The 144,179-nt window shown below is 40.6% G+C and overlaps 3 protein-coding genes across 7 annotated transcripts; 1 reads left to right on the forward strand and 2 right to left on the reverse strand.

Annotated features, from left to right (window-relative positions):
* Nucleotides 1-3,319: 3,319 nt before the first annotated feature.
* Nucleotides 3,320-38,456, forward strand: PDZK1 (PDZ domain containing 1). 4 transcript variants are annotated; one of them, XM_072766714.1, is made up of 12 exons: nt 4,031-4,105; nt 14,790-15,000; nt 15,723-15,813; nt 15,941-16,078; nt 19,107-19,318; nt 20,206-20,455; nt 22,253-22,389; nt 23,233-23,428; nt 25,628-25,824; nt 30,534-30,758; nt 35,659-35,949; nt 37,540-38,456. In XM_072766714.1, the coding sequence occupies exons 5-12, from the start codon at nt 19,109-19,111 to the stop codon at nt 37,591-37,593; spliced, it is 1,560 nt and encodes a 519-aa protein (XP_072622815.1). In that variant the 5' UTR covers nt 4,031-4,105; nt 14,790-15,000; nt 15,723-15,813; nt 15,941-16,078; nt 19,107-19,108; the 3' UTR covers nt 37,594-38,456. The 4 variants fall into 4 exon arrangements, with proteins under 4 accessions (XP_025838744.1, XP_072622814.1, XP_072622813.1 ...); XM_072766713.1 differs by lacking the exon at nt 15,723-15,813 and having other exon boundaries at nt 4,017-4,105; XM_072766712.1 differs by lacking the exons at nt 15,723-15,813; nt 15,941-16,078 and having other exon boundaries at nt 4,017-4,105.
* GPR89A (G protein-coupled receptor 89A) lies at nt 36,912-95,916 on the reverse strand. Of its 2 annotated transcripts, XM_025982961.2 has the most exons (14): nt 95,624-95,916; nt 88,275-88,334; nt 86,821-86,924; nt 82,652-82,758; nt 82,111-82,212; nt 74,490-74,610; nt 73,502-73,582; nt 58,326-58,435; nt 55,394-55,482; nt 53,849-53,941; nt 42,492-42,587; nt 40,408-40,497; nt 39,400-39,465; nt 36,912-39,272 (listed from the first exon to the last, which is right to left on the reverse strand). In XM_025982961.2, exons 1-14 carry the CDS (start codon nt 95,663-95,665, stop codon nt 39,066-39,068), a joined length of 1,368 nt encoding a protein of 455 aa, XP_025838746.1. In that variant the 5' UTR covers nt 95,666-95,916; the 3' UTR covers nt 36,912-39,065. The 2 variants fall into 2 exon arrangements, with proteins under 2 accessions (XP_025838746.1, XP_025838747.1); XM_025982962.2 differs by lacking the exon at nt 86,821-86,924 and having other exon boundaries at nt 95,624-95,861.
* Nucleotides 95,917-107,624: 11,708 nt separating this feature from the next.
* Nucleotides 107,625-108,947, reverse strand: GJA8 (gap junction protein alpha 8). The gene has a single exon (XM_025982958.1). It carries the CDS (start codon nt 108,945-108,947, stop codon nt 107,625-107,627), a length of 1,323 nt encoding a protein of 440 aa, XP_025838743.1.
* Between the last annotated feature and the right edge of the window lie 35,232 nt (nt 108,948-144,179).

The raw sequence follows: 144,179 nt of genomic DNA on the forward strand, positions 1-144,179 counted from the left end.
GAGGTGAAGAGGAAGCTGAAAAAACAGTAAGCAAGCAGTTTGTTCTCACAGAATCACTTTGGGATAGGAGATTAGACCCTCAAAAATCTACATTCTTAGTTAAAGGGCCATATAAAAACCAAGCTGGCAAAATGAAATGCATCTTTTCACTCCTTTCTCAATTTCATTTTTTGAAAGCTTGCTATAATTTAGGCTTCTATTCCAGGCACTTGGGATGCAGTGATAAAAACAAATCCTGCCCCTTGGAGAATTTATATTATGGTTGGGGAGAGACAGAAAATAATTAATAAACATAATATATAAGTATGATGAAGAGGGAACTATTTATGGAAAGCACAGAACCGGGTAAAACCGATCAGGAATAGCAAGGAAACTATCTATCTTGGTCTAGACTCCGGGAAGAAAAAAAGAATTTCATAGTGTGAATTCCCAACCATAGATTTGCCTTAACAGGAGGCTAGGGTGGGGGTTCCTGAATGGTTTGGTCAGTTAAGTGCTCTACTCTTGATTTTGGCTCAGGTCATGATCTCAGGGTCATGATATCCAGCCCCATAATGGGCTCTTGCTGGGCATGGAGCCTGCTTAAGATTCTCTCCTTCTCCCTCTGTGCCCCTCCCCCCCCAAAAAGGGGTTGGAGTTGTAGCTGATGTGGATTATTTGCATGATCTAGAAACACTAAAGCAAGTTACATAAAATGGCCCTGTTGTTAGTGCCTTTCTTCATTATTCTAGGGGTATGGAGAGGTGCTACCTCACAAAAACAAAAGCAAACCCTCCACTAGGGCTGCCAAGGATTCCTAGAGAAAAAGTATAAAACTATCAAAACTATTAATGGTAGAGTTAGGATTCAATACAGCATTTGTTTGATTTCATGCTCATAAGCCCATGCCCATAACTCTTACCTACATGCCCTTTTATGCACACACCAGGGCTTATATCACACACCTTCATGGCCGAAGCGGTCTTAGATCCATGGTATTAAGATCGCAGAATCTCAGAGTTGGAAGAGACCCAAGCTTGGAAGACCTAAGACTACTACCAATCTACTCCTCCTCCCTAACACCTACTCCAATCTCCCTAACAATGCAGGATAGCTCTCTGTAACCAGATACAAAGCTATCAGCCTCTGCTTGAATACCCCTAGAGAGGGAGAGCACATTCCTTCTCTGGTTGGCTGGGGCCCTTATCATACAGGTGCCATAACACCCACAGACAGGCTCCTTAGTTCTTCTGAATCAAGAGACCTTGGGCAGGATAACTGACCAGGTGAGTCTAGGCTTTTCTTATCTGTTAAATGGAGATATCAGCCTAAAGGGTTGTACTGAGGATTAAACAGAATAATGGATATAAAGGATTATCAGGCATATAACAGATAATGTTATTTTCTCTTCTCATTAATGTCTTGATCTAAGCAATCAATAAAAAAGATTGACTGCATTAATCAGATAAGATCCATTTATAGGCAGGAGAGCTTTTAAAATTCAAGTTTTAGTGAGGGCAAACATTCCATTCAATATTCCATTGGGAAAGGGTTTAGTCACTTAAAAACAAAATGCTTGTTTCTCTTTGATTTTTTTTTTTAAGATTTTATTTATTCATTCATGAAAGACACAGAGAGAGAGAGAGGGGCAGAGACACAGGCAGAGGGAGAAGCAGGCTCCACACAGGGAGCCTGACGTGGGACTCGATCCCAGGTCTGCAGGATCACGCCCTGGGCTGAAGGCAGCACTAAACCACTGAGCCACCGGGCTGCCCTTCTCTTTGATTTTGAACCAAAACTTTCTCTGCGTTTATTTTTTTTAAAGATTTTATTTGTTTATTCATGAGAGATAGAGAGGCAGACACATAGGCAGAGGGAGAAGCAGCCTCCATGCAGGGAGCCTGATGTGGGACTCGATCCGAGGACCATAGGATCACACCCTGAGTTGAAGGCAGGTGCTCAACAGCTGAGCCACCCAGGCGTCCCAGCATTTATTTATTTATTTTTTAAGTTTTATTTATTTATTTAGAGAGAGTGTGTGTGAGCAGTGGGAGGGGCAGAGGGAGAAGGAGAGAAAGAGAATTCAAGCAGACTCCCCTCTGAGAGTGGAGCCCAACATAGGACTTGATCCCAAGACCCTGAGATCAGGACCTGAGCCAAGGTCAAGAGTCCGATGTTCAAATGACTGAGCCACCGAGGCACCCTACTTTCTCTGCATTTCAAGGTCTTTTCCATTCATAGGTTCAAACCTTGTGGCTATTTCTCCATCTGTGCTGGGATGAAGGGGAAGTCTGAGAAGTCTCCTGATGAGAATATGCTCTGCTGTGAGGGCTGTCTTTACTTTATTTTCTTTTTGTCACTCCAGAGTTTTTAAATTTTAGAAGTGTCAAGAATAAATATTACTGATTTAGGCTTCTTAGCACTTAAAGTATTTTTTACATGCCATGTGATTCACTTGTTTTACGTGTATAGATTGGTGAAGTTTGATAATTTTAGACAGTTGCATAGCCACTCCCACACTCAAGATATAGAACAATTCCCTCACCTTAAAGTTTCCCCCTTTAGAGTCTGGGAGCCTGTGGGGGGGAAGACCTGAAGTCATGGCCTAGGCAGATCACCTTAGGGAATAAGGGACATTCACTGAATCCCAGAGAAAAGAAGGCTTATGGGGGATATAACAGCCTTCAAATATCTGAAGAGCTTCTGTGTAGAATAGACTCAGAGTGGCTCCAGAGGGAACTTTTAGGATTTATGGGCAGAAGTGAGAGGACTTTTGACTCAATATTTTAAAAATCTCTAAAAACAATATAATAACAATTATTTACAGATGATGAAGGTAAGTGAGACTCAGAGTTAGAAATGAATTACTCTAGATCAAACACCTGGGAAATGGCAGAGTCACATTTGAACACAGGTATCCTAATCTTAAATCAAGATTTTTCCATTCTTCTTCGCCACTTAGGGAGAGACACAGGAGGCCCAGGGGGCATGGCAATCCAGGTGGACATAATCTGATTTGAGTTGGCTGCTCAGATGTTTATCATTTTTGACCATTTACCCTCTGGCTTGGGCCAGGCCTTTCTTGGGAAAAGCCAAGGCCCAGCCAAGACCAGTAGCCCTTCAAGCATAGGTGGAGGAGGATGAGGTCACCCTGTCCTCAGCTTGGGGTTTGCTTTGCCTTACTGCCTAGAGCAATTTCTTGCCCTGATTTCCAGTGTGGGCTGAGAACCCAGGTCAGTCAGAAGCCTGGCTCTCGGTCTGCCTGTGTGGGTGTTGCTGATGGGATCGGCTGCTGCTCCAGGGCAGCTGGGGCAAGGGGCCGAACACGGGGCCCCTCCCCACTGCCCAGGCAGCCATGCTGAGGAGCTTGTGGAAATGCCTTCCATCTTCCCCTGCTGGGCTTGCCTGAGAGGCTCTGAGTGGGTGGCAGGGGAAGACAATTGTTACTAGGTTAGAGAATAGAACAGAGTACCCTCAGGTAACAGAAGGGAGTGAAGAGAGAACACGTAAGAAGAGGAGAGGTCTGGGAAGTAAGACCAGGGTTTTGCATGTAGGTAAAAACTCCCAGGGGAGGAAGAAGGGAGCCTGAGGGGTTTTGCTCCGTTTACTGTGGTTTGTTGGCACAGACCTTCTACTAGGTAGGGGTCACAGAGGTTCCTGCTCCCCATGGAGGCCTGAGTGGATGAGGATGCTCAGGTGGTACCCCCAGCCCTGACCCTGGAATAGGGCACAGTGGAGCTTCTTAATGCACTGAGTGTTGATTGGTGTGACTGACACATCTGCCAAGGGCAAAGAAGGCAGAGGCGCCTCCTCCTCCTCAGCTGCCCCTTCCCTCCTCTCCTTTCTCTTCTTTGGGAGGGGCAGGTGAGCAACAGCGTCCCCATGAGGTGAAGCAGGCGGGCCCAGCACTGGGCTTGCTGCAGATGTCTCAGCTTTGCCCTGCTCAGGGCCCACCAGCTGGCAGGAAGCAGGACAGAGGTCACTTGAACTCAGACCACAGGTCGCTGTTAAATACATCAGCTTTTAAATCAATCTTTGTTCAAAGTCCAGTGAGTTCCAAGACTGGAGCTCACTAGCAGAGAGAGAACTTCCAGAACGGACTGGCTCTTCTTCTTCCCAGTTCCAGGTAAGAACTGACTGTCCCTCTGACTTAGGGCGCCAGCTGCTTGGGCCTGAACCCCTTCTTTCTTTTCCTTTCTCCTTTTCCAAGCAGTAGCTGGCTGTCCAGGGCAGAAGGGAGGCTTATGGGGAAGCCAGTGGCCCTTTAATGATGGTGGTGGTGGTCGGTGGGGGGTGGGTATGGGCCACACTCTGAGGTTCTCTCTGCTTGTGATGTCTGACCCTTGCAGGGTAGGGTCTGCTTCACAAAGGAATTGGTAAACTGATTTACCAGAAAAAGCTTTCCAAGGGTTGCCTGGGAGTTTGATGTGCAGCCAAAAGGGAGTGTGACAAAAGACCTCCCAGGTCACCAGGGATATACTCCTCGGAGCTCCCTAGTAGGCAAGGGCTTTGTGTTTTAGAGATTTTCTTCTGGAAGCAGCCCTTAAAGAATAAAACCTAACTTAATTTTCCCACTGGATAATAAAAACAGACACCTCCTCTTTTCATCACGTTATAGCACTAAGAAATGAGGAAAAGACAGTGGGTTTCTAGGCTGAGTTTTAAAGCAACTTCCCCAGGCTCTACCATTTGGAGTTTATAATTCTTTGGATCTTGTGTGGGTCTGAAAATTTTTGTTTCTTTAACATTCCAGATGATTCTGGTGTGCAGCCTGGTTAGAGAACCCCTGGCCACTTCCTAAGCAGAAGAGTCCAAGGGACTTAAATATGAAATTCGTCTAAGGGCTCACCAGCCAAAGACTTCTCTGGTCTGGGCTGGTTCCTTCCTCCTCAGCTGTCTCTGCAATGTTGCACCGACGTGCTTGCTCTCGGTTCCGTATCCAGAAGTCACAGGAGCTGGTTGTCTAGTCACCTGTAGTCACATGTTTTCTCCTGCGGCAAATAACTCAGGGACTTTGAGTTTGTGTGTTATGACTAAGTAAATTGTTCTTATCTTTGGCTTTTTTGCATGTTCTTTGCACCATAAACTATGAAGCTGCTAGTAATGATGTCTTGTGTTCATAGACCTCTGGCCAGACAGTTCCCTCTCCTCCAGGGGAAAGGACACAGGACTGGAATGCAAAGAGCCTAGGCTGTAGTTTGGTTGTTAGTGACAGACCATTAGACAAGTCAGCCAACTGGAGCTTCAATTTTACTATCTATCAGTGAGGGCCTCTCTTTCCCCAGGGCTGTGGTGAAAATAAAATTATAAACAGGATGAGGGGATTAGAGGCACAAATGTAAGGCATGTACATCTCCTGTGTGTGTCCAAAGGATCTGTGGGAAGAAATAGGCTTGCAGTCAGTTGGGGCACCTTGTCCTGGTGTTTGCATCTCAATGAGCCTCTCTTTACTCCTGTAAATCAGGAATTGGGACTAGATCACTGCTAACATCCTCTCCAGCCCACTGGAACTTTAAGTATGAGGACCTCATAATCCTGCAGCTTGGAAGGCTGACTCCTTCTTGTCATTTGAGTATGAATCCAAATGTTACCTCCCCAGGAACGGCTCTCCAAGCCAGCCTCTCCCTTTGTCCCACCACCGCATCTCCATCTTTCAGAGCCATTGTCACCAGAAGTCCTCTCGTTTACTTTCTACTTGTCACCCTTGCCTGATGTCAAGTTTCAGGAGAGCAGGGATCTTGTCCTTTGTGTTACCTGCTGTAATCCTCGTTCTTAGGATGTCACCTGGCATAGAGTAGATGTTTAGATATTTGGTTAAATTGAAGTTAGTGTGGCAGGGAATGAGCTGAAGGGATAGAATCATGGTGTTTTGATAAACTGCTCTTAAGGAGAGGATGCTTAAGAACTCTGATACTCTCAGATCATCTAAGGTTTGATCATGTGGGAGATGTGTGTCTCTGGTCACATCTTGGTTAAATGATTTTCATATTTGTTGCATAGGAGTTTGATAAGAGTAGTTCAACTAGGAATGTTTCCTCAAGATCTCAGCAACAGCTGTTCTTTGTGTTTCGTGAGGAACTGCCCAAGTTTTCTTTTCTTTTTTTTTTTAATTTTTTTTTTAATTTAATTATGATAGTCACAGAGAGAGAGAGAGAGAGGCAGAGACACAGGCAGAGGGAGAAGCAGGCTCCATGTACCGGGAGCCCGATGTGGGATTCGATCCCGGGTCTCCAGGATCGCGCCCCGGGCCAAAGGCAGGCGCCAAACCGCTGCGCCACCCAGGGATCCCCCTGCCCAAGTTTTCTTAATCCTGTTACTTGGTGGTCGTGGCTAAGTGATGAAGAGCATAGGCATTGGCACTGGAAGCCTGCACTGCAAGCAGACACATTCTTCTTCTCTGAGACTCTGTCCTCCCCCATCAGATGGGCACAATAGTACCTCATTGTAGTATTGGGAGGACTAGATGGGAGAAGGCACGTAGGGCCTTGCACACCATAGGTGCTAGTGTTCTGATGATCTTCACACAACTTTGCAATACGCATAACCCCAGGAAGGAAGGAGCCCAGGCAGTGGCAAGGAGTTGTGATAAATAGGAAGGATAACCGTTAGGTGACCTGATGGCAGCTATGCAGTTTGCTCTTGGTCTGAGATGGCCTCCAGCTTCTGAGGCTCTAAGCCTCACGTGACACAAACACTGAAGCTCTTCCATAATCTGTAGGAATGAGCCTACGGTGCTTCCCAGTCTAACCTGACCTGCTTCTTCCTTTCCACGTATACCTATTCTCTGGCTTTCTGAACCACTCACCATTCCTGAACACACCTGTGCTGTTCCTTTTACCTAGGGTGTCTTGGGTTCTTCTAGTCTAACTACTTGTGTCTCCTAACACAGCATACACCTCACGGTTGGGAGGCTGGGGAGATGGTGGAAGGAACCCAGACTCAAGTGGGTTTGAATCTAGGCTCTGGGGCTTATCCAGATAGCTATGGGAAATCAACTGAACTTTGCAGAATTTTTTTTTTTTTTAACTTGTGGAATGGCCCATTAGGATTAAATGTAAGCTCATGAAAGGCATGATGATTGGCATGGTGATTGGCACTTGGTAGGAGCTCAGTAAATATGTATAACAATAGTAAGACATTTTCTTTTAAATATTCCAGCACTCATGCCACTGTTGGGTAATTATGTTTATAACTTTCCCCACTGCACTCCTGGGCTCCGTGAGGGCAGGACAGTGTCTTGTCTGGTTAGGGCCTTGGTATCTGTCTGCCCCATGGTAGGAACAAAATATAACTTGTTGATTATAGAAATGATACTTGAAATTCAGACAATGGAGTGATGCCTTCAGACTGTGGTGGTCAGGAAAGGATTTGTGTTTAACTTAACATTTGGACTGAGCCTTGAAAATGGGTAGGTTTTAAATTCATCACTTGGAAAGAATGTTTACTTAGGAGCTACTATGAATAAGTAATCAGAGTCAGGAAGGTACTCCAGGCAGAGCAGGTGGCATGAGCCAAGGGTAGGCTGGGTGTGGGTAGGCCATTTGGGTGTCTGCTGAGGAGCCTAGGGTAATGAGGTAGGGCTGGATTATGCTGAAGCTCATAGCCTGAGCAGGGAGTCTGGATTCTGCTTTTTGAATGATTGTTTTTATTTATTTATTTATTTATTTATTTATTATTATTATTATTTTATTTTATTTTATTTTTATTTTTTTTGAGAGACAGAGAGCAGAGGAGGAGGAGGAGGAGGAGGAGGAGAGAGAATCTTAAGCAGGCTCCATGCTCAGCACAGAGCCCAACATGGGGCTGGATGTCACAACCCTGAGATCATGAGCCCAGATCAAGAGTCAGACACTTGACTGAGCCACCCAGGTGCCCCTTGAATGATTGTTTTAGAACCTGACATGATGACGGCAAGATCTCAAGGCAGTGAGTGGGAGAGCCTGGAGGCGGGAGGACTCCCTAACATACGTAAACAATGAATGTGTAGAAATGCAAGGTCAAGAGGTCTTGTAGAACAAGATGCCAGTTTGAGGGGATAGCTCTGTTCCAGCCAATCCTCAGGACGGTTTGGCTATTTTCAGGTTTTTTTCAGCTTTACCAGCAGCAAAAGGGTATCCTCTCTGAGGGCATCTTTGTTCCTACAAAATATTGACTCTGTCTCTCTCCCAGCTTGCAGAACTCTTAGGTAAGCAAGTCAAGTGTGAAAGACCTTGACCTCCAGCCCAGAGTCCTGCCATATAGAACAAAGTATCATTCATGATGCCTGGGGGTTGGGGGGTAGTATTTAGCGCTGGCAGGCCAAATGAACTTTGAGATAAGCAGATTCATTCCTTATCATAAACGAGAAATAAGAATTACTCACTGGGCCTGGGATCATTCTTTTCCACATAGTGCTCAATGGAATGCACTTCATTAATTTCCCACATGTGAAATCTCTTGCTGGCTAAGACCAAATGGTAATTGTGACAATGGGAAAGTAAAGTTAGCAAATACATATTTTAGGGCCCCACTTATCCTTCTGTTTTTGACAGTAATTCTTTAAAATGAATACACTTGGAGTGTTTGAGTTTCCATAGGTCTTGCTTCTCCAAGAAGGAATCCAGGTGGCCTTAAATGTATTATCTGCAGCAAAGATATAGGATCTGCTCTAGGTGAAATGTTTTTGAAGAAAGATTAAATTGAATGGCCTTTATCTCTTCCTTGCTGGAGACATCTGTCAATACCAGCTGCGACACAATGGGTTTCCTCTTACGCTGTCTGAAGCAACTGCATGTCTGAGGCTCTGAGGCTGGCCCTGAAAGAAGGTGGACATGCCGGCCCAGGGCAAGAGGAGGGCGCAAGGAGGCCCTTGGTCATGGCCGACGGCTAGCAGGGATTCTTGGCCCATTCACAGGTGCTGACTTAATCTCTCGTAGTCTATACCAACTGTGTTTTTCTGACAGAAGTCTAGTGTTTTGCTTGTCTAATTACACAGATGCACACCAGTAGTGGAGGAACAGCATTCTCTGTGAGGGCACAATGTGCCGATTTGCCCAGCCAAACTTTCTGGGAATGTTGCCTTCTCCTTGCTGAAGTTCCAAGGGTTTTATAGACCAGCAAGGAGTTCAGTGCAAAGTGAATACCATCCAGGTTGAATGTTATCCTGGGCTCCCACCCTATCTTCCTCTCATGCCTTGATGAAACGGAAATAATTTCCTCTATGGTACATCCTAGTTATACAGTCAAATATCCATCCACAGTTACAATGACTAGGGTTAAACATTATTTACCTGCTGTCTTGCTAAGTTTTTGCTATGTAGTTTTTCATGGCTTGAGTGTTGGTTACATAAGTGCCTTTTGAGGAGAGACTGTTTTCTTTGTGGTCTGGTACTTACTGCACCATTGGTTCCCAACTATTAGATAAGATGGTGCTGGATCCATAGTGTTTGCGACTAGCAGTTGGGTACCATGTTTGAAGAATAATCCTGCTGCATCCTAGATGAAAGACAGTGCCTGGGACCCCTTTCCTGATGAAGTCATTGTACCTGGTTGTCTGTCACCGACAGCACCCTTCTGTTTTTCTGCTTCCAAACAGAATGCATTTTTTCCATACCCTTTCTTTAATCTTTTGGAAATTCAGTGATGCTGCCTGGCAAATGAGCCTGTTTGCTACTTACTCCTTGGCTACCATGGTCCATCCCCGGAGCAGCTCTCTGTATGTAAGGTCACGCTTTCCTCATTCTATCTGCTCTACCTTTCTGTTCGTTGGTCTCTGTGCTGGTTACCTGGTACACACACCATACCTGCCAACTCATGTTGGTCTAACATTCCAGCTCTGTGCTCATCGTATGTATAGAAATCCTCATCTCTGAGTCTTCTGTTTTTTAAACATGTCAAACCCAAAATTAGGATAAAAGTTACTACTTTCTCCTTCTATTCTTGGCGGACACTGTGGTGAGAAAAGCCCTGAGAAGCCATCCTGATTGGTCTGTTATCAATTAATGAGATCTACCTGTATATCTAATGGGGAAAAAAAATCACCTTAGGCTGTTTCTTAGAAAAATGGATTCGATTTGTTGACTCATTGTAGTGAAACAATGCTGTGGCTATTGGAAATCCTTTTGGCCAGTGGTTATAAACTGCCAGCTCAGGGTCTCAATTCTGTTGAGTTTACATGGAGTTTCTTAAAGATTTGAAATAGGAAAAAAATTGAAACAGCTGTCAGCTTTTTACAGTGGTGACATTTTGCATAAAGCTGGATTTCCAGATTCTCTTGAGAAATTGGGAGATCCGGCATTCCGGGTTCCTATTACCTCCCAGCAGCTGTCTTTTGGTGCTAATAGCAGCAAATCCACAGGCCTCTCTTGGGCACCCTCAGCGATTTGTCAGTTTGAGCCCTTTGGACATTTGGGTCCATATCCTCAGAGTTTCTGGTTTGTGTCAGTTACTCTGCGGGAAGAATTGAAGCTGAGGTAAGTGACTTTATTTTCCTCTTTATCTCATTTAAAAAAAAACTTCTGCCCCAGTGGAAATATTCCATCCCATCAGGGTGAAACCCATTTCCTATGCTCCTCGTATCCTCCCTGATACATCAACATGCTGCTCATTTTCTTCACCGTGAGAATAAAACCATCAGCCCTGCTTTCCCCTCAAGCTGCTATCCCGATTCTCTCTGTCATCTGTTTTGAGATGTGTCTAGATTCATTGCCTCTATTACTAGCTTCTCGAGCCTTCTCCATCCTGGACTTCCACGTTCTAAGCTTAGTGACATATTTAGTTTTCATTCTCTTTACTTTGTAATGACGTCATTTTGCCTTGCGAATCAATCTTGAAATTCTTCTTTTAGTTTGACTACGCCATAAAACCTTGGCCTTCTGATTATTCCTTCTCTGCTTCCTCTTCTGGTTGCCTGGATATAGGGTTACTCCAGGCCTTATCCTGGGCCCCCATCTTTCCATCTTCTTACTTGGGGGGTGGGTTTCACCTAACTCTGTGGTGCACACCCAATCCATTGTCCCTGAGCTCCAGCCACACTCCTATCTACCTGCAGGATGTTCTGCAAGTCCTCGGATTTAAGCCCATCTCAAATGTGGCTGTTGCATTTGTCATAGTGACACCATGTTTTAATGGTGTCACTTTTCCGTTAGTCACCAAGGCGTGAGCTTGGTTTTCTGACCCCTTCCCTATGCAACACCCAGTCCAAGTGGAAGACGCATTAGTCTCAGTGCAGCTATAACAAGAAACCATAGATTGGATGGTGGAACGTGTGTGTGCGTAAGCAGCAGAAATTTATTTCTTTACAGTTCTAGAGGCTGGAAGTCCAGGATTAAGATGTTGGCAGGATTTCTTCTGTTGGCAGGCAGAAGACTGAGGCCTCTCTCCTTGGCTTGCAGATGGCCACCTTCTTGCCATGTGCCCACATGGCCTTTCCTGGGTGCATGTACTCCTGTTGTCTCGTCATTTTATAAGGATTACTAGATTATTTCCCCAACCTGTGACCCTACTTCCCTTCATTATCTCTTTGTTAAAGCCTAATCTCCAAATATAGTCACCTCAAGGGTTAAGATTTCAACATTAAGAATTTTGGGAGGGACATAGTTCAGTCCATACAGAAGGGGAGTCTAGGGTTGAAAATAGAAAAGACGTCAGAGTGGATCAGCAGGAAACACTGAGGTAAGGCAGCAAATCTAAGTAACAAATGGCCTTTATGGAGCAGTGACAGAATGAGAAGATGGCTCCAGGGCTGTAGTATCCTTGTAGCTCAGAACGGAGAAGAGCCAGAAACACAGAAATAATTTTGAACAGAAACTCAGAACTCTGTTCAAATAGAGCTGTGGCCTCAGCAGACTTTACTGTGCATGTGCCACTGAGTGCAGCAGAGACCCCTTCCTGATGAAGGAGAGGCCACAAGCAAGCAGCATGTGAGTAAAGGAAGCCTATGTTAGGGAGAGGACCAGGGACCCCTGACACTGCCGGGGGCCGCAAATCTGTTGTATGTCCTGCTCATTGGTCACCTAAGTGTTTTGGACATTTGTGTTATGAAAACTGTCCCGTCTGTGGCCACCTGTCATGGAGAAATCTGAGGGAATGGGATTGAAGAGTTGCTACAATCTACCCTCACTGTAGTTCTTCCGCCACTGTCACCTCCACTCTACTCTCACAGCTGCCATCCTGGTCCAGGCCTTGCTGCGTGTGAGGAGGGTTATTACAACAGTCTCTTACCTGGACTTCCTACAGTGGACCTTTGCTCCAGTTCATCCCACCTGCTATTCTTGGAGCCCATCTCTGGTCCTGTCATTCCTCTGCTCATAAGCCTTGAGTGGAGTCTGCTGACCACCAAACGAAGGCCAGATCCTTGGGCTGGCATTCAAGGCCTTTACAGTCTAATGTGTCACCATGACAGAAAGTTGGCTTTCAGTCATGTTGAGTTTTTAACTCTTCTTTGATCATACACAAAAGCGTTCCCACTTCCATACCTGATGTTCACATTTCTGTTTAGAATGTTTCTTCCTATTTGCATACATACTGAAATCCTACCTATCTGTTGTCAAGGTCTACATCAAGTCCTCCCTAATCCATGAAGCTTTTTTGAATTTGTTCCATGTTGGAAGTCTTATGATATTTATCCTCTGTTCATACTGGTAGCTATTTTTGTACTAAAATTTTTCCTTCACCTCTATTCAACTATAAAGTCCCTTGAGAATAGAGTGGTTTTCAACTTTATTCCATCAACCACTTAAAAGTGTTTTGCATTTGAATGTGAGCCAATCCAAGGTGGCATGGACAAATGAAATCAGGTTGGAGTCATAGGTCTTGATGTTCAAGAGAAAGTTGAAAGACCTTTGTTCATGATCCTAGATAGACTTTACCCAGTCCAGTATGTTAACTGAAGAAGCTAAGGGGAGGAAGGGGTTGGCAGGGAACAAGAAACCATGAGGTAGAGCTGGCAGGTGCCACTTTTCCTTAGGAGCTCACAGGATGACCGGTAGTGCCTCAGATATGAATGGAACTTGAAACTCTACCCACAGGGTGATGGGGGAGGAGGCATGGCCTCTGCTTTTAAGGTGGTTAGATTTAGGGGATGGGGGAGTGGCCCCACAGATGTAATTCCTAGAATAAAGAACACATGGAACCTGTTCAAGGTTTTTTTCATCTGCTTGATTCTGTTTGTCTGGCTCAGAACTGGGACTTGGGAAGGGAGGCGCAAGGCACAGACTTAAGGTCACCATACCCTCTATACTGCTGGCCAGGGCATTGGCTATAATCAGAGCTGGATCCCAAGGACTGCACAGTGTGGCAAGGGCCTCTCCTAACTGAGCTGCCCCCTTGGTTTCTCATGTTGAGTAAAGGTGAGCTTAAGGTAGCTGTTAATAGTTCACCCAACCTTGACATTCTTCTCTGACCCAATGAGGGTATTATCCCAAGACTGAGGAGAGAAAACAGCAGTTAGGAGCAGAAAGGGATGGTTTTAAGCACAAATGTCTTAAGCTAGTGGAGGGGGTGGTTTCTCAAAATGGGCATGTTCAGGTTTCAAGCAGGGAGGTTGAGTCTGTAGATCTGAGGTGAGGCATAAGCATTTATTTTTACAGGGATCCCTGGGTGGCGCAGTGGTTTAGCGCCTGCCTTTGGCCCAGGGCGCCATCCTGGAGACCCGGGATTGAATCCCACGTCGGGCTCCCGGTGCATGGAGCCTGCTTCTCCCTCTGCCTATGTTGTCTCTGCCTCTCTCTCTCTCTCTGTGTGTGTGTGACTATTATAAATAAATAAAATTTTTAAAAAAGCATTTATTTTTACAAATCTCTGGGGGTCATTGGGAATTGAAAAATAAAATCTGTAAGGTGAACGTGAGAGTTGAGTGAGATTCTGTACCATGCCTGACACATAGTGAGTTTTCAAACAGCAAAGTGATTTATTATTGCAGGCATCACTTGAAGGCCTATAGATTTATACTGTTTCAGCTAAGTATTTCTGTTCACTCAGATAAAACCAGATGGTGCCTTTGGGCATGAGTGGACAACTCCCAGGATTGAGGAGATAAATGAAGATCCTATAATTCTTGCTTTACTTTACTTTTCTAGGAGCTGTCCTTTCTTTTCCTTCCTCAGAAGAATTTGATCTCTACTGACTTGTGTTGTATCTGATCTTTAACAACTTCAGGATTCCTTTACCAAATAATACCTGAAAGCTCACAGGTGTTAGACAAATAACTCTGTTTTGGAGTAGGGAATGTTTCAGAGACTTTTGTATTGGGAAATGTTCACTTTTGTATTGGGAAACTCTTTGTGTTTTTGTCAGGCTCCCACTGACCTTGAGACTTTCAAATATTGTTAGATCATAGATTTTTGATGAGTTAAGTGGCTTTAAATTCCTTCACTCCCACCCCTGTTTCCTACAGTAGGTAGACTTATGAGTATTCATGCCTAAGATAGTTTTTTTTTTTTTTTAAGTAGGCTCCATGCCCAATATGTAGCTCAGCACAGGGCTCAAACTCATGACCCTGAGATCAAGATTTGTGCTAGGATCAAGAGTGAGTTACTCAACCTACTGAGCCACCCAGGCATCCCTTTAGGCATCCCTTTATGATAGTTTTTATTAGAAATCTCCACTTATAACCATTATCATGGGATGGAGAATTTTCTTATTTATTTTTATTGGGGTATAGTTGACACAGTGTTATACTAGTTTCAGGTGTACAACATAGTGATTCGACAACTTTATATGTTATGCTGTGCTCAACTGTCACTACACAGTGCTATTACAATACTATTGACTATATTCTCTGTGCTGTACCTTTCTTTTTTTTTTTTTATAAAATTTTATTTATTTGACAGAAAGACAGAGAGAGAGAGCACAAGCAAGGGGAATGGCACGCAGAGGAAGAGGGAGAAGAAGGCTCCCCAGTGAGCAAGGAGTCTAATATGGGGCTTGAACACAGGACCCTGGTGTCATGACCTGAGCCAAAGGCAGACGCACAACCAACTGAGCCACCTGGTGCCCCATGTGCTGTATCTTTCATCCCCATGACTTGCTCATTTCATAACTGTAAGCCTGTATCTTCCACTCCCCTTCACCCCTTTTGCCAATCTTCCCACACCCTTCCATCTGGCAACTATCCATTTGTTCTCTGTATTTATGGGCTGTTTCTTTGTTCATTTTTTAGATTTCACATATAATGGAAAATGTTATGGTATTTGTCTTTCTTTTACTTATTTCCCTTAGCATTATACCCTCTAGGTCCATTCATGTTGTGGCTAATGGCAAGATCCCATTCTTTTTTATGGCTGAGAAATATATATATATATATATATATATATATACATATATAATATATAAAATATATATATCATATATATCTATAAAACTGGCTATTCTGACAGGTGTAACAGGATACCTCTTCTGGTTTTGATTTGCATTTCCCTGATTAGTGATGTTGAGCAGTTTTCTTTGGCCATCTGAATGTCATCTTTGGAAAAATGTTTGTTCAGGTTCTCTACCCATTTTTAAAAATCAGATTATTTGAGGCTTTTTTTGGTAGAACAGAGAACTTTTTGATGTGCAAGGTGTCAGGGCAGGCATACTTTACTACAAGTCCCAGTGACATTGGAATCAATTGAATGGAGTCTCCCTGCTTTCCCAGCTAGTTCTGCTAAGGAGAGTCCCACAGCCACCAGCCCCATGCACACAACAGAGGGGACAATGAGATGACTTTTCGGTGGTGGCCAACTGAATTGAACTCTCCTGGTTTTTTGGGTTTTGTTATGTAGATCATGCTCCCTTCAGGAACAGCTCCTGGCTCAGACTTCTGTCCTGTGTGCAGGCTGCTGGGTGCTGACTTGGGGCCAGAGACCGGCACAGGTTGGTGGCTGCCTGGTTGCTGAGAAACCTTGGCCTGCCTTGAGCTCCCTGAGTCTCATCAGCTATTTCTTTCCTGTGGAAAATAGCCCAGTGGCTTCAATTCTTTCTTCTCTGGTCACATCCACAGGTCTCTGACACCTCTGTTGTCATTGTCCTGCCTTCCCAACTTCTAAAGTGTGCAGAACTTTCCTTCTTGACGGTGGCATGTTATTCTCTTTCCTGGTAGCAATAATCTAATTCCTTTGGAAGAAGGTGGAGTCTAAAGGTATGATGAATAATTAAGATTGATTAAAAACATCTTGGGGGGGGGGCAGTGGTGCCTGGGTGGCTCAGTCAGTGAAGCATCTGCCTTCTGCTCAAGTCGTGATCTCAGGGTTCTGGAATCCAGCTGCTGGTCAGTCTCCCTGTTCAGCAAGGAGTCTGTTCCTTCCTCTGCCTCTCCCCCTGCTCATGCTTTCTTTTTCTCTCTCAAATAAATCAATAAAATCTTAAAAAAAAAAAATCTCTGGCTCTCAGCTCTGAGTCTTTGTTGTCCACCAGCCAGCACTTTGTTCTCTTTCCCACAGACAAGCAACTTTGTTGCCAAGTATTGACTTTCCTCCCAGAGCTCAGCAGTGGCTAGAGCTTTCTTTTATTTCCAGTATTTTATTTTGGCTATCCGAACTGGGGATAAAGGCTGCTGAAGATTTAATGGATTCCAGCATTGGATGATTGCTCATATGGTATTATAGAAATCCTTACACCTTCACTAGTTAAATACCCGTCCACCATAGGGGTCCAATCTGGATTTTCTCAGGAAGCAGAAGATGGGGTTGGGGGTGAGGAAACAGAAATGAGTATCCTTAAATACAAAGATCTTTCCCATGAGGCCCTGTGTTCCAGAGTCCCAGGCATCTTTGTCACAAAGCAGTGATAGTCTTGCTAAAGTCATGGGTCCCAGCCCTGACTTAGGGGCCAGTGTAACACCAGACGGACCCAGGTCTGGAGCTGGACCAGAGCCCAGGCGTTGGGATCCTAGTTGAATTGTCACTTGGCAAGATGTCAAAGGAAATAGTTTCAGGGACCCAAGGGCCCCATGGGATGGCCTGGCTTTTGGGGTTTTGGTCTGCTTTTCTCTGTTGCTGTGGTTGAAGGTGTTAAATATCTCATCAGTGTGGGGTGGGCACTGTCATTAATCCTTCATGGGCTGCATTGTGGGGAGGGGCAGATGTGGTGGCAGGAGGGGGCAGGGGGTTCAGAGTGGCAGCTGTTTCCCAGCCAGCATCCCAGGCTTCAAACACATAAGTTCAGATCTGAGTGATTGCTGTCTGGCTGTTTGAAAACTTTCACCAAACAAATAAACAACTTGGGGTTTTGCCAAGAAATAAAGCTGTCTTTCCTGTGTGTCTCTGTTGAGACCTAGGAAAATGTTATCCCTTCCCCCTTGCCTAAACATGAGACTAGTCTGGCTAGCAAGGTTCACTTTCTATCCTTACAGATCTTCAGAGAAAGAGATTATGATCCTGTGGCTACACCCAGAGTGTAAGATTGCTGAATTTTAGGGGAAGGTGCCTTAGACACGAGCATGTATATGCTGATGGCAGACTGTCTCCTCTTTTGATGAAAACACAGAATTGAATGGTTTTTATTTTGATTATAAGGACATGTTGCAGATTTTGTAGGATATGGTTAAGGTTTCTCCATCATTATCCCCAAATTTCAGAGGCTTTGGTATTTTTCAATTTTTCAACCCTATGAAACTGAATATTGAGGAGGATCTAGAGGTGAGTTTGGGGATAGATGTAGATTTGAGCTGGAAAATGGAACTGATACATGCAGGTCAGATGCTAAGCAGAAAGAGAAGTAAAGGTTCAGGGATCCCAGGTGCCTGCACATGAGGAAGCCCCCCCGCCTCTGGTGATGCCCAGTCCCCCCTCCCCACCACTATCCTTCCCCATTTCTTCCCAAAGTGGTGTTTTCCTGGTGAAGGGTCATGCTATGAGAGCTGCTAAGCTCTGCCAGGGGTGGTGGCCAATGACCACAGGATTGTAGTTCTACTTTTCTCTTCCCTGGAGATGCAGTGGGGAGGGCTCAGGCCCTGGGCCCTTGGCCAGAGATCACTTGAAACAGTTTCTGTTTGTTTGTTTCTTTGACTGCTTAGTTGTTGGTACCTCTGGTGGCATGGCTGGGAGGCTCTGCTAAGACTACTATCTGCAATGGCCAGGTTGTCAGGCAGCGAGAGCCTTTCTGCCCAGTTTGTACTGTATGTCTCTGTGGGCACGAAGGTCAGAGATGGCTCTGGAATCACCATGTTGGGGCTTCTAGGGAGCCTGGAGCACTTTGCTCTCCCTCCTCCACCCCACCATCCATTCCCTACATGGTCATCTGTTCCTGTCCATCCAGGAGGGAAGGCACAGACAGTTTATTCTCTGATTTCCTGGTAGGGAACTGTGATGAGCCACACACAAGGCTCACCCTGTAGGTAGTATAACCAGCAGAGTCCAGCCTTCTGCTTTTGGGCATCTGCCTTGCACCTGGCGCTCTGGCCTCCAGTCTTATTCACAATCCCTACTCTGCTCTGACTAGAACTTCAGGGCTCCTGGTCAACCACTTTCTCATCTCCTCTCCAATAGATCAAGCCAGCTCTGAAGGGGTTGTTTCTCTGTTTTTAATTGTTTGAAGCCTTCCTGATCCTGTCCTACCACACTTGACTTTGACTAGTCCTTCAGGTCTTAAGAAGGTCATTTTTCCAGGAAGCCATTCTTAATTCTGCTCATCCCAGTCCCTACTTCCAACACCCTTTATTATATTCTGCTTTATCACTCTGTTTTTCCCTAGCGTATCATTCACCATGTGTTGTTGTAAAAATACATTCTCTCTGATGTGAGAGGCAAAGTATAGTTCCATCTTGTCTGCAGATTTATCCTCAAGGCTTAGTATTTGGGAGGCTCTCCAAATATTTGAATGAAAGTGGGCTTGGAATTTCTTAAAATTTTTAGGTCAGGTGTTAAGACCTACTTTCTTTAGATCAGGGGGACAAAGAGGAATTTAATTTTGGAGTTACTGAGACTGAAAAATCTGTCCAAGATCCAGCCAAATACGTGGGTCTGAAACTCATGTAAAAAGGACATCCTTGAGGAAATAGATTTGGAAATCATTAGCAAGTCCTGGAAGGCAGCCTTCTATCTTCCCAGCGTTGCTATGGCCTAGGTTTAGCGTGATTAGAATAAGATTATGAGAGATGGAGGACAAAGCTTCTCTCTCCTAGTAGATTTTTCTTTCCCATGGGTTTATTCATTTGTTTCCCATTCCAGAAATGGCTTCCACCTTCCATCCACGAGAATGTGAGCTGTCTAAACAAGAAGGGCAAAGCTATGGCTTCTTCTTACGAATTGAGAAGGACACTGATGGCCACCTGGTCCGGGTGGTTGAGAAGGGTAGCCCAGCAGAGAAGGCGGGCCTCCAGGATGGAGACCGAGTTCTTAGGATCAATGGTGTCTTTGTGGACAAGGAAGAGCATATGCAGGTGAGTGGGACATCTGGGGTTCTTCTTCTAAGATCTCTCTAACCTGGGCAGCCCGGGTGGCTCAGCGGTTTGGTGCCGCCTTCAGCCCAGGGCCTGATCCTGGAGTCTTGGGATTGAGTCCCACATCGGGCTCCCTGCATGGAGCCTGCTTCTCCCTCTGCCTGTGTCTCTGCCTCTCTCTCTCTTTCTCTCTCTCTCTCTGTCTCTCATGAATAAATAAACAAAATCTTAAAAAAGAAAAATCTCTAGCCTCCACATCTCTGCTGATTAGTTTTTGGGATCATCAGAGATTTCCCGGCTGCCACTGGCAAGGCAGACACCTTTATGGCTATACTTTCTGCGTGCTCATCAAATCCCCTCCAAATTAACTGGAAACTATAAAAGTATTCCTAGATTGAATAGTGTCAGAGCCAACAGGCATCATGTTTGCTATATGCCAGGAACCATGCTAGGCAATTTCATATTCCTTATTTTGTTGAATACAATCCATGAGCTACATATCACCACTTCACAGAAGAGAGCTCAGAGGCTCCGAGAACGCATGCTAATGTGTTCATGCAGTGAACACACGTGAAGGTCTGACCTTATCCCAGTTCTGCCTGCCTCCTAGTGGATGCTCTTTTCAATATACCACGCTGTTTCCATTAGCCCAACTGGGATTGGGCCCCACTCTAGGCTCCACCAGTGCTAGAGCCCTGCCCCCTCCAATCAGCACCTAGATCTTAGGAGGGATGGCGTACAGATGGGTGGAGCACTACCTGCTGACTCTTTGGGCTCCAGAGATCAGCATTCAGAATCTCTAGGTCCCCAGAATGAGCCAGATGGTGAACATCCTCTATGGTGGCTGATGGGGTTCTTGGTTAAAGTTATTTTTTTCTTCCTTCTAGGTTGTGGATCTGGTCAGAAAGAGTGGGAATTCAGTGACTTTACTAGTCCTGGATGGGGATTCCTATGAGAAAGCAATGAAAAAACAGGTAGACTTGAAAGAATTGGGTAAAAATCAGAAGGAGCAGAGTTTGAATGATGAGAAACTGTCCCCCGTGGTGAATGAAGGAGCACAGACTTGGACCCAACCCAGGCTCTGCTACCTGGTGAAGGAAGGGAACAGCTATGGCTTCTCTCTGAAAACCGTCCAAGGTGAGCTTGAGGGTAGGATTTTCAGGAGAAAGATATAATTGGTTAATAACTTCTTTGACGAAATCTTCAGATGCTGTGATTATCCAACTGCAGCTCCTCCCTCCCTCCCTTCCTCCCTCCCTCCTTCCTTCCCTCCCTCTTTCCCTTCTTCCCTCCCTCCCTAGACCTTCCCTTGCTTTGACAATTGTGCAATGAGGAATCAAAACACTGGAGCCAGCACAGGGTGGGGAGGACCACTGGGCACTCTGTCCCCCAGTGTTTGTTAGGCTGAGCCTTGGAGGGCAGGGGGTTAGAGGACTGCCCATCCTTTGTTATTATTTCCTCACTTCTTGAGGGTGAGAGTGGAGGGGAGAAGTGGGAATAAAAGGCAAGAAAAAGGAGATTCTTCATAATAGCTACTTTTGAATAAGAATATCTTTTCACTACTGAGTGCTCAGGTGATCATTTATTCAACACATTCTTGAGTACCTGTTGATATGCCAGACCCTGTTATAGTTGCCAAGGATGCTATACTAATCCCCACCCTCCTGTGACACTGAAATAGTACCTTCCACTGTGGCCCAGCCTCAACTGCTCTGAGATGCGTCCCTGACTTCTGAGAGGTACATAGTGATTTGAAAAGCCCCAATCAAAAAAAAAAAAAAAAAAGAAAAGCCCCAATCATCAGGAAGTACTAGAAGCTCTGTTTCTAGGATTTCAGAGATGTAGGCTGACCTTTGCTCAGTTGACTGTGGTTCTGTAATGGTGTCTCTGGGATTTAGGTTGGAGCCATAGAAGCTATATTAGCCTTTTGGTTCCACCTTGAATGTTGCTCCTCCCACATTCTTTCTGATACTAGAGAAGCACTGGTCTTGGGTAAGTAATAAAGAGCAGAACAACAGTATACATAAAGTTGTTTCCAAGGCTTATTTAACCTATAGCAAGAGATATAAAGTAGCTGTAAGAGGTATTTCTCAAGTTTTTCTGTTATTAAACATAATGATGTAGGTGGTCAAGGGAAGCTTGGCATTTCTTAGAAGTCCATTATCAGCAAAATGGTGAAAAAAATAATAATTCAGAGTCTATTCATTTGACCCTTGTGCTAACGTACATAATGAATGGTTTAGAATTAGCTTATTGAAGAAAATGTTTTCTTCATGACAAATATATAACAAGGTAACAGGAGAAATTTTAAGGCAGCAGTTTATACTGTTATTCCCTACAAATAATTTATTTCATCATTATGAAGCTACCTTTTGCCTAGGTTGTAATATTAGTATCTTGAAAGAATTGACAGCATTTCTATAAGAAGCACCTAAATCACACCATCCAGTAATCCAGACCTGACTGTATGTGTGTGTACATCCCCTCCCTTCTGTGCCTCTGTCCTCTTAGGCCTGCATAAGTGAGATTTAGTGACTTCATTAGTATGGGATGCTTGGTGATAGTACTAATTAAAGAGGACAGAATGGAACAGATATCTTCTAATTCCACAAATATGAAGAACGGGAGTAAGACACAATGATACAGCATGGGTATGGCTTGGTGCTTTCTGATTCAAGAGGCCACTGCCCTCTGAGATTCCTTCCTTGCATTTAGTTGGGCTCAGGAATTCTATTCAGATCAATAAGAACCAACTGAATAATGTCTGTGTTAAGCTTTGTGTTAGGAGCCATAATTTAAATTCTAGATCAGAAGCCAAAGTCTATTTGAGTTAGCCATAATATTAGAAGTTGTATATTACATTATTGGGAGAAAACCCTTTATTGTTGGACTTTCTGTGTAATAGGGTTGTAATGCTTATCCATATCCTTTCAGGGAAAAAGGGAGTGTACATGACTGATATAACACCTCAAGGTGTGGCTATGAAAGCTGGTGTCCTGGCAGGTGATCACTTGATTGAAGTAAATGGAGAGAATGTAGAAGATGCCAGCCATGAGGAAGTGGTTGCAAAGGTATAGCCCATAGGGATACTTACTTTTCACTCTACTCTTATTAGAAGTGACACGAAAACAGGAATGGTAGTTTATGATGGGAGGAATATAACGATGAGAAGTTAACCAACCCTTTGTATTAAGAATGAACAGACTCACTAGTGGTGTCAGCAGTGTTAAGATAGGGTTTTGGAATAAGGCCTTTACTAGTTTTAGGTTTTCGGAGAAAAGTATTCTAAAGAATTGTTAACTTTATCTCTTGGATCTTATTTGTACCTGATTGGGATACCCCTCTGAATTTATAATAAAGTCAGTGTTTTTACTAAAATGTTTTAAGACAAGCTGGCAGATGACCAATTGTGGTTATGAATATAGAGCTACACATGGGGAGTGTTGGAAGACCTGTTACCCCGAATCTTATGTCCCAGCACGGTTCCATGATACATGGATAACACTCTGAGGTTTTCCTTTGAGATAATATGGAACCTTGAAAACTGACCAACTTCGTCTTCTTTTGGTAGAATAATTTTTCACAGTAGACCTTTAGTTGCTTTTCCAAAATCCTTTTCTAGACTTAAGTACCTCACTTAAGTACCTGTCTGGGTTTTTGGAGTTCTAGCTCTCACTTGGGTTCAGTTAGCACCTGTGTGGGTGAGGTCATACTTAACAAAGGGAAACACAACTGTGGATGTGGAGATAGATCAACATCAGTGAGATGGTAGGAAACAGTATCACAGTTTAACTTGAGACTTACATTCTATATTCTATTGAATCTAGAGACTGTGCTTCCAGGCAGAGACTTTCCTACTTTCCAGCATTGTTCTTGCAGCTGGCCATGGGGCTTACCTGTGTGTGCTGTTGTAGGTGAAGAACTCCGGAAGCCATGTCATGTTCCTGTTGGTGGACAAGGAGACTGACAAGCTCCATACTGAGCAGAAGATAGAATTCAAGAGAGAAACAGCCAGCCTGAAACTGCTACCCCACCAGCCTCGGGTCGTAGAGATGAAGAAGGGAGGCAATGGCTATGGTTTCTATCTGAGGGCAGGTCCAGAACAGAAAGGTAAGGCACTAGTAGAGCAGAATACTTGGTGGTGTCACCATGTAATTCTTCACTCAGTCTGACTCCAGGCTTCTGTTATGCCCCTGAGTCCCTACCAGCTGCATGAGGGTAGCTCATGGAGCAATTTGCTCTCTTGGAGAAAAAAGGCACCCTGATTTCTAGCTTTTGTTGATTTTTTTTGTGGTGTGGGTACTCCCAATACATCTGATTTCAAGCTACCAGTGTGCTGTCACAGAACGCGAAGTTGAAAAGTCTTGAACAGAATTGGTTCTCATGAGCTTATGTGAGCCAGCTCCAATACACCACTAGATCTGAGACAGGGGTGTCGGTTGGGATCTGGGAATCAAATAGAATTGGGAATCTTTCTGATTCCTTGTAACTCAACAAGGAAAGAGCTAAGGTCCTTCTTGGGAAGCTGAAGACATAAAAGAATGCAGGTTCAGGCCATTTACAAACTGTCATTCTAGACGTTGATATTTTCTTTTCATTATGTATACTTACATTAATTTGTCAAATATTAATTTTGATTCATATTATATAAAAACATCTTCAGAGCCTTATATAATACCAAGAGAATCAAACAGGGATTCTTCAGTCAAGGAGCCCACTATTTAGTAGAGGAGATACAACACATATAACAGAAGGTGAGTGGTGAGGAGCACCGTCATATGGGGTAGAGTACAATTGGAATTCAAAGTTGGAGCACATTTTTCTTACTAAATAAGAACCGGAAGGCCTCATACTAGAGACAGCACCTGAGCTCAGACTTTGTAGTGTGAATACAATTTGGACAAGTAGATGGTATGGGGACAGCGAAGCCCATTCCATGAGGATTGTGTGAACAAAGCAGGGAAGCATGGGCGTAGTTTGATTGGCATCTAATGCATGACACAAAAAATCACATTGGAAAGGAAGGTTGGAAAGAGATGATGAGGGCCTTTAAGGCCAGGTTGAAGAGTTTGGACTTGGCTCTGTAGTTTATGTGGAGTTAAAAGTTTTTTCAACAGCGTAGGAAGAAAAAATTAAGCCTACCATATCTTGGAGGCTTTACACATCTCAAGTACTCCTAATAATTCTGCAAGAAGAATTTCTGAAATTGAGGGCTGGGAGAAGATACAGTAACTATAAGGACAAATAGTTGTGGTTTAACTGGGATCAAATTCAGGTCTGTTCAGTTCTAAAGCCCACGCCTGTGCTGCTGGACCAGGGAATAATTTGGTTGGATGTTGCATAAAGATGAATCTGAAGGCAGATCTGTATTGGGAGAGCAGTTGGTAAGGTGCTATAGTCCAGTAGAGTTTAAGGCCAGAACTAATACCATATGCATTTAGGGTAGAGGAAGTGAGACCAGAGAAGAAATATGTCAAATATTAAGGTAGCATCAAATGACCTAGCAGTTGATTAGAATATGGGGAGTGGATACTGAGGAATAATTGATGCTAACTGTTGGTAACTGAGGTGATAATGCTCCCATGAACAAGTGAGCAAGGGGAAGAGCTTTGGGATGGGGGAGATGGGCAAAGATGACTTTTGGTTTGAATATGTTACATTTGAGGGATCTATGGGCTACCTAGCTGGAGATGCCCAACAGCTAGCTGGAAAAGTGAAACTGGAACTTCTCAAAATAGTGGGAGGGATAAAAAAATGTGAGAGACCTGAAGGCATCTCATGAAGACAGTTCAAGTCAGGAGAGGAAGGGTAAAGACACATCCTTGAGGCACACACATACAAGCACATTCACAGTTGAATACATCCAATCGCTACTAAAATGCTAGCATGTGTTTCCTAGGCTCTGAGTTCTTTGGTTTCGTTCTTTTTTCTTCTTCCTCATTTTAATAGCTTAGCTTCTACATAAGATGTATGGGCACAAAGATATTCACTGACTTCCTGGGAATTTGCTGATTCTTAATGCTTAGGATGTTATTTTGTCGAGACTGAATCTCACACACTTTTAGTAACAACATGATTCTTTTCTGTAAGATCCTTTCATTGGTAGTGGCTGGGTTTGTTCATGGAGTAAGTTGTGGGCAGGGGATGAGGCTGGATAGGGTGTTTATTGTCATCCTTGGATGCCAGTGGGAGGGGCAGTAGGATTCAGCACACCTTCCAAATTCATTTTATTAGAGTGGTGGGCTCCCACAGAACTTCCTCGGTTTAATCTAGAAGTCTTTCTGATAATTTAATTTTTTGGGAGGCTAGGTCAAGTCATCAAGGACATAGATTCCGGAAGTCCAGCAGAGGAGGCTGGCTTGAAGAACAATGACCTGCTGGTGGCTGTCAACGGCGAGTCTGTGGAATCCCTGGATCATGACAGTGTGGTGGAAATGATTAGAAAGGGCGGAGATCAGACTTCGCTGCTGGTGGTAGACAAAGAGACGGACAACATGTACAGACTGGTAAGTAATTTAAGGCTGCATATTCATGCATTAAGGTTGGGTCAATTCACTCAAGTCTCAAACTTTGGCTAGGTTACCACTTTGATTTTCAAACTGGAAGGGCATAACAATCCTCATTAAGACTGCACTGAAGTTCAAATTGGTAGTCATAAGAGAATGCCAAGTGATTGGTACATGAGTTTTAAGTCCTTAAATTTAAGATTTTGAAAGAATTTGCAAATATAACTACAGAATTACTCTTGTTGATCTGAGAAAAATCTATGAACAATAGTCTGGAAATAGGCAGATGTAGCACTAACTTTCCCAAATAGGAAACAATTGGATTTTAAATTATAGACCAATAAATTTCATTAACCCCACATAAAAGCCTAGGAAGTATTATTAAATAGCTTCTAAGCCCTTAGCAAGGAAAGAGAAACATGGATTCACCAAGACTAACTAACCTTAGAATCAAACTAACCTTATTTGCTTGCCACTTTGAATCACAACAGGTGTTAACGTGCATATTTTGTTTTTTAATAATTTTTAAATTTTATCACAAGAACTGAGGTATTCAGTCTAGTTTAACAAACATTTGGGGACCTTCTACATACCTAATCTGTCTTGCTAGGTGACAGTCACAAAGATGAACAAAGATGGACTTGTTCCATGTGATAACGCAATAATGGAAGCATCTAAATGTACATAACTGATACAGAGGGAGGAATATGATAGGGGGTGGCATTGGCTCCTTTTTATAGATTACCAATTTCTTAGTCTCTCTAAACTTTTTTTTTTTTAAAGTCACCTACCTCAGCCAGTATTTAAACCCAAGTTTTTAATTCATTTTACCATATACCTTCTCAGCACATTTTGATTAGCTATTTCAAGATACTTGTGAAGAGTGAACTGGATGATAGAACAATTAATGGCTTTTTAGGTAGTTGTACAACCATACCTGAAGAATAATTCGTATTGGAACAATGTCAATCTGAATAGATGTCTCCAGTGGTATACTTTTTATCATAAGCTAGTTTACTGCCAAATTTGGATGGAGACCTGGAAAACGTTTAACATACTTAACTCGTACAAATGGCTTAATGTGTTGATGGGTAATTACTTTACTAGAGATTATAATAGTCAAAATTTGTAGTCAGGATAGAAGAATAAAAACTAATAAGTTTAAGTTTAAACAGGAATAAACTTCAGGTACTAAACTAACTTAAAACTAAATTGTATGAGTACCAAATGGTGAGACCTGATTTGAGGACTATAAAAAAAAAAAAAGACCAGAAACCTGATGATACTCTAAATAGCTACCCCCATCCCCAAAAGGCAATTTAAAGTTACCTTAACTGACACTCGGCTTTTGGAGACGATAGTATTACTGTACTGAGTTATTCAGACCATACTTGAAGTGACTAGTAATGGAATCTTGGGCAAGTTATGCTCCTTGTGCTTGTTTCCTTAGTGGTAAAATGGGGGATAGCTACTATGAAGGGTTATATGAGGTAATATCTAGAACATTCAGAATAATACCTGGCACATAGACATGTTATGTTTGTTAAGTCAACACTGTGTCCAGTTCTGAGAACATGACTATAAGAAGACCAGTGTCAGGAAAGGTAATCAGGGGGCAGCCCCGGGGGGGGGGGGGGGGGGGGGGGAGACAAGTCCGGGGGGAGGGGGGCAGCCCCAGTGGCGCAGGGGTTTAGCACCGCCGGCAGCTCAGGGTGTGATTCTGGAGACCTGAATCGAGTCCCAGGTCGGGCTTCCTGCATGTCGGGCTTCCTGTCTTCTTCTCCCTCTGCCTGTGTCTCTGCCTCTCTCTCTCTCTGTGTCTCTAATGAATAAATAAAAATCTTAAAAAAAAAAAAAAAAAAAAGGTAATCAGGGCAGAGATTTTGGAAATCACCATGTGAATATTTAACTTGAATAAGCATAGGCTTTGGGGAAGAAAGGAGAATATCCTCAAGTAACTTGAAAGGCTAAATGGTAACTATGTAAGGTGATAGATATGTTAATTACCTTGACTGTGGTGGTCGCATCACAATGTTATCAAATAACACCGTACACTTTGAATATATACAATTTGTCAATTATACTTTAATGACGCTGGAAAAAACATAAAGCAAAAATTGACAAACTTGAAAGTAGAAATACACAATTCTATCATAATAGTTGGAGGATTTCAATATCCCATTCTCTATGGTGAATAGAGCCACCACTCAGAAGATAAGGAACTCAAGGACTTGAACAAAAGAAACTAACTAGATCCAACAGAAATACAGAGCACATCTACCCAACAACAGAACACATTCTTCTCAAGGGCACATGGAACATTATCCAGAATAGACCATATGCTAGACTACAGATTAAGTCACATTAGCCCAAAGATGGAATCAACCCAAGTATCCACTGACAGATGAATGGATTTAAAATGTGGTAAATAGGGGATCCCTGGGTGGCTCAGTGGTTTGGCGCCTGCCTTTGGCCCAGGGCGTGATCCTGGAGTCCTGGGATCAAGTCCCACATCAGGCTCCCAGCATGGAGCCAGCTTCTGTGTCTCTGCCTCTCTCTCTCTCTATGTCTATCATAAATAAATAAATAAATCTTAAAAAAAATAAAATGTGGTAAATAGTGTGTGTATAAATATATATTTATATGTATATAAATGTGTATATGTGTGTGTGTGTGTATATATATATATATATATATATATATATATATATAAAAGAATTCAGAGAATTCAGAAGTCTATTACATAGGGAGCTAGCTTTTGGCTTAGGACCACTGAAGCTGCCAGGAACAGGGGGAGCCATTTTTGCTGAGTGGTAACTTCCCAGGTGGTGGATAGTTCAGGCAGAAGTCAGGAGGTTCCTGATCTGGCTGTTGTAAAGGGGATTCAGGCACCAATTATTTTCCACTCCCTCCTAATTTTATGACAATGATGTAAATAATGTTCTGGTTAATATAAAAGAGAACTTTGATCTAAAAAGATGCCTGTCCCCATCTTCTTCCTCCTCCTCTCCAAATCCCCTCTAAAGTAGGTTCCAGGGCAGCCCTGGTGGCTCAGTGGTTTGGCGCCACCTTCAGCCCAGGGCATGATCCTGGAAACCCGGGATCGAGTCCCATGTCAGGCTCCTTGCATGGAGGCTGCTTCTCCCTCTGCCTTGTACCTCTGCCTCTCTCTCTCTCTCTCTGTGTCTCTCATGAATAAATAAAATCTTGAAAAAAAATTAAAGTAGGTTCCATACAGGAGTGTGTGGGGGTGGGCGTATCTTTGAGATCTATCAGTGAATAAAACAAATGCCTAACTCAAATATTTGAAAGTGAATAAAAACTCATTAAGTGTTTAACATTACTGTACTTGTCTTCAAGATTAGCTGCTACTATCACTTACAGTTGATTTGCGTGTTGGATAGTGATTCAACAGTATTTCTATATGTAAAGAGTCACTGATAACTTTCCACATTTTAAAGACAGAAAGAAATGTGGGACACTTGCAAATGTATCACTGAAATGTCTGAAACTTAGTTGAACTGGGTACCTAGGAAGTTCTTAGCTGTGCTATTCTTGCTTAGGAAGGAAGATGTGGTCTGTGGTTAGAGAGATGATAACCAGAGGACCCCAACCTAATTTTAACCAGGCTGCTGAACAGTGTGACTTGGGGCAGAGCACACATTGTACTCACTTTCAATTGCTTGATTTTCTACTCATTGCCTAACAAATGTCCTGTATACTCGTGGGCAGCAATTTAATTGCTGATCTCGGCTCTTACCATACCCAAATTTACCCTTTTAATTATCTCAATTAAAACCCAGTGTACTAAGCTCTTAATTCTTTTAAAAAATCAGTCATGTTTCCTGTTCTATGTCTCTTTTGTATTCAAGACCATCATTCCCTTCTTCACATGGATGGTCTGAGAGTGGAGATGGAGTAGAAGTATTTAAAGTTGGTGAACAGGGCAGCCCGGGTGGCTCAGCGGTTTAGCGCTGCCTTCAGCCCAGGGCCTGATCCTGGAGACCTGGGATCGAGTCCCGCGTCGGGCTCCCTGCGTGGAGCCTGCTTCTCCCTCTGCCTGTGTCTCTGCAACACCCGCCCCCCCCCACTCTTTGTCTCTCATGAATGGATAAATAAAATCTTAAAAAAAAAAGTTGGTGAAGAGTTTGGCATAACAAAAGTGTCAGCTAAAGATTACAATAGTAAAATGAGTACAACAAATTACTGTGTGTACTTAAGATGGTGATAAAAATAGTGTTTTGTTTCACTTTCTCTGATGTGTTTAAGGAGCTCTGAAGACCATCTTACTGAAGAGGGCTACAGGAACCTATTATGCATGAGCTACAGAGCAAGTCCCTTGATGTGTATAATCTCCCACAGGGAGACTGCCTACAGTTGGTCAGTGACTTGCTTACTATCACAAAGTCAAAAGAAAATAGCAATTTTTAAACTTATTTTTGAATCTTTATGCAACATTCTATACTGCTTTTATTTTATGTGTATGTGCATTTATTTACATATTTATACATATTACTCCATAGCCAAGCTCAATCTTTCTTCATATGTTTCCTGGTTGGGGTAGTAGAGAAATTTTACTGCCCCCAATCAAATGTATTTGCCAGAGTGTGGAACATATATGATACCTTGTAAATTAAGCTACCACATTTAATAAAGTATAACTACTCATACTTACAATTAATGTTTTTTTCCCCTTTTATTTTCAAAAGGCTCATTTTTCTCCATTTCTCTACTATCAAAGTCAAGAACTGCCTAATGGTTCTGTCAAGGAGGCTCCAGCTCCTACTCTTGCTCCTCCAGAGGTTTCAAGTTCAGATACTACAGAGGAAGTAGGAAATCATAAGCCTAAACTCTGCAGGCTGGTTAAAGGCGAAAATGGCTATGGCTTCCACTTAAATGCGATTCAGGGTCAGCCAGGCTCCTTCATCAAAGAGGTATGGTAATCTGGTTCCAGCAGCCCACTGACCACAGTCACACTTAGGAGAGCCATAGTTTCTCCCACTCGATGGCTTAGTAAAAAGTTTGCATTGAAGACCTCCACTGAGGGTCTCACTTGGTTTTAAAGAAATGTCATGATCTCGTACCCTTTAAGATAGTGAGTAGTACATCCTAAGCTCACATCTTTTGTTTTTCTTAAACACCTAATTGTCTTTAGATACTTTCAAATCAAGTAGAGTGAATCAGCATGACTGTACTTGACAGTCACTATCAGCTCTGAGAGTGATAATTGTTTACTTTTGTGCATTTGGCATAACGTCCCTGGCCTATAGGGACTGACAGTGCGAAGTCTATCCCTATAGCTCTCAAGTTGGGAATGAAGAAAGGGAACCTATCAAATCTAATTAATGCCTTCAACCCGGAAGACATATGATAAGGTATTTAACCATTGCAATGCTACTCATTTTTTCTTCTGATGATCTTAATAATTTTTTAAAAAGTTGAAGTATAGTTGACATACAATGTTCTATTATTTTCAGATGTACAACATAGTGTTTTAACAATTATATATATTACAAATGCTCATCATTAGTAAGTGTAGTTACCACTGTCACCATAGTTATTAAATATTGTTGACTATATTCCCTAAGCTGTACTTTTAATTCCTGTGATTTATTTATTGTATAACTGGAAGTTTGTATTTAATCCCCTTTGCCTATTTTGCCCATATCCCCCATCTGCCTCTCCTTTGGCAACCACCAGTTTTATTCTCTGGATGTGAGTCTATTTGTTTTGTTTCTTGGATTCTATGTATAAGTGAAATCATAAGGCATGTGTCTTTTTCAGTCTAATTTTATTTAGCAGAATACTATCTAAGCCCATCCATGCTGTTGTGAATGGCAAGAGTTCCTTCTTTTTTATGGTTGAGTAATATTCCGTTGTGACATACACATGCACACATCTTCTTTACCCATTCATCCATCATGGGCACTTAGGTGGCTTCCGTATCTTGGCTATTGCAAATAATGCTGCTGGGAACATAGGGGGACACAACTCTTTTCAAATTGGTGTTTTGTTTTTTTTTGGAAAATACCCAGAAGTGGAATCAATGGGTTTTATGGTAGTTCTGTTTTGAAATTTTTGAGGAATCTCCATACTATTTTCCATAGTGGCTGCACCAATTTACATTCCCACCCATAGCACACTGGGGTTCATTCCCATTTCTCCACATCCTTGCCGATACTTTTTATTTCTTATCTTTTCGGTAGTAGCCATTCTAACAAGTGTGAGGTGATATCTCATTGTGGCTTTGATTTGCATTTTCCTGATTAATAAAGTTGAGCATCTTTTCATGTGTCTCTTGGCCATGTGCATGTCTTCTTTGGGAAAATGCCTATTCAGGTCTTTTGCCCACTTCTTAATTTAAAAAATATTTTATTTATTTACTCATGAGAGACACAGAGAGAAGCAGAGACATAGGTAGAGGGAGATGCAGGCTTCCTGTGGGGAGCCTGATACGGGACTCAATCCCAGGACCCTAGGATTACGAGCTATGCCAAAGGCAGATCCCCAACTACTGAGCCAACCAGGCATCCCTCACTGATCTTTCCTATTTTTTTTTTTTTTTAGTTTCTATTTCCACTCAGATCTTTATTTTCTTTCTCCTACTAACTTTGGGCTTTGTTCTTTTTCTAGTTCTTTTAGGCATAAGGTTAAATTGAGGTTTTTCCTGATTCTTGAGGTAGGGCAGTGGCTCTATGAGATTCTTAGAACTGCTTTTACTCCATCCCAAAGACTGAATTGTGTTTTCATTTGTCTTCATTTATTTTTTTATTTCCTCCTTGATTTCTTGGTTGACGCGTTCATTGTTTAGTAGCATGTTATTGGTGTTCTTTTTAGACTTTTTCTTGTGATTTCTAGTTCAACCAGTTAGCCACCCAGGTGCCCCAGTGTCTTTGTTTTAAAATCTATTTTATCTAATGTAAGCACTGCTACTTTGTTTTTATTTTTGGCTTCCATGTGCATGGTAAATGTTTTCTAGCCTGTCACTTTCAGCCTGGGTCTTTAGGCCTGAAGTGTCTCTTATAAGCAGCATATAAATGGATCTTGCTTTTATATCCGTTCCCTGTCTTTTGATTGGAGCATTTAGACCATTTACATTTAAAGTAATTGGTAAGGGGGATCCCTGAGTGGCTCAGTGGTTTGGTGCCTGCCTTTGGCCCAGGGTGTGATGCTGGAGACCCGGGATCGAGTCCCCATCAGGCTCCTGGATGGAGCCTGCTTCTCCCTCTGCCTGTATCTCTGCCTCTCTCTCTCTCTCTGTGTCTATCATGAATAAATAAATAAAATCTTTAAAAAAAGCAAAAAATAAAATAAAAATAAAGTAATTGATAGGTACGTACCTATGACATTTTGTTAATTATTTCCCGGGTATTTTTGTAGTTCTATTCCTTTCTTCTTTTGCTCTCTTCCCTCATGACTGATGACGTTCTTTCTTCTTTTGCTCTCTTCCCTTATGACTGATGACTTTCTTTTAATGTTACACTTGGATTCCTTTCTAATTTTTTGTATTATTATAGGTTTTTGATTTATGGTTACTATATAACATTCCTATATGACATCCTAAATATATAACAGTGTATATTAAGTTGATGGTCACTTAGATTCAAACATATGTATGTGTGTGTGTGTGTGTGTGTGTGTGTGTATATATATATATATATATATTTTTTTTTTTTTTTTAAGAGAGAGCACAAGTGAGTATGGGAGAGGAGGGACAGAGGGAGAGAGAGAATCCTAAGCAGGCTCCATGCCCTGCATGGAACCCGATGCAGGGCTTGATCTCACAATCCTGAGAAAATGACCTGAGTTGAAATCAAAAGTCAGATGCTTAACCAACTGAAACACCAAGGCATCCCAAATTCAAATATATTCTAAAAGCACTATATTTTTATTCCTTCCCCTCCACATTTAATGTGTCTTATTTTGCATCTTTTTATTCTATAAATCTCTTATTTATTTGATATAATTGGTTTTACTACCTTTGTGTTTCAACCTTCACACTAGATTTATAAGTGATTGATCTACTATCTTTACGTGTTTTCTTTTATTGGTGAAATTTTTTCCTTTCATAATTTTCTTCTAGTTATGCCCTTTTCCACTTGGAGAAGGCCCTTCAACATTTCTTGTAAGTTTGGTTTAGGGGTTGTGACTTCTTTAACTTTTGTCTGGGAAACTGTCTCTTTCCTTCAATTCTGGAAATGAGTTTGCTGGGTAGAACATCCTTGCACGTAGGTTTTTTTCTTTTGGTCCTTTGCAGGCCAGAGGGGGAATGGCATATATTTGTCTATATGTTATATGGATATATAATCTCAAAGTTTCTACTGAAAAATCAGCTGATAGCCTTACGAGATTTCCCTTATAGGTAGCTAGCTGCATTTCTCTTGCTGCTTTTAAGATTCTCTATCTTTAATCTTTGACATTTAAATTGTTATAGGTCTTGGTGTTCCTTCTTGGGTTCAGCTTGCTTGGGGTTCTCCTGGACGTCTGTCTCTTCCCCAGATTAGGGAAGTTTTCAGTTATTATTTCTTCAAAAAGAGCTTTCTGTCCCTTTCTCTGTTCTCCTTCTGGGATTCTTATGGCATGAATGTTACTGTCCCAGAGATTCCTTAACCTAACCTCAATTAAATTTTTTTTCTTTTTGTTGTTCAGCTTGAGTGCTTACTGGTCTTTCCGGATCACTAGATTTGTTGTGTATCATCTGTTGATTCCCTCTCATGTATTTTTAAATTTTAATTATAAAAAAGAATGAATCAGAGATAAAGAATATATTTTCTATTTCTTTAAGTTCTTACTGAATTCATTTACTCTTCTCTGAAGTCTGGTGAGCATCTTTATGACCATTACTCTGAACTTTCTCAGGTTGATTGTTTATCTCCATTTTGTTCAATTCTTGTTTTGTCTTATTCTTTCATTTGAAACATATTCCTCTGTCTCAAACAGCTACATCTTCCTGTCTTAAAGGAGTGATCTTGTGTAGAAATGTCCCCAGTGTAGACTGCAGGTGCCTAGTAGCTTTGGGTGGAGCCAGCTCTGGTGGCATAGCTGAAGCAGGCATGGGCTGGGGTGATTTGGAGTGCTTTATGCCATGATTGCTTTGGTGAGGTAGCTGAGGGTGTCCTGGTGTGTGCCATAGTGGGCCTGCATTGAGCTGGTGTGGGCTAGCGTCCCAGGGCTTGCTGAGGATGGCTAGAGCATCTGGGCTTATCTTGCATTATCAAGGTGGAGATGGAATGTTAACAGTGGTACTTGCTAATACCCTGTGCCCCTGAGAATTTCAGCAGTTTCTCTACCATTTGGCAGATGCTCTCGGGTTAATCAACTGGTTCTCTTCGATTAGTCTAGTTGCTCTTTAAACTGCTACTATTTTTCTGTGCCCCAGGTCTGGGGAATCTGTGTGCAGACTCCTCAGTGGTCTCTCTCCCTACTGTAGTTTGTAGCATCAGGGGTGGGGGGTTTCATCATTACTGTGTCTCCATCTCTTCTGCTGTTCTCTCTGTGGTCTATTCTTTTTTGTGTAAAAGCTGCTCAATTAGCCCTCAGTTCTTCAGGAGGAATTGCTCTTTATGTAGATGTTGATTTGGTGTCTGCGGGAGGAGGTGAGTTCAGAGTCTTTTTGTGCTGTCATCTCGGACCCCTCCTACCATGGTATTCATTTGAGAACGGAAGTTGAATCTTTCAGAAGTGGAAAAGCATTAGAGCACCTTTCTAATGTACCTTAGGGAGAAATAACATGGTTAAGAGTACATTTTCAAACTCCTCTTTCCTCTGAAGGGAAGCTAAACTAAATTCCTTTATCCATGTCAGGAAGTGATAATTCAGAACCTCTCTTCCTAGGTACAGAAGGGCAGCCCTGCTGAATTTGCAGGGTTGGAGGATGAAGATATCATCATTGAAGTGAATGGAGCAAAGGTGGTGGATGAACCCTATGAGAAGGTGGTAGACAGAATCCAGAGCAGTGGGAAGAATGTCACACTCTTGGTCTGTGGAAAGAAGGCCTATGATTATTTCCAGGTTAAGAAAATCCCTGTTGTTTCTTCCATGGCTGATCCACTGGATGAAACTCCTGATTCCAAAGAAGAAACACTGGCAGAATCAGAGCTCAAGTCACATGTGGCAAAAGAACGAGTGAGTGGTGACAGACTTCTTTTGGTGATCTAACCTATCAGGGTATGATAAAGTCCTTAATAAGTACACCCCAGGTCTGTGTTGACCACACATTCCCTAGAATACTGGAAAATTACAAAGAGAACAAGCAAGTCAAATTATTTTGGTGGAGAGGAAGTGGTATGAGGACGAGCTTCTTTTTCATAGCATGGAGTTGACAGTAACTGTCTGGAGAAAAATCAATTAATAAAAGTGTATCAAAATTATTAATGGAACCACCAGAAGAACCTGAATCAGACTGTGTACAAATTCTGATTCTGTCACTTAACAGCCTTGGGCAAATGGATTTATTTTCTCTCTGCCTCACTTACCCCACTTGTAAAGCAAGAATAGTTTATAGGATTATTAGGATTATATTAACTATTTTTTAATTAAAAAAATTTTAAGTTTAAAATCAATTAATATATAGTATATTACTAGTTTCAGAGGCAGAGTTTAATGACTCATCAGTTGCATATAACACCCAGTACTCATTCTATCACGTGCCCTCCTTAATGCCTATCACCCAGTTACCCCATCCCCCCCAGATACCTCCCCTCCAGCAACCCTGTTTGTTTCCTATTAACTAAGACTATTAAAGTGCTTCAAACAGTGCCTGGTTAATAATGGTAAGCCTGAAACTGAATGGTAGTGGTTAGAGACATTCTTTTTAAGATAATTGGCAGGTATGTATGTTTTATTAATAGGAAAAAGCATTACTCTGGATTAAATTCCTTGATAAGTCTTTTATATTTTTGCCAAGTTCATAAAGGAAATGAACGGCAAAGCCAAAACTCCAAAAGATTTATGTCATTCTTCTTTCCGTTATATTTAATTCTACTCCATTTACATTAATTTTACAGATTGGTCATATAAATTAAATACTACTTGTTAATGAATACACACTTAGTTTGGGATGCTATAATAAAAGACCATAGACTGGGTAGCTTATAAATCACACACATTTATTTCTCACAGTTCTGAAAGGTGAAAAGTCCAAGATCAATTGATGAGTCACTGACAGATCTGGTGACTGGGGAAAACCCCTCATCCAGGTGGGAGATGGCCAACTTCTTGCTATGTCCTCACATGGTAGAAGGGGATATGGAGCTCTGGGGGGACTTTTTTTCATAAGGGATTAATCCCAATCATGAGGGCTCTGCCCTCATAACCTAATCACCCCCCAAAGGTCCTACCTCCTAATATCACCTGACCTTAGGATTAGTATTTCTATATATGAATTTTGGGGAGATACAAACATTTAGACCATAGCACACACAATAGCCATTGACCTTCCATTCTTGATTGCTTAGCAAAGAAAGCATTCTACTTGTCTTTAAAGAATTCTCTATTTCTATAGCAAGTCAGTTATAGGGCTAGGCAATTATAGAAAAGATATACAGACATTAAGAAATTTGTTACTGTCTGTCAAACAGCAAAGTAGAAACAAAGCCAAGTGTGAAATTCAGGTTACCTGGCTTCTAGTGAGTGACTCTACTCCCTGCCTTAAGTCATTCAACTGCTGACATTCACACTCTCGCACTTACAGATCCTTTGTTTTCTTTTGCACAGGCTCACAGTACAGCCTCACATTCTTCTTCCAATTCTGAAGACACAGAGATGTGATGAAAGCAAATAAAGGCTTTGGCTGACAGCTGTTTCTGGGTATTTAGTACAAATCCTTTCCCGAGGAATGAGCTGCCACCCATTTACTGTCTCTATTAGAGAAGAACTCCTCTGGGAACCACTTCATCATGTTTGACTGTCTTCTGTTGTTATTTGTCTTGGGGGTGACTATTGCAATAGATGGCTTATTTATGGTCAACTTAAGGCAGCAACCAGATTCTTTACATGTGATTTCTTTCAAGCTTCAACTTCACTACATTTCTCTATATGATGATATTTCTTAATTCTATAGGCTTCTTGTGCACTAAAGATGATTCATAAATCTGTATATGTGAGAACTGCTATAAAATATCTGAGCAGATAAGCCTATTAAAACTATGCTTTTGTAAGAATGTTGTGATTGCTAAAATAGATGCCATTAAAAATGCCTCTCGAGTATACTTGAATCTTCCCTGTTAGCTGATAAAACCTTAATAGTGCTTTTGTTTTTTGTAAACTTGCTTTTATGCTTTACCCTTCATTTTGCCTCTAGAAACCCAAACCACAGTAAAATTCAGCATAAGATCTTAGAGACTTCCTGGTAATAAAACTCAGGATGGCTTTCCTCAAATTGCATTTCGCAGTGTTCTATAAACTGTCTAGCATTTTGCTTTGACAGATGAGAGAGTAGGGTCTAGGATAGGAAAATGACTTATTCCAGTTAACAGTTATTCATTGTTTTACCCCCACAGCATGAAGGGCAGATGGAAGGAAAAAAAAAACAACAACAAAAAACGAGGCAACATCAGCAAATTGAATGTACAGTAATTCATTCTCAGGTGATACTAACTTAAAAGGAAATCAATAAAGATGATATACCTGAATGCTCTCAATAGAATCGATTTCAGTAGCACACTGTCCTATCCCCAGACAAGAACAGAGAACCTGTTGGTTATTTTAATGGGGCGGGGGTTGGCAGGGGAATGCCAACTCATGTTAGATTGCATAAACACACTACACCAAGCTACCCTTGATAAAATGAAGATAAAGCCAAAGAGTTACAATCTGATTTTAATGATAGTCAATCTTAAGGGAAAGCCATAACCTCCTCCCTGTGAGCCTTGAACAGAAAATCTGGGTGTCTGGCACAGCTACCCGCGACTGCCCCTTTCCCCAGGGTTCCAGTGTATTCCCACCACCTAGTTTCTTGGCTTTTTCCCACCTCTTTGTCCCGATGCTGCACCAGCTTCAAACCCCCATGGAATGCTCTCCGCTGAGTGCTAGCTGGAGTTTACTTCACACTCTCATGTTCTAGGTAATGCTACTCATGATCATAGTATCCACTGAGGAGGAAGGCATAAGCTGAGGGTAGAATATGCTATCTCAGCATTTTAATTGTTTAAAAAAGATTACGCCCTGGTCCCCTCCATTTTTTCCTCTTACATCCAAATCCTGACACCATTGGCCTGTCGCAGTCTGTAACAGGCACGTGTTCAAGGTGCCATATGCTTCTCTGGTGCTTGTTTGTGAGCCAAATAGAGGAACAGTATGCTGGAGAGAGCACTGACCAGGAAGATCACATCAAACCAACGGTGATAGAAGTTGAACTGTAATTCTCCAAGGACTTCAGTGATTATGGTGCGGTATTCTAGAGGCATGCTCATTCGAATCAGTAGCACGGAGGAGACAAAGTACATGCCCTGTAAGTTAATCCAGAAGTCACTCTGAATGTGGTGAAGGGCCAAAGGGAATTGTTAAAATACGTAGAAGTATAAACACTTCTGGTATTTTACAGTCATAAGCATAAAACTAGTTCATGAAACGTACCATTATCTGTGCTAATAGCAGGACAATGACGTTGGAGGACTTACTGCTGGAGATGGCATAAAAGAACTGTCAAGAAAGGGAGAATTCATTCAGCACTGCTAGATTCTTGTGTCACGAACATGAAGTATCATAGTTAACATTTAATTAAAAGTTTCTCTTCCACACAAATAATCCAATACAGAACAACTGATAAGATTAATGCCATGAAGAAGAGAAAGAGACTGAGAGCAAAGGATCTAGCTGTAATGTCCCCAGAAGGACAGCTGGTGGTTTTAAGAATTACATTATGACATGAAAGGATTCCAATCGCTGTCAAATTTTCCAGAAACTATGTGATACACATGACTTTCATATCACTATAAAACATTAAAACAGATTACTCCAGGCCACTCCATGCCCTTATAATTATTACTAGGCTCCTGAGCATTTTCCAAAATTGTGCTATATGCCTGGAGAGCCCTTTTCCTCTTCTCTCCTCCTAACCTCTTCACTCCTTCCATTCAAACAATTCTTGGATATTGGGATCCCTACACCTCTTCTCTAAGAGAAAATTTACCTCTGCCTCTGTAAAGCCTTTCTATGTTGATCAGAAAACAGTCAAATATTCTGATTCTCCTACTTATATGTCCTCCTTACAAGTGACTTTCAAAGTTACCCTAACCTCAAATACCTATCTTGTTTGTTCATTCCAAGTATCTCTGGAGTTCTTACCATGTGCTAGTTTCTACTGCTAGGTGCCGATGCGGTATCAGTGAACAAACAGACCATGATCTCATTCTATGACCTTTGGTAAATGCACTCAACTGATTGGTGTATTATGTAAACCCATCAACATCAGTTTATATAACAGTTTCACTTTTAAAAAACTTTATTGCAGGTCTTTTAAATATTTGTGAATTGTTGTGTAAGATCTCAGAAGGTTGAAATCTCTATTAGGTAAAATTATCTCATGGTGTCACACGAAATATCACAAATAGTAAGCCATTTAAACTTAGTGATACAACATACCTTGGTAAGAGTGATCAGTAATCCTCTGATAGATGTGACGATGATTATTCCAACCAGAATGAAGGAAATGTGCTGAGACCAGAACTTCACCTGCCACCATAAAAGGAAGGAGAAGTGTGTGTGAAATCTCTGTTGAGAGACATGTGAAGGCTATTCTGATCACTTACATGACTGAGAGAACTCCATTAGGCCCTACCTGTTTTAAAAAATTTTAGGGTGGGAGGAAAATGAGTAAGGGGCAACTACAGCACCTAGGAAGACTGCAGTGGATAGCTTTCTAAGAAGATTTAATCAAAACTTAGGATGGAAGCAAGCAAGTGCAGTGAAGTGATGAAAACACCACCAGTCAATTTGAAGAAACAGATAGAACCAATGACACAGCTTCAATGTGTTAAGTGAAAAGCATGGATTAGAAGGAAATTAGCAGCTAAATTATTTTTGACATCCATGAATGACAGTCCCTTGATCATCCAAAACTTAGAGAAATTTTTCTTTTTATAATGAAAGACTATGTAAATATTCTCAGCTATGGTCTGGGAAATAAACAGTTGACCTTCACTTGAATTACATGATAGTACTGTTTTCTTCTCCTGGATTGCTTCACTGTGGGACCCTGTGCTGGATTCAGGTCTGAAAAGTATCTATGGGGGAACTGCTACTACTAACATCTAAAAGGTATTATACGTGGAGTATACAGATGGATTATAGATGAAATATACAGACACTACAGCAACTTAAATAGCTTCAGAAAGCACTGATGAGGAAGAACACTTTAATAATTGAGACCAGTAAGAATTTTAAAAGAGGAAAAGAAAACACATATGCAGAATAGTGAAGCCTTTTTTATGGTAGAATTTATAAATTATCTGGAGGAAAGATACCATGCTCCTTCACATGAAAAAGTTTACACTATTGACCTATCATCAAAAAACATGTGCTTTGAGTTGTTTTTCAAAGACTGAAGCTCAATTTGCTGTGGTTAATTTTCATTTTATCCAGCTACTAGGAGAATATCCAGCTGAGATGGATGGCTGGGGGTAGCATGCAGTCTGTTACTAGAATCATAGCACAGCTAAATGGTCCTCAGAGGGACTAAGAACATGATTCTGGTCTTACTACCAAAGTGTTGATTCACTGGCCACACACACAAACACGTACGCACGTATTTGGAAAATGTATTCTTCTATAAATAAAGACATTAAACTTAAATTGGGACAAGAGTGTGTTTAACGGACAAATACCCACCATTTGCTTCAACATGGATAGAACTGGGTATTATGCTGAGTGAAGTAAGTCAATCGGAGAAGGACAAACATTGTATGTTCTCATTCATTTGGGGAATATAAAAAATAGTGAAAGGGAATAAAGGGAAAAGGAGAGAAAATGAGTGGAAAATATCAGTGAGGGTGACAGAACCTGAGAGACTCCTAACTCTGGGAAATGAACAAGGGGTAGTGAAGGGGAGGTAGGTGGGGGGATGGGGTGATGGGCACTGAGGGGGGGCACTTGACAAGATGAGTCCTGGGTGTTATGCTCTATGTTGGCAAACTGAACTCAATAAAAACATATACAAAAAAAAAGTGTGTTTAACAATAGTGATATTATAAAACAGGCAAAGGAATTAAAACTGCACAGGTTACAGTTACCATCTTTAGCTCAAAGTTCACATTAATTGATAGCTTTTTACGGCAGACATAATTTCACTTCTAACATGGAACACTAATTAGTGATTAATTTTTTACTAGAGGAATCAAAGGTGAGTTTTGGATTTGAAAATCTCATGCATCAGAGATCTCATGTACCCAGTATTTGGGGAAAAAACTGGGGAGGGGAAGCTGGCTATAGAAAAGCAGAGGAGGAGCTACAGAAATAATCAACATTGATAATAATAATAATAATAATAATCAGTAATAAGTACCAGCTATCACTTATGGTTTTATGTCCTTAACAAATCTGCCATATGAATATGTCAAAAAAAACAGAGGAGAGTGAAGAACAAAGGCAGAATGAAGTAAGGAATTAGAATCTTAACAATTTTAATTTACAGCAGATAAAAAAGAAACTAAGATTTTGATACAACTCACATCAAATTGGATCCCCAGATAATTCACAGTGATCTCAATGCCTCTTGTGACAGGATCAGTTTTTCCAACTCGGTCAAAAACGATATTAATGGTTGCCTGCAAAGACATGGACCTTTATATTAGAGCATCTCAATAATTACTATTTCAAAAAGTGACTTAAAATAATGAATCAATATAACATATATTATAGGTGGGATGTTCCTAAAAATGCAATTCTACTCTCAATCTAAATCATATATAAGACACTTATTTTGGTTATTCACATATAGACAAACAAAAGTCCTTATCCAGTCCCTATTGTTCTTTTCTGTAAAGAATAAAGGGAGAAAAGGCTATGGTATATACATACACCTTCATTTCACAGAAGTTAGATGGGTAACATTCTGGTAGATGAAGTTTGAGTAAGAGAATCAAGAATTCCAGGGTCATTCACACTCTGTTTTCTGAATGCTCTAAGAGCAATCACTAAAATAATGAAAAGAGAGTTACAGCCAACAAGAGATTAGATAGAATTATGAAAAATACCCAATTAATCCAAAAGAAGGCAGAAAAAAAGGAAAATGGAAGAAAGGATAGGACAAATTAAAAACATAAAACAACACAGTTGGTTTAAATCCAACCATATTAATAATCACATTACATGTAAATAGTCTAAACTAGGGGTTAGTAAACTCCATCACCGTAGTGATAGCCCCAGATGATATGTGGATGAATGCGCTTGGCTGTGTTCAAATAAAACTTTATGTACAGTGATAGGTGGTGGCTGGATTTGGCCTATGAGCTCTAGATGGCTGAATCCTGGTCTAAACCTGCCAATTAACTGGCAGAGACCATAAGATTGGATAAAAAAAGCAAGACCCAACTATATGTTGCTTACAAGAAACCATTTTAAGTATAAAGATACAAATAGGTTAAAAGTAAAAGAATGGAAAAAGATATATTATGCTAACACTAATCAAGAGAAAGCTGGAAGGTCTGTATTAATATCAAAGTAGATTTCAAAGTAAAAAATATTGCCAGGGGTTAAAAGGGTCATTTCAGAACAATAAAAGGATCATTTATTGAAATGATACAAAATGGGGTACAAAATGATCCTAAAGATGAATGTACCAAATAAAAGAACTTTAAAATACATGAAGCAGGGGTGTCAGGAAGATGGTGGAATAGGAGGTTCCTGAGCTCACCTTCTCTCACATCAAGAGAATAGCTACCTCGGTGCAAGTCTGAAAACAGCCTGCAAACTGGCAGAACAGACCTTCCACAGTTAACTGTTGAGAGGAAGCCATATTGAAAAGGGTGGAGGGGCTTACATACCTGGGAGCCAAACCCCCTGAGACTAACCAAAAATAGGAGGGACACTACAAGCAGAGAAGCAGAGAGGATGGATCCCAAACTAGACACCCCTGGCAGTGAGATGATGAGTTCCCAGTAACATGTGGCTTTGAAAGCCAGTAGGTATTAATTTTGGGAGCTTTTAAAATCAGCAGGGCTTAAGTCCAGGTACTTTAAAAATTAGTAGGGCTTAATTCTGGGAGAGTCAGAGGGCAAGAGAAAACTAGTCCCTGCTCTTAAAGATTTAGAATAAATAACTTGGCTTAAGAGTATAGAAATAGCAGTTTGAAAAGTGCTTGGGTATATGCGAAGGATATTCATTTACTAATCTCAACATGTGCTGGAGGGGCAGGGAGTCTTCTCTTCAGGAGACTTCAAGAACAAAAGTGCTGGTGGGCACCATTTCTCTTCTCCTCCCCCAGCCTAGACAGCCAGATGCTTGTGGGAACCAGCACTAATACTACTCTCTACCTATCTTGCTGGCACCACATGCCCTGCCCCATCTTTCACCTGGGGACCTGCCTGCCTTAGGGGTTGGCTCTTTAAAACAGTTCCTGCCCCACCACAGCCTGCAAGCAAACTGAGTAGGGACCCGCACCACTCTAAATTGACTACAGCCCTGGGGAGAGAGAGAGAACCCTCCACATCAGTGTGCCCACAGTTCCAATAGCTGAGTCTCTTAGTTGGGTGTGTAGGGACCAAACCCTGCCCAGGGTGCCCACAGCAGGCAAAGCAGGTCACTGACGCCAACTAAGGCAAATGCAACTCAACCACAATAGTAGGGTGCATGCTACCCATATAGGAGGCACCCTTGGGGCACCTGGTTCTGGTGCCTTCTTCTACACGAGGCCACTCTTTCAAGACCAGGAGTCAGAGCTGAGCCTCTAATACACAGAAACAGAGAGCTAGACAGAATGAGAAGACAGAGGAATATGTCTCAAATGAAAGAACAGGACAGAATCACAGCAAAAGATCTAATGAAATGGAGATAAGCAATATGCCTGGATAAAGAATTTAAAGTAATGGTCATAAAGATACTCACTGGACTTAAGAAGAAAATGAATTAGTCCAATGAGAACTTCAAAAATATAAAAAGAACCAGTCAGAGATGAAGAATTTAATAACTGAAAAAAAAAAAAAGGAAAAAAAACACACTAGAGGCAGTCAACGATTAGAGGATGCAGACTGGATCAGCAATCTGGAAGACACGTCCTTATTGAACAACGCATTAATTAGACCAGATGAACTATATTCTATACATACTGAACATTCCATCCAAAAACCATTGAATACACATTCTTTACAAGTACACATTGAACTTTCCCCAGAATAGATCACAACTTATGCCACAAAACAAGTCTCAATAAATTTAAGAAGACTGAACTCATATCATGCATCTTTTCCAACCATACTGGTATGACCCTAAAAGTCAATCACAAGAAAAAAATATAAAAGAATGTCAATATATGGAGGCCAAGTAACATGCTACTAAACAACGAATAGGTCAACCAAGAAATCAAGGAGGAAACAAAAAAGTACATGGAGACAAATGAAAATGAAAATAGAATAGTTCAAAGTCTTTGAGTTGCAGTAAAAGCCATTCTAAGAGGGAGTTTCATAGCAATATGGGCCTAACTCAAGAAACAAGAAACATCTCAAGTAAACAACCTAACCATACATCTAAAAGAGCTAGAGAAAGACCAAAGACAAGCTAGCAGAAGGAAACAATAAAGATTAGAGCAGAAATAAATGAAATAGAAAAAAAAAAAATCGATGAACCCAGAATCTGTTTCTTTGAAAAGATCAACGAAATTGATAAATCTGTAGCCAGACTCCTCAAAAAAAAAAAAAAAAAAAAAGACTCAAATCAAATCAGAAATAAAGGAGGACAAATAATAACCATTGACACTACAGAAACACAAAGGATTATAAGAGACCATTATGAAAAAATGTATGCCAACAAATTGGACAACCTAGAAGAAATAGATTCTTAGAAACATAATCTTCCAAAACGGAATCAGGAAGAAATAGAAAATCTGAACAGATTTTACTAGTAATTACTAGTAATAAAATAGAAATCAGTAATAAAAAAAACTCCCCCAAAACAAAAGCCCAGGATCAGATGGCTTCCCAGGTGAATTCTACCAACATTTAACAAAGAGTTAATACCAAAGAGGTGAAAGATCTGTACTCTGAAAACTATAAAACACTGATGAAACTGAAGATGAATCAAACAAATGGAAAGATCTTCTATACTTGTACACCTTAAATAAATTAATGTATGTAACATTGTGTGTCAAGTCTACTAAAAATAAAGAAGACTTAATACCTATTCTTCTCAAATGACTTTTAATTTTTATTATTTTTAAAAGATTTTATTTATTTATTCATGAGATACACACAGAGAGAGAGGCAGAGACATAGGCAGAAGGAGAAGCAGGCTCCTCAAGGGGAACCTGATGTGGGACTCGATCCCAGGACTCTGGCACCATGCCCTGAGCTGAAGGCAGGCGCTCAACCGTTGAGCCACCCAGGTGTCCCTCAAACAACTTTTAAAAAAAGATTTATTGATTTCTTTTAGAGGGGGGAGAGGAAGAGATGGAGGGAGCGGAAGAAGGAAAGAATCCTAAGCAGACTTCATGCTGAGCACAGAGCCCAATGTGGGGCTTGATCTCATGACCCATGATATCATGCCTGAGCTGAAATCAAGAGTCAGATGTTCAACCAACTGAGCCGACCAGGCACCCTTCTTCTCAGAGGATTTAAAAAAAAATAGGAGGGAGGAAACTTCCAAATTCATTTTACAAGCCCAACATCTCTCGGATACCAAAACCAGACAGATACTACAAAAAAAGAAAACTATAAGCCAATATTTCTGATGTGCATTGATGCAAGATTCCTTAACAAAATTTAGCAAACTGAATTCAACAATACATTAAAAAATATTGTTCACCATGATCAAGTAGAATTTATTCCAGGAGGTTAGCCTGAGTGACTCAAAAGTTTAGCGCTGCCTTCAGCCCAGGGCCTGATCCTAGAGACCCAGGATCGAGTCCCACGTCAGGCTCCCTACATGGAGCCTGCTTCTCCCTCTGCCTGTGTCTCTGCCTCTCTCTCTCTCTGTGACTATCATAAATAAATAAATAAGAATTAAAAAAAAGTATGTTTAAAAAAAAATAAAATCTTTAAAAAAAACAAACCTGAGATACAGACCAAATTTCCAAATGCAAACCAAGTTTCCATAGATAGTTGAATGGATAAAAAGATGTGGTGTATATATGCAATGGAATACTACTCAGCCATAAAAAGAATGTGATCTTGCTGTTTGCAACAACCCTGGAGTGTACTATGTTAGGTGAAATAAGTCAGACAAGGAAAGACAAATAACACATGATTTCAATTATAAGCAGAATCTTAAAAACAAAACAAATGAACAAAGAAATAAACAGACTTTTTAAAATTTTTTAAAAAAGATTTTTATTTATTTATTCATAGAGACACACAGAGAGAGAGAGGCAGAGACACAGGCCGAGGGAGAAGCAGGCCCCATGCAGAGATCCCGACGTGGGACTCATCCAGGGTCTCCAGGATCACGCCCTGGGCTGCAGGCGGTGCTAAACCGCTGCGCCACTGGGGCTGCCCAGAAATAAACAGACTTAAATACAAATAATAAACTGGTGGTTGCAAGAGGGGAGATGAGTGAAGGGATGGGTGAAATAGATAAAGTGGATTAAGAGGCATAAACTTTCAGTTATAAAATAAGTCATGGAGATAAAATGTACACCATAAAGCAGATAATCAATAATCTTATAATAACATTGTATAGTGACAGATGGTGACTACACTTATGGTGAGCACTCAGTAATGTATAGAATTATTGAATTGATACATTATACACCTGAAATGAATGCTGTATGTTAATTACAATTGGATAAAAAAAAATACATGAAGCAAAAACTGATAGAACAAAAGACAAATCCACAACAATGGTTTGAAATTTTATCACCCCTTCCCTCAATAACTGATAAGATAGACTGAAAATTAGCAAAGACAGAAAACTTCAGCAATACTATACCAACTAACTTGACCTAATTGACATTCATACAACATTCCAACCGACAAGAGCAGAATACACATTCTACTCAATTGTACATGGGATGTTAGCCATAGTTGAACACGTTCTGGACAGAAAACAAGTCTCAATGAATTTGAAGAGATTCAAATCATACTAAGTATGGAATTAAATTAGAAATCAATTACAGAATATTAATAAGGTCCCCAAATATTTGATAAAATATTTCTTTTTTTGATAACATACTTCTAAATAGCCCATGAGTCAAAGAAGAAAAATTAGAAATATTTTGAACTGAACTAAATAAAAACACAACACATCAGAAACACTGCAATTTGTGAGATGCTTAGCAAGAAAGTTATAGAATGAAAACACCTACATTAAAAGTTGTAAATCAATGATCTTAGCTTGGACTTTACAAAATTAGAAGGAGACCCAAAATAAGCCAAAGAAGAGAAATTATAAGGACCAGAGCAGAAGTTGATAAAATAGAATGCAGAGAAACTATATAGGAAATCAATTAATCCAAAAGCTGGTTCTTTGAAAAGTTCAATAAAATTGATAAACCTTGATCCAGACTGATCAGGAAAAAAAAGACACACAAGTTACCAATACCAAGAATTAGATGCCACTTCACATCCACTAGAATTACTCTAATAAAAAGATAAATAAGGGTTGGTGAGGATGTGGGGAAATAGCAACTGTTATGCTGTTGGTGGGAATGTAAACTGGTGCAGCTGTTTCAGAGAAAAGCCTGGCAGACTGGCAGTTTATCAAAAGGTTAAACAAAAGGTTGACATTTGACTTAGCAATTTTCTTTCACAGGTATGTACCTAAGGGAAATGAAAACATATATCCACATAAAAATTTATATATGAATGGTCACAACTGCATTATTTAAAATGGCCAATGTGGAACGCAAATGTTTCTCAACTAATAGATGGATAAATAAAATGAGGTATATCTATATAATGGAATATTATTTATCCAGAAAAAGGAATGAAGTACTGATAGAGGCTACAATATAGACGAACCTTAAAAACATTTACTAAGAAGCCAATCACAAAAGATCACATACTGTATGATTCAAGGTACATGAAATGTCCAGAATAGGAAATCTATTGAGACATAGAATAGATCAGTGCCTGTCTAAAGCTGGAGGAGAAATAAGGAATGACTGCTAATGGGAATTTCTTTTCAGGTGAATTGCTTTGTTGTGAATATCCCAATAAAGTTGTTATATAAAAAGAGGAGAGGGATAATATTACTACAGATTTTACAGATATTAAAAGGATAATAAGGGAATATTAAGAACAATCGTATGCTAATAAAACTGACAACTCCAATAAAAATGGACAAATTCTTTAAAAAAGACCGAAACTACAAAGGCTCACTCAAGAAACAAATAACATGAATAAACCTTATTATCTATTAAAGAAATTAAATCTGTAGTTAAATGATTTTCCTGCAAAGATGACTCTAGATTCAGATGCCTTCACTGGTGAATTCCACCAAGCATATAAGAAATTATAATTCCACATAAACTCTTCCACATATTGGAAAAAGGAATTCTTCTTAACCTTTAAGGTTAGCATTGCTCTGACACCAGAGCCAAAGACATTACAAGAAAACTATACTCCAGGGCAGCCCCAGTGGCCCAGCGGTTTAGCGCTGCCTTCAGCCTGGGGTGTGATCCTTAAGACCCGGGATTGATTCCCATGTCAGGCTCCTCATGGAGCCTGCTTCTCCTCTGCCTGTGTCTCTGCCTCTCTCTCTCTCTCTCTCTGTGTGTGTCTCTCATGAATAAATAAATAAAATCTTAAAAAAAGGAAAAGAAAACCATACTCCAATATTCCTCATAAACATTGATGCAAAAATTCTTAAGAAAATGTCAGCAAATTAAGCCCAACAATATACACCATGGTCAAGTAAGGTTTATTACAGGAATTCAAGGCCAGTTTAATATTAAAGAATTAATCAATGTAATTCACTATATTAGTTGACTAAAAAGTCATATGATCCTCTTAATAGATGCAGAAAGAGCACCGTCCAAAACAAACACGCTTTCATGATTAAAAACACTCAATAAACTATAAGTAGAAGTAACTTCCACAACCTGATAAAGGGTACCTATCTAATCCTGTATTTAACAAGATCAGGATGACTGCTCTTAACACTTTTGTTTAATTTTTTACAGGAGGTTTTGGTCAGTGCAATAAGGCCAGAAGAGAAGGAAGAAAGATGGGATATAGGATACAAAGGGAAGGGAAAAGAAGGGAAGGAATAAAAGGCATGCAGATAGGAAACAAAGAAATACTGTCTTTATTTTCAGAGATCTGATTGTCTACGTATAAAAAATCCAATGAAATCTATAAAAAGCATTTAGAATAAGGGGATTTAGCAAGGTTGTGGAATATAAGATCAACAGACAAGAATCAATTGTATATCTATATACTAGTAACACTCAAAAACTGAAATCATAAAAATATAAACTATAATTTTAATTATATTATAAATAATAGCATCAAAATATTAAATACTTGAGATAAAGTTGATGTAAAAGATCTATACACTAAGAACTAAACATTGCTGAGTGAAACTAAATAAGATCTAAATAAATGAAGTTACACTGTTTATCAATTAGAAGACTCAATATTAGGACTGTCACTTCTCTTCAAATTGATCTGAAGATTTAGTGACTTTCTAGTACATACTTCAGCAGGTATTTTTGTATTCAGCAGCATTAAAAATCTGGTTCTAAAATTCATATGGAAATGCAAAGGATACAGAATGCCCAAAATGAGTTTAAAAAAGAGAACAAAATTAGAGTACTTAAACAATTTGATTTCAAGACTTATTATAAAGCTACAGTGATTAAGCCAGAGTGGTACTGGCATAAATAAAGGCAGACATATGTATCAATAGGAAAGAACAGAGTACAGACACAGACCCGTCCATATATGGTCAATTAGTTTTTAACAAAACTGTAAAGTCAATTCGATGGAGAAAGGATAATCTTTTCAACAAATGGTGCTAGAACAAGTGGATATCTATATGAAGAAAATGAACTTGGATCCACATTCCTTTTTTTAAATTTTTAATTAATTAATTATTTTATTTTAATTTTTTTTAAATATTTTATTTATCCATTCATAGAGATACAGAGAGAGAGGGGCAGAGGCACAGGCAGAGGGAGAAGCAGGCTCCACGCAGGGAGCCTGACGTGGAACTCGATCCAGGGTCCCCAGGATCAAACCCCGGGCTGCAGGCGGTGCCAAACCGCTGTGCCACCAGGGCTGCCCAATTTCTAATTTTTTAATTTAATTTTATTATTTTTAAAATAAGCTTCAAGAAGATCAAACTGATCTTTTTTTTTTTTTAAAGATTTTATTTATTTATTCATGACAGACACACACAGAGAAAGAGAGAGAGAGAGAGAGAGAGGCAGAGACACAGGCAGAGGGATAAAAAAGCAGGCTCCATGCAGGGAGCCCGACATGGGACTCAATCCCAGGACTCCAGGATCACACCCCGGGCTGCAGGCGGCGCTAAACCACTGCGCTACAGGGGCTGCCCCCGCTCCCCTTTTTAAAAAGATTTATTTATTCATGAGAGACACAGAGAGAGAAGCAGAGACATAGGCAATAGGCAGAGGGAGCCTGATGCAAAACTCGATCCCAGGAGCCCGGGATCACGCCCTGAGCCAAAGGCAGACCTTTAACCATTGAGCCACCCAGGCATCCTTTGGATCCACATTCCAACATCGTCTGAGAAAATGAACTCCAGATGTATCATGTACCTAAATGTAAAAATCTCAAAATATAAAATTCGTAGAATAAAACATGAGAAAAGTCTTTATGAAGTCAGGTTGGGCAAAGATTTCTTAGGTACAACACCAAAAGCATAACCCATAATAGAAAACAAAAGATAAAAAAAGAAAAAAAAGATAAACTAGACTTCATCAAAATTAAGAACTTCAATTCTTGGAAAGACACTGTGCAGAGAATGACAAGCTAAGCCAGTGACTGAGAGAGAATATTTGAAGATCACATATTTGATAAAAGGTTTCCAGATTATAGTGAAAAACTTGGAAAACACAATAAAACCTAATTTAAAAATTGGGCAATAAATTTGAATAGATCTATCCTCCTCCTAAAAATATACAGGTGGCAAATTAGCACATGAAAAGTTGTTTAGCACCATTAGGCATTAGAAAAATGCAAATTAATCAATACCACCTCATACCTACTAAAATGTCTATAATTTACAAGACTGACTATAAAATGTCAGCAAGCATGTGGAGTAAATAAAATACTGAAACAATGCAGGTGGAGATGTAAAATGTACGGTCTCTTTGGAAAAGTTTGGCCATTTCTTCAAAAGTTTAACATCCATCTGTCATGCGACCTAGCCATGCTACACCTAAGTGTTTTCTCTCAAGGGGAAAGACAGCATATGTCCGCATATAAACTTGTACACAAATGTTCATAGCAGCTTTATTTATAATATCTTCAAAGCAGAAACAAATACCCATTGGCAGGTGAATAGATAAACTGTGGCATAATCATACAACGGAATACTACTCAGCAATGAGGATCACATAATAACATAAATGAAACATAAAATAATTATGCTGAGTAGAAACTTCCAGAAAGATAAAGGATACCTACTTTAAGATTTCATTTATATAAAATTCTAGAAAATATAAACTAATGTATAATGACAACAGATTGGTGGTTGAGTGGGGTTGCATGAGATATGTTACAAGGCTTTTGGAAGTGATGGATGGATGATGTTCTCTATCTTAAATGTGGTGATAGCTGTTGCAACAGATGTATACCTCTGTCAAAACTTACCCAACTATACCTTTTAAATATGTGCAGTTTACTGAATGTCAATTATACCTCAATAAAGCTGTTATAAAATGATATTCTCCCTTTAAGGCTATAGTTCAAGAAAAACTTTTTAGTAGCTTAGCTCATTAAACATATATGATCTTCACTTATCATCTTCAACTTGAATGAATCAAAATTTAAAAATGTTCTCTGAATAGGTATTGACATCAATTTATTATAATGTTAGATCCATTAAAATCCAGAATTTTCCATTTATCTCTATCGATCAAAATTAACAAGCTGACAAAGCTCCTCTTTGTGCAAACACAGCTCTAGTAGGGAAGTCACAGAACCAGAAAGTTCAGCCTTTTCTGTAATCACACTGGAATCCATGAATATCTACAGATGAGTCACAAGAATGTACATAAAATGCACATAAAGAATAGAACGTTAAGAGAGAGCCACGAAAGAATAAGAGCTAAAAGCACATAAGATGAATTTATCTCTAGAAATATGTTTTAGTTATACAATTTACTTTGGATTGAACTTTTTTTTTTTAAAGATTTTATTTATTTATTTATTCATGAGAGACACACAGGAGAGAGAGAGAAGCAGAGACACAGGCAGAGGGAGAAGCAGGCTCCATGCAGGGAGCCTGACGTGGGACTCGATCCCGGGTCTCCAGGATCAGGCCCTGGGCTGAAGGTGGCGCTAAACCACTGAGCCACCCGGGCTGCCCTGTGGATTGAAGTTTTAAAGATATATACAGGTGATTAAAAAGGAGAGGTGGTTTCTGCTCTGAGCTGAAGGTAGGGATTATGTCACATAGCTATATTCAAGGGTAATAGGGAAAGCAGAGTATAAGAAACTTTCGTATTCCCTTCATATAATTTATAAGCTATGGACTTATTAATGATATCTGACTGAAGGAAAATGCAACCTCTTGGTGATCTAAAAAAGAGGGGTAGGAGTTAGGCTCAGCAATGTGATAGGCAGCATTCTCTGTTGAGTCAACTGAATTTGGTATTCAGTTCTGTGCCTCAGTCAAACCCACTTTTCTTTCTGTCATTACCAGGGAAAATAACCTAAACCCTGACAGTTAAAACAAATATACTTACCATGAAAATTTTCCAAACACAGTAAATAGAGAAAAAGTAACCCAGAAAATTAAAGTATTTCCCCTTGAAAGTTTTGGAATATTCTATTCTCTCCTGAGAGAAAACAAACAACAAAACATGGTTAGTCTCAGCAAAATGTAAACTAATACTCAACCAAAACATTCTTACCTCTATGAAATCACTGTTTTGCCAGGGTGAAAAACCCACACGTGATATTAATATTAAAATAATACTAGTGGGCAATATTTATTACTTGATGCTTACTTTAAGCTTGATACTAAGATAAACCCCTTACATACATTATCTAATTTTTATAACAACTCTTATATGTTCTATTATCTTAATTTTACACATGAGAAAACTGAGGCTTACAGGGATTAGATAATTTGCCCAAGGTCACACAGCCAGTGATTTGGGGAATTTAGGCTCAGGTCTGTCTTCAAGGTCCATGTTAACTTCTATCTTATACGGCTATTCCTATGAAGTGATCCTTGAAAAGTCTAAAAATAGTTCAAACGAACTTAACTAAAAGATTTTATTTATTTATTTATTTATTTATTTATTTATTTATTTATTTATTTTTAAAAAAGATTTATTTATTTATTTATTCATGATAGATGTAGAGAGAGAAAGAGAGAGGCAGAGACACAGGAGGACGGAGAAGCAGGCTCCACACCAGGAGCCCAATGCGGGACTCGATCCCGGGACTCCAGGATCGTGCCCTGGGCCAAAGGCAGGCGCCAAACCGCTGAGCCACCCAGGGATCCCTCTAGATTTTGCTTATTTAAATTGTATTTTAGTTGTAAATAGTAAAGTTACTTCTTACAATTAGGTCACTTCTTGCTCTGGATCCTTCCTTCCTTCCTTCCTTCCTTCCTTCCTTCCTTCCTTCCTTCCTTCCTTCTTTCCCTTCCCTTCCCTTCCCTTCCCTTCCCTTCCCTTCCCTTCCTTTCTTTTTAAGAAAAAGAGAGCTGAGAGGGTGCGGGGGGGGGGGGGGGGCAGAGGGAGAGAGGCAGGGAGAGAGAGACAAGAGAGACAGAGAGAATCTTGAGCAGGACTACACCCAGTGTGAGCCTAATGAGGGGCTCATTCTCATGACCCTGAGATCATAACTTGAGCCAAAACCAAGAGTCAGACATTCAATTGACTGAGCCACCCAGGTGCCCCTTGATCTGGATCCTTTAAAACATGGCTAGATCATGGCACTGCTCTTACAATATTACTAATTTATAAGGGAATAAAAAGCAATCAGAAGAGTTATCATATTGACCCTGAATCAGTAGAAGTAGTGTGTGCCACCTTCTGATGTTGAAAAACCTCTCTTGACTACCCCACTAATGTCTATTATTGAGAGTGTTCCAGTAAGAATTTTGCTACGGGTAGGAGCAATGTCATGAAGAATGCTGACTCCTAATGCTTCATGGCTGATACTAGAGCTATGAGGTCTCTCTTGCACAGCTTGGCCATAGAGGATAGTAAATCTAAATCTTGTTCTCTTTTCAATCATACTGGTAAAAACAGCACTTCCATTTCCTTAATCTGTACCTTGGTAGCATATAGATCAGCTGTTTCCAGAAAAAGCTGCCTGCTTAGTTCTTCCAAAGCATCCACTTCCTGTTGAATAAGAGTAAGATCTGGCACAAAATGGGCATCAAGGTTTAAATCATAAGGAAGTTTCAAGAAATAGCAATGAAGAAAGCATATGCTTTTGATTTCTCCTAGAGTAATCCTAGAAACTACCTATTTATTCAATTTCCTGCTTCACTGGCCAACAGTACTCCTTCAGAGCAATTTTCCCAATCTCCAACACAGGTGTGTAAAACTTCTCCAGCAAGAGCATTATCAAACACATACCACTCAGTTTTTCACTAGTTCAAGTGGCTCAGACAGATGGTTCTGTTCATTGTTGTTTTTCTTTGATTTGGTTAGAGTAAGTCAAATATAACCTTGAAATCTCAAATAGTTACATAGTCAACTATAAAATAGCATAGTTTTTCCCTAAAATATCTGAATAAATATATTATTAGGAAAGGGAATTAACATTACTGAGTTCTAATACAGGCTGGGATTTATAAGCATGACCCTGTTTGATTCTTATAGACATTATTTTCTATTATTCTCCCAACAGTCTCATGAGATAGGTGTTATCACCCATTCTGTAGATAAGGAAAGCAAAACTCAAGAGTCAAATAACTTGCTCAAAGTCATGAGGCTAATAGGTGTGGATGCAAAGTCAGATCTGCCTTCCTCCAAGGCCTGTTCTTTCCATTACATTAATGCTACTTTCCAAAGAACTCAGTGAGAACCTATTACTTTCTCCATTTAGACTTGACATATTGTTGCTAAAATAGCTTAAGCCTACTTTGGCTTTTATGGACTTTTAAGTAATAAAAATATTGAAGATAGCCCAAGTTGGAAGATCCACTTTGATACAAATCCTCCCTACTCTGATTTTTCTCACTAGAGGCATACCCCATTTTGTTGCCCTCTGCAGATTTTTTTTTTTTTAAAAAACAAATTGAAGGTTGTGGCAATCCTATGATGGGCAAATCTTTTGGCACCATTTGTGTCTCTGTGTCACATTTTGGTAATTCTCACCTTACTTCAAACTTTTTCATTATTATTATCATTATTATATTTGTTATGGTGATTTATGATCAGTAATTACCACTCACTGAAAATTCAGATGACGGTTAGTATTTTATACACACACACACACACACACACACACACCCGGGATATATATATATATATAAAATATATATATAAATATAAAATATATATAAATATATATAATATATATATATATTTTAAAGAATGCTATTGCACACTCAATAAGATATGGTATAAGCATAACTTTTATATATACTGGGAAACCAAAAATCTTCATCTGACTTGCTTCATTGTGATATTTGCTTTATTGTGATGTTCTGGAACCAAACCTGTAACATCTCTGAGGTATGTATTAGGCATGCCAGTAGTACTCAAATTACCAAGTGCCCTTCAGCTCCTTCCTCAGTAGTGGCTGCTACTCGCATGGTGCAGGCAAACAACAGGGTGTAACCAAGTTTCAAGTCTGCCTCTCCCATGATTAGATAGCCAGCTTTTTGAGGAGAGAGAGTATACTCTATTCATCATATTTTTTTAAAAAGATTTTATTTATTTATTCATGAGAGACACAGAAAAAGAGGCAGAGAGAGGCAGAGGGAGAAGCAGGCTTCATGCAGGGAGCCCAATGTGGGACTCAATCCCCAGTTTCCAGGGTCACGCCCTGGGCTGGAGGGGGAGCTAAACTGCTGAGCCAGCCGGGCTGCCCTCTATTCATCATTTTATCCCTTAGGATTCTGCCTGGAAATAGGAGACGTGAAATAAATGTTTCTGGATTAAATGCATTCAATGTAAACCTTTTTTTCTCTCTCCTAGTCATGTTATCCTGTCTTTCTTTGGTCTAATTCTTATCTACTTTTGACACCAGAAAGATATGCCACAATTTATAGCAAGAACAGATTATATCCTTTTCTTCCAGTTGAAGCAAAAGGGAATTTGTGCTTCCTCAGGCCAGAGAAAGAAGCAAGAATATGCTACCTTACACCAGCACCCTCCACCCCCGCCCAATGCCCCAGAGTTTTGACTTAAGAGCCTGGTAGGGGCAGCCCGGGTGGCTCAGCGGTTTAACACCACCTTCAGCCCAGGGCCTGATCCTGGAGACACGGGATCAAGTCCCACGTCGGGCTCCCTGCATGGAGCCTGCTTCTCCTTCTGCCTGTGTCTCTGCCTCTCTCTCTCTCTCATGAATAAATAAATAAAATCTTAAAAAAAAAAAAAAAAAAAAGAGCCTGGTAGTCACAGAGAGATTTTGTTACTCTATTCAAGCATCAGTTTTTTTTTTTTTTCTCCAGGCATCAGTTTAACACTGCAACCAGCTGGGCCAGGACTAGTCCATTAACCCAGTCTCTTTGATTCTTTAAATCAAAAGTCACTGAAGATACAGCGCTGCTTAAAATGTGTTTAGAAATACTGACTGCTTTAGAAAACAGGTCCCTACCATCCCATACATATACAAACCATCCATTTTAGGGAGCCATTGTATGTGTGTGTGTGTGTGTGTGTTTTTTTTTAGCCATTGTGTTTTATGCTGCTTGTTCACACCTGGGAAACAGAATAGTGTAGAGGAAAGAACCAAGAGGAGGCCCTATCTTTGCCACAAACCACAGGGTGACTTAATTTCTCTGGGTCTATTTTCTTATCTATAAAATGGAAAGAGTGACTTTTAGGACTTCTTTAGCTCAAAGACAATGGTTTTATGATCTTTTAGGGGTATTGGAAAGATGACTCTGTATTTCCTAAGCCTAGCCCTGCCCAGCTGGACTCTGATGCAGTCAGGTACCTCAGGAGAGACCACCCCAATACTACTTTTTTTCTTCTGGCCTTGGTCCAGAGTTGAGAAAAAAGAATCAAACAGAGGGATAAAGGATACTTTCACTTCCTGGTGCTGAAGTGGTAACACTTTTTATCATTCCCCAGAATCCTGATGGTTTGTTATGCACCTCCCCCTTCTGGAACATAGTTCTCCGTGTCATTGCCATCCTGAAATGAAAGAAAAGATAAAACCTCAGGAAGGGAGCTTGGACCCTCATAGTCTGTTCTCATCTACCTTCTAGTCTCATAACTGCCCCTTTCTCTTGCTGAGCTGTTCAGGAAAGAATGCAAAGTCTGAAGTCCTGCTTTCCCACTACCCACAGCTGAGGGGAAACTACACACTCCCAAGCAGCAATGTGGCCTAGGCAAAGGAGCACAGAATTTGGAGAAGACAATAAATGTGGAGATTGGCTCTAACTCAGAAGCTGTGAGACTTCAGAGTTTCTATTTACTCATCTCTGGATGGGTAATCATAAGAAATCATGTTGTCAACTACAAAGCACTATGTATATTTTAATAATTATTACCATTATTTAAGGACAAAATAGTTAACACACCTAAAGGACCAGGTTCAGATAGGAACTAAGAAATGTTTTCTTTCCTTTGCAAAAGCAGACAGAAGAACAAAAAGTAAATCCAGCAAAATCACATGCACTTAGTCTCTTCTAAAACATCATTCTCTAATGCTATCCCTTCCCCCCACCAACTACTGAATAAGCCAACAAGAAACTTACTATTACTTCTTCTTGTCCTTTCAGTGTATGGAGGCCTCACTGCCTCAGTAGTAGCTGCTGGCATGTTCCAGCTTACCACACTGGTGTTAAGAACAAGGTCCTTGAGGGGGCACCTGAGTGGCTCAGTGGTTGAGCATCTGCCTTTGGCTCAGGGCATGATCCCGGAGTCCTGGGATCGAGTTCTGCATCAGGGTCCCTAGCCTGCTTCTCCCTCTCCCTATGTCTCTGCCTATGTCTCTCATGAATAAATAAATAAAATCTAAAAAAAAAAAAAAATAATAATAAAAGAACAGGGCCTTGCAAGGAAAAGAAAGATTTCTTGTACATAATAAATGGTTACTTCAAGGGTGTAGTGGGCCATGGCCTACCAGCCTAAAATAAAGCATGTGAAGTGTAACAGAGAAGTAGAACTAAAGAAAAACTGAACTGAAGATAGAGATTTTTGGGTGACATGAGAGATAAGTGGCAAGGAGGAAGAAGCTGCATTAATATTTCCTGTTCGAACCAATGTAAAATAATACCAATGGTACCAAATAGTATTTTTGTAGGTTGATTCTTTAAGCCACAGGTTAAAATGATATAAATAATAAAAATATTAGGTGTATTGGCCATGCTGACTTAACTGTTTCCTCCTCAAAATGACTTTTGCCTGGATACTGAGTGAATGAAATAGAGCTCTAAGTTTTAGCTGTCTTTTTCTTTAATTACATACATTCATTGTAACTCAGCATTGTTGGAAATGTAATTAACAACTAAGAAGAGGCTCAGGCCTGGGGAGATTCTGACTTGGCAAGACTCATAACCCTTGGTTTTCCCATCTTCATAGTTAGAAAAGCTAGAACATTTGTATGAAAAGGAAAAGGTTCTATCTCACTTGCTTAAAGGTTCACTTCAGTTTACCCTGCTGGATTAAAGGAGAGGCACTGGGGAGAGAGAGAACAGAGACCCATTTCTATTATCTTTAGTTTTAATGTCTACAGTACAACAAACGCAATGACCAGCTGTGGAGTGGAACTGGTTGACTATAAAAAGGTGACTGACACTGTATCATGGCCCCATAACTGGCAGCAAGGTATAATCCACTCGAAGTGAAGGTTATCCACACAGCAAGCATAACCTTGTTTTAAACAACTGACTTTCACTTTTAATTTCATCACTGAACTCTGAATCAATTTTGTTCTTATTGAAGAAGTTGCAGATGAAAATTAATATCTATTTTTAAAAGAAACAGTAATAATATCAAACTTCCTGAGATATGGCAAAAAAAAAAAAAAAAGGAAAAAAATAGTATGAGGTACTAGAGAAGTTGGTAACTTTTATATTGAACTTTTTGTCACTATCATCACTACCTACACCTACTGTGATCATCGTCCCTATTGCCTCTTTATAATAAGGGTAGTCCAGATTGAGAAATTATCTATTCATTATTAGCTGAATGCCATTAAAAAACCCCACAGTCAGGAAAAATATATGCACCTGGCTGAGGTTTGGTGGTAGCAAGTCAAGAGGCTTGAAAAGGTCTACTGTGGTTTAACCATGCCATTCTATTGTTTTCTCACGGAAACCAGGAAAGTAGGTATTCAGATATTACTCTTCTTTTTTAATTAAATATTTTGAGATCACTGTAAATTCACATGTGGTTATTTAAAAAAAATAGAGAGATCCCAGGTACCCTAGCTTTCCGCAGTGGAAATATCCTGTAAATTTATAGTATGTTTTACAACCAGGGTATTGACTCTGGTAGAGTCAAGATAAAGAAAGTTTCCATCACTACAAGAATCCCTCACGTTGCCCTTGTGGAGCCCATTTCCCCCCTTCACCTCCAACTCTTCTTTAAACACTCAGCAACCACAAATCTGTTTTCCATTTCTAATATGCCCCTTCAAAAATGTTACATAAATAGAATCATATAGTATACAACCTTTATGGATTGGCTATTTTTGCTCAGCATAATTTCCTGGAGTCATCCAGGCTGCTTTTATTGATAGTTCATTCCTTTTTGTTACTCAGTAGTATTCGTGGTATGGATGTGTCACATTTTGTTTAACCATTCACTCATTAAAGGATATCTGGCTTATTTCCATTTTTGGCTACTATAAGTAAAACTGCTATAAACATTAATGTACAAGTTTTGTATGAACATAAGTCCTCATTTCTCTGGGATAAATGCCCAGGAATGCAATTCACTGGATTGTGTGGTAGCTGCAGGTTTAATTTTTAAAGAAACTGCTAAATCTGATCCAGAATTACTATTACTACATTTTAACCAGCACTGTATGCGTGATCCAGTTTCTCTGCATCCTTATTAGAATTTGGTGTCATCTATTTATTTTAGCCATTCTAGTATGTGTATATTGGTTATCTTGTGGTTTTAATTGCATTTCTGTAATGGCTTATGATGTTAAAACATCCTTTCATGTACTCAATTGCCATCTGTATATGCTCTATAATGAAATATCTGTATGTCTTTTGCCCATTTTCTAACTGGACTTTTTTTTAACTCTGTATTTTGAAAGTTCTTTATATACTTTAGGTTTTTTTTTTTCCAGATATGTAGTTTGCAAATATTTTCTCTCAGTCTGTAATTTGTCTTTTTATCCTCTGAGCACAGTCTTTCCCAGAGCAAAAGTTTTTAGTATGGATGAAGTCCAATTTACCAATGTTTCCTTTTATAAAGTATGCTTTTGGTGTCACAAACTCTGCCTAGCCCTAGATCCCTATGTTTTTTTTCTCCTAAGTCATAGTTTTATGGTTTAATTTTTGTATGTGAGATTTATATTACTTGTTTTAAAAGAAACCTATGGACGTTCAATTGCTCCAGCATCATTTGCTGAAGAAGCTATATTTTCTCCATTGAAATGCTCTTGTATCCTTGTAAAAAATTAGTTGGGCATACTTATGTTGGTCTGAGTTCTCAACTCTGTTCCACTGATATGTCTATATCTCTGCCAATATCACACAGTCTTGATTAGTATAGCTGTACAGTAAGTTCTGAAATCAGACTGATTCTTTCCATCTTGTTCTTTTTCCAAATTTTTTAAGTTATTCTAGTACTTTTGCCTTTCCATATATTAGAACAATTTTGTATAGATCTACAAAAAATCTTGTTGGTATATGTTAAACCTGTGTATCGATGTGGAGAGAATTAACATCTCTACTATTTTGAGCCTTCCAATCTATAAACAGGTTATGCCTATTTATTTATTTATAAAGATTTTATTTATTTATTCATAAGAGACACAGAGATAGACATAGGCAGAGGGAGAAGCAGGCTCCATGCAGAGAGCCCAATGTGGGACTTGATTCTGGGACTCCGGGATCACACCCTGAGCGGAAGGCAGATGCTCAACCACTGAGCCACCCAGGTGTCCAGCCTCTCTATTTAGATACTTGATTTCTTTCAACAGCATTTTATCTTTTTCAGCATGTAAGTCCTGTACATGTTTTGTTAGACTCAGCTGAGTAGTTCATTTGAGTGAATGTAACTGGTATTGTAATTGATACTATATCGAACTGCCAGTATAAAGAAATACAATTTATTTCTGTATATTTATTTTGTACCTTACACTATTGTTAAACAAACATTAGTTCCCCTGTATATATCATTCTTTTCTTGTCGCTTTCAAGATATTTTTATCTGTATCTTTTAGCACTTTGACTAAAATGAACCTAGGTGTAGTTTAGTTTTTATCCTAGTTGGGGTTCTTTAGGCTTTTTGGATCTGTAAATTAATGTTTTCCGCCAAATTTGGGAAGTTCCTGGCCATTATTTCTTTAAATGCTTTTTTGCTTTTCTCACTCTTTAGGACTCCAACTCCATGTTGAATTGACTTTGTTTTATACTGAGATACTGTGCATTTTTTCCCAGTCTTTTCTCTCTCTTTTCTTCAAACTGAATAATTTCTATGGATCTGTCTTCAACTTGATTCTTTCTTCTACTATCTCAATTTCTGCTAATCCTACCTATAAAATTTTCATTTCAGTTACTGTACTTTTCAACTTTTGAATTTGTTTTCTTTTAAAAATACAGTTTCCACTTTTTTTTTTGGAATGCTTTATTCACTAATATTATGCTTTCCTTCATTTCTTAGAATTTATAATAGCTGCTTTTAAGTCTACTTGCTAAATCTATTACCTGGGCCCACTTGAAGTTAAGTGTCAATGAACTGCTTTTTATCTTGTATATGGATTGCGGGGTCCCATTTCTTTGTATGTCTAGTAAGTTTTGGCTGAAAACTTAACACCGTAGATACTATGTTGCAGTACTTTGAAATCTGTTTTGTTTTTCTGAGGACTTTATTGTTGTTGTTCTAATAAAAAAGTTAACTTCCCTGGGCTCAAGCTGTGAAATGGTCAGACCTACTGTGTGCAGCAACTAATGTCTACTCAGTTTTTTCAGCATCCAGCTGCTCTCTTTTTAGCTTGATTCTGGTGGTCTCTGCTGAGCCTGAGCAGGTTAGTGGTCAACAAAGAATCAGGAAATATTTTATAGTCAGATTTTAAGGCTTATCCCTTCTCTGGTCCCTTTGTTTCTAGGGATCTCTCCAAAATTTCTAAATGCTTTGCTGGTTCTCATAGTTTGAGGGTGGTTGTGGCTAGTGCTAAAATTTTATCAGTGAATATATTTTTGCCCCATCCCTACAAATTTTCAAAAGAGAACCTAAAAAAAATCCCAACTCAAGAGTACAGGTTAAGATTTTTTTCTTCATAGTAATAGCATGCATTAAACTTTTACATGTTATAATATTCTAGTTTTGTTTGTTTGTTTGTTTGTTTTTTGTAAGTTACAAACTGAAAAACTATAACTTCAGAATTTGTGGGCTGGAAGGAATCCTAGAGACCCTTTAGTCAACCCTGTCATTTTATGAGGAAACTAAGACAGTCTAGTATTTGTTCAAGATCACTTAACACGCTTATTATAAAGTGTCCAGTTTAAGTTCTTTTCATTATACCATGGTATAGTTGCATAACTGTATTTTCTATCTTCCAGAAAATCAAAATTTCAAAATCATATTAATATTATTTGTGAATATAAACTTTAATACCTAAAACAAAAGCTAAAATACCTAAGTCAACAGAAAAACAAAACAATGTAACAGATGACTTAATTCTCTCAACCTGAAAAAAACTGAAGGTTTTGATCACTAAACCATCATGTTCATACTAACTGAACAAGGTTTTTGATGAATGTTTTCTAAATACTATAAACCTCATCTTCTTTTTAGTGTTCCAAGCGAGAACACAGCGTGCCTCTTTCCCACCCTCATTTTCAACCATTAACTCTTTTGTACATAACAGATGTTATATTTCTTGTATGCCATCTCACTATGGCCCTCTGCTGTTACATTAAAAATGGTTTTCTGGCCATTACTCCTCTCAACTATGAGTGTTGTGAAAATAGTTTTTCTAGTATGAATTCCAAGGGCCCCAGTGTTGTCATATTAGCTGCCTATCTGCCCTGTTAGCTCCACTGCTGTGCTAAGTGGGCTAACACCTGGCCAAGTTGGGAGGCTGACTCTTCTGAGAGCTACTCAAATTAATGAGATCTACTGCAGGACCACAAACCATCCCAGATTCTAACTAGACAAAAACCTATAGGATACATGTATGGATCAAGGCCAATTCCCAACCACAGGAAAAGAATTCCTAACCATTATGATGAAATGGCTTAAAAAGTACACATCTAAGGAAAAGGTTGAAGATGGTGATAGAGGAAGACCCTGAACTTACCTCCTCCATAGACACACCAAATCTACACCTATTTATAGAGCAATTCCTCCTGAAGAATAACTAAGGGTGTCTGAACAGCTTCTGCACAACAAAAGATAGACCACATAGAGAATGGCAAAACAAATGGAGACTCGGTATTAAAGGGAACCCTCCACCCCCAATGTTGTGAAATGTGGGGTTGGGGAGGCTGGGCAGGGGGAAGGAATAGTACTAAAGGACCATTAGCAGATTTGTCTGCCTTGAGGCACAGAAAAAAAGCTGTGGTTTAGAATAGCAACAAGAATATAAAGGAGTCAGCTCTAGAACCCTACCAGACAGCAGGGGAGCTGCTGGAACTACCTCCGGGTGGGAGGGGCTGGCAAGCACCACAATTTATGTTCCCCCTCCACCTTGATAGTACAGATAGAAGCACTATCTGGGCACCCCAGTCAGACCACCACCTCAGTGAGTCCCAGCTGTCCCACAAAGGCAGACCCAAAACAATGCACTGTGTTCACTACAGCTCCAGCCATCTCATTAGGAGACACAGGTGCAAAGCACCCTAGAATGCTCCAGGGCCATACCAGTTCAGCTCCAGATGGCTTGCTGGAGCTCCCCTGGTGCAGAGTACTCTGGGACCTCTTGGCTCACAGATGCTTCAGTCCAGCTCCAGCTTCCCTGCCAGGGCACTGACTGTGTGGAGCACCTTGGGAACCCCTAGCCTGTGTCCACTTTAGCTCCAGTGGTCCTGCCAAGGCACCACCTGAGTAGAGCATCCTGGCCTGTGCCAGCCTTGGCTGCAACCACCTGTCAGGGTGCTTCCTGCATGGAGTGCCCCGGGACACCCTCACTTGCACTCATTTCAGCTTCAGCTGTCTTGCCAGGGCCCTCTGTAGAGAGAGGCCTAGGACACCCCCCTACCCCACACACACCCACTTTAGCTTCAGCTGTCCTGACAAGGCACTGTCTTTGCAGAGCCCCAGGACCATCTTAGCCCACACCCACTTCAGCTCTAAAAAATCCCACCAAGGCAGACGCAGAAAAGAGTGCTCCAAGAGCCCCTGCCCATGCTAGTCACAGCTCCAGACAGTCAACCAAAATTACCAGTTATAAACAATCTACAAAGAGGGTGACCATTCAGAGGAGCATTCTCTTAACTTTAGGAGAAGTAGCTGTTCCATCAAATTCACAGAACAAAAACAGAAAGGCAGGCAAAAAGAAGAGATAGAAGAATATGCTCCAAAGTAAAGAACAAGACAAAACTTCAGAAAAAGAACTAAATGAAATGGAGACAAGCAATATGCCTGATAAAGAACTTGAAGTATTGATCATAAAGATGCTTACCAGACTGGAGAGAAGAACTCAGTGATAACTTCAGCGAAGAAAGAAAATATAAAAAGAACCAGAGCTGAGGAATACAATAATTAAAATGAAAAATATACTAGAGGGAATCAACAGATCAGTGGATGCAGAAGAATGGATTAGTGATCTAGAATCACTAATGGTAATGGGAGCCACCTAAGCTGAATGGCAAAAAGAAAAAAGAATTAAAAAAATAAGGGCAGGTTAAGGGATTTCTTGAACAACATCAAGAAAAGAAACACTTACATTATAGGTGTCCCAGAATAAGAGAGAGAGAAGAAAGGGCAGAAAACTTCCCTAGCCTGGGGAAGGAAACAGACATTCTGGCCCAGGAAGCAAAGAGTTCCAAACAAGATGGACCAAAGGAGGTCCATACCATGACACACTGTAATTAAAATTTCAAATATTAAATAGAATCTTAAAAGCAGTAAGAAGCAAATAGTTATATACAAGAGAAACTCCATAAGGCTATCATGATGCTGATTTTTCAGCAGGAACTCTGCAGAAGAAAAAATGAATGGTATAATATAGTCAAAGTGCTAAAAGGAAAAAAACCCCTACATCCAAGAATACTCTACTTGGCAAAGTTATCATTCAGAATTGATGGAGAGAGTTTCCCAGACATACAAAAGTTAAAGTAGTTCATCATCACTAAATTGGCCTTAGAAGAAATGTTAAAGGGACTTCTTTAAGTGAAAAAAAAAAAGGCCCTCCCTAAATAGAAGAAAATGATGAATATAAAGATATAAAACATGACAACATATACATAAAATGGGGGTGGGGAGTAAAAAAATTTCTTTTAGAATATGTTCGAACTTAAGTGGCTAGCAACTTAATACAGGTTGCTACATACTTGGGATGTTATATATGAACCTCATGGCAACCACAAAACCAAAATGTATATGAGGTAACCAAAATATAAAGAGAAAGAAAGCCAAGCACACACTAAAGAAGGTCATCAATCACAAGAGAAGACAGTAAGAGATGAAACAGAAGAACTACCAAAATAGCCAGGAAACAATGAACAAAAGGACAATAAGTACCTACCTATCAATAATCACTTTAAAATGTAAATAGTGTAAATGGTTGAATCAAAAGACATAGATTGACTGAATGGGTAAAAATAAAACAAGACCCATCTGTATGCTGCCTACAGATGGGTTACTTGGCTTACTTCTGACCCAAAGACACATACAGACTGAAAGTGAAGGGCTTGAAAACATATACCATGCAAATGAAAGAGCGGGGTGGGGCTGGGGATGCGAGGTGGGAGGAAGCCAGGGTAGCAGTACTTACCAGACAAAACAGACTCTAAAACAAAGACTTTAACAAGAGACACAAAAGGGCATGATAATGATAATGATAAAGAAATCAATCCAACAAGAGGATATTACAACTGTAAATATCTTTGCACAGAACATTGAAGCATCTCAATACACAAATGTTAACAGACATAAATGGAGAAAGTGACAGTAATATAATAATACTAGAGAATTTTAACACCTTACTTACATTCAATGAATGGAATATCTGGGCCAAAAATCAATAAATAAACAATATTTCTGAATTAGACCAGGTGGACTTAACAGATACACACTCCACCTCAAAACAGCTTAATACACGCTCTTTTCAAGCGGACATGGAACATTCTCCAGGATAGATCACATGCATCTTTTCTGACTGCAATGGTATGAAACAAGATATCAATCACAAGAAAGCAACTGGAAAAAACAGAGACACATAATGGCTAAACATGCTATTAACCAACCAAGGTCAATTAAGAAATCAAAGAGGAAGCAAAAAAATACATAGAGTTAAATGAAAGTGGAAAAACAACCATCCAAAATCTTTTGGATGCAACAAAAGCAGTTCTAAGAGGGATATTTATAGCAATATAGGCCTATCTCAAGAAATACGAAAAATCTTAAACACTTTAATCTTACACCTAAATGAACTAGAGAAAGAATAAACAAAGCCCAAGTTTAGTAAAAGGAAGGAAATAATAAAGACCAGGCAGAAATAAATGAAACAGACTTTAAAAAATGAAAATAGAAAGATAAATGAAACCGAGAATTGGGTCTTTGAAAAGGTAACAAAATTAATAAACCTTTAGCCAGGTTCATCATGAAAAAAGAGAGAGAGAAAGAGAGAGAGAGAGAGAGAGAGAGAGAAAACCCAAATAAATAAAACCAGAAATAAAGAGAAGAAACAACCACTGACACCAAAGAAATACAAAAAAATTATACAATACTACTACAAAAAATTATATGGCAACCAACCAACTGGACAACCTAGAAGAAATGGATAAATTCCTAGAAACATACAATCTTCTAAAACTCAATCAGGAAGAAATAGAAAATCTGAACAGATCAACTGCTAGCAACAAAACTGAATCAGTAATAATAATAATAAAAAAAAACTCCCAATAAGCAAAAGTCTAAGACCAGATGGAATCACTGGTGAATTCTACCAAATATTCAAATAAAAGTTAACTATGAAAACTATCCAAAATATAGAAGAGGGAGAAAGGCTTCCAAATTCATTCTGCAAAGCCAGCATTACCTTGATACCAAAAACATCTAAAGACACTACAAAAAACCCCACAAAACTATAGGTCAATGCCCCTGATAAACATAGATGCAAAAATCCTCAACACATTAGCAAACTCAACTCAACACTACATTAAAAGGATCATTTACTGCAATCAATTGGGATTTACTCCAAGGATGCAAGGACAGTTTAGTATTCACAAAATCAACATGATACGCCGCATGAACAAAATAAAGGATAAAAATCATATATTCATCCTAATAGAAAAGCATTTGATAAATTCAATACTTGATCATAAAAACTCTCAACAAAATAGTTTCAGAAGGAACTTATCTAAACGTAAAAAAGGTCATATATGAAAAACCCACAGCTAACCTCATATTCAATGGTGAAAAACTGAGAGCTTTTGCTCTAAAATCAGGAAGAAAACAAGGACGCCCCCTCTTTTCAGTTTTATTCAACACAGTACTATAAGTTCTAATTGCAACAATCTGACAAGAAAAAGAGAAGTAAAAGGCATCCAAAATCATAGGAAAGAAGTAAAATTATTTACAGAAAGAAAAAATAGTCCTATTTACAACTGCACCAAAAAATAGTAAAATACCTAGGCAGTAAAAACCTGTACTTTGAAACCTATAAAATACTGATAAAAGACATTGAAGAAGACAAACAGATGGAAAGATATTCCATGTCCACTGATTGGAAGAATTTATATTGTTAAACTGTCCATATTACCCAAAGTGACCTACAGACGCAATGCAATCCCCATCAAAACACCAATAGCCTTTTTTACAGAACGAGAACAAGTAATACTATAATTTGTATGGAACCACAAATGACCTCAGATATCCAAATCAATCTTGAGAAAGAACAAAACTGGAGGTATCACAGTCCTAGAGTTCAAGATATACTACAGAGCTACAGTAATCAAAAACAGTATGGATCAATGGAACAGAATAGAAAGCCCAGAAACAAATCCACACTTATATACTCAATCTATAACACAGGAAGCAAGAATACACAAAGGGAAAAGATAGTCTCTTTGATAAAGGGTGCTGGGAAAACCTGACAGCTACATGCAAAGAATGCAGCTAGACCACTTTTTCACACTATATGCAAAAATAAACTCAAAATGGATTAAGACCTATATGTGAGACATGAAAGCATAAAACTCCTGGAAGAAAACACAAGTGATAATCTCTTGGACATTAACTTTAGAAATATTTTTCTAGATATGTCTCCTCTACTGAGGGAAACAAAAGCAAAAATAAACTATTGGGACAACATCAAAATAAAAAGTTTTTGCACAGCAAAGGAAACCAATAAAATAAAAGACAACTTACTGAATGGCAACTTACTGAATTGCAAACGATGTACCTTATAAGGGGTTAATATCCAAAATATATAAACAACTTATACAACTCAACGTCAAAAAGACAAATAATTTGATTAAAAATGGGCAGAAGACATGAAGAGACATTCTTCTAAAGAAGACATACAGATGGCTAACAGATACATGAAAAGATACTCAACATCACTAGTCAGGTAAATGCAAACCAAAACCATAATGAGATATCACCTCATGCCAGTCAGAATGGATACAATAATAAGAGTAACAAGTGTTGGCAAGGATGTGGAGGAAAAAGGAACCTTCATGCACCAGGGGTGGGAATGTAAGCTGATGCAATGACCGTAGAAAACAGTATAGAGTTCCTCAAAGAATTAAAAGCAGAACTACCAGAGGATCCAGTAATTTCACTACTAGGTATTTACCCAAAGAAAACAAAAACAATAATTTGAAAAGCTACATGCACTCCTATGTTTACTACAGTATTATTTACAGTAGCCAAGGGGGAAGCAACCTAACTGTCCATCGATAGATGAATGGATAAAGAAGATGTGGTATACACACACATACACACACACTTTACCCACATAGGAATATTACACAGCCATTAAAGAAGATGATACCTTGCCACTGGCAATAACATGGATGGATCTAGAGGGTATTATGCCAAGTGAAATAAGTCAGACAGAAAGACAAATACCGTATGATTTCACTTCTATGTGGAGTCTAAAAACAAAACAAATAAACATATGAAACAGGAAAAGACTCCAATACACAGAACTGCTGGTTGCCAGAGGGGAGGGTGATGGGGGTGATGGGCAAAATAGGCAAAGGGAATTAAGAGGTACAAGTTTCCAGTTATAAAATATATAAGTCATGGAGATGAAAAGTACAGCCTAGGAAATATGGTCAAAAATATTTTAATAACATTGCATGGTGACAGATGTACACTTACTGTAGTAATCATTGCATAGTATATAGAATTGTTCAATTACTGTAGTGTATACTTTTTTTTAAATAAATTTTTATTTATTTATGATAGTCACACACAGAGAGAGAGAGAGAGAGAGGTAGAGACACAAGCAGAGGGAGAAGCAGGCTCCATGCACCGGGAGCCCGACGTGGGATTCGATCCCGGGTCTCCAGGATCGCGCCCTGGGCCAAAGGCAGGCGCCAAACCGCTGCGCCACCCAGGAATCCCCACTGTAGTGTATACTTGAACATAATGTATGTCCACTATACCTCAATAAAAAATTTTTTAAAAATGTACATCTGGGGTCCATGGGTGGCTCAGTCAGCTAAGTACCTGCCTCTGGCTCAAGCCACAATCTCAGGGTCCTGCTCAGTAGGGAGCCTGCTTCTCCCTCTCCCTCTGCCCTTCCTCCTGCTCCTGCACGCTCGCTCTGTCAAATAAATAAATACAATCTGTAAAAAATGTACATCCATACTTGACATGGGTCATTCATATCTTTACATTCATCTCTCCATATGAATGCGAGAAATATAGTAAATGAGAGAGAATAATCCCAGGAACCAAAATAGTATTATTCCTTTATAATTATCTTTCAGTATTGAATAATGTAGCTCTTACTGTTATGTCTTTTAAATCTACATTCATTTTTATGTAAAATAAGCCGTATAGAATGAATGTAAACAAAATGCAAAGAAAAAATGTATATACAACGTGTGTATTTACTTTCAATATCCTAGTACAAATGTACACAAGTGGAGACAAATAATGAGCTGGCCAGTCTGTCCCTCTTTATCTTCTATAGTCTATTGTTATCTTTTTACATTAAGCCTTCTTTGACGTGACTATGGAGATTTTATTTATTTATTCATGAGAGACAGAGAGAGAGAGAGAGAGAGAGACAGAGGCAGAGACATAGGCAGAAGGAGAAGCAGGCTCCATGCAGGGAGCCTGATGTGGGACTCAATCCCTGTCTCCAAGATCAGGCCCTGGGCTGAAGGCAGCGCTAAACCACTGAGCCACCCAGGGTGCCCAAGACTCATGCAATTTAAAACTTCTATGCCACTGTTTTTATTTGGGTAATAGAACTTTGTTTATTTATTTATTTTTTTAAAGATTGTATTTATTTATTCATGACAGACACAGAGAGAGAGAGAGAGGCAGAGACACAGGCAAAGGGAGAAGCAGTCTCCATGCAGGGAGCCTGACATGGGACTCGATCCGGGATCTCCAGGATCACACCCTGGGCTGAAGGTGGCGCTAAACCGCTGGGCTACCGGCACTGCCCGGGGAATAGAACTTTGAAAAAAGCAGACTAATGAGCTTCATGAAAACAGTAATTTATTGTATTTTTTTCTCAAAGATTTTCTTTATTTGTTGGAAGGGGGCATGTGAAAGAGAACACAAGCCTGGGTTGGGGAGGTAGGGTGCGGTGGGCAGAGGCAGAGGGAGAAGCAGGCTCCCTGCTCAGCAATGCAGAGCTCGATCCCAAGGGCCCTGGGATTGTGACCTGAGTTGAAGACAGATGCTTAACAGACTGAACCACCCAGGTACCCGGTAACTTATCTCATTCCTCATTCTATCTCTATGAGTTCAGCATTTAGTGCAATACCTAGCATAAATTAGGCTTCCTATAGTTATTAAGAGAATGAAAATACATGAATGAATAAATAAAGACAAAGCACTAAAACCTAATGATTGTCCCCCAGAGACTATTAGTAAGTTCAATAGTTTTCCTTAGCTCTGTACTGCTCACTATTCTAAGAGTTCTACATGTCAACTTATTATCTCCATTTTACAGATGAGGAAACTAAGACATAAAGTAATTGCCTCAAGGCCACACTAAATTGTGGGCCAAGGATTCAAATTCAGATAGTCTGAATCTACAGCCTAGGCTGTAACCCACTGTGATATAGATTTCTAGAAAAGGGGCAGCCCCGGTGGCGCAGCGGTTTAGCGCCGCCTGCAGCCCAGGGCATGATCCCAGAGTGCCGGGATCGAGTCCCACGTCAGGCTCTCTGCATGGAGCATGCTTCTCCCTCTGCCTGTGTCTCTGCCTCTCTCTCTCTCTCTCTCTCTCTGCATCTCTATGAATAAATAAATAAAATCTTAAAAAAATTAAAAAAAAAAAAAGATTTCTAGAAAGGCCACTCTAAAAGCATACACTGTAAAAGTACTTCTTAAATGATAAAAATGACAACAGCTAAAAGTCTTGAAGGATTTTTTTTTAAGTAGTTGGAGAAAAGGAAGTTGAAAGATTGATACTAGGCATGGATGTAAAAGCTTGTAAAAATGTAGGACAATAGACTTTTAAAGTATCCAGTGCAGAATACCTTCAAATGTAAAAGTTATTTTAACAGTTTATCTCAAGAGAATTTATCTAAAGTCAGGAAATAGTGGAATTTGAAAATTTCTTTCACGCAAGACTAGACACTAAATCTCTGATGGTACCTTAACTTATAAAAACGAGTACGATGAAATTCCCTGTTAGCCCTAATTCAAAGTCATGTTTTCTTGTCGAAAAATTCTAAGGACAAGTTTTTTAATGTGCTGACATCTTACCTTTTCTTTTTGCTGATGATCATATCCATGGTTTGGAGCAGTCGCCGTTCCAGGGCTACAATATCTGCATCAGTCACATTTCTATAAGAAGCACAAACTGTTAGCAGTTGTTTTGGGAACTATCCTTGGGCATAATAAATACAAAGCAGCTGGAGAAACATATCAACCTCAGTTGTTAGTAATTCAAGGACCTTTTTCTAGAGAATATTAAAACGACTATAAAAAGCAAAAATGCTTTTGCTGTCATTTTTAGTATATATGCTGCCGAAGTGAACACTGCTGTCATTTTTGATAGCAAAAAGTTTTGCAGTCTCAGGGCAGTGGAAGGTAACTGGGTCTCTTATGGTCTTTCTTAGCTTTGATCCAGTGACACTTACGATGTATATATAAGCACACCTACAATTTGGCATATGGTCTTCTACTTTCTACTTTTAGGAGGAGCTGATTTACTGAAGTAGGGATTAGCTAACATTGCTGTCCACAAGAAATGTGCCTTTAAAAAGTGTAAGAGGAAGTAAAGAGGATCTGACTGAAATAACTGTTTTTTTAGAAACATTTTTTACTTTAGAGAGAGAGAATGTGCATGAATGCTTGTGGGCTTGGAAAGGGGCAGAGGGAGAGGGAGAATCTCAAGCAGACTCCCCACTGAGTGCAGAGCCTGACAGGGGGCTCGATCTCAATCTCATAACTCCGAGATCATGACCTGAGCTGAAATCAAGAGTTGGACGCTCAACAAACTAAGCCACTCAGACACTCTAAAATAACCATTTTAAAATCAGTGAATGTAGGACAATTAAAGGGCAAACAATCTAAGTGATAAGACTTATTTATTTTGAGAGATTCCTAGGACAATGTCCATAGGACAGAGGGAAAGAATAAAAAGGCAGTGTCACGGATCTAATATTTAAGTATTAATGATGATGGCATGATAGGACACACGTATTCATGAAGTAATAGGAAAAAAGAAAAGAGACAACGTTCTTTTTACCTAAGGAAGTAAGACATGTAAGTGTATGGGCAGTTGACAGCACCAAATCCCGAAAGAAGAGCCATGAGAGTCACGCCAATCACACCTACTCGGCTGATGAGCTGTTCTATGGACAAAATCCCTAAAAACATCAAAGCACCTTAATGTCAGGTGAAAAAGATAAAATGGCACTGCAAGAGGAAACATCACAGAAAACATCAACCATTACATAGTAAATAAGCCAAATTTCTTATTAGCAGTATGTACATCGTCCATAATATATGTATAAAAGTCTATTGATTTTCCTCCTCTCCCATATTGCTTCCAGAATCATCTCTATTACTGGGTGATGGTAATATTAAAATAATATTTGTCAAAATACTTTTTGACTGTTTACTCAAGGTAGTGTGAACTCTAACAAAGCAAAGTACTTTTAGTAAAAGTTGGGCAAAAAAATTTTAGGAAAGTAAATCTGCTGGAAAAGTATAAATACCGGGTAATCCTTTCCATTATACTTACCATCAATATATACATTTCCCCCTTAGGTCATCATAAGCTCTTTAGGTCTTATGAGCTTATGTCTTATTCATTTTTGTCAGTAAACATATAAGGCATCTAACAAATGAGCTGAATACATACATGAGTATTTTCAAGGCAGACATGTGAGTTTTAAATTATCAGTTGTATTCTAATTATCACTTGTTTCCTATTATTTGAGAATGCTGAAAATTAGTAGTTAAAATTCATGCTGTTGATATTTGGGATAAACGAGAGAAAGCAATGCTGAAGAAAAAGCCAGGAAGTTTGGAATCACAGGACAAAACTAGTTTTGTTTTCACTTCCTATTTCTAGGATGGAATCCACTTCAGCATTATCCACTCTGGCCTAACACCAGGGCTGCCGCTCAGGAATTTTGTTAGTTTGAAATTGAAATTCCAACATTCCAGTCCTCCGGCTCCTGTGTTTCCACTACACCATTTCAGAGATCTTTGTGACCTCTGGTCTCTATGGTCTTTTGGTTTTTCCTACCTTCCATTTTTTTCTTCACTGAGCCTGAACTCCACACTTGCTTGCTTCAACTCCTCTCATTAGGACTCTGTCTTGACTCTCCTCCTTCTGAAGCACTGATCCTGAAAACTCCCAATCTTGGATCTATCTGACACTCCATCTTCCCTGCGTCTCTGCCTGAGCTGCTAAAACTGGTAGAATGCATTCGGATATTGGTGCTATTACAGATTTATGTCTAAGTCTTAACAGAGCTTATGACACTACTGAGGAACCCTTTTCTTGCCCTTGGTCAGCCATCTCTTCCCACTCCCCTCAGCAGATAAATTAAAAAAAAAAAAGATTATTTATTTTAGGGGTGCCTGGATGACTCAGTCAGTTAAGTGCCTTCAGCTCAGGTCATGATCTTGGGGTCCTGGGATCCAGCCCCATGTCAGGTTCCCTGCTCAGCAAGGAGTCTGCTTCTCCCTCTGCCCCCACATCCTCACCTCTGCTCATGCTCTTGCTCTCAAACAAATAAATAAATAAACAAAATCTTAAAGTTTTTATTTTAAAGAGAGAGAGTACAACCATTGGGTGGGAAGGCGCAGAGGGAGAGGGGGAGACAGAATCTCAAGCAGACTCAAGGAGTGCGGAGCCCCCCTGAGATCATGACCTAAGCTGAAATCAGGAGTTGAATATGTACCTGACTGAGTCGAATATGTACCTGACTGAGCCACCAGGCGCCATCCCCCCACCCCAGTAGATAAACTTCATTTTCCCAGTCTTTGCCCTCCTTAGCTAATGTCTTTATTACAGAAGTCATTAGACATATACTCTCTTCACTCTACTAGACTCACAATTGCAATCATCCTCCCAACTTGTTCCCTTCTAACAAGAGTAAGCTTGAGCCAAGAAGCTAAGACTTCTCTACTTGTGCTTTGATCTTATTCCTTTTCTACCTCTTCTAGAATCTTGTTCCATCACCTGTCCTCTCTCTTTTATCTTCAATCTTTTCTTCCTTGCTGGTTCTTTCCTTCAGTTTGAAGTCTCCTTCTGAAGAAAGTCTGTCCTTAGCCTTGAAGTTTCCTTCTAGTTGCCAATCCTTTATTTCACCCTTTGCAGCCAAACTTCTTGAAAGGAACTTACACTTACTATCACCTCTTTTTCACCTCCATTAATTCATCAACTGGCTGCAATTCAACTTTCACCCCATTCTCCTACCTAAAGAAAACTGCTTTCACTAATAATTGTAATGGCAATATCCATCAAACACCTGTTATGTACTAGGCACTGCCTGAAGCAGTATTAACTCATTTACTCCTCATGATAGCCCTATGAGGCAGGTATTATCGAAAAACCTCATTTTACAGATGAGGACATAGAAGTACTGAGAGGGTAAGTAACTTAGTTAAGGCCACACAGCTAGTAAATGGGAGTTAGGATTCAAACCCAAGCACCACAGCCTATACTCTTAACCATTACTGTAATATGGTCACAAATTTTCCTCTGGTTGCAAAATTCAATGATATTTCCAATCCATTTGGAATTGATCTTTGTTTAATCTTTTGTGATACTATTTAAAATTATTTTCCTTTCTTAGCTTTTATACCATTTCCCTCAGTCATCCCCTTTACTTCTCTAGTTATTTTATTTTCTTGGTCTTTCTCTGCTCAGAATGGGCCAGAATCCTCCATCATTTCACTCTATGCATTTTCCCTGGGTAATTCTGCCTATTTCCCCAGGTTCATCTAATGGCATTTAGCTAATGGTGCCTAAATTTTTAGATTCCAGGAGTTATTTCAAGGAGGACTAGTAAGTCCATACCTTTCTCCTAAATTGCCAACTTGTGTATCCAACTGCATATTGAACGTCACTTGGATGTGCATAACTCAAATTCAACATATCCCAAGTTCGAATTACTCTCCTTCTTTTGCATAACCTATCCTAGAAAATGACCATCATCAACCATCTAGTCACCAAAACAGAAAAATCTATACCACTAGTCTCCGTTGTCTTTTACTTCCCCTTGAATACACTAGTTTGTTTTTATTTGTTTTTTTTGCCTCACGGCTTTATATGTGTCTTGTTGTTGCCATTGCTGGGTCTATCTTTGGTCTTGTTCTTTAAATCTCAGCTTAAAATACTTCCTCAAAAAGGCTGACCAGGCACTTGCATCTAATTTTACATCCTTATCTGCATTGTTGTCTATCACTGTAATCTGTTTGCTCCTTGATAATGATCACAATTGGCAATTATTTGTCTATATATTTACTGTTCAATCCTTCCTACTGTTTCAGGAGGGCAGAAACCAAGTTTGTTTTGTTTATGGCTGTATCTCCAGTACTTAAAGTAAAATTAGGTGTTCAAAAAATATTTGTGGAATGTTAAATGAATGACTAAATCCTCATCCAAATTCTGTTGATTCTACTTCCCACATACCTCTTTACATCCTCTTTATAGGAAGAAATCATGTCTTATTGATGTTTGTTTTTCTTACTGCCTGGCACATGGGAGATGTTCAGCAAATGTTTACAGACTGTAGGTATATAATTTTCATCTAGTAACAAAAAAGCCCAAGGGATTAATGCAGGTTATTAAACATAAGAAACTATGTCCCCTCTACTTTTATTCCCTTTAAGGTGATGTCCCTTTATTAAATATCTTTTCTTGGTCTAAAACTTTGAAGATACTATTTATTTAATCCTAGCATTTCTATGAAGTTAAGGTCAATTGTTACTTGTTTTTCTAGCTAATAAATGGAAAGGCAGATGGATGAAGTGGCATACACTTAATTTTTATTATTTTTTGTGCACTTCATATACTTTCTTAGCCTCCCTTACTCTTTTCCACTATGGAATGCCTTCCAACATTCCTAGGTTCAGGCACTGCACAAGGAGTACTTTTACAGATATTTTTTTCATTACAGGCAAGAATTAGGTCTTACTGTCTTTTTGTGGTCTCCACAGTAATAAGTCATACTGGTTGCTGGGATAGTCCTGGAAAAGCTCTAGAATGGCAGGGTAAGCCTGGCTGCTTCTCATCCATTGCCTAAAACTTTGTTCCTACTTATTTCCCTTAGTCCAGTGAATTAGACACCAGATGCGAAATCGAAATGCTTATTTCCTGGAGCATAAAGGAAAGACTAAAACTAAAACTATCTCCTTGTTCTTCCCCCCAGTGTCTTCTTTACAATATCTCTATAGAATTTGGAAAAAAAAAGGACTAATATAGAAAAGATGTGATGGTCTTCATCTTTCCTGAGGCTTGGTCTGGCTAAACTGGTCATGTGAACTCACTGCTCACAAGGAAAAAGCTAAAGACAGACATCAGAGTCTTGTCTTTGGGCTGCACGTGTGTGCTATCATTGTAAACAGCTTTGGGGCCTTTAATCATTCCTGTGCCTTGTTTCTGATATCACGAATTTGTCTCTCTTGGGCTTATTTGAAATAGTTCATATTGAGAGCTATATTGTCAAGGCCTCTCTACTCCAAATCCTTCCCTACATGGACATGTGCATGCTAATCATATTAGCAAACCCTAAATTCCTATCCAGAGTGTTACATTCTTAAACTCTTCTACTACCTTGGAGAGACTGAAATTGTTTTTTTTTTTTTATTCACTGATTAAGTAAACATGCACTAAACATTTATGTGCGAGGTTCCACACTAGACACAGGGGATACAAAGACAAGATACAGATTTTGACCCCAAGTTCCTCATGGAGCTTGCGAGATAATGAGGAAGTCAGAAAAGGTAACAAGTAATATAATTGTTAGAGGTGAGAGAAGTACATTGAAGTGGGAACAATTAATATCTCCTAGTGATGGCCTAAAAGATCTTAAGAGGAATTGACAAGAGTTGAATATTGCAAGAATAGGCATTTTCTAGATAAACAAGAGGTGAAGGAATGTCCTAACAGAACAGCTCTAGAAACTTCAAGTAATTCAGTAGGGCTGTAGGACAGACACAGAGAGAAAGACAGCAGTAGTCAGGTCATGGAAGGTCTCGTAGACCATGCTAATAGTTTGAATGTTTCTGGTAACCTAGTGTTTAACTTTTTTTTTTTTTAAAGATTTTATTTATTTATTCATGAGAGACAGAGAGAGAGAGAAAGAGAGAGAGAGAGAGAGAGAGAGGCAGAGACACAGGCAGAGGGAGAAGCAGGCTCCATGCAAGGAGTCCGATGTGGGACTCGATCCCGGGTCACCAGGATCACACCCTGGGCTGCAGGCGGCACCAAACTGCTGTGCCACTGGGGCTGCCCGTGTTTAACTTTTTTGACCTTCTTAAATGTTATTTGAAATTTCATAATAGCTATTTCTAATTTAAAAATAGAATAGGGATGCCTGGGTGGCTCAGCGGTTGAGCATCTGCCTTCAGCTCAGGGAGTGATCCCGGGGTCCCAGGATCGAGTCCCACATCGGGCTCCCTGCAGGGAGCCTGCTTCTCCCTCTGCCTGTGTGTCTCTGCCTCTCTCTCTCTCTCTCTCTCTCTGTCTCTCATGATTAAATAAATAAAAATCTTAAAAAAAAAAAAAGTTAGGATAGTGCATATGCTTTTATTTAAAGATTTTATTTATTTATATGAGAGTGAGTGCATGCGAGCACACAGACAAGCAGTGAGAAGGACAGATGGAGGAGCAGACTCCCCACTAAGCAGGGAGCCTCGAAACCAGGCTCGATCCCAGGACCCTGATATCATGACCTGAACCTAAGGCAGACGCTTAACCGACTAAGCCACCCAGACCCCTGCATATGCTTTTTAAAGTTGTGCATTTTCTTTGATCCTCTTGCAGCATAATCTCAAAACCTCTTTTCATCAGATCCCTGCTTCAGGCAAGGAGTAGACACAAATGGATTCATGGTAGATTCTAGACACTGGTTTACTCAACATTCACTCTGATTCCTTTCTAGCCTGGTCTTCTTGTATTACAGAATCTAGAAAGCCAAATATTCTTTCCCAGATTTCCTTGAAGCTAAGGTTCTGAATGTACCTGGGTTGTATCAAATTCACATGCCTATGTGAGACCTCAAATGTAGAAGTGAATTAACATGGGAGTGTGGACAGCACTTGGGATCTGCGGCCACTGGAGCAGAGGTCCTCTCTCTGATCCCTGATGTCACAGGTCCCCAGTGGCAGTGACAACTTCAGTGGGGTTTTTAACCAGTTGACTACTGTGGTATGATTGTATGTTACTCTTCACTATGCAGCATTTAAGTTTGATGTCCTGCTTTCCTAAAAATTCTATAAACTCCCTAATGCCTTGAAATAAATTTCTGATTTAAACTTGTTAGAGTAGATTGTTTTCTGCTAGAAGAATCCTGAGACAGCATGAGAGTAAAATGAATAGATGTATGTGTTTTTTTAAACCTCCAGTATTGGGGTGCCTGGGTGGCTCAGTCAGTTGAGCATCTGCCTTTGGCTTAGGTCATGATCCCAGGTCCTGGGATTGAGCCCCATGTTGGGCTCCCTGCTCAGGAGGGAGCCTGCTTTTCCCTTTCTGCCCTGATCCAGCTCTCTCTCACTATCTCTGTCTCTCTCAAATAAGTAAAATCTTAAAAAAAAAAAACAAAACTCCAGTATCAAAGTACCAGTATATTCCTTACAGATGGCATATATACCTATATCTATATTCACATATATATTTCTGAAGTAGTTCTGGAAGAGCTTTTAGCTGACACTTTACTATTCATGGTTTTTAGCACAAAAATTAGGGCTCTATGATTTGCTCTTGTATTTAAAGATATTTTTTGAGTATTTATTTGTTTAAGTAATCTCTACCCCCAACGTGGGGCTCAAACTTATGACCCCAAGATCAAGAGTTGCACACCTTACCAACTGAGCCAGCCAGGTGCCCCTGCTCTTGTATTTAAAATGAATTTTTTTTGTGTAAGGAGACATACTGATTCCTAGAAAGCTTTTCCTTATCTACTATTTTTATGTTTTATGTCACTGCTTTTTCCCAAATTTTACATATACTCCCTAAAGACAACATTTATCATCACTTGAGCAGTGGTCATTTACCTTTTTTTTTTTTTTTTTTTTCATTTACCTTTTGGGTCACTGACTGCTTTGAGAGTCTTATAAAAGCTTATGGATACTTTAATTCTAAATAAACATACAAATATTTCTCCATAATTCTGCATACAATATCAGAAGTTTTAAGTTAAAGACAACTTCCCCTACCCCCTGCTCTCCTGAAGTTCATTCACTAACCTAAGGTCAAAACCGCCTGCTCTAAAATCACAGAAGTAGTTTCCAAAGCCAGCATTTGGTATTTCCTAGAATGAAGGGAAATTCAATTTAAAACCAGACTGTTGGGCAGCCTGGGTGGCTCAGCGGTTTAGCACCGCCTTCAGCCCAGGGCGTGATCCTGGAGACCCGGGATCGAGTGCCATGTCAGGCTCCCTGCATGGAGCCTGCTTCTCCCTCTGCCTGTGTCCTGCCTCTCTCTCTCTCTCACGAATGAATAAATAAAAAATCTTAAAACAAAACAAAACAAAAAAACAACAAAAAAAACACAACCAGACTGTTTTTAGAGAAATAACTTGCTATATGTACCATAATCAGAAATTTAAAAATAGTCATTATTTTTCAAAATTAGAAAGTGATAAAAAAAATTATTTCCCCCTCCCCACCACATAATAGACATTTACCGTGTTTTGGGCTGAGAATGGGAAATGGATCTCCTAGTTTCCAGAAGAAGTACATGAAGGTCAACCATAGGAGACAGGAGAAGAGTAATCGCTGTTTATGCACTAGGAAGGAAGAGAGAGACTGTGAGGTTAAATAGATATGTATTTCAGAGCTTGCTCTACTTACATACATGGAATCATGCTAACTAATATTTGACTGGCTTGTTCACTTGGCAAATGAGTGATGGAGTAATACAGATTTTAGAGAAAGCATCCTAATCACTGTAAGAGGAATTTGGCTGAAATTAAGATGGGGGTTGAGTAAAGGGGGATATTATAGTAGAAACAGAAGTATAGCTGTAGCAGCACCAATTACCTAACTATTCAACATTGATTTTATGCCCAACTTTTTAAGAGGCTGTGTGTGAGGCACCCCAAACAACAGTTGCTACTGAAAGTTACATAGAAATGGAGCTTTCCAAAGCCTCAATCTCCACGAATCCTCATTTCGATCTATGTGCTGACACGAGAGGGTAAAATACTCATGATTATAAATACTCACATAGTCGGATGTTGCTCACAATAAAATAGCCAATGTAAAAAGGCACCATGAAAACCAGGATCAGAAGGATTACACACAGGTTCATTTTCCAGTGAAAATAACGGGAACTGAAATAAATATCAAAGAATATCAATAGGAGGGGAAGAAGGCAGGAACTTTCCTTCTCTTCAGTTTTCTAAAAGATCTCTTGCTCTTTGAACTCAATACCGAATATATTCCATTCAATTAGTTAAGCAAGCTACTGTCTGATTGTTTATAGAGGTTAAAGAATATATTTTAGAGTTCTGAAACGTATAGATGAACATCCTAACTTCCTAAGAATTTTACCTATCCAAATGAGAATGTTAATGCTCTAGTTATATTCATAGGCAGTGTATAATAACAACATATACTATCAGTAGTAGAGTGACTATTGTTTCACTTACCACTGGGAGTCTCATAATTAGAAGAAAATAAATGTTAATAGTAATATGTACTATAAAGACTTAAATATTTCTTTTATATCATCATTTTTATTACTGCTTATAAACTGTATTTTATGAATTGATTAAAAAAATTTTACGGCTTTTTTTTTTGTGCTATACCTTTTATTCCCTTGACTTACACACTCCGTAACTAGAAGTCTGTATCTCCCACTCCCCTTCACCCATTTTGCCCAACCCCCATCTGTGGATTTTTAAAAACAATTTTATTGAGATATAATTCACCTATTTAAGGTATAAATAATTCAATGGTTTTAATATATTCACAAAGTTGTGCAACCATCACCGAAATATGTTTTAAAGTATTTCATCACTCCATAGTGTATCAGTTCCCATTAGCTCTCCTTTTCTCCCAACTTCCTACACTAATCTATTTTCTGTCACTATAGATTTGTCTATTCTGGACATTACATGTTGTCTTATGTCTGCTTTCTTTCACTTAGCATGTTTCCAAGGTTCACCCATGCTATGGCATCTATTGATACTTCATTCCTATTTATGACAAGATAATATTCATTCAATTGTATGGATATGCCACATCTTGATTATCCATTCATTAGTTGCTGGACATTTGGATTGTTTCACTTTTAAGCTATTATAAACAGTGATGCTATGAATATTTGGGTACAAACTTTTGTGTGGACATGTTTCCTTTCTGTGTAGGGATATACCCAGGAGTGGAACTGCTGGGTCATGTGATAACTACTTAATTTTTTGAGGCCTGCCACTATTTCCCAGAGTGGCTGCACCATTTGACGTTCTCCCCCGCAGTATAGGAGGGTTCCAAATTCTCCACAGCCTCGCCTACATTTGTTACTGTCTTTTTGATTATAGTCATCCTGGTGGGTATCAAGTGGTAGCTCATTGTGGTTTTGATTGCCACTTCCCTGCCAATGGCTAATGATGCTGAGCATCTTTCCATGTGTTTATTGGCCATCTGTTTTTTTTTTTTAAGATTTATTTATTTATTTATTTATTTATTTATTCATAAGAGAAAGAGAGAGAGAGAGGCAGAGACACAGGCAGAGGGAGAAGCAGGCTCCATGCAGGGAGCCCAATGTGGGACTCGATCCCGGAACTCCAGGATCACACCCTGGGCCAAAGGCAGGTGTGCTAAACCGCTGAGCCACCCAGGGACCCGCTGGCCATCTGTATCTTGTTTGGAGGAATGCCAAGTCAGATCTTTTATCCATTTTTCAATGTGTTGTCTTTTTATTATTGAACTATTAAGAGTTCTTTATATATACTAGACAGACGTCTCTTATCAGAGAAGTAATTTACAAAAATTTTTTCTGGTTCTTGGGGAATCTGTTCACTTTCTTGATGCTGTCTTTTGTATTTGCAGATTTTAAACTTACACGTGGGCCTTCAAAGAGTTAGGTAGTTAAGTGGCTTATGAGGATATATAAAATACAGGGTGATGAAATTAACTGTAAGAAAGTAGGAAAAGAAAGGAAAAACATGGGAAAAGACAGGTATAAAATATTTTTTTTTTTTTTAATTTATTTATGGTAGAGAGAGAGAGAGAGAGAGGCAGAGACACAGGCAGAGGGAGAAGCAGGCTCCATGCACCGGGAGCCCAATGTGGGATTCGATCCCGGGTCTCCAGGATCGCGCCCTGGGCCAAAGGCAGGCGCCAAACCGCTGCGCCACCCAGGGATCCCCGGAAAAGACAGGTATAAAAGCAGGCCAGGCCTGATGACTATTATGAAAATGCACACCACAGAGTTCTAAAAACTTGATATGAGTGGAACATAAATTTAGCTTGAAGTTTCCAATGGTTGATGTGAAACAGAAAATCTGATCAGTTAAATGTGACAGTGCTATAGGAAAACCAATTGCTTCAAGGAAACATAATTATTAGTGATTTATTATCACTGAATTATTACCAAGACCATAATGAAATTTCTCCAAAGATTTCCTAAAGAGAATGTGAAGGCAATTAACAAGGTCTTCAACAACATTCTTTCAAGAGAAACATGAAAACGAGTTTCAGAGGGTAGTTTCTTATTGTTCCCCTCAAAATGGATGGGCAGGCATCATAAAACAAAGAGCTATTCATTAAAAGCTATGCTACGGAAAGCCAATACCATTTAGTCTAAACCACTGGGCAGTCGCTAAACCACTGAACCACCTAACATTTGCTTTTATAAGTGAGATTTTACTGGAACAGAGCCGCACCTATTTGTTTATACATCACCCATGGCTGCTTTTACTCTACAACAGCATAGCTGAGTAGCTGTGATGGAAACTGTATAACCCACAAAGCCTCAAATGTTTATTATCTAGCCCTTTACTGAACTACTTGATGACCTCTGGTTAGAGAGCAAAGTTCCCAACTGTGACTTATTATTTGTAATTAGCAAGTTAAAGAATTTTGGTCTATTCTCATTAGTCATATGACCTGTATCTTGCTTATCTAAAAAGGTTTTGATTATTAAAGAACTAGTTTAATAAAAGAGTCAGGACATACTTTGTTTTAACATGCTATGAATTCTTGATTTATCCATCAAGAGACATTAATTATCAACTCTGATTCTCAAATGAATCTGAGAATACAGTCTCTTTGTAAGTCTCAAGTCTGAAGTAAGTTATACAACTTAGCTCAGCACTGATTCCTGACTATAGAGTCAAATGCCACTTTATTAAAAGATTTTTCCATGCCGTGATAAAAACTACAAAGTCATCATAAAATAGCTGATATAATGCACACACAAACAATGGTCTTTAAAAACTCAAGTTTGGGGGATCCCTGGGTGGCTCAGCGATTTAGCACCTGCCTTCAGCCCAGGGCGCGATCCTGGAGTCCCGGGATCGAGTCCCGTGTCGGGCTCCCTGCATGGAGCCTGCTTCTCCCTCTGCCTGTGTCTCTGCCTTTCTCTCTCTCTCTCTCTCTCTACGTCTATCATGAATAAATAAATAAAATCTTAAAAAAAAAACAAAAAAAAAATCAAGTTTGTAGTTTAACAAGCAAGAAATATTTTGGACAGGTTATCTAATAAACAATAGGTCTGTTATTTGGAGGGGAATAGGAGTTGCTTTTAAAATATGCTTTAAAGAAGACTAAGTTGGGCAGCCCAGGTGGCGCAGCGGTTTGGCGCCACCTGCAGCCCAGGGCGTGATCCTGGAGACCCTGGATTGAGTCCCACGTCAGGCTCTCTGCATGGAGCCTGCTTCTCCCTCTGCCCGTGTCTCTGCCTCTCTCCCTCTCTCTGCATCTCTATAAATAAATAAAATCTTTAAAAAAGAATAATAAATAAATAAAGAAGACTAAGTTCAGACAGACTTGACCATGCCCCTGGAATCAACAAAGGTAACTTCAGTTAGTGAAAGCTGGGTTCAGACTTCAGAGAAGCCCAGACATAACTAACTTGGAGGAAGGGCCATTAGCAGGATTCAAAGAGTAGCCTGAGAAGAATAAAACTTCTAGGAATGAAGCCTGGAACCCAGGCTCTCACAGCCACAATCTCAACTCCTCAGAGCTATGGTTAGACCTTTTTTTTTTTCCTACTTCACAATTTGTGTCAAACCAGTTATTTGGTGACTGGGATACATATTTGCTATGATTTTTAGTTACTGAGATTAAACTAACACATGGATTTTTCAACAATGGAACTCAGGTTAAGGCTTCCACCTGATTGATCACACAGGTATCTTCACAAGAAGAGCTAATTAGTACTCACTCACCTGCTATTTAATACCTTTAAGATTTCAAAGATGATGAGCTCAAACATGGTGCAAGAGAATGCAAAAGTCACAGAGAAGATCACCTGTACCACATACTGACGTACCTATTAAAAGTCAGAGAACACAAGTCATTTCCTTGCATGAAATATTTAATTGATAATCTGGTCACAAGTCAGAAAACTTAATGAAAAAATTCTCAAGTCATTGGAAATGAGGCCCTAATATAAACTTGCCTGGAGCTAAAGATAGATGGAAGTAGGTAGTATTTTTAAATTATGGGTCACTATTACCATCATCCTCTTGTGGATGACACATTTAAAGCACAAGATGAAGTGACAGGGTCAGAAGCAGCACTCAGAATTCCTGATGCACACTGACATAAAAAGGACAGATTTATTACATATATATAGGTTTGTGCTAAAACAGTTTCTTCAATAGTGGTGAGTGCTTAAAGTATGCAGCAGAGCAGAATCTCTAGAATCCTGGACTCTTTCAGACAACAAACCAAACTCCCTGGAGAGGTTTAATGGTGAACATCTAGAATGATCTAAAAGTAGTCTACAACCATTGAGCTTATTATTACTAAGTGAGGATTTATTATGAAATTTCTAGTCTAGGTTGGTGTTTGTATGAACTCAAGGCTTTTTTTAAAAAGATATTTATTTATTTGAGAGTGAGAAAGAGCACCAGAGGGGGGAGAGAGAGAAGCAGATTCCCCGCTGAGCAGGGAGTCCAATGTGGTGCTTGATTCCAGGACCCTGGGATCATGACCTGAACTGAAGGCAGACACTTAATGGACTGAGATACCCAGGTACTCCTCTATGAACTCAAGGCTTAAGAACCAGGTTAGACTTAAGATTTTGGTATTAACTTAGGATGTAAGATTAGTCCTTAACATTGAAGGTCAGATACCCAAATAAATGGGAACATTTAGGAGATACTGTAAGTGAAATTCTCTTCCAAAAAATAACTGTCTAATATACTGATATTACTAAGGCATGTCAGTTTTGCTCCTGGGCTACATAGGATTTGCTTTTTTTTTTTTTTAACATCAACTAAGCCTAATCATATTCTTCAACTTAAGAATTATATAGTACTCATTTGGCTAAAACTTCCTATCTTGGAAGTGATCATGACTTTCCTTGAACAGAGGCATTTTTCTTGCCCATTTTATTTTATTTTTATGTTTAAAGATCTATTTATTTTACAGAGAGAGAAAGTGCACACACAAGAAGGGAGAGGGGCAGAGGGAGAGGAAGAAAGAATCTCAAGCAGACTCCATGCTGAGTGCAGAGCCCAACAGGGGACTTGATCTCTTGACCCTGAGATCATAACCTGAGCCAAAACCAAGAGTTGGCTCAACTGACTGAGCCACCCAGGTACCCCATTCTTGCCCATTTTACAACAATCTAAATTCATTTGGTAGACTCATAATCAAAATGATCTCCTCTTACCTCATAGTCCTTAAATAGTTGGCGCATAAAGAAAAGCCACCCAAATCCAAAGAAAAGTATCTGGAGAGAAAGAAGATAGAATATTAATACATATTATCTTTTGAGAAGTGCCCAATACAGACTATTTTAAGATAAAAGATCTGCTAACCAGACAGTTAATTTATTTCAGAGATTAAAGACCAGATCCACTTATATAAGATCTACTTATTAAAGTCCATAACACTGGAAGAAGATGTTAAAATGCTCTTCAAGTTTTGAAATTATCCATTTTTTTTTTTTTGAAATTATCCATGTTTAAGAACATTGTTTAAGTTAGGCAAAAATGAAAGTATGTATTTTTTCCTGTAATCTTATGATTATCATTTTAGCTAGAGAAGCTAGCAAATCAAAAAATGAGCCAGTGAAACTTGCTCTTTACATTAGATGCCTATATATATATATATATATATATATACATACTTATGTATATACATACATATATATATATATACACAAACTTAAAGCATGCATTTACACTTTCTTTTTTTTTAATAATAAATTTATTTTTTATTGGTGTTCAATTTGCCAACATACAGAATAACACCCAGTGCTCATCCCATCAAGTGCCCCCCTCAGTGCCCGCCACCCAGTCACCCCTACCTCCCACCCTCCTCCCCTTTCACCACCCCTAGTTCGTTTCCCAAAGTTAGGAGTCTTCCATGTTCTGTCTCCCTTTCTGATATTTCCTACCCATTTATTCTCCCTTCCTCTCTATTCCCTTTCACTATTATTTATATTCCCTAAATGAATGAGACCATATAATGTTTGTCCTCTCCAACTGACTTATTTCACTCAGCATAATACCCTCCAGTTCCATCCACATGGAAGCAAATGGTGGGTATTTGTCGTTTCTAATGGCTGAGTAATATTCCATTGTATACATAAACCACATCTTCTTTATCCATTCATCTTTCGATGGACACCCAGTAGATGCCTATTTATATTTAAAAAAATAAAACTTTATGGGAAAGGAGTTAAAATTAAAAAAAAAAAAAAAGGAAAGTGATAGAAAAGCAGATTTTTTTTAAAAAAAGATTTTATTTATTCACTCAAGAGAGACACACAGAGAGAGGTACAGAAACACAGGCAGAGGGAGATGCAGGCTCTAATCCCAGGACGTTAGGATCACGACCTGAGCCGAAGGCAGATGCTCAATCATTGAGCCACCCAGGTGCCCCAAAACTGATTTTTTTAAATGTATTTTCTTTCACGGAACTTTCCTAGCTTCTCCAAAATCCTGCCTGATCCATATAAAATGGTTTCCTTCTCAGTGTAAAACCAAGAGATTGCAGGATCCCACTTTGTCAGTTTTGATTCAAGCTGGCATCAGAGATAGTAGCCACATGATAGCACTGTTCAGTGTTCTTAAAAGCTGGTTTGTTTTTTACTGGTGAGCAGAATCCTCTCTACATGCACACACACTCTGACACAGCTCTTCTTTTCTTCTTTTTTGTTTTAAACAGTTTTGTTTTGTTTTAAATCTCTAAACCCTATGCAGGGCTCAAACTCACCAACTGGAGATCAAGAGTCAGATGCTCTACCAACTTAGCCAACCAGGTGCCCCATAACTCCCCTTTTCTTATACTGGTTGGGAACCTTCAGAATAAAATTCTTTTATGCCTTCCCATGAACTTTAGGAGGAAGCACAAACTCTTGAGCATGGTTTAGAAGACTCCTCTAGGCTCTTGCTGTGTCCCTCCTGTCCATCAAACTCATATTTTCAGCCACATGGAACTGCCTATGGGTCTTCAGACACAATATTCTTTCACATAAAGAACTTTATGGACATTGTCCTCTGACAGGAACTTTTCTCCATTCCCTATTGGTCTTAACTTAATTACTACCTCTGGAAGGCCTTCTCTGACCTCTCAAAGATATGTCGCTCTTTTTATATAATCCTATTCTATCCTGTATTTCCAAAGCACCTGCCACACAGTTTTGCAATGTACAATTTAAACACACTTTCTTAGACATTAGATTGTAAACTCTGTGAGGACAAGGATATTTGAATGCTAATCTGTATTCTTAGCTCCTGCACAATGCCTGGCACATGGCAGGCTCTCCGTTAATGTTTGCTAAATAGGTAAATGGTCCACAGTGAAAGACGGTTTGTTCTTAAAGAACACTCAACTTCAATTTTTTTAGTGATAACTTACATGTGCTGTGCTAAATGCTGGGGATACAAAGATGAGTAAGATAGTCACCATCCTCAAGGGGCATGTGACAATGCACCAAGAACAGACAGTATTGTGGAAGGTTTTCACAGTGCATTGCAAAGATCAGTTACAAATGTACAAATCCCAGTATTTGGAAAATGATACTTTTCTTAATGAAGGAAAAAATTCTAGGGAAAAAAGAAAAAGAAAATGTGATATCAAATGAGAAGACAACTCAACAAGCAAAAAAAAAAAAAAAAGTATACTGCTATGAATGAACGACTTAGGTACAATCCACAAAATAAATTCATTTATTGGTATAGCATCACCACGAACCTACACTATACATTTGGATGTATTCAAATACTTTGTATTTCACAAATAAACCTTTTTAATTTTGTTATTCATTTTTCACATTTCATTATGTCCTTTTATTTTATTTTATTTTTTTTTCAAGATTCAGAGTGCTTTTATTTTTATTTTTATTTTTTTTATTTATGATAGTCACAGAGAGAGAGAGAGAGAGGCAGAGACATAGGCAGAGGGAGAAGCGGGCTCCACGCACCGGGAGCCCGACGTGGGATTCGATCCCGCATCTCCAGGATCGCGCCCTGGGCCAAAGACAGGCGCCAAACCACTGCGCCACCCAGGGATCCCTCATTATGTCCTTTTAAATGAATGTTCCATTTTATTTTTTGGGAGCTTATCTTTTACATAAAATTTCCTTATGGCCAATTAGTTGTGGTGAAGGTGCTTTCACCTTCAACTGATGATGTTAATAATTTACTCTGATTAGCAGCAACTATCCTTTATTGACCATTTACTATATTCCAGGAACTCTAAATACTTAGCACTATAATCTCACTAAATCATAAAATCTAAAGTATGTGTGATTATCCTCATTTCAGAGAAAACTGAGGTTTAGAGAAGTGAATTCATTGATAATAATTGTCAAAATCAGGATCAAATCTGAAGTCTGTATGGCTGATTCCAAAGCTTCTGCTTTTAAGCATTTTACATAAGTTATGCTAAAGATCAAAGGTACAGATAGAGAGGACAACCTTAAAGACTAAGGGGCACTTTATTTTCTGACAGGGGAGGAAGGCAGCTGGGAACGGTGGCAGACATATATAACTGCTTAGACTAAGACCTAGAACGTAGTGAGACCATCTTTTGTCCTCACTTTTACTGATATGGTAGGAGGCAAGGTCATCTGCTAGGAGTTCAAGAGATGAGGATGGAAAAGGGGGCTTTGAGCACAGTGATAAAGATTCAGAGAAATTATGAGGGGAATGGAACAAACACCTGATTGTTTCAAGAAAAATAAATGAAGTCTGAAATAGTTATTTATTTAATTAATTTTATTTCTTTAAGTAGGCTCTATGTCTAGCATAGAGCTCAAACTCATGACCCTGAGATCAGCAGATGCATGCCCTACTGACTAAGTCAGCCAGGTGTCCTCAGTCTTATTTTATTTACTTATTTATTTTATTTTATTTTTTAAAGTTTTATTTAATGGGCGCCTGGGTGGCTCAATCAGTTAAGGAACTGCCTTAGGCTCAAGTCATGATCCTAGGGTCCTGGGATCAAACCCTGCATTGGGCTCCCTCTCCTGCTCCCCCTGCTTGTGCTCTCTTGCTCTGTCAAATCAACAAAATCTTTTTTTTTTTTAAATAAGGTTTTATTTAAGTAATCTCCACACGCAATGTGGGGCTCAAACTGACAACTCTGAGATCAAGAGTCACATGCTTTATGATGAAGCCAGGCAGGCGCCCCACAGACTTCATTTAAAATAAATCTTTGAGGGATCCCTGGGTGGCGCAGCGGTTTGGCGCCTGCCTTTGGCCCAAGCGTGATCCTGGAGACCTGGGATCGAATCCCACGTCGGGCTCCAGGTGCATTGGAGCCTGCTTCTCCCTCTGCCTGTGTCTCTGCCTCTCTCTCTCTCTCTCTCTCTCTGTGTGACCATCATAAATACATAAAAATTTAAAAAAATAAAAAATAAATAAAATAAATCTTTGAGTTCACACAAAGTAGGAAAAATGAGGAAGAGGGGTTTCTAATGTAACTATTTATCTAATATTTACTGGGCCTCTGCATATCAGCAGCTGATTTGTTTTTAAAGATTTTATTTATTTATTTTATTTATTTATTCATGAGAGACACACAGAGAGAGAGGCAGAGACACAGGCAGAGGGAGAAGCAGGTTCCATGCAGGGAGCCTGATGTGGCCTCGATTCCGGGACTCCTGGATCATGCCCCGGGCCGAAGGCAGGCGCTAAACCACTGAGCCACCCAAGGATCCCCTCAGCAGCTGATTTAGATGCTGGGGAATACAGCAGAGAACAAGAAAGAGAATAATCTGGACCACATGCAGTTTACATCAAACAGACATAAATAATAGTGATAGAGGCTAAAAAAATAAAACAAGAAAATGAGATTGAAGGTGGCTGGAAAAGGTGCTACTGTGTTGGGGGTAGGAGGTCAGGACAAACCTCTCTAAACTGACATTTTTACTGATACCAAAATAATGATGAAGTAGCTACACAAATATATGCGCAGAGAATAGTCAACACAAATGATTCTTTGGGTCTTAATTCCTCATTTATAAAGAGTATTAAAAATTTGGGAAATCCCTGGGTGGCTCAGTGGTTTAGCACCTGTCTTCGGCCCAGGGTATGATCCTGAGTCCCGGGACCGAGTCCCACATCAGGCTCCCTGCATGGAGCCTGCTTCTCCCTTGCCTGTCTTTGCCTCTCTCTCTCTCTCTCTCTGTGTCTTTCATGAATAAATAAATAAAATTAAAAAAAATTAATATTGTGTGTAAAAGCACATATGAAAGTTAAAGTAATGTAAAAAAAATCAGAAAGCCACTTGTTTTTTTGCATCAACTTATCAATTATATCCATGTTAAAAAATCTTAGAGGCTATAATGCAATGCCAATCTCCTCATTCACATTCTTGTTAAAAATTGAGTGAAGGGGATCCCTGGGTGGCTTAGCGGTTTAGCACCTGCCTTCAGCCCAGGGCGTGATCCTGGAGTCCTGGGATCGAGTCCCACATCAGGCTTCCTGCATGGAGCCTGCTTCTCCCTCTGCCTGTGTCTCTGCCTCTCTCTCTCATGAATAAATAAATAAAATCTTAAAAAAAATTGAGTGAAAAAATAAAACTATTGAAATATTGTCATTTTTCTTGAGGTGGTAGTTGGGCTAAAAACAAACCTGAATTGTCAGAAAGGGCAATTAGCCTTGAAAAAATTAGAAAAGACTAAGAAAAGTTAGAAAAGCAAGAGAATTATGAATCCAGATTTTTGTGTGTTAATACATTTGAATATTATGAGCCAATAAAAACAATTCTGAAAACTATATTAAGGGTAAAATTTAAAAGTTATCTTATTAGAGTGTTCCTTGTTTCATACTTTCTAAAAAATGCCGTAATTAAAGTTTTTCAAGAGACACGGACAGTGCTTTGTTCCAAAGACAGAAGCATTTGGATGAAGGAATATGAAAACTGGGTCAAAGATTTAGTTTCATTTGAACAGTTCAAGATGAACTGTTTCTGTCATTTGCTGCTTGAAAAAAAAAGAGCAAGAAAATATACTCAACTACTGGGTGAGTGGGGAAAAAAAAATCAATGATTAGATAATCTGAGCTTCTACAAATATTAACAGTTGGCCAGCAAATAATTGTGTTTAGTACTTGTACTTAAGGGGGGGCGGCAGAATTAAGGCTTGCATAAAACAGGACATCAAAAATAAATTCATAATTACATAAGTATTAGTGCTACAGTAAAACCTGTGAAGAAAAAAAAAAAAAAACCCAGAGTAGCTCAACAATGAACACCGGCAAAAGCAAGAGACTTCTACACTATGACCCAGCAATAGCATTACTAGGGATTTATCCACAGGATACAAATATAGTGATTTGAAGGGGCACCTGTACTCCAATGTTTATAGCAGCAATGTTCACAATACCCAAACTATGGAAAGAGCCCAGATGTCCAACAACAGATGAATGGATAAAGATGTGATATACACACACACACACACACTGGAATATTACTCAGCCATAAAAAACGAATACTTACTATTTGCAATGACGTGGATGGAACTAGAGTGTATAATGTTAAGCAAAATAAGTCAAACAGAGAAAGACACATGATTTCACGCATATGTGGAATTTAAGAAAACAGAGGATCATAGGGAAAGGAAGGGAAAAATAAGAGGAAATCAGAGATGGAGACAAACCTTAAGGGACTATTAACCATAGGAAACAAACTGAGGGTTACTGGAGGGGAGATGGGAGGGATGGGGTACTGGGTGACGGGCATTAAGGAGGGCACGTGATATAATGAGCCCTGGATGTTATATGCAACTGATAAAACACTTAACTCTTACCTCTGAAACTAATAATACACTATACGTAAATTCATTGAACTTAAATTTTTAAAAAAGCAAGAGGCTTCCTGAACAAAGCTTCTATGGAACAAGCAGTTAGTGTTTATTTGGGTTTGTACCCACAAGAGTTTTTATACGATGGTGGATAAAAGTCGGCTGACTGCAGGAATGAATGAAGGTGCCCACTGGGTAAGAAAGGAGGGTCAAGAAAAAGATCCGAAGAGCATGGGCAGCAGAAAAAGGACGAAAGGATGCGGTGTTGGTGCACAAACCAAACCTTACAGTACTTTAAAGATCTCTGAGCTGACCACAGCAAAGTCCTGCCAATCTGGACTGAGAATTTGCCAAGTAACCAGTAAGGTGCCCACGTGTCCCGGGAGCCAGCTCCGATTGGCGTGCTGCGTACCCCGCGCCCGGAACCACTCTTCCCGGGTCAGCGGCGCGGTCCACAAGCTCGGGGGCGCTTCGGGGACCGCTCTCTTTTCCAGGCAGCGGCTCTGAGCACCGAGGCGCCGTGACTGTCCCCAAAGTGGACGAGAGAGCGGGGAGCTAGAGGCGGGGTGAGGGCGCGGCCGGCCGCTAGGAGGGCAGGTCCCACACTCTCCCCGCGCTCTGGAAACCGATGAGGCACAGGCAGGCCTAGGCGGCGGACGAGAAGGGCGAGACAGACCCTGGGTCAGCCGGCATCTCCGAAACCCCGAGAAGACAATTCACGGAAGAGGGGCTGAGGGGTTCTGGGGAGGGAGGCAGTAGCTCACCTGAGAGGTGATCATGATGCTGGAGTCGATCAGGAAACTCATGGCGAAGTGTAGGGAAGGCTTGTGCCTCCAGCTTCCGCCCCCCGTAGCCACAGCAAGCTGGGGTCGCAGGCCCTCTCACGACGGAGGCCTTCGCCCCCGGGCCACCGCGGGGACTGCGGCGGGCCAGCCCGACGCCATCAAGCGGCGCCCCAGTTAGCCAATCGGCGGCTCTATCTGGCACTTCCCGCCCCGGGCTAGGAGTGGGCGGGGCGGACGCGAGGCTCCCGCGGGCTGGGCTTCGGGGCGGGGCCAAGGAAGGTCGTCCTGGGGGCGGGGCTTAACGAAGGGCGGCCTGGCTAAAACGCGCGGGCTGGAACTCGCTGGTCCGAAAAGTCCCCGAGCTGATGTAATGCCCGGTAGCTTTTCATTTCTGGGGCCGAAGGTGGTGGAGCCTGAGCTAACATCTAAAGTGGTAATTCCATTGTGTGGTGATCATGCCTAGTAAGATGAAGTTAGTGATTATTATAGTGAGCTAAACCGTAATTAAGGCATTGTGCTTTGAATGTTAGGACTTCTACCTGGCGACACACAAACAACTGCTTAATTACAGGTGAGGAAGAGTGGAAAGGCAGATGATATTTTTAGCAAATTTAGCTAACCAAGTAAATTTCTGATATCATAACCAAAAAAAGCACACCATCTATAACAAGAGTGATAAATCTCATTGTATAGTTGGTACCCATCAGCCCACACTCGGACTACTGCACTCTTCATACTACACTTAAGAGGCACAGAGATGTACTGGAGCATGCTCAGAGTTGAGCCACCAGATGAGGACCGATGGAAGGACCTGAAGTAAGGAGACTCAGGAACATGGTAGTTGTCTTTGAAAGAATGGGTAGAATTGATATGGCCCCTGGAGGTATATGTAAGACAGGACTGAATGTTAAATGGAGCTAGCTTTAATTTAAAACAAGGTGATAATTCTTTAAGGGTCTGAAGATGAATTATTTTAGGAAATAGTTCCCCCTCCCTTGGAGTTGCACAAATAAAGACTGAATCACTACTTCATGCATCGGAGGATACTCATTGCATGAAGGCTTAATGCACTGCTGTGAGGCTTACCCTTTTGCTCTAGGGCTCTAGCTAGTCATGTAGTTCCTATAGTCTCATAGCACTAGCGGAGAGCAATGACCCAGCGTGGGAGCAGCTGCAGCCGGTACCCGGAAGCATAGACTTGAGTACACTGGCACTGAGGACCGGAGTGTTTAGACTACTGCAATCTGAGTAATTTGAGACTTACAAATGTATTACACACGAGGGAAGGTGTCTCTCTTTCTTAGAATTGAATTGCCATACTAAGCTGCCCAAACTATCTGTCAGATGTTTAGATAGAAGGCTAGGAAGCCATGGAGGTAGCCCTACTATGGGAGCGTCAAACCAGAGAACTTTGTGTCCCTGGCTACATCTATCAGGGATGCAGGTAGATGCTCACACAGGTGCTACTGCATAGGCATTCACCTACACATAATGAATTAGAATCTCATCTAACTGAGATTCAAGGCTGTGTGATAGTGCAGAATTCTGGGAGAGCATATCGAGGCAGTTTACCTTGGTGGCTTACTGGGATGCATGGTGGGGATCAGGGTCTCAGTGAACTTGGCATAGCAGAGAAAAGGTATGCAGTCCCACTGGCCCCAGCTCTGTGCAAAGCTTTGAATGGCACCATTCAGGATTTTCCCTACTGTAACACCTGTCTCCAGGTCAAGGCCAGGCCACGGTGACCCAAAGAACTACTACCCCTTGCTTTTGGTTGCAGAATGTGCCTAGAAACCTTTACACTAGATTTTTTTAATTTTTATTTTATTTTATTTTTTATTTATTTTATGATAGTCACAGAGAGAGAGAGAGAGAGAGAGAGAGAAAGAGAGAGAGAGAGGCAGAGACACAGGCAGAGGGAGAAGGCAGGCTCCATGCACCGGGAACCTGATGTGGGATTCGATCCGGGGTCTCCAGGATCGTCCCTGGGCCAAAGGCCGGCGCCAAACCGCTGCGCCACCCAGGGATCCCCCTTTACACTAGATTTATGTCCAACTGACTCACCTTTCAAAACACAGGGAGGGATGGCTGAAACTGAGAGCCAGTCTTGCTTTTTTGTCTTCACCTTAGCTCCTCTTTTGTATCAGAGCTATTACAAACTCCCATGACCAACAATGGCCTCTAAAAGGAAAGAGATCCCTCCTCTCAATTCCTTGAGACCAAGTGCACAAACCCTTCCCTTAAATCTCTGTAACCCAGCAAAGTCTAAGGTATAGCATTTAACAATAAAACTTTGCTAGTCATATGTTGCAAGACTATGGCAGTTATTTTATCACATAGAATAATATTTATGATGGTGATAATAGCTAATATTTACCAAGTGCTTACTATGTGCCAGATATTATTCTTAGATCTTGGCATACAGTAAGTCATTAACTCCCTTAGTCCTGGACTTGCCTCTCTATATGGTAGACAAGATTGTTCTGTTTCTTTTAGAAGCATATTGAGCACATTGTCACTCCTTGGATTCCAGGCCTAGGTGAATGAAGCTCAGACAGAGAAAGCTCCCTCTTCTTCCTATTTCCAAGTCCTCTTTTATTACCCTAGAATCTTTCTCTTTTCAGGATTTGACATCAAAATATCCATTTTCTTCACAGAAACCCTCACCTCTATGAACAGGGCGGGATCATACCCTACCTTCACAACAGACAAGAATGTGAAAACAGAGCTGGTCATCAGCAGCACACAAACAATAGCAGGGGTTGTTTTCTTATAATTCTGACTTTGGTAGGATTATGTCTTTATACTTGCAAATCAAAATTTGTCTAGATTTTTTTCCCCTGGGACATGATGAATTCCTTCCAATTTGTGATTTCGGGTCTTTTATCAGACTTTCTAAGGAAGCTTTCTCTCATTATATCTATGATGGTTATGGTTCCCTTGACCTCAGGAGGGTCCATATTTATGTGTTGGATTTCTATAGCCTTCTCTCCGTGTCTGTTATCTCCTCTGTGATAATTTTCATCCTTTTGTTCCTCCTCTTGGCATTCTGGAAAATTACTGATGTCAATTGTTTACAGTACTGATTTGGGTTTATGTGTTACTAATTCTGCTCTTTATTCTTAAATTCTGCTGTGGCTTTGCTTACTAACCCTGCCAATCCTTTTCCAACTCAGTCTACTATCTTATTATCTTCTGTTTCATTTCTTGCTTTACAGAGTCCATGTTTTTTTAAAATTTTTTGAGTGCACAAAACAGATTTTAAGCCTACGTTTATTTTTTAAGTAAATATCTTTTGAAATTATGCTACTCTTTTACTTTTGGTATTCTCTGTTTTCTCTAGGTTGTTAGCTGTCTCTTTGTTGTTATTTTCCTTGTCTCTTACTCATATGTAAAGATGAGAGTCTCATCTGTCCCAGGATATGTGTGGAACCTAATTAGACACAGTAATTAGCTCAACAGGGTTTTTAGAAAGACTACTGGATAAATGAGGATCTAAAAAACATTTAAAGGGAAGACAATTAGTATGCAATTCAAGAATAATGCAGAGTTGTCCTATAAATTATGGCCTCAGTCTGATACAATAGTGAAAAAAGAAGTTGAGGAAAGTTGAAGTTCTGATCTGAGAGACATTACAGATATTCATATTTGTTATAATGCTATAAGAACATCTCTTGTCATTGTGTCTGGCTTAAAGACACGATTGAGGATTTTGAGGTTACATTATATTTGTTCCATTAATTTCTGGAGTGATTTGTAGGTGGTTCAACTCACTTACATTTGTTTGATCTCATCCACTTTCTGTTGGTTTTTTAGTCTAACTCAATTCTGGAGGTGCCTTGTTCTTTCTTCAATCTATAGTCCCAGCCACCTGTAGAGATGATAACTGTAGCAAGTGAGAAAAATATAAAAATATACCTGGAAAACCTGAATGAATTAGAAAAACTGACCAGTTTTCAGGAAAGCTGAGTGTTAGAGAAAACAAGCTAGAGGTGGGGAAAGCCTCTCAAAACTCTGTTCTGGCCAAAAGAGTCATGACCGCACGCTATTCTTAGCTAAAAGCTCCCCTCATGGTGGCAACTGCATAGCAATTTGGATTAGCATTATTCAAATCCTGCCTACTTCCAAGAGCATTTGAAGCAGATTAAAACACATATGTACAATGAAATCATTAAAACAAAGAAAAAGGAGTAATATTTGATGTCTTTACCTCAAATCCTTCTCCTTGATAGTTCATTCTTTCCATGGGAGTTGGACGGTCTGAGGGAAAGTGGCCAATAGAATATGATGGAAGTAATTACTGGTATGTGCCTTCTAAGGTTAGATCTTAAAAGACATGGAAACTTTTCCTTGATCTCTTGGATCAATTGCTGTAGGGGAAAGCAGCCACCAGCTCACGAGACCCTCAAACAGACCCAAGGGCAACCGACCTGCCAGCACTAACTTGCTAGTCATGTACCCATGTGAGTGAGTCGATCCTATCACCCCAGGTGCAGGCCCTTGTCAATATCTGACTACAACCTTATTGAGAGACCTCAAGCTGCTCCAGAATTCCTGACCCATAGAAACTGTGAGTGATGATAAAAGCTGATTGTTGTTTTAAGCCATTAATTTCTGGAGTGATTTGTTACTCAACAATAAATAGCTAATACATCAATCATCACAGGTGACATTTTTACTAAATATTTACATGGCATAGCCTGGAGCTCTAACCTTGTACCTTTGATTTTCATTTCTTCACCATTCACTGTTCAACTGGTAAGTCAAAGCAACAGTAAATTTTAGGTTTTTGTTAAAACCACATCTAATCTCAGTTTCTTTAAATAGATAAGGTATTTGCTAGATCCTATAACAGATAAATCTTGAGGGCTCAGAGGACTAACACAATAAAGTTTATTTTTAATTTAATTAGAAGTTCAAAACTCCAATTAGAAATTGGTAGGGATGGGAAGGTCCTCTGATCTACAATCATTCAAAGACTCTGACTGCTGTCTTCAGCATATGACTTCCAAGTTTGTTCTGGGTGATGACATCCAGCAATTCAGATAAAAATCTCTTCCCCTCCTTCCTTTATTTATGACAAAGCAAGCCTGCTTGCTTTCAAGCCTGGAACCCCTGGGACTTTAGGGAATCGCTTCCTCAGATATATTCCTATGTAGTGCCAGCCTACAGTACATCCCATTTGGTAATGGGGAGCACTTGGCCAATTATTTCCTTCCTGCATGGGAGATGACTCAGTCCTCATTCATGCATTCACCAAACATTACTATGTTCCAGGTGCTCTGCTAAGGAAAGAATATTCAGTTACATAGGATTAAACCTCTATCCTAAGATTGCTTGCAGCCAGATGAGAGAAAAGGATATAAAACAATTTGATAAACTCTATGGTAGAAGTGTACATAAATATTGAGGATCACAAAGGAGGGAGCAGCTAACTGTAGTGTGAGAAGTTCATGGAATTTCATAAAGAAGGAGAAAACTGAGCTGAATATTGAAGAGTAAGAAGGAGCTGACCATGGAGAAAAAGGCAGGCCAGGGCAGAGTCCTGAAACATCATGGAATTCATTCATCACCATGAGCCAGGCCTGTCTATACTAAGGACAGGCCAATGGTCCCAGAAGGTTGGGAGCACAGATGCATGTGGGTGGATGTGAGAGATGAGGCTGGTATGGCAATCAAGGCCTTGCAAACAATAGAAATAATTTTGGCTAAGCTAAATAAAACAAACAAACAAGACTCTGGGATCATTCAGCAAACTGAAGGGAGGCTAGTGTCCTGGATCTGGAAAAAGGAGAAGTCAGGCATGGCCCAGAAATCTAAGTAAGCAGGAACTCATTGTGGGTCTGTTCAAGGGGATTCTGTCAAGATGAATGAATTCCATTCAAGTTGCAGTCTCTCTGTTACTTCACTCAAGATCTGCATTCCAGGGAGAGAGGGTATGATTGGCCCCTTTGGGTAAAAAAGACCTGACCCTTCACCAGAAGAAGTGGATAAACATTACTTAGAGTTCTACCAAGCCTGTCTCTAACTGAGGAAGTGTATTTCCCCCCAGATAAAATCAAGATGTTATTATCAGAGAAGGGAGAACAGATTGGAGAACAGTTTAAAACAGATGTACTATCTAGGTGGGTTGAAGTCAGTTATAAAAGCTTTGGAAGCTGTGTTGAGGAATTTTGAATTTATTGGGTATATAATGAAGAACTATTGAAGGATGTTAAGCAGAGAAGTGACATGGTAAATCCCAGGAAGAATTTTTGGGCCAATTTTATTTTGAGTTATCTATTTTGACCTGTAATAAATAATTTCAACTCTTCCTATAGTTGTCAGAGACATGGAAGAGAACAAACCCTATTCTTCTGCCTCTTCCCATAAGGCCAAACAAGTATACTTTTTTATTTTTCCTGATTTTTGTGTAGAGAAAGAGAGGGAATGAAGTGACCAAATCTAATTGATAAGGAGAGTTTTCATGTTCTTTCTGAATCAGAGTCTCCTCCATTCTACCCAGTGGTGAGCTTGAACTGACTTATACTGGCCCATAAGAATCATTTGCTAAATTTCCTGGGATTTTGTGAGCCAATAGTTAAGTACAGTCATTATTAACAAACAGATAAACTTAAATATAAAACACAGGGTAATAAATACTCAAAGCTCATCGCTTCTTAATTATTTTACTGTTATCTATCCTAATGGGTTATTTGTAGCTATGGTAAGATGGAAATATTTTATAAGGTTGTGTTACTTTACATCTCTCCTCAGCTGTCTGTTAAGTGACATTATGTTGGGAGCCTAAAATTAGTGGTCAATGGTAGGAACATTTACACCAAGGAAAGTGGCAAACACTATACACCAGGACCTCTTTACTCTTCAGAGAGCAGGTTGTGGAATGTTTATCAGAATACCACTGCCCCCTCCCCAGTCCTCAGTCTTCTTTTTCCCCAATCCTTTAATTCCAAAGGAAGAATAACTAGAAAGGGGAACAGTCTCTTCACAGTCTAGCTTGGTTGACAAGTCAAAAGAAAAAAAACAAAGATGGTGAAAAGTCAAGTTAGTTTTATTTGTTTTGTAACAGTCTAACATGTGACTATTAGCTCTAACATAACGATGCAGAGGGTTGGAGAATTCAGGACACAATCCCAATAATGCCTCTTTCCCTTGCCATGGACTTCCCTAGGAAGTTTGTTATGAATGTGTTTCTTAGCTGAGTCTTTACTAATCCTATCATAGATGGAAAATTTTGCAGAAAAAGGCAATAAAGCCATCAAGTTTTCCCTCCAGGAAACTTCACGTATTCTTCCAGAATTCTCTTTATCCACCCTGGAGCAAGAACTTCTGGAAGAAAGTGGGACTGGAGCTTATGGTATATCCCACTGCTACATTGGTGGCCAACTTTGGGAGCTGCAGTGTCTAGGGCAGTGGAGAGTGACTTGTCTTTCATAAACATCTTCCTTTCATCTTCTCTAACTGCAGAACCTAGAGTTTTGTTTCCTTTTCCTCCTTCCTTCCCAGTTACACGTTTTGTTAAAATATGATAATTACAAGAATGGAAAGCCTCCCTGACTATTCAGTATCACTTCTAGGCACACATTTACTTTGTTTTACAGATTGCATTTACGTGTGGAGGAGTTTTCCATCTAACCCGGCAAATCTTTTTTGTTTAAACTTTGCTAACTTGGGTTGTGTGGTCAATTGCACACAGTATACATGGGGGGATAATTTGGATCTGGGGAAGGAGAGAGGAGGAAATATGTGGAGTGGGATGGGATCTCCTGGGGTGAGGGAGGTATGCTGCCTTTTCACCCTGACCATGACCTGATGACCCTCCTCAGGAACTCATGAAGAACAACTGCCCACACTAGCCTTGCCCCAGGTCTTCCACATGGCTAAACCAAGGAGTTCCTGCAAATAGTTCTTTCAATAGCCAGGGGGTCACTTCTGCCATGAGTCAGAGAGGGTCTCAGGGGCTGGTGTATCTCCACACAGGAGCCCTAGGAGGCTGACTATCTATAGCACCACCTCGAGCAATGAATTCTTGCATGATTAAAAATGTTCTGTTTTCATAGTGTAATTCTTAGGAATTCAGGACTACAGAAATATTGACCATATCCCCCCTCATTTGCTTCCTTCACTTTACTTATTAGCTCACTTTTTGTCAAGATCTTAGTCAACAATCTGCGCAGTATTTGAAAGTGGTGACTGTCATTGCTTCAGTATACATTTAACAGTAAGGACTTCTTACAAATTTGAATAAGGCCTTCCTCCCTTTCCTTTTATTTCCAAATTAATGAGTTTTTAAAAACACCCCCTTTTTTCTTCTAGTATGCTCATTGTGTTTCCTGGATATCCATCCACTTGTTCCATCTTGTGAATGAGGGGCAACGTTTGCTACCCCCAATTAACCTAGGGAAGATTATCATTGGGAGCAGGTAAGTGACATCTTGGGGTCCTGAGAATCACAAGGGGCAGCCAAACTTCTGAGTTGAACTTCATTGTTTCTTTGTGGGAAATCTTATCCCCAGGTCACACTGACCTTTAGGAGTATTTATATATTTTGTGTTGGATGTGTCACTTGTATGGCAAGTGATGAAGTCATGGTGAAAAGCAGATAGGCTTTTTTTTTTTTTTTTTTTAATGCCCCAAATACTAGGCCTGGGGATTACAGAGCCGGGTTTGAAGTTTCTAACTGAACTGCAAGTAACTCTGTCCCTCCTGGTCACAGACCTCCCCTGATGGAGGTGTTATAGCTGCTAGTAAGTGACTGGCTCTTTTTCTCTGGAATGAGCTATACTTTGGATATCCAGCTGTCCATTGCTTCTTTTTATCAACAGGTCTACGTGCCCTAAGGGTTTTAGTCTAACAAGGGAAGGACCAGGAGTAGGATTTAAAGCTGGATCTAATGGAGCCCAGGGTGGGATTTTTAATCCTGAGTCAGTCACAATTATTTGCCTCAAAACAGACACTGAGAAATCCAGCTGTCTAGGTAAGGGCACTCACGGACCCACAGCTGCCTGTGAATGGAACCTGGGACATTTTCCAGAGGATGAGAGTAATCACCAATCTGTCCTCCAGTCATTTCTCAAGATCACAGAGCCTCAGGTTCCTACTAAACACATGGGGTCCAGATTTTGCTTCTCTGAGAAAACTGATCTCTAGAGTGTCTATTCCATATTGAGAAACTCTCACTAGGTAACTTCAAGGCAGGTTGAGAGGGTGGGATGGAAACCACCCACCTCCCTTTCTTCCTGGTCTCCCTGCTGCTAGAGGAATCTTTCAAGGAGTGGCAACACTCAGCAGCCTCTAGACTTGGCAGCCAACTCATTAATCCTTATGATATCCCTAGAGGTAGGTTGGTCATGAATACCATCTTGAGTTTGTAGACAGAAAACCAAGATACAGAGAGGGATGACAGTAACACAGCTACTAAATGGCAGAAATAGAAAAAAAAAAAATCCTGGTCTCTTGATGCCTGGGTCAATTTCTCCCCAAATAGTCTTCCTCTTTTATTGGGAAGACTGATAGGAAAAATGGCAACTTCCATGGTGGGGGGTGGGTACAGACAGTGAGGCAGGATGCTGCTTCATCCAAGGAGATACACTCACTCACAGGCTTCTGTTCCAGCCCAGACAAGGAGACCAGCAGCCTTCACCCATGCCTCTGCAACCCTTTCCAAACAGCACCAAGCAGCTTTCACTTAGAGCAGGGTGCACTTCTCCTTTCCTTTTCTCTTTCGGATTAGGTTCTAGTTGAGACAGGACACTCCATTCTGGTGATAATCAAGTTATTCTCAGGTTCTGAGTTTATATCTTCTTAAAAATGAGTCTTCGGGAGTAAAACTGTAGGAGCAATAGTGTGGCCTTTGGGGTGAGTACAGTGACACAGTCTCTGAGGCCTGTGACCGTGCTACTTGTCTCATCATCCGGAAGGTCTGGATGGAATAATGTTGATGGCAAGGGGCAGATTCAAGCCGTGGCCAGAAAGAAAGTCACATTCTTTGAGATAAAATGTATCTCTTCTCTTCAACTACCCCCTGCCTGATATGTTCTTTCATTGAAAGTTTGTCACTTTGGATTAACCTAGGTAAAATACATTTTAGGCTGTCTTTTAAAATGTAAAATTTCCAGAGTAGTTATCAAACAATCATACCTTAGGATGAATTTAATTTCTAGACCACTTTGTTTTGGAATGGGGCACTAAGGAATGGGAATATTGTCACTTGGAGAGGAATAGTTTTGGGGGAGGCTTTGCTCTGGAAAAGCATATCTAGAATGATTATCAAAAAAGGAAGGGGATTACCAGAGGGTAGCACAAGGGATCTGCATATACTTTGGGATAGTATTGGCTGGGGGAAAAATAGAATGAAGGCAGTTTTCTGGGTACTTCTTTTGGGTTCCCTGGTGGTCCTCTGTCCAGATCTCTGCCATGTTATTTTGGTTTCTATCCCTCCTTCCTTAGCCTTGGCACTGCAGCCCATGAAGCATAGCTCTGGTTTATAGAAACTATCTTGGTTATCACTTTGTCCCACAGCTCTGGGAACTGTTTGGCTCCAGGTAAAAATTGCTCCCTGTGTGAAATATGTACTTATACTTGAGGATTTCCCTGGACTGGGCTCTATGATTGAGGAAGGCTGGTTGTGAGGGTAAGGGGTAGGAGGACTTCGAGATCCCCCTTGTTACCTTTAGTCTCTATGTCCCTTCCAGGATGAGGCCTGGTCTGGGACTAGACTTTGGGATTCTGACTGCTGGAGCTCCCACTTTGTAAGAGGCTCTCCCGAGTATCACTGTGATGGTCCTCTTTGTACACATCTTGTGTCTAGGTAAGGCCTGAGAGCTGACTCTCCTCAAGACAGGCCAGTGGGCAGGTTATCTGCTGGCTCAGACTGGCTTGCTCCCATCCCCTGATGAAAGGGGGTGTGGATTTCAGGCTGACCGCTGATATTGGAAGAGGAGAGGGAAGAAGAGGATCTTCTTATTTCAGGGAAGAAAACTGTGACCAGACTCACAAGGCTCTTTCAGTTCAGGGAAAGGGTGAGAGTCTTGCTCTCTTTCTTTTATGGTACCCAAGGCAGAATCCCCACCAATTCAAGGGATAAAACTGAATCAGAACCCAGGGGTTACAGTGACCCAAAAGAAAGGCCAGTGAGAATATTGGGTATCCCTTGGACTGATGATTTTAACCAAACACTCCAAAATGCTGAGATGAGATTTGGGAGCCATAAATAATATGAATAATTCCATAGGAAAGCTGGGCTCACCAGTATAGGCTGATCTTGCAGATTGGTGCCTCATAGGTTAAATTTGGTTTGTACACATTTTGTATGACCCACACGGCATATTTAAAAATTAGTTGGCAATATTAAAAATTTCACTGAAAAGTTTGGACTTCTGGCTTCTCTGGGAAAATCAGACAGTCAGGTAACACTGCCTAGTAATCAGTGCCTGGTACTGAGTAGCAGAGCCCCCCAATCTTCACAACCCTAGACGTCCCGTGGCATTAGAACAGGTCCACCCCATCAGGTTAAAGCAGCTGCCTGCATCCCATAGGCATCTGAGTTTGGGCCCCTCTGATATGTGATCATGTGGTGTCTGCTAGGGAAGTGCTGGGGTGATAAAAATCTGGCTGAGCTAGTGAGCTTGAGTCATGACTGGCAAAAAGCTATGAGGCAACCACAGTTCTGATTGGAGGGATTTCTATGGAGAAATGGGGATGAAAGCAGAGCTCCCCATTGTAGTTGGGGTAGAGGGGCAGGGCAGTCATTCCAGACTGGGAACTTTGATGGCACAATGGGTTTATCTTGGTCATCCTTTTATATGGGAAATGTGGTTTCCTAGTTGCACAGCAAGTACTGTGCCCCTGCAGCGCCTGTCCAACCAGGGGCGGGTGTGAAGGGAGGGACAGAAGACTCAAATCATGGTGGTGTCTTTAGGTTTCATCTTGCCCTATGTTAGCTCGGGTGTCCTCTTTTCTTTCTTTCTTTGACACCACTTCATACGGTTAGATCGTCTGACCTCGCCCGGCTGCTGGCTTTGCTCAGCCTGCTCAGGGGTCTGGTGTCATCCCTGGTCAGGTCTGGACACAGTGAAGGTGACTTCTCTGCGGGCAGCCCTTGCTTTGAAACCTTCTCAGCCTGCAGCTCTTCCTTCTCGCCCTCCTTCTCCACCTCGGGAGTCTCGGCTTTCTCCCCCTCCAGCACAGCCATGGTCTCCTGCCCCTCTGTGCTCACTGTCTCAGCTTCCTGCCTCTTGTCCCCCACCTCTGGTTCCGCCCCCTCCTCCACGGGCTGCTCCTCGCCCTCCCCCTCCTGGGCTCCCACCTGAGCATAGGAAGGCAGTGTCTCTTGGTAAGCTCGGGACAGGTCCCCTAGGGGCCCGGTGCCCATCTTCTCCTCGAACTGACTGAAAGGCTTGGCAGAAAGTGGGCTGGTCTCCACCATCCCGACCTCGGTCAAAGGGAAATAGTGGGACACAATTTTCTCTTCCTCCAGCAGCTGGTAGCCCTTGGCTTTCTGGATGGAGGAGACAGCGATGGAGTGGAGGGACTTCTCAGGGATCTCCCCCAGCGGCTGCTCCACCGGCCTCTTGAAGGCAGACCGGATCCTCTTGAGGCCCAGGTGACTCATCTCCAGGATGTTGAGGAAGAGGGACACGGAGGCCACCGACAGCATGAACAGGATGAAGATGGTTTTCTCTGTGGGCCGTGACACGAAGCAGTCCACCACGTTGGGGCAGGGCCACCTGCTGCAGCGATAGAGGGGCAGGATCCGGAAACCGTACAGGAAGTAGTGGCCCACGATGAAGCCCACCTCGAAGAGGGTCTTGAAGATGATGTGGCAGATGTAGGTCCTCAGCAGGGTGCCCTCCAGGCGGAACTTCTTGGTGCCTTTGCTGCTGTTGCTGCCCTTCTTGATGCTGCCCTGGTCGGCGGCCAGCGGCACCCTGTCGCCGCCGTCGCCCGCCGCCTGCTGGCACAGCTCCTCGGCCTCGCGCTCCTTGCGCTTCTCCTCCATGCGGACATGGTGCACCGCGTGGCCCACGTACACCAGCGACGGCGTGGACACGAAGATGATCTGCAGCACCCAGAGGCGGATGTGCGAGATGGGGAAGGCCTCGTCGTAGCACACGTTTTCGCAGCCGGGCTGCTGGGTGTTGCACACGAAGTCGGACTGCTCATCCCCCCACACGAACTCGGCGGCCGTGCCCAGGATGAGGATCCGGAAGATGAACAGCACCGTGAGCCAGACCCTGCCGATGACCGTGGAGTGCTCATTCACCTCCTCCAAGATGTTCCCCAGGAAGCTCCAGTCACCCATTTCTCACCCACCTGGAGGAGGGAGAAGGCAAGAGCTGAGCGGCCACGGTGCCATCCCCAGTGGCCCCTCTTTGCTAACACTCGGGGTCCCTCTCCTTTCTGAGCTGCCAGAATGTGCTGGAGCACCGAAACAGCTCCTGTGGATGCTTCCTCTGTGTAGGCTGGGATGAGGAGTCAAGAACGCCCCAAGAATCTGCTTCCACTAGCTTCCTCACATGCAAAGTGGGTTTAACGCTAATACCTGTTCTTGGACACTGTGCAAGTGGTGGTCTGAAAGGATAAATGAGGCAATATAGATACAATTCCTTGAATTCCACCCCAGTAAGAGTTCACTGTTGACCGTAAATAGAAACCTATGCTTACATGGATTTAAATCAAGACCACAGGCTAAACTGAGCTTCAAGAAGCACACTGAGGAAAGAATACCCTATACCATGGGTGTTTGGGCCCCCACCAAAATTCTAGGATGTGTGAAATTGTCTGTAGCCATCTTACTTTTGACTGTGTGGTAATGTATAATGATCCTGTGTTTGGAGGGAAGTGGAGGAAAGAAATATTTTTTCAACATCTACTATTTGACAGCCTTCTGACATTACATTATTTTATTTAATCTGATACTGCTAGGCTATAATCTTCATAAGGCGATGGACTGTGCCTATTTTATTTACTGCTGCATACTCAGTGCCTCTCATAGAGCCCAGAGCTGAGTGAAAGCTCAAAACATGTTTAACCAATTTGATTTGAACACATGAGAAAGCTGAAGTTCAGAAAGGTTAAACAAACTAAGATCAGATGGTTAAATAGCAGCAGTTTTGTCTGCCTGGTCCCAAAGTCTGTTCTTTCCACTACACCCTGGAGATACATTGCTTTCGATCAGAACTACACAATTCTGCAACTCCTGGACTCTTAATTTATGTTTTTTCTTCTCTAGGTTGACATCTGGAAACCATTCTTAACAGCTTCACAAACTGACAGCAATATTCTTTTATAATAATAATAATATAAAAATCCAAAAGAATGGGGAGAGTGCTTCAGGGAGGAATCATGTTATAGGGTGAGGAAGGTCCACTGAGACGCTTTTAGTGTCCCACAGAATGAAAAGGTTTTCGGATCTGTAACATGAGGATATTTTAATAGAGCTAAAAATTTGTCAGGAAAAAAAATACCGTTAAACATGACAGCATATAACGCCCCTAGCAACAACAATGACTAATGCACATGGGATTGAACTGACAGGGGTGATGTGTGCGAACTGGGACATTCACCCAGTGCAAATATGTGCTAATCTATGAAGGATTATGATCAGAACTTCCACCTTGGGGCACCTGGCTGGCTCAGTCCAAGGAGCATGGATGGGACTCTTGATCTTGGGGTTGTGGGCTCAAGACCCATGCTGGGTGTAAAGGTTACTTAAGTAAATATATATACTTTAAAAAATAAAATAAAAAAATACCAACCCCTTCCACCTCAGCCTGTAGCAGATGCTCTTCCAGCCTGAACATTTCTAGAATTACAGTGTTTCCTCATCACAGCTCTTAGACCAGGGCAAGAGTTCATGCTGGAGATGCTACTCTGGGCTTCTCTCAGTCATGTCCCACCCTTTGGGATGGGAAGCTCACAGGGACAAAGCCCACTTTTAAATGAGAGTGAAATTTGTTAGACAGTTGAATGGGTGATGATAAGTGGTATCTTAAATTAGGTGTGATTTTCATTGCTAGGAAAGGATAAACAAAATGGCACCTTAAAGCCACCTTTCAACCTGTCATTTGGAGCCTGGCCAGACAGTATTTGGTGGCAGACAGTGATTGCAGGCATGAGCAATGCCTGACCTGTGCTCTCAGGGTATGCACGACTGCTGTCTGCTTTCAGTTGAAGAGCAGAGGGTGTTGCTCCTCTTGGAGCCCTAGAAACTCCCAATGAGGTAGGGCATCCAACAGCAGCTTCTCTCCTCCTGGGCAGGCAAGAGCATCCGTAGCTCTCTGGGAATGGGGGACTGAGAGTGGGATAGGGTCCTCTACTCAGAACCAGCTGTTCAGAATCCCAGTCACATGCATCTAGTTACACTCCTACTATTAACACTCCTCCAAGTGCATTTAAATCTAGTGCTTGCTCTGTAATGAGAGGCAGCCATTTCCATTGCTTTCTGGCAGGTGGAATCAGGTAAACAGGTAAATCAGGTAAACAGCCAAGGCATAAATTCTTTTGGTGGCAGAGCCAGGAAAACCCAAGTTTCTTATCACATGGTTCAAACTAACATTCATGTGAAAACAACAATTTGTATAACTTATTCCTATAAGATCAAGTCTGGCTTTAACATACTCTGAATTTGGCGTTGCTAATGTCTTATCCTCATTGATACATCAACTCAGTTTTGACATGGTCTTTGTATTGTACTGTATTAGTCCTTTGGGGTTTCTGTGTGTATTTCACTTATGTACCTAATGAATGTGTGGGGTAAGCACACACTCTCAGGACTGTATGTCTATCAGTCTTGTTTCTTTCTGCCTTTGAGAATCAAAAGCTCTTGGAGGGCAGGGATCATTTTGTCTTCATCTTCTGTGAACCATAATGACACAAAACAAAGACCTTCACAGAGTGGGTGCTTCATAAATACCAGTGCATGGGACCAACATTAATAGTTTGAAATCTGAAATTCTCAATCTCATGTAGTACCATGTAGCACACATGTAGTACCAGTACTACTTAAAGTCTAGGGAACTGCAGCCTTCTTTGCTGGAGTTAGCAGTGGGGAGACTGAGAACTTGCAAAGAAATGCTAAATGCCAAAAAAAAAAAAAAAAAAAAAAAAAAAGGATAGTAAATTGATCCGAAACTAGCTGTTTTAAGGGACTGTTTTGTATAAACAAACAGGGAAGGTCAATGATTCTTGATAGGTAATGTCATGGCGTATATTCATGGAATATGAAGAGCCTCCTGACCACCCCATCAGTAATTTCCAAACTAAAGCCAAACACAGCTGTGTTCTTCTACACCCCACCCTGCAATACCAGGATTGAGCGTGTATATGTGTGTGTGTGTGCATGTGTGTGTTTTAATGTCTAGTTACAAAGTTTTTCATAATAATAGAAGGAGAGAAAATAACTTAGGACAAAATCTTTCCAGGTCCTTGCTGTTGAAACTGGCAAACTATGCTTTTAAGAGAAGCTTTAGAGGTGCTAAGGGTAAGTGCCTTGGGTCCCTGACTTCTACCAATGAAAATTATGCTTAAAGCAAGTCAGATCAGAGTATATACGAACAAGCTATTCATTCCACTGGAGCAGGGAGTAATCCAAATCAAAGGAAGAATATTTCTCTTTTCTTCAAAGAGGAACGTATCTTTTATAGATCTGTTTATAGATAGAAAATAAACCAGTGGAGGTCAAGCCTCCACCCTCAGGGTATCCGCCAGGATATCCCACCAGAGGATTACAGTTTTAAGTAATGATTAAAATGATACCTTGTATTTGAGTACCCCTTGTCTATTTATAACTCTTCCATTTCTTGTTTTAGTCCTCATAACGACCATGTGAACTAAGCCAGTGGTTCTCAGAATTGGACTTCACAGACTAGTATAAGAACAACAGAATAGGGTGACCAACATAGGGCTACCAACTCTTAATTTGCCAAGCAAGGACATAAAAATAAGAAACTTATTAAATCACTAATTATGGGGGTGCGTAGGTGTCTCAGTTGGTTAAGCATCTGCCTTCAGCTCAGGTCATGATCTCAGGGTCCTGGGATGGAGCCCTGTATCAGGCTTCCCACTTGGTGGGGTGTCTGCTTCTCCCTCTCCCACTGCTCCCCTTCCCTGTGCTCTCTCTCTCTCTCTCTCTCAGTAAATATTAAAATCTTTAAAAAAATAAATCACTAATTATGACTATAGTCTGTATTCACCATCGTTTTGTAAATGGGGAATTTTCATACTACAAAAGTAGAAAAGCCATATTTTCAGAATAAAAGTCCTTTAAATCAAACATATTTAAATTGGTGAAAAATTGACTACATAGTTTACTACATTATTATTACAGGCTGCTGAAAGGTTCATCTTGGACCAGAACTGACAGGTCTAGAGAATGACTGAGAACACGTGAACCAGGCACATTCAGCCTCCATTAACAGGAAGGCAGATTGGGAAGTTTAATAGTTCTGCCAAAGGGGCTCATCAGCTGGGGGCAGAACAGGGATGTAAGCCTGGGTCTTCCAGTTTTTCAAGCCCAGGGCAATTTCCAGTAAAGTATAGTCTTCTCTTGCCTTCAAAGAGGCAGAATGACACACTTACGTCCTTGTTAACCAGCTCTCTGAAGGAATAGATGGCCACTTACCACTCCGGCTGGTAAGAGAGTGTAAATGTACTTCCATTCATGTCTCTAGAGCAGCCACTTTAAAGAGCGGCTCTCCAAGAGGTCCGACAGAGCCTGCTCCCAGGAAGACGTTTATGGTCTTCAGCTAGACCAGTTCTTGTGTGGCATTAAATGCTCCAACATTGAAAATGCGGAGCATGAAGCCTTCTACACCCACAGCCCTTGGTAGTTTTTACTATTACTCCTATCACAGAGGTCAAGTGAAAAAAGTGCAAAACTCATAAATATGAAATACTTGTTCTGTGTCCCTCAGGATTCCTGGATGCATGTTAATTCATTCTGAAAAATGAGAAAATCTTAAAAAAAAGTCAAATTGTGGTTAAATTTTGGGCATCTACCTCCCTTCCACTTTCCCCATTGCTACATTCCTTTCCCTCCCAAAGCTCTGCCAACTCTTAGGTCAATTCCAAGAGAGTTTTCAGAACTGGACTCTAAGTCCAGCCTGTCCAACCCAAGACTGAACTTCAGTGACAACATTTTTCCTTTTATAGAAGCCCAGATATGGCCCTTAGATTAGGCTGGAAGAGAAGCTGGGGTTGCAGGGGGGAAGGCTACAGACCAATATAACCCAAGGAAAACTTGCCAGTAGGAGTAGGGTCCCCCGGAGAAATATGCGCTCTCTTTCTCTCTTGGCGCTCAGCAGCAAAATGGCAACTTTGGCCTCTTTCCTTTGGCACCTAAAAGCCCACCTCCCACTTCTCTATCCCGCCCCTACTGTGCTGCATGACTGAGCAGATATGACTGGATTGGCACTGATGGGTAGGTTTTACTGTCCAGCAATATTTTAAGCTCCCAGCCAGACAGCTTTTATGAAGGGAGGGATGTTTGGAAAACAATAGGAGAGAGAGAATGGGAGAGCTGTGTTGGGCACAGAGGGGAGGAGGGTGGGGAAAAGCTGATGTGGGAAAGCTTAGATGGGCTTCTGTAGCTTCCAAAAGTGTCTTTTAGCAGCAGACTGGCCCTCTACTGCAGAAAACCTTTGGCTTCTCTCCAGAGGGCCTGAGGCTGGGGCAATTTTCCCAGTATTGTCAGCTTAGAGAATCCCTAGGTAGGGACAGTAAGAGGTCACCTATGTGCATCCCCCTGCTCCCAGACTGTGCCAAAGCGCCCCCTCCCCCCAAAAAGAGCAGTTAAGTCCTTTACAAAGATTGATCTATCATCCTCTACTCGGGGTTTGTTCTTGTGTCTCAAAGTTTCTTCCTTTGAAAGGAGTCTTAATACTCCGAAGAATTCTGGTGCCATTTGTCAATAGAATATTTCCCACCTTGTTTTACTCATAATTACAAATACTTTTGAGAAGCTGCAGAGTCAGGGAGATTGATTACGCAGGGTCAGCTAACAGTTTTAGACTCTTATGCCTCCAACTGCAAAATGGGGGCATGAGGTTTACATCACCAAGAAGCTCCGGGATGAAATGCCTGTGTGTGGCCTAATGAGGAATGATGTTTGGGAAGCTAGCTCTGAGGGCATGAATGTATGTTCTCTGCCTCCCCGAGGCCCATCCTCTTCCCATTGTATGGGACTGACCATTACATTGATATGAAAAATGATTGTTTAAAAAAAAAAAAAAAAGAAAAATGATTGTTTTGACCACATTTTCCAAACCCCAAACTTATTATGTAAGTTTATGTATGGAAATAAGGGAGCAAAAATAGTTGGAACTGGGATTGTTTTAGGAAATCTATAATATATAATTACTAAGTGGAAGGCAACTTTGAGAGTAAACCGGAAAAAAATAATCTGAGTGCTTGCCTCTTCTCAACCTTCATTTCCTGTCTTTTCTGGTGTCATGGAAATATTACATTTTGATGGTGGTTGTTGGAAGGGTGATGGTACCAAAGTTGTATGAGTCTCCAATTCCAATTGTATTATAATGTTCACTATCTTACTTACTTTAGAATTGTGATTTCTTTCAGACTTCAAATTTGAAGGACTACTCTAACTGGGACAGAGCCTTCTAGAGAATCCCTCATTTAAAAACAACTGGCCAAGGCTGTTCTCCAGTATCAGTGAGGCAAGAAATCAGAGGAGAGAGGGAAGAAAACCCAGTGTTTCTTTTGAGAGCATTTGGTAAATGTTGATTCCTGGAGCTTGTGCTTTCTCTGAGATATTCCAGAAACTAGACTTCTTTTCAAATGACTTTCTCTCATTTAGGGCTTTCCAGGCTAACTTGGCTTGTGATAGAGCAGCCTCACCTCCTGACATCATTTTGTGAGAGATGGTCATAGAGGATGTGATTGAGTCTGGAAAAATAAAGAATGTCATCACAGCTCTGAACCAACTATAGTCTCTCAGGTTTGGACAAATCTAGCTTTCTTTGCTTATTTATTCTGTTGGTGTTGAAGACACTCTGCTAATAGTGCCCACTTGATTGAATTATTTTTGTTGTCAGTTTTTCTGTTTGTAGTCTTTGAAAACACACTCAATCCCTTACCTCTCGAGGAACATTTTGAAAGAGATGGGAGGGGAAGCTGGGTGGCTCAGTTGTTGAGTGTCTGCCTTTGGCTCAGGGTGTGATTCCCTGGGTCCTTGGATCAAGTCCCACATTGGGTTCCCTGCAGGAAGCCTGCTTTTCCTTCTGCCTATGTCTCTGCCTCTCTCTTTATGTCTCTCATGAATAAATAATTAAAAAGAAAGGAAAGAGAAAGAAGAAAGAAAGAAAGAAAGAAAGAAGAAAGAAAGAAAGAAAGAAAGAAAGAAAGAAAGAAAGAAAGAAAGAAAGAAAAAGAAAGAAAAGAAAGAAAAAGAAAAAAATGAGAGAGAGGATCATCTTAGGCTCATCTGTTATTGAGAGGTGTTTGAAGCAGCAATTAGAGTCGGTTTTTCAGGTCTTTCAGTAGGAAGTCCTCTTGTGGTGGCTCTATTGTTTGATGTAAATAAAGCTCTAGAGTACGGGGTCTAACCACATTTGAATGCAAATACCACTTTTCTGTTCTGTAGTATGGATTATTAGAGCATTGATGTTTTGGATAATCTAACAGTGGCATTCTATTCAAGGTATGTTTTGGAAGCAGTGAAACAGTTATGTGTGAGGAGACCATTGGATTTTCAGTGGGAAGGCCTGGCTCTGGGTGGGGCCCTTTCAGTTTCTATTTGTAAGCGGTTTGCTCAGTCTCTCTGTGTCTTGGTTTTCTTATCTATGGAAGAGAGATGATAATGACCTCCTTTCCTCTTTTGTGAAAAGGTGGTGTTGGCTATTGATAATAATGATGGTGACTATTGATCTAACCCATGCAATGCTGTGAATCCCTGTCCAGTTGTTAGTTGTGTTCACTGTGATCTCCTCCCGCCTCTGAATCTGTCTGTGTCCTGTGCCCCAGGATCATGGGTTGGCTTGATTAAGATCATACATACTCCCCTCCCACAGGGAAAATGTCAGAACTGGAAAAGACCAGAAGAAATTGTGGGCCTCCATCCCTCATTTTACAGGTGGGGAAACCAATTCAGGGTGGAAATGACATCCTGAGGTTGTGGTACAGCTCTGAGGCCCAGGAACTTTCCATGGCTCTGGATGTTTCCATGTAGGGGTATAGACTCACTAAGCAGCAAGCCTCTTTAGGGAGAACCCGGCAGATCCTATTGTGAACAGGAGGGCAGGCAGACAGCTGTATGGGGCCCGAGGGGACTGTTATCAGTCAATCTCAGTGACTGGAATTAGGAGGCACAGAATCTTTCTCTTTCAGCTGCTTGTGTGTGCAAGGGAGAATGAGTCTCTGAGAAACCCAGGGCCAAGGGCTGTGGGTGAATTGGGTCATTTCTCTGAATGTCGAGGCCTGGCTCTGACTTCGTGGGCAATGTTTGGAGAGTCACTTCACAAGCATTTTCTGAGCTCCCACCGTAGGAGGTATTTCGGACACATCAGTGAGTAAAACAAAAATCCCCTCCATAGCAGAGCTGATGGTCTGATGGGGGGAGGGGATGATTCTCTTTAAACACAATAACTCAGGGAATTACACAGTAGGTTAGGAGGTGATAAGAGCTACCTCGGAATGGAAAGTTCGGAGGTGGAAGGGGAGGGGAGGAATTGAGAGAGCCAATTAGAGGAGAGGGGTGGTTCTCACACAGACCTCACTGAGCAGGTGAGGTTTGAGCACACTTTAAAGAGGGTGAGGAGGGGCACTTGGGTGGCTCAGTGGTTTAGCGTCTGCCTTGGGCTCAGGGCGTGATCTTGGGGTTCTAGGATCCTGCTTCTCCCTCTGCCTATGTCTCTGCCTCTCTCTTTCTCTGTGTCTCTCATGAGTAAATAAATAAGATCTTTAAAAAAAAATAAAGAGGGTGAGGGAGAGCTCTGTGAGGGTGTAGTGGGAAGAACAAGCCAGGCCAAGCCTTTCAGCAGCAAGCAGGCTAGGTGTGGCTGAAACAGTGGGTGTAGACAGGATCGGCTGGGAAATGTAATTTCTGTCTCTTGATTATTTCATCTACATATGGTTTGTTCATCTTTAAAACTTCGATGATACCAAGAGATGAGATACCCAGCCTCCAGCGCGGAACTTTGCCCTCCTCTTCTGCCCCAAAGCTTTTGTGAAGTTGTCAGTGTGTGCCTGGTGCTGTGCTGGGAGCACAAACTTGGATGGAGCACAAGCCCTGCGGTGATGCCTAGTGCGCCGAGTGCACAGAGAAGCCTCATGCCCGTCTGCTCAAGGAGATAAGGGCCTGGCAGAGGAGGGGTGTCTGGCCTACGAGAGCCTACCTGAGGCTACCTGAGCCTACCAGAGCCTACCTGAGGCTGTGGCTTCCATCTTTTAGGAACAGGAACAGAGAAACCATGAAATGCCAGGTTTTGGAATGAGATCCGTTCACCATCACCATCCCCGCCCCCCCACCCCAATCGGCACCTGGCCTTGCTCACCTGACTGTCCTCAGCATCTCCTCTGTTTTCTCCTGTGAAAAATGGCAAGAGTCACAGTGATTCAATAAAACAATATGCATAAGATTGAGTTTAGTACTTGACATTCAGTGAACACTTGCTAAAGAGTAACTGCCGTCATCACTATTAGGAAGAAGGTTTGGCTACCACCTGACGGAGAGCCAGGGCTCTTTGCTTAACCAGCAGAGGGATCAACACTTACTCTTCCTTGCTTGCACCACCTGGAGAGGCCTGGAGGTAAGCTGTGGCCCTGTCTGTCCCTCCTCCCTGGCCAGTTTGGTTGTGAGCCAGAGATTCTTCTCCATCACAGCCATTTGGCTGAGATTCAAGGGCTCCTGTGCCCTGAGGGGCAAGGGATGGGCTGGAGTGGGGGACAGGGGTCACTTTCACTGGGGAGAGGATTTCCCGCACAGACGGTTGTCAGGACAAGGCCGGGCACTCTATTGAACAGAGCAGCTCATGCATGAGAGCAGATTGTGCCAATTCTATAGAGCACGACCCCTGGCCCTGGCTTCTCCTGCTAACAAAGTTATCTTTTCCAATCTGCTTAGGCAGAAGGGGGACATACTTCCTGTCCTTGTGCTGAGCATGCAGAGCAAGCAGGACCCAGGCCAGGGCTAGATCTGCCTCTCGGCACTCACCCCTTCCTGCCAATGCCTCCCCTCTCCCCACTAAAAGTCTTAGGTTCTCTTCAGCTGCCCCATCACCTTAGTGAGAGAACTCAGGCTGCAGAAACTGGCCATTGGCTGGGTTTGAGACTAGGGAGTGTCCTGGCATTCTAGCTGCCTGGGGGGGGGGGGGGGGTGCAGGGAGAACATTCCAGAAGAGGTGTAGGGAAAGAGGCTGATGCAGCCTCATATTCACTGGGGTGGGAGCAGTTATTGATGCTGTAAGTCAGTGGGTCTCAAACTGGGGTTCCCTAGGCCAGCCGCAGCAGCAGCATCACCTGGAAGCTTGTTAGGGGAGCGAGCCCTACCTGACATCCTGAATCAGAAACTCTGAGGGTGGAGAATAGTAAACTGTTTTAAAAAGCCCTCACATGGTTAACATTTTAGAACTACTGCTTGAGGTAGGCCTGGCTACTAGAATTGGTTGTGCTGGCCCTTGTGCCCAAAATGTTTGTGTTATGGCCCTCTCCCACTCCCCACTTCCCAACACCCTGCCTCCCCTGCGAAGCCCTAGAAACATTTCTTTGAGTCCATCCAGAAAACAAACAACTTGTGGAGTTCCCTGCAGTTCCCTCTCAGCTGCCATATAAGCCCATCCTACATATATAATATCATAAATGAGAAGGGGAGAAAAAAATTTTGTTCATGCATGGTATTGGCAGTTGTACCTACATCAAGGGGTGGGCAGTTTGGTCTGCATTTTACTGAGACTCCACAAGGTTAAGTAATTTTCCTGAGGTCACAGAAAGAAAGGGGCAGGGTGAGGACTGGAACCAGATCTGCTTGACTCCAAAGCCCATGTTTGCTCTGGCTGTCCATGCTGTCACCTTTAATTATGAGAATCAGTTCTACAGTGCTGACCTTTCAGAACATTTGGGGTCTCCCGTCTTTGTGCTAATCACTTAACATTTGCGTGTTTAAAAAAGTTTTTGTTGTTGTTGTTCTGAAAAACCCCACATAACTGCAAATACATTCTAAATACAGTAATTCGTTTTGTACATGTCCATATATTTTTTTAAATGACAAATGTATAGCATGAATGCTTGCACAATGAAAATAGTCAAGCAAGGTAGGGACATGCAGGATAAAGAGTAAAGATCCCTGCTTACCTCCTTCTTCCTATCTTCTTGTCACTGCAACTATGCTTAGCAGTTTGGTGTGTGTCCTTCCAGATGTTTTTTGCTTTTTAAAGGTACAGTTAATATATACATAACAATATATGCCTAATATATCTCACTAGCTTTGCCATATATGTGTAGTTTTTTAAAGAGATTTTATCAATTTATTCATGAGAGGCACAGAGAGAGGCAGAGACATAGGCAGAGGGAGAAGCAGGCTCCATGCAGGGAGCCCGATGTGGGGCTCGATCTCAGGTCTCCAGGATCATGCCCTGGGCCGAAGGCAGACACTCAACCACTGAGCCACCTGGGTGCCCCTATTACAAACTTTCAAAAAATGATAAACATCTATATGTACATATTTTGGGGCAAATGTAGGAATAGTTTTGGAGGATGTATCCCTAGAGGTAGAACTGATTGCTCAAAAGGTGGATGTGACCTAAAAGTCAGTAAGTACCAATTACTCTCAAAACAGACTGTGCCAGACTATACACTCAGTACAGCGTGTGAATGGGCACTTCATGATCTATCCTTACCATCACCAGCTATTGTCTCTCTTTACATTTATTTTTTGACAACAGACAAACAGGAGATATTCTTTATTTTAATTTGCAGTTTTCTGATTATCGGATGACTCATATATATTTTTTTAAAATTTTTATTTATTTATAATAGTCACATAGAGAGAGAGAGAGAGAGAGGCAGAGACACAGGCAGAGGGAGAAGCAGGCTCCATGCACCATGCACCGGGAGCCCGATGTGGGATTCGATCCCGGGGGATGACTCATATATTTACTAGCCATTTGCATTTCTTTTTCTCTGAATCACCTACTCCTCCTATCCTTTATTAATTTGAGGGGTGGTGGTGGTTATTTGCCTTTTCCTTGTTGGTTTATAAACTCTTTTTGTAGACTATGGCTAATATTTCTCTGTCATAAGCATTGTAACATTTTTTTCATATAATGACTTGTAAATTTGCTTTTGTGTGTTTTGTTGTACAAGGGGATTTATATTTTTATCTAATCAAATCTGTCATGAAAAAACTTGCAGTTTCTCCACGTTGTGCCTGGCTTAGAAAGGCTTCTACATTTCATTAAAATTCAGAAGACCAGTTAGGAAAGAAATTTGCCAGAGTAGATTCCATTTCAGTTCAGCATTTAAGCTTGGATCTCTGAAAAATTGAATTGTCAGAACAATATGAACCTTGCCTATTCTCCTCTGAGTTTTGGCTATCATGGACTTTTAATTTTAATCAGAAAGAAATTATGTAAATTGCATTCATTGTCTTGGTACCTTTGGCCACAGATTTCATCATCATCATCCTTTTCCAGGGCCCATTCCATTTGCAAATCAGAAAACCAAACTCAAGGATCGGCTGTGTCATTTTGCTTCCTGGAGGTGTTTTGTTTTGCCTCTTTATGGTTTTGGATGCCTAATCTGTAGTACTATTCAGATACCACACGCATGGGTGGAGAGAGAGGATAAACATTATTATTTTCTTTTTCACAGGCATATTGTCTACTCTTTTATGGGGAGGACATCTTTTCCTCTATTTCTTTTTATTTTTGCCTTTCCTTTGTGGTCGGGGCCAATTACCCCGAATTAAAAAAAAAAAAAAAGCCTACCTCTTTTTAAATCCTTTACCACTTGGTTTCTTTTTGACTTAAGTAAGAGGCTTGAATCTGACCAGTTTCATTGGGAAGAACATGCTTCTGGCAGCTGGAAAACTTCAGTCTGTGGCTTAGTCTGGTTGGTTTCTCCACCAGGGACTCGGTTTCTCTGTCGTTGAAGTAGGGACGGTGTCAATCTCATGTGTATCATCTACCATGGTTCCCAGTCCAAGGAAGACTCACAACAAGTATTGTTTTCTGTCCATCCCTCAGTTTCCTCACTGTAACATGGATAAACAATGAGATATACCTGGGAGTTGCTTTGAAGGTTAAATAAGAGAATACAGAATTTTACAAAATAAACAAGACAAAAAGGTTGTTGAGAGAAGCAAGTTTGGTACCTCAGGGGGGGTTATGCTGCACTCACACCACTAGATGGCAGTATCAACACAGACGGCTGGCAAACATGGGTCTGAAGTCCAAGTCCTGAAAGGGTATCCCCACTTCATTTTTTCCCCTATGAATGAAATATATTTAGCAACAATTATTACAGATGTAACAAAGAAGCTTTAATTTTTGCTATAAGTCATTTGTTGCTGTCAGAGCTTCTCTTAGGCAACGGACTGCCCTGAGGAATGGTTCCAAGTAGGACCCAGAAGCCAGAGAGATCTTTCTGAAACACAAACTTGATCATGTCCTTTCCATACGTCAAATTTTTCTGTAGCTTGCTATTGTATGCAGAGATACTGTGTATTATTTCATTTTAAAATTTTTATTTATTTTTTTATTTTAATTTTTAAATTTTTTTTCTGCATAACATTTTAATTTCAAGTTCAACCTTACTCTGAATTAAAGGTATGAAATATGTCATTCAAGTCAAGGGGGGTGGGCAATGTGCCTGTAGTTCTGCCTCTCAGGCTAAGAATCAATACAGAATGCAGCTTGGATCCTTATCATATCACAGAGGATCCTCTGCTGTCTGAAGCTTGCCTATACTCCAGTCTGTATTTTGCCACTCATAACTTTGCTCTTGACCCTTAGCAGCTGTAATCTCCTGAATTCCCTGTACATGGCACCTTGATTCTTGCCTCCATGCCTCTGTCCATGCAGTCCCTGCTACTTTGAACCTCCCTCCCAGGCTCTGACACATCCATCAAGGCTCAGTTTGGGCTTTACCTCCTTCAGGAATTCTTCTCTGCCCCATCTAGGTTAGATTTCAAGAGTGCATTCCTGAGTCTTTCTCCTCTACTAGTCTATGAGATTTGTGAGTGCAGGGAATGTGTCTTTCTCATATCCATTTTAGGAAGGCCAGGCAAATGAGAGAACTCATTGAGTCTTTGTGGAATGAATAAATGAATGAATGATGAACAGAGAGAGAGATAGAGAGATGGCAGGAGATGAAGAGGTACCAGTTGGAAAGGGAGGTGAATGTTCCAGGGAGTGGATGGTTTTAGTCCAGGAACAAGGGGAGTTCTTTCCATGTTCCAGGCTGAGCTGCTGGCTAGAGACCAGGGTAAGCCCTGTCCTCTCAAAGCACAAGCACCAGCACCAGCAGTAGCCATCATGAAGGTCACAGGGGTGGGGTAGGGGGTGGATTGTATGGCAGCTCTAAGAGAAGCCCCAGATGTGGCCTGCTTCTAAGAATAATTTCAACAGTGACCTTCAGTGACTTGGGATTAGGAGTCTAGAACTGCTCAGGCTGCACCTAAAGGTAAAGACCCTGCTATAAATGACCTCTGCCAGAAATCACACACACACACACACACACACACACACACACACACACACACACACAAAATCTCTTTATGTTTTCTTCCTCTTCTGAGACCAGATTCTCTTTTTCTTTTGAGGGTCCCTGAGATGGGTAGGATAGGGCTCCTCGGGTTAATGAAGGTGACCTTTCTCAAATGGGCAAATACTTGGGGAGGGACCCACCTGGTTCCAGGAGGAAAAAGCCACAGGAAAAAAGAGGCTGGGAAGTGGGAAGGTGGTTCTTTTTCCTTGTAATTGGAGACACAGTAATCAGTCCTGAGCCAGCACGGTGTTTGGAAACCATGACAGCCTCTGGACCATAGGGCATGAGGTCTTAAAAAAAAAAAACTAGAGGATTTACTTTTCCCCTAAAAACAGAAATGGAATTGTCACACTCTTTCACTCACCTTGGCCACTTCCTAAGCAGTAGACTCACCTGCCAAGGTGTGCCAGAGCATACTTTTGAGGTAGGATGTTGCCTTCCAGTTGCCTCATTCCGAGTCTTTTCCATGAAATGGTACCTCCAACCCCTGAAACTGGGGTCTTTATTTGCTTACACTTGTGATATACTGAGCTGAAGAGGCTTAGGTCCTTGGCCAATTTATGCTCCTTCCCACCCTCCAAGGTGACACTGGGAAGAGGCTGCCCATTTCCCAAAGACTTGCTACCCCAGGGCCCTGTACTTCCTTAGGTCCTGTGGCTACTGAGGAAGCTGGGATTTCCCTCAACTTCTGTGCTGCTGATGTGACTTGCTGAGGCCAGCCTCTTTCAGATAGTCCCCTTTTCTCTAGATAGTCCACCAAAATAGGTCAAAGCCAGTTTACAGTCTCACAGGCAGGAAGGGACTCTGGACATGTAAATAGAGGGTGTGGGAGCCCTAGGGGAGAAACATCTAACCTTCATGACATTATCACAGCTATGGAGTTTCAAATGTGCCCCCTCCAAACTGTATAGGGGGATATGGCGGTGACAAGTTCCATTTTACCTTAAGTGTGAGAGCTGGCAAAGGATAGAGAAGAGTGTTGACAAAGCAGAAGGGGAATTCTAAATCCTCCAAATTCCTAGTAGTGGTAAATGCAGTTCATAGCCAGCTTTGCTCAGCCAGTCCAGGGCTCTAGGGAGGCAGGTACCTTCCTCTCTTAACTATAAATGTGAAGCTCCCTAGAGGGCAGATATGGCTCTTGACCCAAAACTGGGAGAAAAACCACTTAGAAATTTTTTTTAATTGTTTCTTTCTTTATTTTCCTTCTGAGCAGGTCCCCAGGCATCCAAACAATGCCTCTCCAGGCAGCCTGGCATGGCTGTCATAAAATGCAACTGAAATCTGTATCTATGGAAACAGGCTGGCTCCTTTTGCCTCTCTCCCTCCCTGCTTCTGTGTTGGCCAGGGTGAGTTGAGACTCCAGGCTCTGTGCTCTGATGTAGGGGCTGCTCTGGCTGTGCCCTGACCACCCTCTGGTGCCTGCCCTCCTCTCATGAGTGGCAGAGGAACTGCTGGGAGGGGAGTGACCCCGGTGTGGTGGCAAAGCTTCAGATAGTCTCAGAGAGGCAGTGCAAAGGGAAGATAGCCTGTTTGTCGAGGGCTCCAGGGAAAGCAGGTAGTGCCACTCAGTGGGGACCTCACTGACCTAGGCACTTGGAACTTCATGTTACTATCCTGGCTTTTGAGCTGGAAACCCAGACATTTCCTCAGTCAATAAAGTTCTTCCCAGCCTTCTTAATGCACCCTGGGCTTGGCAATGGTTCTTGAGATCTTTCTTCCTTTGCCTAAAAAGGCAGTTCATTATTCCTTAGGGGTACATATATGATGGTGTTTGGTTTAAGAGGTAGGTTTTTTTTTTCCCCTTTGGATTTAAGACAAATGAAAATCAGTCTGCTTCAACTTGGCAGAATGGACTGAAATGGAAACAAAGACATCAGAGTTCTCTTCTCTTCCCCAGCTCTAATCTGCTACATGTTTTCTTGCAGGGGCAACCTGTCTTCAAAACAGGCATTTGCAGACGGGTCTAGCTCAGGAGTTGGAAGTTGGCTGGGAGGGTTGGAGGGGACATGGTGATGATGTTGGGGGACCTCACTATCTGACAAAACGTGCCATGTGATAGAGTTTCTTTTTTTTCATATTTGTATATTTTATTTTATTTTTATTTTTTAAATTAATTTTTATTGGTGTTCAATTTACCAACATACAGAAAAACACCAAGTGCTCATCCCGTCAAGTGTCCACCTCAGTGCCCGTCACCCATTCCCCTCCAACACCCGCCCTCCTCCCCTTCCACCACCCCTAGTTCGTTTCCCCGAGTTAGGAGTCTTTATGTTCTGTCTCCCTTCCTGATATTTCCCAACATTTTTTTTCCCTTCCTTTATATTCCCTTTCACTATTATTTATATTCCCCAAATGAATGAGAACATACACTGTTTGTCCTTCTCCGATTGACTTACTTCACTCAGCATAATACCCTCCAGTTCCATCCACGTTGAAGCAAATGGTGGGTATTTGTCATTTCTAATGGCTGAGTAATATTCCATTGTATACATAAACCACATCTTCTTTATCCATTCATCTTTCCATGGACACCGAGGCTCCTTCCACAGTTTCGCTATTGTGGCCATTGCTGATAGAAACATCGGGGTGCAGGTGTCCAGGCGTTTCATTGCATCTGAATCTTTGGGGTAAATCCCCAACAGTGCAATTGCTGGGTCGTAGGGCAGGTCTATTTTTAACTCTTTGAGGAACCTCCACACAGTTTTCCAGAGTGGCTGCACCAGTTCACATTCCCACCAACAGTGTAAGAGGGTTCCCTTTTCTCCGCATCCTCTCCAACATTTGTGGTTTCCTGCCTTGTTAATTTTCCCCATTCTCACTGGTGTGAGGTGGTATCTCATTGTGGTTTTGATTTGTATTTCCCTGATGGCAAGTGATGCAGAGCATTTTCTCATGTGCATGTTGGCCATGTCCATGTCTTCCTCTGTGAGATTTCTCTTCATGTCTTTTGCCCATTTCATGATTGGATTGTTTGTTTCTTTGGTGTTGAGTTTAATAAGTTCTTTATAGATTTTGGAAACTAGCCCTTTATCTGATATGTCATTTGCAAATATCTTCTCCCATTCTGTAGGTTGTCTTTTAGTTTTGTTGACTGTATCCTTTGCTGTGCAAAAGCTTCTTATCTTGATGAAGTCCCAATAGTTCATTTTTGCTTTTGTTTCTTTTGCCTTTGTGGATGTATCTTGCAAGAAGTTACTGTGGCCGAGTTCAAAAAGGGTGTTGCCTGTGTTCTCTTCTATGATTTTGATGGACTCTTGTCTCACATTTAGATCTCTCATCCATTTTGAGTTTATCTTTGTGTATGGTGCAAGAGAGTGGTCTGGTTTCATTCTTCTGCATGTGGATGTCCAATTTTCCCAGCACCATTTATTGAAGAGACTGTCTTTCTTCCAATGGATAGTCTTTCCTCCTTTATCGAATATTAGATGACCGTACATTTCAGGGTCCACTTCTGGGTTCTCTATTCTGTTCCATTGATCTATGTGTCTGTTTTGGGGCCAAGACAGTACCACACTGTCTTGATGACCACAGCTTTGTAGTACAACCTGAAATCTGGCATTGTGATGCCCCCAGCTATGGTTTTCTTTTTTAAAATTCCCCTGGCTATTCGGGGTCTTTTCTGATTCCACACAAATCTTAAAATAATTTGTTCTAACTCTCTGAAGAAAGTCCATGGTATTTTGATAAGGATTGCATTAAACTTGTAAATTGCCCTGGGTAACATTGACATTTTTACAATATTAATTCTGCCAATCCATGAGCATGGAATATTTTTCCATCTCTTTGTGTCTTCCTCAATTTCTTTCAGAAGTGTTCTATAGTTTTTAGGGTATAGATCCTTGACCTCTTTGGTTAGATTTATTCCTAGGTATCTTATGCTTTTGGGTGCAATTGTAAATGGGATTGACTCCTTAATTTCTCTTTCTTCAGTCTCATTGTTAGTGTATAGAAATGCCATTGATTTCTGGGCATTGATTTTGTATCCTGCCACGCTACCAAATTGCTGTATGAGTTCTAGCAATCTTGGGGTGGAGGCTTTTGGGTTTTCTATGTAGAGTATCATGTCATCGGTGAAGAGGGAGAGTTTGACTTCTTCTTTGCCAATTTGTTTTTTTTTTTTTTAATTTTTTTTTTTTTTATTATGATAGTCACAGAGAGAGAGAGAGAGAGAGAGGCAGAGACACAGGCAGAGGGAGAAGCAGGCTCCATGCACCGGGAGCCTGACGTGGGATTCGATCCCGGGTCTCCAGGATCGCGCCCCGGGCCAAAGGCAGGCGCCAAACCGCTGCGCCACCCAGGGATCCCCTTCTTTGCCAATTTGAATGCCTTTAATGTCTTTTTGTTGTCTGATTGCTGAGGCGAGGACTTCCAGAACTATGTTGAACAACAGTGGTGAGAAAGGACATCCCTGTCTTGTTCCTGATCTTAGGGGAAAGGCTCCCAGTGCTTCCCCATTGAGAATGATATTTGCTGTGGGCGTTTTGTAAATGGCTTTTAAGATGTCGAGGAAAGTTCCCTCTATCCCAACACTCTGAAGGGTTTTGAGCAGGAATGGATGCTGTATTTTGTCAAATGCTTTCTCTGCATCTAATGAGAGGATCATATGGTTCTTGATTTTTCTCTTGCTGATATGATGAATCACGTTGATGGTTTTACGAGTGTTGAACCAGCCTTGTGTCCCGGGGATAAATCCTACTTGGTCATGGTGAATAATTTTCTTAATGGTTGTTGGATCCTATTGGCTAGTATCTTGTTGAGAATTTTTGCATCCATGTTCATCAGGGATATTCGTCTGTAATTCTCCTTTTTGGTGGGGTCTTTGTCTGGGTTCGGAATTAAGGTGATGCTGGCCTCATAGAACGAATTTGGAAGTACTCCATCTCTTTCTATCTTTCCAAACAGCTTTAGTAGAATAGGTATGATTTCTTCTTTAAACGTTTGATAGAATTCCCCTGGGAAGCCATCTGGCCCTGGACACTTGTGTCTTGGGAGGTTTTTGATGACTGCTTCAATTTCCTCCCTGGTTATTGGCCTGTTCAGGTTTTCTATTTCTTCCTGCTCCAGTTTTGGTAGTTTGTGGCTTTCCAGGAATGCGTCCATTTCTTCTAGATTTCCTAATTTATTGGCGTACAGCTGTTCATAATATGTTTTTAAAATCGTTTGTATTTCCTTGGTGTTGGTAGTGATCTCTCCTTTCTCATTCATGATTTTATTAATTTGAGTCTTCTTTCTCTTCTTTTTAATAAGGTTGGCTAATGGTTTATCTATCTTATTAATTCTTTCAAAGAACCAACTCCTGGTTCTGTTGATCTGTTCCACAGTTCTTTTGGTCTCGATATCATTTAGTTCTGCTCGAATTTTAATTAACTGTCTTCTTCTGCTGGGGGTAGGGTCTATTTGTTGCTTTTTCTCTAGTTCCGTGATAGAGTTTCTAAGGAGATTGTTTCCATTCCAGCATTGTGCCTCTACCTGGGCAGCCCATGAAAGCATCCAGAAGTCTACCAAGATAGTCCTCACATCACTAGGGGGCGATGCTGTCTCTCTTTTGCTCCATGCAGGGTTTTTGTTTTTGTTTTAGGACCGTCTTCAGAGACTGTGGGCCAAGAAAGAGGCCGCTTTTAGGTATGCCTCTGAGTCGTGTGAAATCTGTTCATTGCACCGGAATAGAAGGGCATGGTTTGAGTGTCAGTGGCTGAGAGGATGGGAATGCAAAGGGGCAAAGGCTGGCCTTAACTTAGGGGACCATTTATTGTGGGACCATACTTGCTTGTCCTCCCTCACTCTATTTAGTGAACTGGTAGAGCAGGTGCCCCAGAGAGTATCCCTCACTCTCCTTTTCTTTTCCTACTCACTAGCTCCTTCTATCACTGTAATATTTACCTTGTTTCTCGTGGCTCCCAAAATCACCAAACCTGAGAGTCCCAAGATTCTCTGCTATATCCCCCTTCCCTCTCCCAGGCCTGCCCTATTTCCTCTGCTCCTGCACTATTTGACTGTATCCTTGATTGTATTGAGGGAAGTATTTGATTACAAAAGGGCAAAAGTATATTGTGTAGTGTTGGTTCATGTGATGCCAAAGCAAAGGATGAACCTCAGCAGATGGCAGGCTCTGACCTCAGAGATTAGAGGCCCAAGAGATATATACTCCTGGGCAGTACTCTTGGGCCCTTCTGGCTAGGGAAAAGGAGAGTCCATTCTAAGAGTTATAGCTGAGATTGTGTGAAATTTACTCCTCTAGCTGCTTGCTACCATTACCAGAAGCCTCTGTTGCTGGAGGCAGGTTTGGGTGGAGCTCTTGGGGCTGTAGAAGGTAGTTGGTAGGAGGCCTCCTCTTGGGGGAGCTGTCTGCCTTGGACTTGCCAACCGAACGCCTGCAAGAGGATCAAAAGCCAGTGTGATGGCCTGCATCAACAGAGCCTCCAGGCTCCTACTCATGAGTTCATTCCCTCCTTGGCCTGTCTGCAAACCCATTAGAGTGGGGATTTAAGAGGAATTTCTCTGCCCACTAGATCTAGTAGGCACAATTTCATGTCCTTTTAAAGAATGAGTGGGGGGATCCCTGGGTGGCGCAGCGGTTTGGCGCCTGCCTTTGGCTCGGGGCGATCCTGGAGACCGGGGATCGAGTCCCACGTCGGGCTCCCGGTGCATGGAGCCTGCTTCTCCCTCTGCCTGTGTCTCTGCTTCTCTCTCTCTCTCTCTCTCTCTCTGTGTAACTATCATAAAAAAAAAAAAAATTAAAAAAAGGATGAGGGGGGTTTTGCATGGAAGACTCCATAGCTGGAGTTCATTGTTGGCTTTTTCAACATGGTGTAGTATTTTCTTTGCTCTCAGGCTCTATAACCAGACAGCCTGGCTCTGAACTTACCACTTACTGGCTATGTGGTATTTGGCAAATTAACTCTTTGAAATCTCAGTTTTATCATCTGTAAATAAGGATGATTGCTATGGAGATTTAATCAGATAGCTCTGGGTAAAGTACTTGGCCCAACAGCTGGCACATAAATGGTCACTATCATTATCTTGAAACGCAGTAGAGTGTAGTAGCTAAGCCAACTGGCTAAAATCGAGACTCTACCACTTACTTACTACCTGTGTGATAGCAAATAAATCATTTAATCTCTCTGTGCCTCGGTTGCCTTATATATAAAATACAGTTTAATAATAGTACCTATTTGTTAAGATTGGCTAGCTAATACCTATGGAGCCCTGAAAACAGTTCCTAGCACATAGATGGTAAGTATCCAAAGAGGAGAGTATCCCTCATAGCCTGCAGAGGTGTGGCTTGGATTATCCATGAGTGATCTGCATTTGGCTCTGGGGTACAGTGATGAATGTTTTAGGAGAATTATTTTCTCATTTGATTTAGTGTACACTAAGATGAATCTGTATTTGTGGCTTGTATAACTGATAAATGCTGGGGCTAGGGACGCAGAACATGGTTGAGAGAAGCCTGTTAGAAATGCAAGATATGAAGCAGGGAGATCAGAAAACAGATCATTCTGAGGCACTAGTCTGGCACCTTTTGACCATGGTCCTGGATAGTTTTTCTTTTACTGTATATCAATGCGGAGAGAAAGATTATATGGTCATATCAATTTTGCAAGTGGAGAAATAGGTGAAAGAGGTGGATTACATGCTCTGCACAAAGCATGCAAAGGCAGGATCCATACTTCACCCACACAACAATTGCATTTAAAAATAAAAATTAATCAAAGCAGCTTTTGGCACTGCCAAACAGAATAGGTCACAGACAGTGTGTTTGACGTGTCATTCAACCGTGTTGGCAGCCTTAGGCACAGATACAGTAAACCAGGGGTAACACCAGGAATAAAGCACATCTCAGGGCCCTAACACACCTCCCTGAATATTAATTTATTTTTAGAGTCTCCAAAAAGAAAATTTTAAGGAAAACAAAGAAAGAAAATACTGTGGGTGGGAATCAAGAAAGAACAATCTAGAAAGCTCTGAAATTTTCCTAAACATTTCAAAATATATATATTATGAATTTCAAGATGCTTTCCAGGTCCTGGGCCACTGTGATAAGAGAATCTCTAAAATATATCACTGTCTTCTAGGAGGAGGATCTTGAAGAATAGGAAGACCAGAATGAGGGCAATGTGCCATCATTCTTTCTAAAAAAGTGAAAAGATTAATCTGGAGAAATAAGTGTTCTTATTTCAGTCCTATTAAGGCTGACAACTGTTTAGGTAAAACTGATGAAATGGAATTGGGAAGAAAATCCTCTCCTGGCTTCTTAAATGGGATGATGATTCATTAGCAGTGAGAGTTAGGGGTATTGGCAGTCCTTTGCTGATTATCGGTGGAGCGGTAGCCTGGATTATCCAAAAAGATCTTCAGAAAATGTCATGGTATTTGTTTGGCAGTAAATTCATTTTTCAACTAAACCTGTTAGCTCAGTTACAAATATTTTATTAGAGAGTGATGGGCTTATGTGTGCTATAACATCTTTTTATTCAAGAAATATTTGAGGACTAAATCTGTGCCAGGTGTTTGCCTAGAAGCTGGAAAGACAATGCTGTACTAGCTAGACATGGTCCCCATTCTCTTGGAGGAAGGCATTGAACAAATAATATACATAAGCATTCCTTGAATTAATATTGTCTCAGTGAAGCAGGCATTCAGAGTGCGAAATATGCATACAATGAAGAGTTGGCCTTCCTGGAGGGTTGGAAACATGAAAGTCCTTGGAAAACTGTGAGGTGTTATTAAAGATGAAGCAATGACTACTCCATGCTTCATTTGGATTTACAGTTAGTTTCTAAATGGGCACAAGTTTGCTCCCGCCTAAATCTCAGACCACTGTTTTCTGCTGGAACTTTCTCTCTTGAAGAAGGCTAACGTCCTTCTCCAGACACTACATGGTAAGTGGGAAAAGCCTCAGAGATGGATAGGAATAGATTGGGAAATGGCTCTGTCAATTACTGGAGTAGAGAAATTGGTCTGGCTCTATTCCTCATCCATTTTGGTTGAAAATCGGACAAGAAATAAGACTACAGAAAGTCCTTGATCAAAAACTAGAAGCAAGAAGGTCTGCTACTGTCCGTGACTCATTCTATAAGGGACTGGCATGATGTAGTTTTAATTTACCAGTTATATCCTAAGAGTTAGACATACATGCATGTGAATGTCAGTGTTATTATGAGAAATGAAAATGTTATCCACATAAAACAGAAGAGTCTCTTTTCTAATAGTTAGCACTTATTAAATACACATGTAAGAGCTTGTGCTTTTACAAAATACATCATTTCATTTAGTCAGCCTGTAAAGATCTATAAAGTAGCTCTTTTATTCCCATTTTACAGATGGGGAAATGGAGGTTAAACACATTAGTTTAATTGTCCAAGGTCACAGTGCTAAGAAGTGCAGAATCCGAATTTATACCTGGGCCCCCCTAAACTTTAAAGCCTGGGTTTTTCCCCCATTATGCCACAGTACACGTCCTTTGGAGAATGTACAGGTAGAGATAGCAGCTGGAGTTGAGACTCTGGTAACAGGATTTGCTTTCTCTTGATAAAGAAACAAGAGTGGGTGGTGGTGGTGGTGGAGAGACTCTACAACTGACTTTAAACTGGGGATTGATGGAAGCAGATCTTACATCATTTTAAGTTCAGCTTGTTTTATTGGGTGGACCCTAGTGTGAAAATCTGAGAAATAAGACATCTGCTCTGAGGCAGGGGTGGAAGATTCTGTACCCTCACATGCCCATTAAAGTGAGAGATGAAGTATAATCAGTCAGGAGAGGGCTCGGGGAAAATAAACTGAGATGTGTAACTGGCAAATAAAAAAAGAGCATTAAAGAGACCAGGACCCAGAGGATCACAGAAAAAAAGGGACACATAGCTCCTTGCCCAGCTGGAGTTATTTTTGTTTAGAGAGACACCAAAGTCCTTCCCTAGCCCTTGTCCCTCAATCTTGGTAACCTGAAGCACTGTGGGTCATTCATGCTAACTTTGTCCTCTTCATGGCTCCCTGTGTAATTAGATCCAACCTCTTAAGGAAGAGGGCCCTGGGAGATATGTCTTAGGGTTAATGCATAACCCAGTTCCTTCATGTTTCCTGCTGTAAAATTTTGCTTGTAAATTGTTTTTTTTTGAAACCCCATTGTAACCATTCCTGAGATGGGACTTTTTTTGTTTGTTTGTTTGTTTTAAATAACCAGACCAATCAGCTGCTGTTTGGCAGACTGCTGAAGGAGATTGGAAAAAAGAGGTAGTGAAAGAACTGTGCAGAGACAGCATGGTAAGAACACTGAGAAGATTAGTGTCCAGGGATTTTGGTCTCTGATCTTCCTTTGTCTTTATACTGTCCATAAGAAATCAGCCTCAGACAGCCTTCTTCAGTTACCTTATAAAATGTTAACCTTCCAGTTGTGTGATTTTTGCCTATTGCCATTTCTTCTATTCTTAGAAACATAAAAGTTTTGGTCCTAAAGGGATCTTTTTTCTCTCTCATATTTGTTTTATATTTAATGATTTTTCATAACCTCTTTAAACTGGTCTTTTTTTTCACTAGCATAGTCCAATGGAGTTAGTGTTTACTCCTGCCTAGAAGTTAATTAGCTTAGTTTAAGAATGGACTTAGTGTGGCTCTAACTTTAACTTAAGAACAACTGAAACAAGGGCGTCTGGGTGGCTCAGTCGGTTAAGTGGCTGACTGTTGATCTCAGCTCATGTCTTGATCTCAGTGTCATGAGTTTGAGCCCCGTGTTAGGTTTCTCTCTCTCTCTCTCTCTCTCACACACACACACACAGAACAATTGAGATAATAATCACTGCAATCATAACACTGAATATAATCAATGAAAGCAAACCCTACTGCAGTAGGTGCTGCTGGTTGATCCATTTGTAGTATTTGTTCAATGTACTTATCTGGTGGGCCAACACAGATCTAAAACCCATCATTCTTGACAACCTGTTCAAAGTTTGAAAGTGTTTACAGTGAAGTTGATCAATCTTATTTCTTGAAAAACATGAAAAAAGAAAAATAGTTATCTTCTTGTTTGGTTGGGATGATCCCATCCTATTCATACCTTTGTTATGGAATTTTATTTTATTTATTTATTTATTTTTAAATTTTTATTTATTTATGATAGTCACAGAGAGAGAGAGAGAGAGGTGCAGAGACATAGGCAGAGGGAGAAGCAGGCTCCATGCACCGGGAGCCTGATGTGGGATTCGATCCCGGGTCTCCAGGATCGCGCCCTGGGCCAAAGGCAAGCGCCAAACCACTGCGCCACCCAGGGATCCCTGTTATGGAATTTATTAAATTACATGATGATTATTAGTTAGCTTAGCTAGCTCCTCCAATAAAATCTAAGTTCCTTGAGGGCATGTTAATTAAAATTAATTTTAAGAAAAATTTTGCTGATCCTTGATTAAATGGTGTCCAGAAATTCGCTAAAAAAAAAAAAAAGAGAAGTCAAATTAATTAGGTTAATGAGATAACTGGGGCCATTCAGTGCAGCTAGCCAGCAGGGAGTTCCCATTGAAATTTATCACCACCTGACTGTGTTTTGGCAAATCCTGGTGGCAGTTGTCTGTTTTAGCTTAAATATTGATGGATGCTTCTGGATCCTGTTGTTTGAATTTCCAGGGCAAGAAGAGTGATTCCAGAAATCTCCTGGCTAGTGTTATCTATTTGTTGACACATCCTAAATAGGTAGGTAGGGATACTGGGACATTCCACTCCTCTGATTTCAAAGGCAAATTTGTCTATTATTGCACAAATTTTTCCCGTCCTGCCTTCTCTCTTGGACATTCCCTCTCTTTTTCCCCAAGTAATAAGAAATTTAGATGGCTACATTTAAGAATGGGGGCTGGATGGAGGATAGGAGTCAACTTATAATTGTCTTAATTCTAATTCAATGTCATTGCAGGATTTTACTGTACCAGGTGCTCAAAAAGTGTTTGTTGAATGAATGAATACGTATAATTTGTCTCACTCAATATCAGCAAACAGTGAGTTGAACTATTTAGAAAGACAACAAAATGGGTAAATAACCAATGAAAGAGATCAACATTTGGTCCCATTAAATCTTGCATACCTAGCATATAGACTAGCCAATGGAGTATGATGATCTACTAGCAACTCTAGATTTGAAAAACTGAAAGAGCATATGTAACAGACGAGCTTGAACTCCATTGTCAAAACTGTGCCTAATTCTAGCCTGAAGAAAGGTTTGCATTTGGGTGAAACCAAAAATGGCTGTGGCTGTTACTCAGGATTGGACAATTCAACTGGTGCTGAAGTAGATCCGAGTGTACCAGAGTGTCCAACACAGTTGACGGCAGGAGCAGAAAACAAGTGGAGATGAAGAAGACAGAAGACTTTTGATTTTTAAATACATATTGTTAGATTCTGAGACCAGAATTCTTTGAATTATGCTGGCAAAGATTGTACAGCTTTTTATATATAGTGTGTTGGGGAAAGCATGTTTAGATGTATTGGAACAGAGTCATTATAACAGATTGAAAGATCTTGGTCAAAGACAAACTAATCTAACAAATAATAATAAAACTTAGTATTGATGGTTAGAGAGTAGATCCATCTGTGGCTTAAGAAGAGAAGACAGCACAGGGGTGCCTGGGGTGGCTCAGTTGATTAAGCATCTGCCTTTGGCTAAGCTCATGATCTCAAGGTCCTGGGACTGAGCCACGTGTCAGGTTCCCTACTGCCCCTCCCCTCAGCTCATATTTTCTCTCTCTGTCTCTAATAAATAAATAAAACCTTAAAAAAAAGAAGAGAATACAGCACAAATGTGATGATTGAGAAATGTGGAAGCATTTCCAATCATTACCTGGGTGACTATAACGGTTTTGCCTCCACTAGACAAGCAGCTTTGGGAATTGGGGTTTCTTTACATGATACACTATTTATACAATACACATCTCTTTAGAATAATCAACATATTTACAATTTCTGTTGCCTTTTTTTCCTTTCTGTATCTCCAACCTACCATCTGGGATAACTTCAGTGTTTTTTTTCTTAGTGCTAGCAGTTATTTTCTTTCAGCAGCTTAAATATGTCATTGCCTCCTGGTTTCTATAACTTCTGTTGGAAAGTCATCTGCCAGTCTTATTTTGTTCCTTTCTGGATAATGTGATTTAATTTCCCTTCCCTTACCCGTGGCCCCAGATGCTCTTACAGATTTTTCTTGGTCATGGTTTTTAGCAGTTTTGCCATAATGTGTCTAGCTATGGGTTGGTTATGTATGTATGCTGCTTGTGTTCACTGAGGTTCCAATATGTGGATTGATGCCTTTAATCAGTTTTGGAAAATTCTCACCTGTTACCTCTCCTAATATTGCTTCTTCCTCATTTCTTCTCTTGCTTCCATCAGGTCTTAAATTACATATCTTTTACACCTTTCACCATGTTCTGTATGTGTCTTATGCTCTTCTATTTCACCCTCTCTTTCCCTCTCGATATTTTCTATTGATCTATATTTTCCAGTTTACTAACACACTTTTCAGCTGTATCTAATCTCCTTTCAAACCTCTCCATTGAATTCCTAATTTAAATTATTGTATTTATTTCTGTTTTAGAATTCCACCTGATTCTTTAAAAAAATAGATTCCAGTTCTCTGGAGAAAGTTTCTCATCTATATTTTGAACATATTACTCACAACTATTATAGTTTGATAACATCAAGATCTGAATCTCTCATGGGTCTGCTTCTATTTTCTTTTTTTCCCTTTTGTTTTTGAGAAATTTGGTCTCACTTTTGTTTGAATCTTAGACATTGTGTATAAAACATTTAAGGGATGTTTTGAGACTCTTAACAATGTTATTTTACTTCAGAGGATATATACTTTTGCTTCTAGCAAGCAATAAGTCTAGGGACAATTTATCTCAATCCAGTCTATAAATGAGCTCATTGAAAACTGAAATTTATTCTTTTTGAGGGGTTGTCTATTTCTAGTTCACATTTATACTTAAAGTATAGCCTTTTAGAGGTCCAAAGTGAAAATCAAGGGTGTTATCAGAGCTATTCCTCTTTGGTGGATGCCGACCTCAATTTTTATAAGGCTGCCAACAGCTCTGCTCAGTTTCCCAGCCTCCCAGAATTTATGAAGCTCAGTTTCCCAGCTTCACTATTTATGAATCAACACATGTCTGTAGGAGAAGAGTGAAGCTGAACACTGGACTCCTCTTTCCCATGGCAGAGATCTTTGTCTTTAAGCCCTTGCTGCCTTGGTAGTTCACTGAATCTTCCAATTGATGTTTTTCTTTCAAATAGTTTATCTAGATCTTCTGGCTGTTCTTGGAATGAGGGTTGGTCTGTACAAGTTGGTCTGCCACAGCTGAAGGCTCAATGATGTCTATTTCAAAGGTGAATTTTCCAGATAATTCTCTGTTTTGAGCTTGGCAGTAAAAGATTGGTCTGTACAGTACTTGGCTTATTAGTTCATATCATATTAAGAATATAAGTAACAACAACAATAACTTAAAGTTAGTTACTCACGGTAGCATGAGGTTGGTTTGTCATGACCCAGTGGTCAGTCTGCCTCCCACTTCAGGCCCAAGGCAATACTGCAAAGAAAGTGAAGTCAGAATCCTACTACCTCCTTTTCTTCTTCTCAGGAAATTTGTAATCTCCCCATAAAAGTGGAATCTCTACCTGATTTATCCCTGCTACCACAGCACTTATTACAGTATCTTGCATAAGGGTTGTGCATGTGTTGAATGACTGAGTCTGACCTCTTCCTTGCCTTCTGTCACTTAGTAGCTTGAGGAAAATGCTATTATCCAATGCCACAACAGCAGTTTGGGGATCTGCAGACTTGTGTTTTTGCCACTATGTGACACAGAAAAAATCACTTCTCTCTGGGTCTCAGTTTCCTTATCTACAAAATGAGAGGTTTGGACTAGATGTTTTTAAAGAGTTCTTCTAGCTTAAATTGTAAATATTTATAAATATAGCCATCTTAGCAGCATTTCTATTTTTAAATAATAAATACTGAATTTCTAAGTAATAGGATTTGTGTGGAATGAATTAGGAATAGGGATCCTGTCTTCCCTCTAGGAAATTTGCCTTATCATCATCACTTCTACCTGAAAGGAAAAACAGTTATTGGTGCTTGCAGAGTGTCAGGCACTGTGTAAACTAGTGATTATCAGCTTTGTCTGGCTACTAGAAACTCCTCTGGAAATATATATACTGCCTAGACCTCATCCCCAGAGGTTTTTTTTTTTTATGACCTAGGTAAAGCTGGAAATCAATATTTTTCAAAAGCTCCCAACATTCTAATTCTAATGTATAAACGGTGTAGAACCACTGTACTTGGCACAGTTATGCTTAATGCATCTTCAGTCAGATGAGGTAAGTATTACCAACTCTATACTATGAGTAAGGAAATTGAGGTCCATCCAAGGGAAGCTCTTGGACCATGGTTACACAGTCAGTCAATTGGAATTAAAACTCAGATCTTTCGATTCCAAGTTCAGAGCATTCTCTTCATTCAGCAAATAGTGACTAAACCTGGGACAAATTCCCATTAACTGTCAGTTGCTCTAAGGACTTTCAGGCCTAAGAATTACCCTCTAATGGGAGATATTGTTAGCTCAATTTTAATATGAGAAAGTGGAGATTCAGAGAAATTCAGAGAAATTCAGCAATTCAGCAACTTGCCCAGTTCCAGTTAGATTTGAATCCAGGTCTATCTGTCTCCAAAGTCTGCTTCAACAAGCTGCACTTCAGTGTAGTGGGTTGGAAATATACACTAATTATTATATTATAAGACAGCATACAATTAAGTGTGATACAAAGCACAACCTGGATTTGGGAAGGTTTCCTGAGGGACATAGCAGTGCTTAGTGTCTGACTTCTGAGGGATTTCTTCTCTGCCTTCTCCAGTTGGATATATCTTCCAAAATATTTTGAAGCATGTTATAAAGGGGATGTCAGCGGTTTCCTATAGAATTGGTGAGAAGGATAACCCTTTAATATCCAATTATCAAGTGGGAAAACATCTTCCCCTGCAAATCACAGGATGATCCTGGCATTGGAAGGCAAGATGGCTTCGCCCCAGTTGGGGGTTAACTTTCTGCTTTATAGCCCTGGGAGGAGGCTAGATCCAGCAGGAACAAATACTTTAATTGGCAGTAGTATCCATCTCCTCATCAGGAGCACTGCAGCTATCATTTGGAGACATGCTGCTTGGCCCTGGAAGCCCGGGGCCCTGCCAATAACTTCTATAACCTTCATAACTAGGACCCTACAGGTTCTAGGGCACGATGAGTCTTTACTGAGAGAGCATGCCATGGATGTTTCTTGGCTAGCAGAGCCTAAGGAATTATTTACAAACCCAGGCGCTATATATACATTGTGTATGATCATACTACAGTATAGTGGTTAAGAGCAGAGGCTTTAGAATCAGACAGATCTGGGTTTGAATACTGAATTTGCTGCTTACCACCAAGTTATTTTTACTCTCTGAGCTTCAGTTTTTCTAATTTCAAACTATGAATTGTAATATGTACCCCTTGTGTTGCTCAAAGGAATAAATAATATACTTAAGGTACGTAGGTCAATGCATACACAGCACATAGTAGCTATTTAATCAATATCAATGGTAAGAAAGCATACTCTTTTCTAAGTTCAGCCTTGGTTCTGGACAATCATTTAATCATGTTTACCTCAGTTTTCCTTCTAATTAATGGGGGAAAGAGATCCATTCATCTCCATTCATCTCCTAATCTTTGCTTAATTAAGATTAGGAAATGCACATGAAGACTTTGAATGGAATGGTCTAAGTATTGAGATAACATATTCCCAGATGTGTTCAGACAATAATTGGTTCACCAGACTAGGAAAGATTTCTAGACTATCAAGTTCAGTCCTCTTTCTATAAGCATTACTTGATTATATTTTAAACCATCTCAGATAAACAAGGATCTTTCCTATTTAAAAAGATTTAGGGATCCCTGGGTGGCGCAGCGGTTTAGCGCCTGCTTTTGGCCCAGGGTGCGATCTTGGAGACCCGGGATCAAGTCCCACGTCGGGCTCCTGGTGCATGGAGCCTGCTTCCCCCTCTGCCTGTGTCTCTGCCTCTCTCTCTGTGTGTGTGTGTGACTATCATAAAAAAAAAATTATAAGAAAGATAAATCACAAAGCTCCTGTGTTTAACAGCTAAGCAAGCCCTTCCTTAGAACTAATCTAAATCTTTGTGCTAGAGCTCAGATTGATTTCTTCTCATACCTTTGCTAGGTGGGTAAATTCCTCCAGGTTGGGTAAATTTTTCCTGCTCACTATGGTATTCCCGGTACTTGGCACATAATAGGCTTTCAGTATTTGTTGAATGAATGAATGAATAGAACCCCAAAATTCTGAAATTGAGCTATAGAACACTAGAGTTTGATGAAAACATAGATGTTGGCTAGCTCATCCTATGTCAAAGACAGGACTGTCTTCTCCATCTTCTTCATAGGGAGTCTTACTGATACTATTTGAATACTTTAGCAACAGGTAACTTCTTTGAGATAGTCTCTTTCATTATTGAACAACTTTGGTTGCTAAAATCAGTTTTATTTAGGTAGAGCTAAAAGATTGATTAAACATTTTTTATTGCAGAGTTTTATGTGTCAGGTCTGAGAAGAGCACATGTGGCTTCCACTCACATGTATGTAGCTCCACCCTAACAAGAGGGCCAGTTTAGCCAATTATGCAGGAGAAAAATAAAATCATCTTGTTGAACATACAGCACTGCCTATCATACAAGTCAGGTAGGTAATTTTTAGTTATTGTCCCTCCTAGAAGCAATATATGGACATATTTTTAAATTCACTTTGTACTTTAAGATTAGATTGAAAAACAGATATCCTATCTCTAAGTCCCACTTTCCAGGGACAATTAGGCATTTCTTCTGGTATTTATCTCACTATTTCACAATAGAAGGTAAGAATATAGTTTTCTTAACATTATTAAGGTTAAGGCTTTTTCACACACATTTTCCCCCTTTCCTCACAAATTTGATTGTGTATATTACATCTTTCCAGACAACATCTTTGGGGGACTTCCAGATACCAGGAGACTGGCATGTTCAAATACGTCTTTTTTTCTATCTCATGCTCAATCAATAGTTTGCTTGGAAATGCAATTCTAGGTTGGAATCATTTCTCTTCAGAATTTTGAGGACATTGGTCCATTATCCCTTGACATGTAATTACTATTCTGATTTCTGAACTTTATTTATTTTTTTAAAATTTTATTTATTTGTGAGAGACACACAGAGGAAGACAGAGACATGGGCAGAGAGCGAAGCAAACTCCATGCAGGGAGCCCAATGTGGGACTCGATCCTGGGACTTCCAGAATCAGGCCCTAGGCCAAAGGCAGACGCTCAACAGCTGAGCCACTCAGGTGTCACATGATTTCTGAACTTTAAAAAAGTATCTTGCATTTTTCTTTTAAAGCTTTTATTTATTTATTCATGAGACACACACACACACACACACACACACACACACACACACACACAGAGGCAGAGACACAGGCAGAGGGAGAAGCAGGCTCCATCCAGAGAGCCCAATGTGGGACTCAATCCTGGGTCTCCAGGATCAGGCCCTGGGCTGAAGGTGGTGCTAAACCGCTGAGCCACTGGGGTTGCTCCGCATTTTTCTTTTTTTCTCTTTTATCCAGGGAAATCCAGGAATATTGTCTTTATCACCACCACCCTTAAATTGCACAATGATGTGCTTGATGTAAATCCATTCATTGCATAGATTTTTGGTGGGTCCTTTCAATCTGGAACTTTATGTCCTTCAATTTGGGGAATTTTCTGGTATTACTTCTTTGCTGATTTCCTCCTTCATATTTTTTCTTTCCAAAACTTTTAATTTATCAGGAGTTGGACATCCCGAATTTATCTTCTAATTTTGTCTTCTATTTTTATGTCTGTTTTCTTGTTCTACTTTCTGAGAGATTTCAATTATATCTTTCAATATCTCTATTGAATTATTTTGTTCTTGCTTTTATATTTTAATTTCTAAGAACTCTTTTTCCTCCTCCTCCTTTTTTTTTTTTTAAGATTTTATTTATTCATGAGCGACAGAGAGAGAGAGAGGCAGAGACACAGGCAGAGGGAGAAGCAGACTCCATGCAGGGAGCCTGATGTGGGATTCGATCCCGGGACTCCAGGATCACACCCTGGGCTGCAGGCAGAGCTAAACTGCTGTGCCACCAGGGCTGCCCCCTCTTTTTGAGTCCCTGCTTTCAAATCATTTGGTTACATATATAGGAGCAGACTTACTCAACCATAAGGTAATTAAAAAAAATCTTTTTAATATTAAAAAAACTTTTTTATCAATTTACTTAAACTTAAAAAAGTTCACTCATTTCTCCACCACCCACCCCCTGGCAACTACCAACCTGTTCTCTATATCTATAAGCTTATGGTTGTTTTTCAGATCCCACATGTAAGAGAGATCATAGGTATTTGTCTTTCTCTGTCTGGCTTATTTCACTTAGCAAAATGTCCTCAAGTTCCAACCATATTGTTATAAGTGGCAAGACTTTGTTCTTTCTTTTATGGCTGAATAACATTCCATTGTATACATACCACAATTTATTTATTTATTTATTTATTTACTTACTTATTTACTTATTTACTAACTTAACCATTGACGGACACTTTGGTTATTTATATATCTTGGCTATTATAAACAATGCTGCAATGAACATGGAAGTGCAAATATCTTTTTGAAGATCATTTTAATTAGTTAGATATCTGTGCATTTTCTCTTTGTGATTCTTCCCAGATTTCTTATATTCTAGTATAATATTTCTTTAATTTTTTTCTCATGGCTTTGTTTTTTCAACTTTTTATTCTAGATATCTAATTTCTTTTTTTTTTAATTTTTATTTATTTATGATAGTCACACACACAGAGAGAGAGAGAGGCAGAGACATAGGCAGAGGGAGAAGCAGGCTCCATGCACCGGGAGCCCGACGTGGGACTCGATCCCGGGTCTCCAGGATCGCGCCCTGGGCCAAAGGCAGGCGCCAAACCGCTGCGCCACTCAGGGATCCCCTAGATATCTAATTTCAATACTCACCAAGGCCTTCATTGCCTTCTTTATCTGGGAAAATATGAGGTTAAACAAAGTATTTAAGAAAATGTTTCAAGAGATTTAATCTGTAATCTGAACATATCCAGTTTTCAATGTTCATCAGTGCAATTCCTATGGAGGAAATTGTAGTCAAACTGCTGAAAATAAAAAATAAAGAGAAAATCTGGAAATAAACCCATACTTATATGGTCAATCTGTAAAAAAGGAGGCAATAATATATAATGGGGAAAAGGTGGTCTTTTCAATGAATGGAATTGGGAAAACTGGACAGCTATATTCAAAAAAATGAAACTGGACCACTTTCTTACACCATACACAAAATGGATTAAAGACCTAAATTTGAGACCCGAAAACATAAAACTCCTAAAATAAAACACAGGCAGTAATAGACATTGGTTTTAGCAACACATTTATGGGCATGTCTCCTCAGGCAAGAGGGAAAAAAAGCAAAAATAAACTATTGGGTCTATACCAAATAAAAAGCCTTTGCATAACAAAGGAAACCATCAATAAAATGGAAAGGCAACCTTCTGAATGGGAAAAGATATTTGTAAATCATATACCCAATAAAAGGTTAATATCCAAAAAATATAAAGAACTTATACAACTCAACACCAGAAAGACAATCTGATTTTAAAATGGGCAAAAAGGACCTGCATAGATATTCTATCAAAGAAGACATATAGGGCAGTCCGTGTGGCTCAGGGGTTTAGCACCACCTTTGGC

This window comes from Vulpes vulpes, chromosome 8 (assembly GCF_048418805.1).
Source record: "Vulpes vulpes isolate BD-2025 chromosome 8, VulVul3, whole genome shotgun sequence".
Taxonomy (NCBI): Eukaryota; Metazoa; Chordata; class Mammalia; order Carnivora; family Canidae; genus Vulpes; species Vulpes vulpes.

Bases quoted from the DNA above. Each gene is read 5' to 3' on its own strand.
- GPR89A (XM_025982961.2), bottom strand. From the start codon at position 95,665: ATGAGTTTCCTGATCGACTCCAGCATCATGATCACCTCTCAG. The intron at 82,759-86,820 runs GTGAGTGAGTAC...TATTTATTTCAG, and splicing joins TTAAAGGTATTAAATAGCAG to TTCCCGTTATTTTCACTGGA. The intron at 73,583-74,489 runs GTAAAAAGAACG...TGCTTCTTATAG, and splicing joins TACATGTCTTACTTCCTTAG to AAATGTGACTGATGCAGATA.
- PDZK1 (XM_025982959.2), top strand. From the start codon at position 19,109: ATGGCTTCCACCTTCCATCCACGAGAATGTGAGCTGTCTAAACAAGAA. The intron at 20,456-22,252 runs GTGAGCTTGAGG...ATATCCTTTCAG, and splicing joins CTCTCTGAAAACCGTCCAAG to GGAAAAAGGGAGTGTACATG. The intron at 25,825-30,533 runs GTAAGTAATTTA...TATTTTCAAAAG, and splicing joins CGGACAACATGTACAGACTG to GCTCATTTTTCTCCATTTCT.
- GJA8 (XM_025982958.1), bottom strand. From the start codon at position 108,947: ATGGGTGACTGGAGCTTCCTGGGGAACATCTTGGAGGAGGTGAATGAG.